Genomic DNA, 144,179 nt, shown 5'->3' with positions numbered 1-144,179 from the left:
TTTTGCCTACAACTCCCATCAGCCCCAGCCAGCATGGCCAATGGCTGGGGTCGATGGGAGTTGTAGGCAAAAAACATCTGGAGAGCTACCGATGGCCACCCTGCTCTATGACGTATGGTGAATAACAGTGGAAAAACTGAATGGAAAAAAGTGATATAGCCTAGCGTTTTCTAGCATTGCCATACTATGATGCAACAGAACCATATAGGCTATAAACAAACAAAAAAGAGTACAGATCATAGAAAGTCTATACTTATAAAATGGCTAAAACTGCTGGAATGTGTAGGAAGATTCAAGCAAAAGATGAAGTTACATTTAGGATAAATGCATGACCTAAGCAAAAACCACCAAAATAAAACTACATTCTATAATACCTTTGAGTCACAGATATGAAGAAGAATGAACTGAGTTTTAATGGGCTGTAGAAAGAATTACAGAACTTTAGAAATGACAGTGCTGGCAGTATTCTTGTCTATCCTTGAGCACTTCCACACATGCTAAATAATGCAGTTTCAATCCACTTCAGCAACTGCTTGCAAGCGGATTTTGCCATTTCATACAGTAAAATCCAATTGCAAAGTACAATTAAAGTGGATTGAAAGTGCATTACTTAGTGTGTGTGAAAGCACCTCTTGTGTTTGACTATGAAAGATAGGAAGATCCTTAGCCAAGTTAAAGAAAGACTCACAGATTTTTCTAAACTCAGAATATAAAATACTACAATATTTTTTTAAAAAAATCTGCATATAATTAGGAAAGATTAGTTTTATTTTTTTGCCATCAAGTCACAGGTGACGTAAGACAGTCCCATGAGATTTTCAAGGCCAGAGACATTCACAGGTAGTTTGCCATTCTATTGCAACCTTGAACTTCCTTGGTGGTCTTCCATTCAAATACAAATCAGGGCTGACCCTGCTTACCGCTTTCAAGATCTGGCAAGTCTGGACTATTCAGGTCAGGGCAGTATTAATTTGAATAAAACCAGATAGGCAGTATTAAGTTGAATAAAACCAAATAGGCAGTATTAAGTTGAATAAAACCAAATATAAGACTAAGAAATTAATGTGAAATATATTTAGGTTGACAACAACCTTTATTTTATATTACTGTGGGTGATCTACATTAAGATATCCAGTTAACTGAACTGTTTAAAGTTTTGTGACAACCAATACCGAAGGTTCTCTGCCCCAGAATCCCATCTAGGTGACCAACATATGCAACCAAAAATTTTGTAGGCCTTTGTAGACTTACTATTATTGTTCTGTTGTCCTTTACTACCTTCAAAAAGCTTAAACTCTGAAGAGTCAAAACTTCCTTCTTTAGATACTTATCTAAGGAAGGGAGCTTTGACTCTTGAAAGCATATACCCTGAAAATTGTGTTGGTCTCTAAGATGCTACAAGACTCAGATCTAGCTATTCTACTGCAAACCAACATAGTTACGTTCTGAAACTATCCAAAAAGTATGTGTGCTAAAGGAAAGTACTTTGCTAACTATTGTACCGATAGCACTGCCAGCTTTTCCCTGGCAGGCTTTCTATACTTTTAAAAATCTGTCTTTCCTTCCATCCATCCATTAAGGTTGCTAGCTGTATCTAGCACCTCATGGAAGAATTTGGGGAGCAATGTCAAGTGCTCTGGTGTTGTGCTGATTCCACCACTTCTGGTTTTGTGCTGGAAGTGATGTTGTGTGTCAAGATGATGCTGAAGAGCACCTCCCCCCCATTTCCCACAGTGACCTGTCAAGTGGTGGCAAGGAATGGGGGGTGCAGGCAAGGAGCTCTCCCACTATACTTACATTCTATGTCTCTCATTTTTATCCCACCCTTCCTCTGAAGAAGCATGCCTGGTCTGTGGCCACTCAGCAAGCTTTATGACAAAACAAGGGTTTGATTAAACTAAATTAAACTAAACAAGGGTTAAATTAAACTAAATCTTGGGGGAAAGCCGACAGGAGATGGAATGTCTCTGGTTCGGGAGGACTCGTCTCAAAGAGATGAAGGGTTGGCTTCTATTTTTCTACCGAGTAACGGATCAGAGTTGTCCACTGTGATGGTGACAAACAGTATGGACTGTCTGCTAGAGTCTCGAGGCGGCAGGAGAGAGGTGGCGGGCCTAGCTTGCTTGGGAAATTATAAATGTTTGTATGCAAATGCTAGAAGTGTCCGAAGTAAAATTGGTGAATTGGAATGTTTAGTGTTGGGAGAAAACATAGACATTGTGGGAATTTCAGAAACTTGGTGGAATGAGGAGAATCAGTGGGACACGGTGATTCCTGGATATAAGTTATATCGGAAGGATAGGGAGGGAAGGGGTGGAGGTGGGGTGGCTCTGTATGTCAGAGAGGATATACGGTCCAGTAAGACTGAGGTCAGAGAATTAGATTCCCTTTTAGAAATGCTTTGGGTTGAAATAGAGGGCCCAAAAGGAAATTTAACTATGGGAGTTTGTTATCGCCCACCAAATCAAAAGAGAGAGGACGATTATAATATGATGGAGGGATTAAAGATAGCGGCTAAACGTAAAAACTGTGTCGTAATAGGTGATTTTAACTACCCGCAGATTGATTGGGTCAATATGTGTTCTGGTCGAGAGAAAGAGATTGAGTTTCTTGATGCTCTCAATGACTGTGCTATGGAGCAGATGGTCTCAGAACCTACCAGGGGTGGGGCGATCCTGGATCTGGTCCTAAGTAATGCCCAAGACTTGGTGAGAGATGTAAAAGTGATTGCGCCGCTTGGGAACAGTGACCATAATGTTATTGATTTCACCATTTGTATAAATAGGGAGTTGCCCAAAAAGACCGCCACAACCACATTTAACTTTAAAAGGGGTAAATTCTCTGAGATGAGGAGGCATGTGAGGAGGAAACTGAAAGGAAAGGTAAATACGGTCAAAACCCTTGGGGAAGCTTGGAGACTATTTAAAACTATAATCCTAGAAGCTCAGATAAAATACATACCACAAGTTAGGAAAGGCACAAACAGGTATAAGAAGAGGCCAGCATGGTTAACAAACAAAGTAATGGAAGCTGTAAAAGGTAAGAAGGACTCCTTTAAGCGGTGGAAAACCAGTCCAAGTGAGATTAATAAAAGGGAACACAGGCAGTGGCAAATCAAATGCAAGACTGTGATCAGGCAGGCAAAAAGGGACTATGAGGAGCATATTGCAAAAAACATAAAAACCAACAATAAAAAATTCTTCAAATATATTAGAAGTAGGAAACCAGCCAGGGAAGCAGTGGGGCCCTTGGATGACCATGGGGTAAAAGGATTACTGAAGGAGGATGGGGAAATGGCTGAGAAGCTGAATGCATTTTTTGCCTCCGTCTTCACCGTGGAAAATGAGAAGTGTTTGCCCGCCCCAGAACCACTAATATTGGAAGGGGTGTTGAAAGACCTGAGTCAGATTGAGGTGACAAAAGAGGAGGTCCTACAACTAATAGACAAATTAAAAACTAATAAGTCACCGGGTCCGGATGGCATACATCCGAGAGTTCTGAAAGAACTCAAAGTTGAACTTGTGGATCTTCTAACAAAAATCTGTAATCTTTCATTGAAATCTGCCTCCGTTCCTGAGGACTGGAAGGTAGCAAATGTTACCCCCATCTTTAAAAAGGGTTCCAGAGGAGATCCGGGAAATTACAGGCCAGTCAGTCTGACTTCAATACCGGGAAAGTTGGTAGAAACCATTATCAAGGACAGAATGAGTAGGCACATTGATGAACACGGGTTATTGAGGAAGACTCAGCATGGGTTCTGCAAGGGAAGATCTTGCCTCACTAACCTGTTACATTTCTTTGAGGGGGTGAACAAACATGTGGACAAAGGAGACCCGATAGATGTTGTTTACCTTGACTTCCAGAAAGCTTTTGATAAAGTTCCTCATCAAAAGCTCCTTAGAAAGCTTGAGAGTCATGGAGTAAAAGGACAGGTCCTCTTGTGGATCAAAAACTGGCTGAGTAATAGGAAGCAGAGAGTGAGTATAAATGGGCAGTCTTCGCAGTGGAGGACGGTAAGCAGTGGGGTGCCGCAAGGCTCAGTACTGGGTCCCATGCTCTTTAACTTGTTCATAAATGATTTAGAGTTGGGAGTGAGCAGTGAAGTGGCACTAAATTGTTCAGGGTGGTGAGAACCAGAGAGGATTGTGAGGAACTCCAAAGGGATCTGTTGAGGCTGGGTGAGTGGGCGTCAACGTGGCAGATGCGGTTCAATGTGGCCAAGTGCAAAGTAATGCACATTGGGGCCAAGAATCCCAGCTACAAATACAAGTTGATGGGGTGTGAACTGGCAGAGACAGACCAAGAGAGAGATCTTGGGGTCATGGTAGATAATTCACTGAAAATGTCAAGACAGTGTGCGTTTGCAATAAAAAAGGCCAACGCCATGCTGGGAATTATTAGGAAGGGAATTGAAAACAAATCAGCCAGTATCATAATGCCTCTGTATAAATCGATGGTGCGGTCTCATTTGGAGTACTGTGTGCAGTTCTGGTCGCCGCACCTCAAAAAGGATATTATAGCATTGGAGAAAGTTCAGAAAAGGGCAACTAAAATGATTAAAGGGCTGGAACACCTTCCCTATGAAGAAAGGTTGAAACGCTTAGGGCTCTTTAGCTTGGAGAAACGTCGACTGAGGGGTGACATGATAGAAGTTTACAAGATAATGCATGGGATGGAGAAAGTAGAGAAAGAAGTACTTTTCTCCCTTTCTCACAATACAAGAACTCGTGGGCATTCGATGAAATTGCTGAGCAGACAGGTTAAAACGGATTAAAGGAAGTACTTCTTCACCCAAAGGGTGATTAACATGTGGAATTCACTGCCACAGGAGGTGGTGGCGTCCACAAGCATAGCCACCTTCAAGAAGGGGTTAGATAAAAATATGGAGCAGAGGTCCATCAGTGGCTATTAGCCACAGTGTGTGTGTGTGTGTGTGTATATATATATATATATATATATATTTGGCCGCTGTGTGACACAGAATGTTGGACTGGATGGGCCATTGGCCTGATCTAACATGGCTTCTCTTATGTTCTTATGATTCCAAGTCTCCTAGACCCCGGGCTCAGCATTCTGACCTCTACACCGTACTAGCTCCCTTTTAATATCTGCATGATGAACGGCATATTGGTAAGAGAGAAAGAGAGAGATGAACTTCTCCTTGTTACGTGGCTAATTACAGTACAGAAACCTAACCTGAGCTGTATTGACACAGTGCTTTAAAAAATCCACTCTATTATAATATTGTATTCTCTGCTGCTTTATTTGCTTAGAATATTTATATCCTATTCCCACATCTATTCATGTTTTCTTTCCCACATTACTTTACACAACACATTTGTTGCAAGCATGAGCTATTTGCAGGAGAAGCCTTCTTCCATGATACAAGCTTTTAAAATTGAAGCCCTATAATTTGATGCAGGAAGAAAGCTTTGAGCTGGAAATCATTAGTTTGAATTTTTAATATCAGTCTCTTTGTTGCTCTGACTAAAGTGAAGATGTCATCTTGTCAGCTAACATTTTGCTCATCCACATTAGAAAGTTTTGGGGAGTGGTCCAATGATACCTTTCCACACAGAGAAAGTACTGTCTTCTTCCAGAAGGGCTGATTACACCTTCTGCTATAGTTTTATGAAAAAAGTGTAAGTAAATCCTAAGACATTACTTTGCTTGCACAGGCGTTCATGAAAGTTCTTTTGTAAATACAAGCATGAGAACCACCTGCTACAGCAATTGTATGAATCCTATGCAAACATTTGCAGAACTCGCTAATGTCTCTTTTTGTCATGGAATAGCCAGGCCCTGGGGACAGCTCTGACTCCTCTGATGAAGAACAACTGGATTCCTTGCCTATCAGCCACCAGCCAGCTAAAGCTGAACAATCAGACAAGTTAGGAGATTACGAGATGTTTGTTTCATCCCTCTGCTTGGAACTGACAGTTCAAGATCAACAAGCTGCCCTACTCCTCCAGGATCCCCAGATTTGCAAGAGCAACATCAGCACTAGTGTAGAGGGGATTTACAATCCAAACACAGGTCAGCTTGACTCAGAGCTCAGCACCGGCAATCAGTTGCAGAGGAAGGATAAACATCAGCAGAGGAGATGTGATGCAACTGTTGCAAGCATGGCACCAAACTCAAAACATATATAAGAATGAGGGAGAAGCACTTCAGTATGGCTTGAACACATTCCCTTAGTCATTGACCTGCTGCTGCTATATTGATCTGGCTTTCCAAAATACTGACCTTGGTCTGCTTAGACAACTCTTGTACAAGTTATGGACTCTTTTAATTAACTCTGGCATCCTGCCTCTGATAACCATCTCCTGTTATCTGCCTCTGTTAACTTTGCATATTCTTAAAGTAGAACACTTCTATTTATGCTTCATTGGGTTCAGCCCAATCTTGTCTCATTTTCTTATCTCTGTGCAATTCATAGGGCATACTTTCTGATACACCCAACATTTCCCCCCAGTTGTGAATCAGAACATAAAAGCCATTTCTGATGTCTTCTTATCACAGAACCAGTTTTTTTACAAAGCCAAGGATCTGGTATCAGCTTTCAGAAAAGACAAAGTAAACAATCAAACTGATTTTAAAAGACTTTACTTTAGCTCACATTGTGTCATTCCAAACCACTTTTTTTAATAAATAGCATTTGCTTTATTGAGCCCTTGAGAATAGTGAAGTAGATTACACTGTCCATGTGATGCAACCACAGAGCTTTCCTATACGTGTAAGCAATGCCACTAGTGGAAAGACTACTTTTGCACACGGAGATGACTGCTCAAAGCTACAGCTTCTCTAGGGCTGAAGTGGGGAGCTCCTATACAGATAACAGCCACTCTGACCTCAACAAATGTCTGATATTAAGCAAAGGTCAAAATCCAGAATGGAGTCAAATACATAGCATCACTTAATTCTCTGAGATTTTGTTTACTTTTTCAGGACATTTTACCCCACATTTTGTCAGAAAACCAGGATAAGCTAGAGTTATTAGGGAAGAACTAAACAAGACTATCTTGAGTTTAAAACCATTGATCAAAGAAGCTAATAAATAAAAGGAAAGAACTAAATGGGAGGAACTAAAGAGACGCAATCAGGAAAAACAGCAGGTTGAAGCGTGCTTTTAGAATTTTGATAAAGCATAAAAAGTGGTTTGCTTTATGTAAAGAATGGAAGGTCCTTATCTCTGCTATCAATAGCAATGAGACATGGACCTTCTGGAATGTGGTTCTGTAGTGTCCAATATTCCATTGTATATTACTCCTGAGACTTGGGGACATCATTTTACTTATAAGTTTGCAAAGCCCTCTGGATTTGACTGAGGATGGGTTCTGGTTGAGCCCCCTGAGACTGACTTGTGGCACTCAGGTCTCCTGGATACAGTAAGCTTTTTAATCAAGCAAATGTGATCAGGTCCTGACTTAATACCAGTTGATCTTTCAAAAACCAACCTGCTATGGTGGAGTAATCTACTGGCCTCCCTTTTTACTCAAATTAATGTCTGTTCCTGTACCTTGGAAACTTGCAATAACGGCCCCTATATACAAAAAGGGAGCCAAGAATAATCCTATAAATTATCAGCCTATTGGCTTGTTGTCAACAACAAGTAAGGCATATTCAGCCTTTCTCTATTCCAAGCTTCTGAACTGGGTAGTCAGAATCTATTCTATATTGTATCCTGAACAATCAGAATTTAGGAAGGGTTTTTCAGCCCTTGATCTTTGTCTCATCTAGCTGACAACTATTAGTCTCTCCCAGGAGGCCATTTTTATGCAACGTTTATGGATCTTAGGGCCAGATTTGATTCAGTCCCAAGGAGACATCTATGGGACAAATTGGCCAAGACATCAATAAATAAAAGGCTTCTCCAGTTAATCTTTAAATTTATATGAAAATTCAATGGCACAAATATGATTTGAATCAGAAGAGCAGCTGACTGGTTGTATCCCCCTTTTACAAGGCATCAAACCAGGCTGTCTCCTAGCCCCTCAGCTTTTTAAATGCTTATGTAAACAACATGACTTCTCACCTTCAAAAATCACCAGTTCATGCACCTATATTGGCTGGGCATGAAATTCCTGTTTTGCTTCATGCTGTTAACATAGTCATCAGGGCTTTGAGCAAGAACACACAGGAACGCAGTTTCAGATGGCTTGGCATCAGGAGGTGTGGCCTAATATGCAAATGAGTTTCTGCTGGGCTTTTTTTTCTATTTAAAAGCCTTATGTGAAACAATGATGCCAGCAGGGGGTATGCAAATGAGTTCCTATTATCTACATCAGAAGCTGCACTTCATAAGGTATTAAATGTGTGTATTGCTTATTGTATTCAGGAGGAGTTGTCTGTAAACTATGATAAATGTAAAATGATATTTTCAAAAAAGCCTTCTCTTAGACAGAAGGCAGACTGTCAATGGGCGGGGGGTGGTGGGATAGAGCAGGTGGCTCATTTTAAATATCTGGGAGTTATGTTTAGCTATAATCTCACTTGGAAAGCCAATGTTTACTCAGCTACTGAAATTGCTAGGACCAATACAAATGCTCTTTTAAGGTTTTTCTATTTAAAAGGAGGTCAGTATGTATCTGCAGCCATTGAGGCTTTTAATGCTAAAATAATCTCTCAGGTCTGGGTCCCTAGATTATACACTTCTTCAGTTCCTTTGCTGGATGGCAGAAGCGCCTCTGTTGCAGTTAGAATTTGCACAGCGCTCATTGAAGTCCAGAGTTTGGACTGCTGCCTTTAATTGAATATTGAAAGTTCTTTTTTCAGTGCCCTGTACTCGGGGGTGGAGGGGGGCTTTTGCATTTTTGAAGATAATTTTAGAAGTGCCTGGAAGAGGGTTTAATCAATAGGCTTGAGTTTCTTGGACTTGCCTTCAGTATGCTGAGGAATATGGATTATCAGGAAGCACTGAGGATGATTAGGATGAGGATGGTTGACCTTGATTATGCCAGTAAAACAGCTCAGGAAAGGCATGTATTTCTGCACTCTCTGATCCTCCCCTCATTTTAAAAAAACTTATTACAATCCTTAGCCATAGGCATGCTTTTATGCTTGCCAGGCATTCATGACTGTCCTACCAGTTGCAGGACTGCTCCCAGGGCTCTTTGGATTATTTTGCCTTGATATCAGCTTCTTGTTGAGTCCTGGGTGGTATCTCTATTGCCCCCCAAGTCAGAATGAAGAGTCGGACACAAGGTATTGGTATAACTAAGGGCCACTTTATTACGTATAATAATAAATGGCAAGGGCAACCAGAACTGCGGCCTGGTCAGGGCCAGTGGTCTCAACAGACTGCTCCCCTGCCATTAGTGGGCGAGAGACCCAGCCCCCAGCCAGAGTTGTGTGTCACAGCTCCTGCCAGGCTGGCCCAGCAAGGAGGCAAGCCCCAGAGGGTCCGACCACCAGACACACATCTCAATGGAAGACACCCTCTAGTCGAGCCTCAAGGACGGTCTGCATTCTCCCATCCAGGGTCATCAAACCCAAAGGCTGATCCTGCCAGACCCCTAAATCCCCAAAAGGGGGATGCTCTCTGGTCCTCCCCTTGCCGCATAGTACCATAAACACAGTAAAACCTGCCACTACTAAGGCCAAGTCTCTACTTAGGCCTTAGCATCCACAGGCCTTGCTAGAGATCTCTCAAGGAAAGCATGCTACCTTTTTTTCAGAGAGATGCACCCCATCCCCTCTGTAGAGGTCAGGAAATTTTGTAGAGATACCCTGGTGGGGCAGATATTGGCCCACTCCCCTTCCAATGCCTTCCTAATTTCTTTGTTAGCTTTGTAATGGACCCTCTCTATACCTGCAGGATCCCAAGCACTGCGCCAAACAAGGCAAGGAATCATGGCTGACCAAATTATAATGGTCATGGACCATCTCTCCCTAATGTACCAAAAACCCTCTCAGGCCTGCAAGACTAAAGCCTTGCCTTTTACTTGCCTGAGATCATTCCCTCCCAGGTGAATGATTAAAACCTGAGGAGGAGGGTCCACATTCCCATGAAATAACGGCAGCAAGCCAGGCCACTGAAGACCCCGGCGCCCACGCCATTTGATAGTAACATATTGACTGAGTCCCAGCTGAGAGCCGACCAAAGTTCTCCGAGCCTGATGTGCGGCCCAAAACACATAGCTGTGTCCACAGATGAGAACTCAGCTCCTCTGGCCAGGAACAACAGCATCTAAAAAGAAAAAATAGTCAAACTAGAAACAAGAACCATAACATTTCAACTACAAACAAACAAAGCTAGGAACTGAGCAGAGGGCAAACATAAGATTTATAGGCCAATGATCGCCAACAGCCCAGGTGCTGAATGGAGGAGGAAGGATATCCCAGGGCAGCAGCCGTAGAGGCCGCCCCAATTCTAAGGGAGTGGGTACCAAACCACATCCCGGACAACCCCAGCTTAGCTAAAGCCAAGAAAGTCACAGCCCAAAACGGATGCTTTGTCAGCAGGCTGCCGTTAAGGTGACAAAACAAAAACCAATCATTGGGCCCCCGAACTGAAAAAAAAGCAGTTATACCTCACTAACCTGTTACATTTCTTTGAGGGGGTGAACAGACATGTGGACAAAGGAGACCCGATAGATGTTGTTTACCTTGACTTCCAGAAAGCTTTTGATAAAGTTCCTCATCAAAGGCTCCTTAGAAAGCTCGAGAGTCATGGAGTAAAAGGACAGGTCCTCTTGTGGATCAAAAACTGGCTGAGTAATAGGAAGCAGAGAGTGAGTATAAATGGGCACTTTTCGCAGTGGAGGACGGTAAGCAGTGGAGTGCCACAGGGCTCAGTACTGGGTCCCTTGCTCTTTAACTTGTTCATAAATGATTTAGAGTTGTGAGTGAGCAGTGAAGTGGCCAAGTTTGCGGATGACACTAAATTGGCCAGGGTGGTGAGAACCAGAGAGGATTGTGAGGAACTCCAAAGGGATCTGTTGAGGCTGGGTGAGTGGGCATCAACGTGGCAGATGCAGTTCAATGTGGCCAAGTGCAAAGTAATGCACATTGGGGCCAAGAATCCCAGCTACAAATACAAGTTGATGGGGTGTGAACGGGCAGAGACTGACCAAGAGAGAGATCTTGGGATCATGGTAGATAACTCACTGAAAATGTCAAGACAGTGTGTGTTTGCAATAAAAAAGGCCAACGCCATGCTGGGAATTATTAGGAAGGGAATTGAAAACAAATCAGCCAGTATCATAATGCCCCTGTATAAATCGATAGTGCGGTCTCAATTGGAATACGGTGTGCAGTTCTGGTCGCCGCACCTCAAAAAGGATATTATAGCATTGGAGAAAGTCCAGAAAAGAGCAACTAGAATTATTAAAGGGCTGGAACACTTTCCCTATGAAGAAAGGTTGAAATGCTTGGGGCTCTTTAGCTTGGAGAAACGTCGACTGCGGGGTGACATGATAGAGGTTTACAAGATAATGCATGGGATGGAGAAAGTAGAGAAAGAAGTACTTTTCTCCCTTTCTCACAATACAATAACTCGTGGGCATTCGATGAAATTGCTGAGCAGACAGGTTAAAACGGATAAAAGGAAGTACTTCTTCACCCAAAGGGTGATTAACATGTGGAATTCACTGCCACAAGTGGTGGTGGCGGCCACAAGCATAGCCAGCTTCAAGAAGGGTTTAGATAAAAATATGGAGCAGAGGTCCATCAGTGGCTATTAGCCACAGTGTGTGTGTGTGTGTGTGTATATATATATAATTTTTTTTTGGCCACTGTTTGACACAGAGTGTTGGACTGGATGAGCCATTGGTCTGATCTAACATGGCTTCTCTTATGTTGTTATGTTGTTATGTTCTTATAAGCAGCCAAAGTGGAAACTGGGCACAACTCACGCTTGGAGCACGTGTCTAGCTCCAACACGATCCCTTTGCAATGCTAGTCAGTCTTAGAGCATTGAACGGTAATGATCGCCTTACCCTCAACTAACCTCAGGTCCCGCAACAACAAAGCATTACCAGAAACATCATTTCTGGAGCCTGCCACTAACTCTAAGGGCCCCAAAAAAGGCAACCAAGGAAGCAGCATGGAACAGTGCGGACTCAAAATAAGATGCACACACTGTGCCCCAAACCCCCTGCAAGCCCTTAAGAATCAGAGGGGAAATTAGTCCCAACCTCTCTGGCCCATCCCTTTAGCATCTTTCAAAGCTGAAAGTCTGCTGTTTCCTCCTTGCATCCCATTTCTCGTTTCCCCTAGCATGCCTTGCTAGCAAAAGCCAGAGCAGACAGGCGTCGCCTAATGGATTGCATGGCCAATCCCTTACCTTCTAAAGAAACACAGTAGTGATGCAACTGCTCCACCGGGAGGGGCCAATCGATCTAATACCCTACCTCAGCCCTAAAGTCTTCAAACTGCCATACAGCACATTCATAAGACTTCCTGGTGCTAGGCGCAATGGCAAGGCCTATCACTCTGCAGGCCTTGGCTCTCCAATCAGCCATAGCTCCTGGGGTATTGGCGCCGGCTCGCAATCGGCATCTGGGGCCAGCTGACAAAATCTCTCCATCTGTTTACGAGAGAGAGCATCAGCCACCCTGTTGTTTACCCCAGGAACATACTTGGCTAAAAACAGTATGTTCAGCTGCAGACAACACAGAGTGAAGGCCCTCACCAATCTCATAACCTGTTGAGATTTGGATGAAAGGGAATTAATGACATGGACCACCACCATCATACCAAAAATGAATTGTGCGATTGGCCATAAAATTCCCCCACAGCCAAACTGCAACAAGAATGGGAAAGAACTCAAGAAATGTAAGATTTCAGTTCACACCTGCCTGAACCCATGAATCTGGCCATGTATCCGCACACCAATGTCCGCAGAAATAAATCCCAAAACCTAAAGACCCAGCAGCATCAGACAGGACCTGAAGCTCTGCCTCAAGCCTCATGTCGTCTCTCCAAAAAGAAATCCCATTAAAGGACTTCAAAAACTCTTGCCATACCCTTAAATCCTCTCTCATGTTGCTGGTAACCCGTGTTCTATGTTGGGGCAGGCAGAGGCCTGCCATAGCATCACATAGCCTATGAAGAAAAGCTTGACCAGAAGCAACCACTTTGCAAGCAAAGTTAAGATGCCCAACCAGCTGCTGGAGCTCAAGCAATGTGACCTTTTGCTTAAGAAGGAAGGAATTAATCCTATTCCTCAAATCTGCCACTTTTTGAAAAGGTATTCTGGACAATTGCCAGGGTATCCAACTCAGTCCCTAAAAAGATAAGGTTTTGAGTCAGACCTTACATTTTATCCTGCACCAATGGAACCCCCAGTTCTGCAGCCAGCTTGATGAAGCCAGACAACAGCTATGGGCAACGTCCAGTCCCTGCAGGACCCACAAAGAGGTAGTCATCCAAATTATGAACAACATCTCGCAAGCCAACTTTTCGTGAACTGCGCATTCCAAGAACGTGCTGAAACACTCACAAGTCGCACATGAGACAGAGTAGGCCATCGGCAAAACTCTGTCCATGTAAAATTGCCCTTCAAAGGAAAATCCTAAAAGTTCAAAATCAGCCCGATGGACAGGTAGAAGGCGAAATGCAGATTTAATATCACATTTAGCCAACTCTGCCCCCTTACCACAGTGTCATCCGGAATTCTTCATCATATTGAATCCAGGCAGACCCACTAAACATTGTGTATCCCTTATAAATGATATTCATATACTGGATAAGAGCAGCCGCCCGCCAAGGCTGGGTGCGTGCAATCACACCAGTATATATAAAAAACCCAGGCAGCCAATTGGCCCAAGTCCGGTCTACTTTGCACTTCTTCAATTTCTCTTTTTCTTTGTCATCTAAATCCTCATCTTTTTTTTCAACTCCCGGAATAGGAGGGAGAAGATATCGACATACTCCCCCTTTAGGATCTTATATTTTGTTGCAGGCAACAAATGATCACCCAAAGATAATGCTACATCCCCGAAAGGTAAGGCCAAAAAGGGGACTGCCCCATAGGGAGACGGAAAGCCCCAACCCACCCCCAAAAGAACCTGCAAAACCCTGTTGCCCAGCAGCTGGCCAATTTCCATTGGGGCCAAACTGTCCAGTTGGCCAAGACCAATTTGGCTGAGAGCCCATACCTAGGAAGGGAGCTATGCCTGAACTTTCAGCAGCAACACCAGGTGTTGCAGGAGTGGCAGGACCCCATGGACCCCAAGGCCAAGCCAGCCCAGTATATAACTGTGGAGTGTCACCAGCCTTACCCACAGTTCCAATAGGCACCAGCACCGACCCTGACCCAGCAGCCCCTAGAGATGGAACTGATCCCCTGTCTGAACTGCCAAGACCCATGGCGCCTCCTGTGATGTTTCCAGCAGACTTGTCCTCGAGAATAGACAACCAAGCTAACATACCTGCCTGAAGTGCCATTTTAGAAATGTTTCCCGATCCTACACCTTGTGAGGGAAGAATACCAGCTTGCTCCAGCACCAACAGCCTTTGCATAATAGCTGCATTAACTTCAACTTCACCCTCATCATCTGAAGAAGATAACAGCGGTGGAGGCCTTTTTGGCGGGGCTTTAGGGGCCTTTGGCGCAGGATGTTTACCCTTGGACCTTCCCGTCCCTTTCCTACCAGACATTTTTTTTTACAATGCCAAGGGTGAATAAAATTACACCAAATTAAACCAAAATGGCCCTTTGTTAAACAGCACTTAAGATGGCCGGTCACTAGCTACAAACAGCCCTGGGAAACTGCTATTGCCTGCTCCTGTGAAGCTACAACAACAACAACAACAAATTTTATTTGTATCCCGCCCTCCCCGCTGGAGCAGGCTCAGGGCGGCTAACAACATGGTTCAGAGTTAAATTACACAAGTAAATAAAACTACATTAAACATTATCAGCATTTAGTTAAAATCTGGTTAAGCTTTAAAATTAAATTAGTTAATTTTTAAAAGTGCTAGTGCTATGTTTACTTTTTCTGATGGCGGTTTCTTTCGCAATTTCCATTTTCATCAGGGAAGGCCAGTCTGAAGAGGAAGGTCTTGCAGGCCCTGTGGAGCTGTTCTAGGTCCCGCAGGGCCCGCATTTCCTCTGGAAGTTGGTTCCATAGGCTCGGGGCTATAGAGGAGAAGGCCCGGTTACGGGTGCTTTGCAGCTTCACCTCTCTCGGTCCGGGGATAGTCAGCAGGTTTTTCCCGGCTGACCTCAGTGCTCTCTGGGGTTCATATGAGGAGAGACGGTCCCTAAGGTAGACAGGTCCTCGACCATATAGGGCTTTAAAGGTAATGACCAGCACTTTGTAACGAACCCGGTATGTAACTGGCAGCCAGTGCAGTTCGCGCAGCCCAGGCTGTATGTGCTCCCATTTAGGGAGTCCCAGCAACAGTCTAGCCGCTGCGTTCTGCACCAGCTGCAGCTTCCGGGTTCGGCACAGAGGCAGCCCCATGTAGAGGGCATTACAGTAATCCAGTCTCGAGGTGACCGAGCTGCCTTATACTGAGTCCAACCACAAAATGGCTTCCCTTTCACAGCCCCCTAAAATGGCTGCCATCCCTCAGAAGAAGAAGGGGAAGCAAATATGGCCGCCATCCCACAGAAGAGGAAGGGGAAGCAAATATGGCTGCCTCTGCCCAGAACAGGCCCACCCAGCACAACCTGGGTAATCGAAAATCCAGCCCCCTCCCCCTAATAAAAAGAAAGGGGTTACCAGAAGTAAAAAATTGGGTAGGTGTGTGACCAAATACTCCCTTAATACCCTTGAGCTCTGATCTTAAGTGGGGTGGGGGGATTACCAGAAGGAAAAATTGGGCATGTGTGTGACCACACACACCCTCACCACCCTTGAACTCTAATCCTAAGTGGGGTGGGGTGGGATCAGCAATCCACCCCCTTGTGGGGGTTTCAGTTTCAGTTTATTTCAATTTATATCCTGCCCTTCCCGCAGAAGCGGCTGAAGGGGTGAGGTGGGGGGATGATTATAATGTCGCTGGAAAAACAGGGGGGGGGGGTAACACAAGCCGTTAGATGAAGCTTCTCTCCCTCCTGCCGAAGCACGCCGCACACGCTGGAGGCAATAAACCAACCCCGGTCTCCAGGCCAACACCGCCTAAACAGAACCGTGCCTTCCTGCCTTATTAGCGATCGGATTGCTGATAAGGGAAACTGACAGGGCCTGAGGAGGAGCAAACAAAAACGCTCTCCCCAGCCCTCCGATCGCGCAGACCAGCAAGAAAAGCACGGTGCGATAAAATAAGACTCCTGCCGCTCTCCTCAGTCCCCGTCACTGACACTGATGCAGCAAAAAACAGGAGCCAGCACACAGTGCTCCTGCTCTGCCGAACTTCTGCCGTGGACTGAGATAGGGGGTGGATGGTCCTGCCGTTAGTACGGCAAAGCCCCGCCCCCTCCAGAGCATGCCCAAACGGGCTGCAAAAGTCCTCCCTTCCCTTCCAGGGAGGCAAATACATCCCCGCAGCCTAGCAGCGTTGCTGCTGGCTGCTAGAAACAGCTTAACAGCAGATCTTGACTCAGAAATAACTTGATCTGTTGCAAAATTTGACAATAGTGATTTCCTTAATGTCTTCCTGACATTATAAGTAGTTGTACAGGTTCACTGTTACATCTTATCATCCTATGTCTTTTATATATTTTAAATACATTTTATAATTTTAATAAATTTTAGGCTTGTTATGAGATATATGTTAATGATAAATCAGACCAATAATCTAGTCTGTTTTCATATTAGCTGACTTTTCCCACTTTGGGTAGTAATTCTTGGGCACAGGGTCTGACAGAATATCAGGAACTTCTTTTGACAGATTTTTGTCTGAGAGTTTGCTTTGTTTAGCGATGCAGCAGGATGTTAGCTGCAGAGAGATTCCCCAAGATCACATGCAGGTAGGGTGCCCCAGTACTAAAGTAGAGTCTTTCCACTTTGGGTTGCAGCAGCTATACATATGTACACTCAACACCATCTTTCATTCTAGACCCAATAAATTCTAGGTGGCTTAGATCCCACTTAGAATTTCTATGAGCACAAGGTGAAAGAACAATTTTTTCCAACTCTTCCCTCTTGCAGCAGCCCCCAGTATTCACCCTATGGTTCCTGGGAGATGGGGGATTTACAATAATAGCTTGGGAGGAGGAAATCATAGGACATCCACAGGAGGGAGGAATTGATGAAAATTACCCACCCCTTACAGCCACAGAAATTCTAGTCAGGATTACTGCTGACTGTAAAGTAATGCTTTAAAATGTAGTTGTACTGTTTTAGGAAAGTAATTAATTCCAGCTATCTAAAGAAATGACAGATACAAAATAAAGTAAATATTTAATGGATAATGCAAAAAAGTAGTACATAAATGTTAGGAGCCAAGTACATTACTATATCTGCAAGGGCAATTAACTTTGAGTCTGTTTACATGTTGCTGGAGCTGTCTGCATTAATAGTGTGATTTACTGAGTATGCCTTCCAAGCCTTTATACTAATGCCTCTTTGATTGTACATTTATTGAACTATTCACACTTGCCAGAACAATATAATTTGAAAGTTTTGGCTTTAAAGGCCACAGAGATTCAAAGATTCAAAAGTAGAAAAAGTATATCAGAATTTACTTCTTGTTATCTTCCAACTGAATTCTCAATATTAACTGACTGACTTGGATTTGCATTAATTTGTTTTGCTCAGGTGTTTGCATTTCAGGCAACTGTGATGGAGATAAACTTAATTGCAAGCTACAACATGGTGACTCCTGAACTTTAAAAAAAAACTGTTTTGCAAACACTTAACATGTGACTCACTGTCATCATGAACAAAAGACACTGCCTTTGATGTTGAATCACAAAGGGATTAACAGTGTCATTAACTGTCATTAATGTACAACTTGCATTGTGGAGGAGATGGAAGAGATTCATTTACGAACTAGTGACTTCTCCACTAATAGGATATAACAGAGTAGGTGGTTAGGTCCATAGTCAACCTTCCTGTTCTTACTAGTTGGCTTCACCTCATCCTGCTTTGTGTTACATTTCCCACCAATTCTATTCTCATTTCCCTGCTCTTCTTCCCTGCCCCCACTTTTTTTGTGCCCAGTATCCCTTTGTTCCTACTCAGCTATTACTACTCTAAGATAAATCAAGCAAACCAGTATTGTTGGAAGAAATAAGGAATATACCTACTGGCCGCCACTTGTGAGAAAGGCATTGATATGACCAACTGAATATGCCTTATACCAATTCAGAATATTGGTCAATTAAACTTGGAGTTAGACACGATTATTATTATAAATACACAGGGCTTTTTTTGAGCGGGAACACACAGGAATGCAGTTCTGGCTGGCTTGGCATCAGGGTGTGTGGCTTAATATGCAAATGAGTTCTGCTGGGCTTTTTCTATTCAAAAATCCCATTGTGAAACAATGGTGATGTCAGGGGGTGTGGCCTAATATGCAAATGAGTTCTTGCTGGGCCTTTTCTACAAAAAGCCCTGTAAATATATTATTACTATTATTTATTTATTTACATCCCACCCTATCCTGCAAGATGAGATGGAGACACAGACTATTTTGTCTTCAAAAAGTTAAGTTACTGTCACACACATTTAGTTTAAGACACATGAGAGAAAATGGGGGTTTAGCCTTCCATTGCTACAAGGCTATGCTAATGAAACCACTCCCCCACTCCCCTTCAAAACAGAAAAAATACCTCATTGTTTGCCATATTTTTTTAAAAAAACAATACCTCATTTTAAAAAAAAAACCTCATTGTTTGCCATATTTTGTTTTTTTAAAAGTATTGGCAAGCCAGTTTTGATTAGCAAAAATGCGCATCAATTAATAGAAGGATTTCTGACTTACTCATATAGCCCCAAAAGGGGCCTCTCAATGACTGTGATTTTACTTTAAAAGATACTAGAAAATTCAGTCACAGATCTCCCAGTGTCCTGCCTGTTTTCAACTGACGATGTCTGCCAAGAATCTCTGCAACAGAAGGGTCTTTCCCAATACCTATCACCTGAAAGCACATGAAACACCACGTTAATTCTCCTTGAATTCTGACAGTATTACTCCCAACTTCACTAGAAGGAAATGACATACAGAAGTATAACCATATACAACATTAAGTAGAGATAGTTCACCTCAGTGAACAAACCTGTTAAAAATATGTCTTTGTATACCAGGGGTGGTCAGACTTGCTTAAGGTAAGAGCTACTTGCAATAAACATCCAATGTTTGATAGCTGCAAGATATGAACATTAGATGTTTGAGAGCTGCAAGACATGAACATGAACAAGGAAGGAAGGAAGGAAGGAAGGAAGGAAGGAAGGAAGGAAGGAAGGAAGGAAGGAAGGAAGGAAGGAAGGAAGGAAGGAAGGAAGGAAGGAAGGAAAATAAATGGGGGAGGAGGGAGAGATAAGTGGCTTAGATAAGTGATTTAAAGAGACAAATGCCTTCTCCAAGCTGGCCGATGGGCCAGTGGGGGCTTTGAGAGCCACACAATATGGGTGAAAGAACCACATGTGGCTCCTGAGCCAGAGTTTGGCCACCTCTGTTTTATACTAAGCTTATTTGGAATAACTAATGCATTCTGTATTAGAAACACAGCACTGGAAGGGAGTTCAAGACTCATCTATTCCAAGCCTCTGCATAATGTAGGAAATTCATAACTATCTCTTCCACCACACCATGGCCCCTGCTGTATGCCAGATGATAGGCAAAAAAATTCCAGGATCCCCAGTCCATCTAACCTGGAGGAAATTCTTTTCTGACCTCAAAGTGGCACTTGGCATGGCATTAAACCCGACATGTAAAAAAGGGCCTTTTCCCTTCCTGCCTCATATATTTGAAAATCTTGTAACCTGGTCTAGAAGTATCTCATCCAAGTGCTTTGGTTGGCTTGGTGGTCTGTAGCAGAACCACCACCATAATATCACTCTTAGTTCTTACCCCCTTTCTTCCCCAGAGACCTTCCATGCTCGGATTCATCTGTTTCATCACAAGTATACACACCAATGATATATAATGCTACTCCAACTCTTCCTTATTTGTCTGTTCCTTTTAAACAAGCTGTACCTCTCAATTCTAATACCCCAATTGAGAGTGTCATCCCACCAAGTTTTATTAATGCATATTAGGTTAGAGTCTCCTTCACATATTAGGGCTTCAAATTCATCCTGCTTGTTTCCCATACTGATAGATTATTGTTCAAGTGTCTCATTCTCAAATATACCAACTGTATTATATCATTCCAGATATGAGTACTTCTAGTTATTTTCCCCCTAGTTCAGACACCAGTACATTTATATTGTAAATATGGTATAAATTGGGAAATAAAATAAATATTATAAAATCTGCCTTCATCTTTTGTCAGTGTTAAGTCAATTTTAATCAAAATGATAATTAAATTAGAAAATAAAATAGAAAATAAAAATAACTAATATAGTATGTGAACTCTGGACTAGCACCACTGCCATCTGCAGAAGAAACTCTGACTCATTAATTTAATGCATATGTTTGAACCAGATCCAAAGTTTAATGGTTGTGTTTATATGATAAATTGGATGGTAACTTGACATACCTCATGAATCACACAATATAGAATCACAAATAGAAACATCCCCCTCCGCTCCCTATCTCTCTCCCCATTTTGTAATTGTGTGAACTTTATTGACTGATTGTTAAAGAACTCATATATAAAGTCCAGACCCATTGGTACTCAACTACGACTGGTCATAGCCTGAAGACAGTAACCTTCCAGTGCAATAACAACCATATTTATTAAAAATCTGGATGCAACCTTCTTCATAGGGCATGAGACAAGTCTTTTTATCTTTTCATTTATCAAAATATTTATTTTCCCCCTCTTTGCCCAGTCCTTCAACAAAGCCCCTTTCTGTTCTTTCAGACTTTTGATAATAAAGTTAATCCAAGATTCACAAAATTGGGGCAATGATAAAAGGGTTAGTCTAAGTAAGCAAGAAGTATGTTTTAACTATTTTCCCAGAAGATATCTGAATTGTGTACAGGTCACATCTAAATGTCACTAGTGAAATTGACAACAATATTTAAAACTAACGCAATCAATGCTCACTAAAACAATAGGCAGATATCGAATTAAGCAGAAACACTTGTCACATTCATGCATTCCACCCCAGTTTCTCTTTCCATTGCAACTTCCTAAACGCAGTCTAATTGAAAAACCGAGACAAGCAATGAATCAAAGGGGAGTGACATCAATTAATGAATGGCTTCAGGCACAGATCCATTCTGGCCAGTATCAGCTGAGAGATACTACATCTCAAATGAGATGGGTGCATACTTATCTAATTTTTTAAAAGTATGCTTGGTCAGTGCATTCTAGTCACAGTGCAATCCAATGCAAAGCTACATCAGCCTAACCCTATTGATTTCAGTGGGCTTAGACTGGAGTATTTCTGCAGAGGATTGTGCCTATATCTCATAGTAATGAAGGGCTACATTTTGAGAGCTATATTTTTTAACCAGAACGTACAATATTTTAGTGCATATGTAGACATGTAGAGTGTGAATCATTTTACAAACATCCATATCACACAGTTATACATGTCAGAGAGCCAAAATTCAGTGTAGCTCCCAGCTGAGCAAATTTAATTTGTTTCTGCAGAATATGCACAGCAGACTTGACTACATGCTCTACAATGTACCCCAAACAATATGAGCACTCCAGGATGCTCTCTCAGCTGGTGTTACACTCTGCCCATGCAGATGAACTTCCCTGACAAGTAAGCAATCTCCTACAACAATCTTCAGTCACTGTCACTGTGATGAAAATGTGAAGGGGAACTGAGCCGGAAGAACTGGCATAACTTGTATTACATCAATACTAGATGTGAAGGAGGAGGAGATTGGATGATACCCTGCCCTTCACTCTGAGTCTCAGAGTGGCTTGCCGTCTCCTTTCCCTTCCTCTCCCCACAACAGACACCTTTGAGGCAAGTAGGGCTGACTGAGAGATCTCTTTTGAGAACTGCTCTAAAGCAAAACAGCTCTTTTGAGAAATGTGACTGACCCAAGGTCACTCAGCAGGTGCATGTGGAGGAGTGTGGAATCAAACCCGGTTCTCCCAGATTAGAGTCCATGCACTTAACTACTACACCAAACTGGTTCTCTTTTGTTGCATCAATTAAGCAGCTGGGTTGTTTTTTTTAAAGAGTATTTTATATGTTACATTCTATAATGCAGCCCAGTCCTAAAGACATTTCTACGATATTCTGGAAATATAAAATAAATGGATAAACATGGAGATTGCTCCATGTTTAGAATGTTTAAAAGTAGCATCTCTTTGAATACCCATTCCTGGGGGCAACAAAGGGGCAGCTTTGACCTCTGTGCCTCTGCTTGTGAGCCTTCAGGGGCATCTTGCCAGCAATTGTAGGAAACAGGATGTTGAACAGAACTATTGGACTAGTCTTGCAGGGCAATTCTCACATAACCCCCTAATTTCAAGAGGACATTCCTAAACAAACATGCATAGCATTGTAGCCTTTTCCACCTGAAGGCATGTGATGATTTCTTCTGAACAATTAACTTGCCATACTTGCTGCACAGCCACCATAGGCAATGAGTGACACATATGTATACATAACTAGGTGCTAAGACACTTGTAAATTATTTGTTTTTTAAAATGAAAAGCATTGTGACAGGATGCTATTAAGGCACTACATGAAGACTCTTATTCATCACAACTATTAGGGCTTCTGTCTTCAGCTCTAAAGAATGAAAAGGCCTGTGTCACAGAAGGAAGCTTGTTAAAACATTAATCATACTGGAAACCCATTACATATGAATAACACCCAGATCAAAATATGTGTTAGAGTGATAAAATCAAACAATATTTTAATGGTCTCATGAAGTCCCATGGAAGTTTGAATCCAAAATAATGGTGTGCAGTCAAGGCAAAATACAGCGATTTAAATGTTCATTGATTTCAATAGGAAATGTGTAAGCATTTCTTTAGTTCTCTCATCAGAATCCATGAGATTAAAATGCACTTAGCTTTGGCTTGCTCACTCATAGCAGAACAATACTGTTCTCATTGAGTTCAATAGAGCCTGAAAGTTTACAATGTTTTTTTTTTTTTTTCATCCTGTAAGATTTACCAACAAAGCTAGCTTCAGGATACCATGTGCCACTAAATATGGATGCCCCCTTAATTCCCTTGGGGATGCACACTGCTATCCTACAGTGCTGCATACAGTGACCTCTTAACCAATGAATTCAATGGACTAAGAAGGGTATAACTCTGCTTAGGATGGCCTTGTTAGTAAACAGAGGGGATGGGGTCATGCAAGCTGAGATAATGCACTGCAGTCCTCAGGACATGATCTTAGTTTGTGCAAGAGAGCCTACCTAAACCATAAGAACATAAGAGAAGCCATGTTGGATCAGGCCAATGGCCCATCCAGTCCAACACTCTGTGTCACACAGAGGCCAAAAAACCAAGTGCCACCAGGAGGTCCACCAGTAGCGCAGGGACACTAGAAGCCCTCCCACTGTGCCCCCCCCCCTCAAGGACCAAGAATACAGAGCATCACTACCCCAGACAGAGAGTTTCAACGATAAGCTGTGGCTAATAGCCACTGATGGACCTCTGCTCCATGTGGTTATCCAATCCCCTCTTGAAGCTGTCTATGCTTGTAGCTGCTACCACCTCCTGTGGCAGTGAATTACATGTGTTAATCACCCTTTGGGTGAAGAAGTACTTCCTTTTATCAGTCCTCCTAACCCAACTGCTCAGTAATTTCATTGAATGTTCACAAGTTCTCATATTGTGAGAAAGGGAGAAAAGTACTTCTTTCTCTACCTTCTCTATGCCATACATAATCTTGTAAACCTCTATCATGTATCCCCTCAGTCAACATTTCTCCAAGCTGAAGAGCTCCAAGCATTTCAATCTTTCTTCATAGGAAAAGTGTTCCAACCCTTTCTAGTTCCATTTTCTGCACTTTTTCCTATGCTATATCTTCTCTGAGGTGCAGTGACCAGAATTGTACACAGTATTCCAAATGAGGCCGCATCATCGATTTATACAGAGGCATTATGATACTGGCTGATTTGTTTTCAGTTCTCTTCCTAATAATTCATAGCATGGCATTGGCCATTTTTTATTGCAGTCTCATACTGTCTCGACATTTTCATTGAGTTGTCTACCATGACCCCAAGATCTCTCTCTTGGTCAGTCTCTGCCAGTTCACACCCCATCAACTTGTATTTATAGTTAGGTTTTTTGACCCCAATGTGCATTACTTGGCACTTGGCCACATTGAACCTCATTTGCCACGTTGACACCCACTTGTCCAACCTTGACTGATCTCTTCGGAGTGCCTCACAATCCTCTCTGAAGAAGAATTGCAGATTTATACCCCTCCCTTCTCTCTGAATCAGAGACTCAGAGCAGTTTACAATCTCCTATATCTTCTCCCCTCACAACAGACACCCTGTGAGGTGGGTGGGGCTGAGAGGGCTCTCACAGCAGCTGCCCTTTCAAAGACAACCTCTGCCAGAGCTATGGCTAACCCAAAGCCATTCCAGCAGGTGCAATTGGAGGAGTGGGGAATCAAACCCGGTTATCCCAGATAAAAGTCCACGCACATAACCACTGCATCGAACTGGCTCTGGTTTTCACCATCCTGAACAATTTAGTGTCATATGCAAACTTAGCCACTTCACTGCTTACTCTTAACTCCAAATCATTAATGAACAAGTTAAAAAGCATCAGACACTGTACTCAGGGGCAGCCCGACACCCCATGGCACTCTAGGCAGACTCGCTGCCTGCCACCACCACCCCCACTCCACGGCCCCCTCTCCCTGTGCCTCCTCCTCCTCCCTCCCTTCCCCACAGCATGTTAATTTCAACCCCCCCCCCCCAAGCGATCGGAAAAACCGTACTGCAGGGCCGCACTTCCAGTCTGTCAGGAGCAGCGTCCTGAAAGGGCGGTCCCGCGGCTGCTGATTCCTTCCCTCCCCACTTCCTGGATCAAGAGGAGTCAGCTCAGCAGCCGCAATACCACCCTTTCAGGACTCTGCTCCTGACAGACTGGGAGCGCAGCCCCGCAGCGCTGTTTTTCCGATCGCTGAGGGGGGGGGCTTTGAAATTAACATGCAGTGGAAAAGGGAGGGAGGGAGAAGGAGGCAGGAGGTGGCTTTAGATAGCCAGAGTGCAGCACTAGAGCCCGTTCTGGCTTTGAAATTAACATGCTGTGGGGAAGGGAGGGAGTAGGCGCAGGGGGGGAAACTAGGCATTTGCAGGGGGAGGCCGATTTTGCCACCCCTGCTCTGCCATCGCCCTAGCCAACAGCATAGTTTGCCTAGCAGGGGAGCCTGCCCTGTCTGTACTGAGCCCTACGACACCCCACTGCTTACCATCGTCAACTGAGAAAATTGTCCATTTATACTCACTCTCTGTTTCCTATTAATTAGTCAGTTTTTGATTCACAAGAGGACTTGTCCTTTTACCCCACGACTCTCGAGCTTACTAAGGAGCCTTTGATGAGGAACTTTATCAAAAGCTTTCTGGAAGTCAAGGTAAACAACATCTTTAGGGTCCCCTTTGTCCATATGTTTGTTCATCCCCTCAAAGAACTCTAACAGGTTAGTGAGACAAGATCTTCCCTTACAGAACCCATGTTGAGTCTTCCTCAATAACTTTCATTCATCTATGTGGCTACTAATTCTCTCTTTGATAGATTTCCACCAGATTTCCTGGTATTGAAGTCAGACACTGGTCTGTAATTTCCCATATCTTCTATGGAACCCTTTTTAAAGATGGGGGTGACATTTGCTACTTTCCAGTCCTCAGGAATGGAGGCAGATTTCAATGAAAGATTACATATTTTTATCAGGAGATCCACAAGTTCACCTTTGAGTTCTTTCAGAACTCTTGGATGTATGCCATCTGGGCCTGGTGACTTATCAGTTTTTAATTTGTCTATCAGTTGTAGGACCTTCTCTCTTGCCGCCTCAATCTGACTCAGGTCTTTCAACGCCCCTCCCAAAATTAGCGGTTCTGGAGTGGGCAAATACTTCTCATCTTCCACAGTGAAGACGGAGGCAAAAATGCATTCCACTTCTCAGCCATTTCCTTATCCTCCTTCAGTAATTCTTTTACCCCTTGGTCCTCCAAGGGCCCCACTACCTCCCTGGCTGGTTTCCAGCTTCAAATGTATTTGAAGAATTTTTATTTGTTGGTCTTTTATGTTTTTTGCAATATGCTCCTCATAGTCCCTTTTTGCCTGCCTGATCACAGTCTTGCATTTGATTTGCCACAGCCTGTGTTCCCTTTTATTAACCTCACTTGTACTAGCTTTCCACTGTTTAAAGGAATCCTTCTTACCTTTTACAGCTTCCATTACTTTGTTTGTTAACCATGCAGGCTTTTTTTACAACCTGTTTATGTCTCTCCTAACTTGTGGTCTATAGTATATCTGAGCTTCTAGAATTTTAGTTTTAAATAGCCTCCAAGCTTCCCCAAGGGTTTTGACCCTATTTACCTTTCCTTTCAGTTTCCTCAGAACCCGAAGCAGTGGATAAATAACTGGGAGAGGGGAGGATTCCAGAACATTCACTACCACTACAGAAAACATAGCAATATAACAGCACATACCACTTCTAGGCAGGATGAGAACTACCTGAATGGTTAATTTATCTCCTCAGAACTGTCACTTTACTTACATTTGACATTAGATTAAGCTAGGTCAGAAGAAGCTAGTATGTACTACACTACCAAAAACTGAGATAGCATGCCAAAGATCATCCACCCTTTGAAAGTCAGTTTTCAGCCCAGCACAGGAACCAACAGGGATATTTCACACTCCTTAGAATGATGCTTCCCTGAGAACTAAACTAAATGTGATGGTGGCCATGGGTCCATCCATTGATGCCATTTTAGAAGTAGTTCTTTAAAAAGTACAGTGAGGTCTCAATTTGTATAGGGCATGTGGCACAGTAGCCCCAGGAGCTTTTGTTTGCTCCCTGAAGAAACAGTCTGTCATGACTACTTAAGCTCTTGAAAAGGCACGGGGGGGGGGGGAGGGGAGAAGAGCTCCTGGTGCCATGAGCACACCTGGGAAGGGGCACACCTGGGAAGGGGCCTAGCAGCAATTTTTAAAAAGCTACAACTGCTTCAAAAATGGCATTGGCAACCACAGGTGGACCTGTAGCTACCGTCAAGTTCAATTTGGCTATTTTATTATGTTGTAATCTGCCCTGAGCCCAACTTGGGAAAAGGCAGACTAGAAATCAGCATAGATAAAGAAATAATCATTAGGCACAACAAAATAAATCTACAGATTGGTTCAGACATTAAAAAAAACCAAATAATTTATCTATGCCTGCATCAACACCAGGATTTTTCTCTATATAAACAGCTGGATGCTCCACATAATGTCATGCTCTTTCCATGAATGACTTAGGAGACTCCCAGTGCTTTTTTGTTTGAAATGAATAAAAGAAAAAAAAAACTCTTTTTATCCAGTTGAAACAGTGGGATGGCTGCAGATATGTCTGCATAAATATTCCCTCTGCAGCTGATCTGGGGAGGGGGACAGAGCTAAATTCTGCCTTCAAAATGGAAGAGCTAAGTTCTGCCTTCCCTCCTTTCACCTCATTAATGGGTTTTCCCCTTCTATTCACATAAAATGATAATCTGAAATATTGCCTTTAAGTTGGTTCATTAACCACAGTTAGTCTTTGCTATGATCTTTCCCCCCAGCATATTTTTGCACTATTCAAGACAGAATACCAGCTAAGTCTCAGTGTGTTGGGGGGGGGGGGTGGCTCAAAGAATACATGAGATTCAGCTAGCATTTGTTGAGGCAAACCAGGATCTGAATGTCTGGGAGCTTGTTTCAGAAATTAAACGTAGGCTACTTTCATAGGAAAACAGGAAAAGCTGTCCCTGTGGAGAAGCAGCAGCAAGTTGGGTAAAGGCAGGCAGGAGCTCGTCAGCACACTTTGTCCCTTTGCCACTGACTGCTGTCCTCACCCCTCCATCATGTAGGTACAGAAGTGCTCAGGTACTGATGACTGTATAGGGCCTCTGTTATCCCTCCTCTTTTGATAGCTTGTAGTTCATGGGGCACCATGGCTCAGCTGTTAAACACGATCAGTTCATCTTTCCCTTTGTCTCATTAGCCAGCAGCCTTGGTTTAGACCTTTCCTGCTTATAGCCCACATCACAATAACGTATAGAATGATATTTGCAATTCTCATTACAAATTTCCTACCACATGCAGCAACTGGGAGTGCCAAGTGAAACTGCAAAAATCCAGTCCATGTTTTTGTCTCAGTCTTTTCTACTCACCTGTTGTGGTTTCTTGTCAGTCTTTTTAAAGTCAGCCATTCCAAAGTACATGCTCCATCATTAAATCTGACAAATCTTGAGGGAAGTCCTATATCAATTTATGACCATGACAAAGAGGGCATGCAACATTGATGTGAAACTCTAATGGTTCAAACAGAAAGGATTTATATAATGCTTAAATTTCTCCAGATCTCCAAGGATTGAAAAATTAGCAAAGGATCACCTGGCACATTCCAGGTTTGTCTCTGCTTGTGGAATGTGAATTTTTCATTGCTGGCCTTACTATTAATTGTCCGAACACAAGACAGACACCAGAACACCCATTAACATGTTTTCTTTAAATCAGTAGCAAAGCTAATTATTCAATTCTTAACTTATTTGTATTTAAATATTGTTTTAAAGTTTGATGGTTTAAACATTTATTTCAGTAAACAAAGTTCACAACCCTAATGTGTAAAAATAAAGCTGGTATTAACTTCCTTCTCACTTTAAAAGGGTATTAGAAAGGTCCAAGGCTCAATGACTGTTGGTTACTAAAGGCCTCCATGTTCAGAGGCAGAAAAATTCTGAATACTACTAGTATTACTGGTACAATCAGAGAAAACCCTTATTTGTGGACCCTCCAGGAGCTACTGTATGCGTAATGTACTGAGTGACGAGACGTGTTGAAGGCAACATGATTTATTAGCAAGTACATCACAAAAGCAAGGCAACGCGGGCCGGGTCCCGATTATATACATACCCCGGAACAACCCTCAGTCTGGCCAGGTCCAATCCTGGCCAGTTAAACTTCCCGCCACAGATCTTGATTGGTGGAGCATATTTGCAGAGCTACATCCGGGGACCAGTGGACTTCTACTGGTCACCTCCGTAGCGTCTGCTGGGTTGTAATTTCAGGACTGAAATGCAAGACCCAACACTCCTCCCTCCTTAGTTCAAGACACGAAGTCTTTCAAGTAGGCTGGCACCCTGCGTTCCCGAGTCGACCTCCTCGGAGTTATTTGGGGAGTTGGAGTGGCCACCGTGGCTGGCGGGGTGGCTGGTTCCCCGTGGTGGGGTAACACTGGAAAAGGGCTGTCTGTTGCCTGTTGCTGTTCTGGAATCTCCTCTCGGGGGGGGGGGATGCTCCCTCCGCTGTGGTGCTCTTCCGCCCGCATAGTTGGTGCAGCCGGCATAGGCTGGGCAGCTTCAGGGGCTGTTGCTGTTAATACTCCCCCGCTTCCCGCCCCCCCGATTGCTGTCGGTTCATCAGGCAATGTGCGACGGCACAGCTGGTCAATATGCCTCCTTAGGATATGGCACCTTTCCGACGAGACCTCGTAGGAGCGAAACCCGGTGACCCGCAGCACCCAGGCAGCTAACCACTCCAGCCCGCTTGCAAAGTTCTTTGCGTATACCGGATCCCCTGGAAAGAATCCCCTAACGGCTTCCCTGGTTTCAGGGGAACTGTGGAGGTCTGTAGCCCAGTCAGGATGCAACCTGTCTAGCCTCGTGATCAACTTCCTCCCCATTAGTAACTCGGCAGGGCACAACCCGGTGACGGGGTTGGGGGTGATTCTGTTATCAAACAGGAAGGCTGCCAGGCGGTGATCTCAATCTCCCTGTACAATGTGACCCAGGGCCTCTTTAGTGGTGTGCACTATGCACTCTGCTTGGCTGTTGGTGGCTGGATGGAAAGGGGCGGACTGAATGTGCTGGATGAGGTACCGATTCAAGAACTCCTGGAATTCCCGGGAGGTGAAAGCAGTCCCATTGTCTGTGACGAGGGTCTCGGGAATCCCATGAGTGCAAAAGACCCTTCGCAAGGCTCTGACCGCCGCTGCAGTGGAGGTTGAAGCTATGGGAATCACTTCCAACCGCTTGGTGTATGCATCGACTAAGATAAAGAATATTTGGCCCTGGTATGGCCCCGCAAAGTCTAGGTGTAACCGGGACCACGGCCTCCTGTTGGACTTCCAGCAGTGGACAGGGGCACTGAGCGGATCAGGTCGGGACTCTTGGCAGGGTTGGCACCTTCGAACCCACCCTTCTATCTCCTCGTCCATCCCCAGCCACCATACATAGCTACGTGCCAGGGCCTTCATGCGCACTATCCCCGGGTATGTTTCATGTAGGGTTTCCAGCACTTGCTTCCGCAATGGGGGGGGAACCACCACCCTGCTACCGCAGAGAAGGCACCCCTTGTGCATGGACAGTTCTTCTCTGCATGATGCGAATGCCCTGAATTCTGCTTCTAGTTTGCCCGTGGGCCACCCCCTTCCCACCCAGTCTAAAACGCGTGCGAGGATGCGGTCTCTACCTGTGGCCCCAGCTACCTCAGCGACGTGGAGGGGCCTCTCTGGTAGAGTCTCTATAAGCATCACATGGTGGGCGGGGGCGGGATCCGGGTCCATAGAGGGCAGCGGCAGGTGGCTGAGGGCGTCCACATGTCCCATAGCTTTGCTGGGGTGGTGGACCAGGGCAAATGTGTATGAGCTGAGGAACTGGTTCCACCACAAGATGTGCTGTAACAGAATTGCGGTGTCTGGTGGTCTGAAGCGAGGAGGCCCAGTAGCGGCTTATGGTCCATGGCGATCGTGAAACGCCTACCGTACAGATAGTTGTTGAATTTATGCACACCCGCCACTATTGCCAAGGCCTCCTTGTCTATCTGGGCATAGTTGCACTCCACAGGGGTCAGGGTCCTCGAATAATAGGCCACGGGAACCTCCCTCCCGTCCGGGAGTTGGTGCCGCAGAATGGTGCCCACCCCGTATGGGGAAGCATCACAAGCCAGAATCACTGGTAAGGATTCGTCAAAATGGTGGAGTACATCATTGGAAACTAGGAGGTCCTTGACTGCCTGAAAAGTGGCGGCCTGCTTCTTTTCCCAGACCCACGGGGTGTTTTTATCGAGAAGCCTATGAAGGGGTTCTGCGATGGCTGCTTTGTGGGGCAAAAATGAATGATAAAAATGTAATAATCCCAAGAAACTTTGTAACTTCACCTTGCACGTGGGGGCCGGGGCGTAGACAATAGTCCTGGTCTTGTCGGCCGTCGGGTGGATTCCCGCGGCTTCTACTGCAAACCCCAAGAACTCTACCCTCAACAACCTGAGGGAACACTTCTCCCGCTTTACTTTAAGTCCCGCCGCCTGGAAACAGCTGAGTACCTCACGCAGACGGCTGCTGAACTCCTCAGTGTCTGGGGTGGCGATCAAAAGGTCACCAAAAAATGGTTGCACTCCAGAGATCCCTTTGAGAAGAGCATCCATTATGCTCTGAAAAATCCCCGGAGCCACACTAACTCCAACCGCCGCACCCGAAACCGCCGCACCCGAAAAGTTCCCCTGAGAGTCACAATGGTCTGGGCTTCTGCTGTCTCGGTGTCCACCAGGAGTTGCTGGTCCGCCTGGGCCAAGTCCAGTTTCCCAAAAACCTTAGAGCCTGCTAGGGCTGCCAATACGTGGCTGACCACCGGAATGGGGTATGGGTTGTCCTAAAGTGCCTTATTTATTGTGCACTTGTAATCAGCGCATATGCGCACATCTCCACTTGGCTTCACTGGAGTGACTATGGATGTTTCCCATGCAGCATAGGATACTAGTTCTAGCACTCCCTGGGCTGTGAGGCGGTCCAGCTCTGCTTCTATTTTTGGTTTAAGAGCGAATGGAACTCGCCTGGCCTTCAGCCTTATCGGTCTCACGTGGGGATCGAGGAGTAAGGTGATGGGAGGCCCCTTGTAGCATCCCAGGGACCCATCAAACACTTCTGGGAATTCCCGGCACACGTGCTCGAAATTTTGCGTTCGCATCTGCTGCACCCCCAGTATTTGAATACCCAGCGGTCAAAACCAGGCCAGCCCCAGTAATGTGGTGAGCTGGCGTTTGACCACAAGAATGTCCAGCTTGCCCTTAAAGTTCTTAAACTCTACCCTTACAGTGGCCCAACCCAAAATCTGTACAGGGTTTTTTTGGCAGTCCCGCAGTATGAAGTCCGCCGGTTGCAGCTGGGGCCGGCCACATAAGAACATAAGAGAAGCCATGTTAGATCAGGCCAATGACCCATCCAGTCCAACACTATGTGTCACACAGTGGCAAATTTTATATATATATATACACACACACACACACACACACACACACACACACACGGGGGAAAAGTTTTCTTAGAGACTCCTCCGAAATTATGGAGATGGAGGAGCCCAAGTCCAGCTCCATCAGGCATGGAGAGCTCTCAATTAGGACCAACACCCTGACCTTATCGGGGGTGGTGAGGGGCACGTTCATTACCTGCATGCTAGTCCATGCGGTCAAGTAGGCATTGGTCGAGTCGTGGTTGGTGGACTGGCATCTGCGGGTGGCCTTGGCCCAGCAAGCCCGCGCTATGTGGCCCACTCTTCTGCAGTTCCAGCAGTCCACGTTGCGGTAGGGGCAGTCCTGGTGCGCGTGTGGATCCCCACAGCTGGCACACTTGGTGTTGGCTGGTCTCTCTGTTGCTCGTGGCCACATAGGTCCTCTTGGCCCCATTCCTGGTTGGCGATGTAGCTGGTTTGCCTCCTCTCCTCTGGGTTGCCTTGTGCCATCTTCTCCTGGTGGACGGCTTCCGCTCACAAGTTGTTGTAAGCTTTGGTTGCTCTCTCGAACGCAGTGTCTTCGTTGAAGGTGAGTTGGAGGGTAAGCTCTTCCTTTGCGAAGAGCTTTTGCTGCAGTCTTTCATCTCGGAGGCCCCAGACAAAGTGTTCCCTCAGGGCTTCCTCTAGCTTGTCGAAGCTGCAGTTCACTGCGATTTGGCAGAGGGCGGCCAGGTAGATGGTGGCTGTCTCTTCCGCCCCCTGATCCCTCTTGTGGAAGAGGAATTGGCGGGCGATGATGGAAGGCTGGGGCAAGAAGTGCCCGGTCAGGAGTCTGACTATCTCCTTGTACGTTTTCTCTGTGATCTTCGCAGGGGCCAAGAGACCCTTTGCGATCTCAAATGTGGCCTCCCCGCAGACACTCAGGAGCACATCTCTCTTACGGCTGTCGTCTGTAATCATGTTCGCTTGTAGATAGCAGTCGACCCGCTCCGTGTAGGTCTCCCACCTATCGGGGTTGGCGGGGTTGAACTCTGCAAGGTGGCACGTCGTCCATGTTAGCCATGGCAGTGGCAGCGGGCGCTTCCGTCTCCCTCGAATGTGTGCCTTCCTCGTCTCCGGCCAGGTCAGCGAAGATGGGCTAGAATCCCATCCTCGTCGCCACTGTAATGTACGGAGTGACGAGACATGTTGAAGACAACATGCTTTATTAGCGAGTACATCACAAAAGCAAGGCAACGCGGGCCGGGTCCCGATTATATACATACCCCGGAACAACCCTCAGTCTGGCCAGGTCCAATTCTGACCAGCTAAACTTCCCGCCACAGATCTTGATTGGCGGAGCATATTTGTGGAGCTACATCTGGGGACCAGTGGACTTCGTCTGTAGCATCCGCTGTGTTGTAATTTCAGGACTGAAATGCAATACACAACAGTATGAAAAAGATATCAGACTTGACAGACAAATGGATCTCATGTATCAGCTTCCAAATACAGAGAATAAGGCCTGCAACATCTTTTCTTTCTCCCTCCTTATTTATGTTTTGATAGCCTGATAAAGAGTTCCGGAGAACTCGCAAGCCTACTTGCTCTTTTGCGATGTTTCATAAAGCTGCTGCTTTGACCCAGCTTCTGGTTTTGGTTCTTTCCACGTTTTTGAATACTTTCCAACCACATGTTTCCGTGTTTTCCTTAGCGGCTAGGGTTGCCAAGTCCAATTTAAGAAATATCTGGGGACTTTGGGGGTGGAGCCAGGAGGCATTAGAGGTGGAGCCAAGATCAAGGCTGTAACAAGCATAATTGAGCTCCAAAGGGAGTTCTGGCCATCACATTTAAAGGGACGGCACACCTTTTCAATTCCTTCCTTCCATAGGAAATAATGAAGGATAGGGGCACCTTCTTTTGGGGCTCATAGAATTGGACCCCCTGGTCCAATCTTTTTGAAACTTGGGAGGTATTTTGGGGAGTGGCACTAGATGCTATACTGGAAATTTGGTGCCTCTACCTCAAAAAATAGCCTCCCCCCAGAGCCCCAGATACCCGCGGATCAATTCTCCATTATTTTCTATAGGAATAAATCTCCCTAGGGAATAAGAGTTTCCAGCAGACATTTCCCTCTCCTTCCCCCGCTTTCTGACGACCCTGAAGCGGGAGGGGGGGAGGCCCTCCAAACCAGGGGATCCCCTGCCCCCACCTGGGGACTGGCAATCCTATGCTATTAGCGGCGGATGTCACGGTGTTCCCCTCTGTCCATATGGCCTACTTCTCCCAGTTTTAAGGGCCCCTCGGAGCCACCGCGTCGTTTGCTGGACTACAGTCCTTTCCCACTTGCATCTTCAAACTCCTGCCCCTCCTTGCGTGGACGACTGGGGCCATGCCATTCGGGTATGTGTTCAGCAAGAGTCTTAGGGACGGGAGTCTAAGGGGATGGGAGAAGGGGCTGGACAGAGAAGAGAGCATCAACAGAGACAGTGGTTAGCGGCGGACTTTTATGTGCTGGGCAAGGCGAGAAAGATCAGGACTGCGGCGGCCGCGTAAGGCTGTGTTCAGCCCTGCAGAAAGGTGTGTGGTGGGACGGGGGAGATGCGCAGCAACCGTTTCAAGTCCTTCCACTTCCTAGACAGCGTATGGCTGGAGAAAGGAAAGCGACTCAGTAACAACAGCGACGTTTCACGGGCAACAACCCCCAGCAGGTTTCCCCAGCCGGGTTGCCACCGCCGTGGCTCCTCCTTCCCTGTTCTCCTTCCTCCCCTCCTCTCCCTTTCTCTGCCCGCCCCGCCCTCTCGAGGGCTCTGCCGCAGCTGCAGGAAGCCAAGCCCCGCCCTCCCGCCCCGCGTGCCACCGGCTGGCTGGCGAGTGAGTGAGTGAGAGACTCGGCGCTCCCCGGGCAAGCCCATTGTCTGCACTGAGGCGCCGGCGGGAAGCGCGCGAGCAGTGGAGGCGCACGGCAGAGCGAGAGAGAGGCGCGCGCGCGCAAGGGGGAAAGAAGCTGCGCCCAGGCGCGATGTGGGGCGCCAGCCGCCGGTTTGCAGCTGCTGAGAGACAGAGGCAGGAACTGGCCTGGACTCGGGGCAGCTGCAGTTGCTGAAAGGAGGGGGGAAAGGCCGAGCCGGCTCCGGCGTCCCAAACTTTGCCCATTTGCCTGACAGCACGCGCCGATTTTGTTTTCGTTTTTGTTGCTTCCCCTTCCGCACATGGAGACGTTGAACGCCGTGAGGGCGAAAGTAGGGGCAAGGAGCCCCGGCAGCTGCGAGGCGACAGGACCCGGCGAGCCCAAGCCTGCCTCGTCTTCGAGTCCCGCTGGCCGAGGCTCTCCTGCTACGGCGACCGCGGAGTCCCACGCTTATAGACTGGAGGATCTGGAGACCTTGGCCACTGTGGGTGAGTGAAGGCGGGCTGCAGCCAATGAAAAACAAAAGGACGCGGGCAGAGACCGCACTCGCGCGCCCCCTCCCCCCTGGCCACCCAGGCGGGGTTGTGAGGCGTCTCTTATTGGAGAGGAGGACCACCCTTTCTTGACGCGACCCCCCCCCCCTTCCCGCAGTACGAAATGACGAGTGTTTCCTAGTTCCGAATGCCATAGCTTCACTGTAGGTAGTAGATCAGGTAGTGTGAAGTATAGTCCTGCAGTGACCCTTCTTTTGAAAATGATTATCAGAGAGTCAAGGCAACAGGCGAGAGCGGTTGCTACCGTTTGGCTTTCCCTTGAGCACACAACCCCAGAGGATGTTGCCAGCTGCTAACGCTGGGCCATCGTGGTGACAGCGGCAGATCGCTGCCTTTGGCTTCTTGGGGCTTCACACAAGCCATTCGTGCCATCTGCCAAGGGCCAGTTTGTCGACTGACTTCTAGGCTCCCTCTCTGTCGAGGTACTTGGCATTTCCTTCCTGTTTGCTCATCTGGAAAGCTCCTCTAGTGTTTTATCGGTGACAGCACAAGGAGCATTTCCAAATGTCAGTTGAAAAGCTGGCAGGTGCCACCGGGGCTTGAGACCTGCCAAACCCAACCTGAAGAAGTCTGATAAAGTGTGAAGTTGTGTCTGTGCACACACACATGAATTGATTTTGCAGGCTTCGGTCTCCATATTGGCACAAAGCTAAACCAGTTTTGTCAACAGTGTGTGGTCCTGTTTATCCTGGGATACTAAAACTACTCTGGGTTTGCAACCCACAAGCCCTTTGAACAGAAATATTTGCATGCAAAGTGCTTTGAGGCCAGCAACTTCAGTGGGTGTTCAGCTCATTTATCTGCAGTTTAAGCAGTGCATGGATTGCAAGTATGCTGTAAAGAATTTTGATGCTTGTTTTCACAAGAACTCTGTGTGAAGTAATTTCATGCCTCCTCAGGTTAAAATGAGTATTTGACTAAATGCAAAACTCTTTTATGGCTCCTTGACAAATTCTGTCCAAGTTCCTGTTAATATCAAACATGGTTTGCATCTGTAGGCTTATTCCTCTGTTCAGATGGTAGGTTTTTATTATATCTTAAGTACACTAAGCATTGTTCATATGAAAAACATTAATGTGTTTCTATATTCCTTCATCTCTACAGATTTTCTGAGGAGTTTTAAATATTCAAAGACAAGGGAGCCCTCCCCTTGCGCAAAGGCCTCTGTAGCAGATTTATTCTCTCAGGGATGATTGTTTCTGGTTAACATGGATGATTAATATTAACTGGTCACTAGAAAAAATACAGCAGTGGAAGAGGAAGGAGGCAGTACAGAGAAAAGCAGAGGATGTGATCAGTGTCTTATTTTGTCATAAGATATTGTGATCATATCCTCTGCTTTTCTTGGTACTTATCTCCTTCCTCATCCACTCTTAGTGTTCAATATTCAAAAGTGTAGTAGTCGGTAAGAGACAAGAACATATGATGAAAATGATCAGTTTCTTTGCTTGGGTTTGTAGGCTTCAGGAAACAGCTTTTGGAAAGGGGTTTGGGCTGTGGGTATTGATTACTCATTGTTATCCTAACCACAAGAACTTCCTAACTAAAAGATCTTTGTATTTGCATGGTTCTCAAAAGTGTAAGATGGGCCTGTCTAAATAGGTTTGATAATAAATAGAGAGCTGTGAGCTCCTCTTTCCTGACTTTTCCAAGAAGAGAAAGGACTACTGGCTACCATAAACCAATTGTTTTGCTTATTGCCAGATCTTCATTAAGTCTTTGCTTTTATGGGTTCTTCTTCAATGTATAGTGCTGTGAATGCATAGCATCTTTTCTAGTCTGGTAACACACAAAATTTAAAAAGCTGTATTTAAGCTGGTATCTTTATGGTTTCTCAATCTTTGGAGAAGTCCAGTGTCATCTGTCTGTCACCTTTGTAAAGAAGATCTGTAAGGTGTTTAAGTATTATTTTCCTGTTGGGGAGAATGTTGATTTAAAAAATAGTGTTAAAAGGTTGTCGGTTTTTATTCCATTGTTAATATTGATTTCATGCATTTTTATATGCATGTTGGGTTTGTAAACAATTAAAGATGCTTCTGGCTCAGGCCTTAAAATCCATTATTTATATGTTATTTTGCATGTCTGTCTCCTTTAAAAAGTTCATCCAGTGCCTCTTGCAGAATTCATTGAATGAATATATTGAATAAATATGTAGTGGTATGAACATTTAAGTCTACATGTCAAATGGCTAGTCTAACCTCATATTGCTCATGCAAATTTTATAAATACTTGGGTGTTCTCTTGCTGATATCAGTTGGATTGTATATAGGTTTCTGTGCAGCAGAGACTGTAGCACTCCTGAATTTCTGGTCAGGAATCTGAATTCTGGTTGCATTCAGTTTGGTATGCTGAAAAATTGTACGTCTGCATAAATGTAAGTGCTAAATGGGTTTAATGCTTTGAGCCAGTTCAAGCAACTATTCATGTGCTAATTGAAGTTTGTGTGTTCATGAATGTACAAAAGAGTAAGAAAAATGCATGCCTCTTGAATTAAAGAAGTCCAGTTTTTGCAAGTAACTGCATCCATCTACAATGTGGGAGCCTTCAGCTTGCTTCTTTATGTTTATTTCTAGTGGATGTTATCTCTGTTTTAGTCCTGTAGTTCTTTCAAGGAACTCAGGATGGTGTGCTTTGTTCTCCCCTTTCCAGTTCTATCCTCACAACAACCCTGTGAGGCAGGACAGATTGAGAATGTCTTGTTCAAGGTCACTCAGCATTTTTCCTAGTAAAATAGTTATTTAAACCCAGGTTTGGTGGTTTACACTGTCAGCATTGCACTGTGTTTGAACCAGATACTCATCCAGCAGGCTCTGTCTCAAACAGGTAATATTTACTGGCACTCAGAATATGTGTGATAAGCATCACCAGTATTAATAGGGATCTAATAGGAATGTTTCAATCCTTTCTAATGTGGTTTTAAGGCCGGGTAACATGAGTGATACAACCTTAGTTGCCCAGGTACATGACCTGAGCTGGGAGAAAGAGAGGATGCTATTCTTCATTCACCTGGACTGCTCAGCCTGCTCTTGCTGCCACCAGTTATGGTATTCCTTTGGACATGGTCAGGAATGCCGTTCACTAGCTTTTACTGGTTAGCCAGCTGCGACACTTCGTAGATAGAAAAGATCTGGTCACTGTGATACATACCCTGAGTACATCTAGGTAAGATTACTTCAGTGGCCTCTACATGGGGCTGACCTTGAAAAGCATTCAAAAACTTCAAGTGGTGCAGAATGCCAGAGCCAGAATGTTGACTGAGGAGGGTCACAGGGACTGTATCAGTCCTGTATTGGCTTATCTATTCTGTCTCCTGGTCTGTTTCTGGCCATAATTCAATGTGCTGGTCTTGACCTTCAAAGACTTGCATGGGTTGGGACCATTATACCTGAAAGATCATCTGCTTCAGGTGTCTTCTGAGAATAAGCAAGCAGCAACCTGGGAGAGAGCATATGAAAGCTTACATTCTAAATAAAACTTAGTTGGTCTTAAAGGTGCACTTGCCTACTGGAATCTTTCCCCTTCCCCTTCTATCCCCTTCTTTTGCCATTTTCTGCCAATGTGTGAAGACTTTTAAAAAAAATCATTTGGCATTCTTTCAGTGATCCTGTCTTTCTGCCCAGTGTTTAAATTGCCATTTTAATGTCTTTTCATGTCTTTTAGCTTTGTTTACAATTATATTTGTTTTGGTTGTCTTTAATGGTTTTTAGATGTGATTTTATTATGTGTGTTCTGATTTGTTAGCTCAGTTGCCTTGGTGGCCCTTGTGAGGGCAGAAAGGTGAGGTATAACTTTATAAAATAAAATAAAAAAGTGTAATTCTTCTAGGGAATATATTAGCAGAATATATTATATTTTCCTTAGCTGTTATAGAGATTCAAGCAATTTGATTTTTTGCAGGTACCCAGTCAATAGGAGGAACTATTCTTAGAGACAGGCTTTTAAAACCCTATTGCCTTCACTGGAATTTAAACAGCTTGTGTTCACAAGGTTTGCAGCATTAATAAATACCTGATTACCATGTTGTCTTATGCATGCTTTCTTATGAATAACAAGGAAATTTTAAAAATTGGCTGATAACAGTTAATCTTAAGCAAGGCTTATTTTAAACATTTTTACTTGATGTTTCTTCTATTTTCAGAATAAAGAAAGTTTGTTTTAAAGCATGTTGTGGAAATGCAAGGGTTTCAGAATCTTGTTTCGGTATTTTACTGCAAAGTGTGGGATAAGGTAGAATAAGACAGAAAAGAATAAATAAAGGTTTGCAACCTTTCATTTTCCATCTGTTTTCTATGACATTATTTTCTAGCTAAAATTAGCTGGTGTGCAACTAAATTTTGTTGGTCTTCCCAAATTTTGTTGGTCCCCTCTGGAAACATGAGAATTAAAGTTGGAATAAAAAGATCATATACAAGCCTAAAGAAATTATTAGTACAAATAACTGGGCGTGCTTTGGAGCATCACAACTTTTGACTCAGGTTAGCCACCATTATTTGTGTTCACTGAGCGTACATCTCCTCCTTCCCCTGAGACTTCTGCCACATTCTAAGAGCTCAGGGAATGAGTGTGTTAAATCAGGCAGAAGCAGTGATAAATTCATGTCAGTTTTTACTTTCTGCAAACCTGATATGGTTGCGTAAAAGACAGTATCTGTCAACTTGAGTTTTCTAAGAGTTTTGGGTCCTCTGGCAGAGATGGTCTAGTCTCACCTTGCATTGGTATGGGTTTTGGAAAAGAAGCAACAGTATGATCTCTCTCTTTTGCCTGTGGCTTTCTAAAATTGAAATAAGATATTACCCATCCCTTGGGCGGCGGGTTCATTGTCCTGAATAATTTGTGGAAGGGAAAGTTTGTGCTGAGCATTTGGTGAAGGGAAGATTGCCACAAGTAGCTGTATTGGTGAACTTTTGGTATAAAGCGATTGTCTAAGTAGCTGAGTTTTAACATGATGTCGGAAAGTTAGGTGGGCAGGGTAATGAGGGTAATACTACCCTTTTATCCATTCAACTGAAGGCCAGATAACTTACATTGATGTTTGGTATTATTATCTTGAACAACTAGCATCTAATTCAGGGGAGACTGAAGTTTCTTCTTGATTGTGCCTTAACGCTGTAACTTGTTTGTTCAGAATGCAGAGCATTCCCCACCTATAGGTTGACTGGGATCTGCTGCATCACTGTCAAAAGAAATGTCACCTGACACATCTGAGACAAGTGCCTCTTTTTCTTGTGCTTTAGTAATATTATTTGCTAGTGCATGTGAGAAATGCTGAAGAAGGTGAAGCACCATTAATGAGTTTGTAGCCACAATTAAGAAAGAGTCATTATAAGAATTCAGAAAGCAAACATAGGTAAATATTTAATTTAATGTATCCTTTGATCATGCTAGTAATTAATGTAGCAGAAAGATGAGAAAGCAAAAGATTGTTTCTTTGTGGTCAGGGAACAAAAACTGAAGCTAGCTCACTTGTCACCTTGCATTGCAGGCACATCTTTTTAGAAACAGCAGTTTTATTGTTGAAAGGACTTCTTCTCTAACCCTAACATGATTCTCCCCCCCCCCCCGTCTTATGGTATCTGACGGTTGATCTTCTGAAGTCTTGTAAACTTTATTTAGAGAGGTTAAGATACTATTTGTGAACATTTCAAAGGAAATAAATTACCCTGTATAAAATTGTGTGTTCTTTGAAGTAATAGAAAATATTTTGTATTTCCCACTTCAAAAGTATTCACTTCTTGTTATTTTTAATTAGCATAAAGCCAACAAGACAATGACTAAAGAAAGCATAAAGATATTACAGAAACACACAGTGCAGTGGATGAACAAGAACACCAGAATGCCATAACAAGACTCTGGACAACCAGCTCATCCTTTATTCCCTTCTTATGCAGGCAAAAAGCCCATCAACATGCGTACACTTCATGACAGCATCTCAACACTGCTGGAGACCATGAACTCACTGCACAGAACTTGAACAAAATACAGCAGGGGGAGCAGACCTAGCAACAAAGCCGTAGGGATTGGATTAAACCTTCAGGTTACAAACTGTCATCTAACCAGCTAGAACAGTAACAGAAACTATATCTCATCATCACTCATCAAAAAACATCTTGAGTGAGAGGATGTGCTCTCTATTCATCTGTTGTGTTGTGTTCTTTTGAATCATCATTTGCAGAGCATTGTTGCACTTTCTTTGGTCCTCTTTTTGGCTTTGTACTGATGTATTGAGCACCTGCTTGTCTTTTTTCCCTTGATATCTTTATTACTGAAGGCCATATATATTGGATGTTGACATGATTTAGAAAGATAAACCATAGTTTATGGTTATATTAGAGGTCTGGAGGGCCCTAGGGCTTGTGTGTTTTCTCTCTTCTTTCTGATACTCTCACCTTCCATGATCTGAAGACTAATGCTTTCTCAGTAAAAAAAACCCAACGTTCTATCATTATTTCCAGTGCAAATTTTTGCTTAATCTTGGTTTGTAGAAAAGAAAGCAAATCTTTATTTGTGTTAGGATGCAACAGTAAACGATGGTTCCTGCAAAAGTCTTTTAGAGGGCTTTAACTGAAGGGTTGAGGAGGGAAGTCTGATCCTGTATATCTCTCTCCTCGGGTTCTTCCCATAATAACAAACTGATTTGTTGTTGCTTCCAAACCATTTTAATGTCTGGTAGAACTCTCCTGAAAATCTAAAGCCAATCTTTATGCATTTTTATATAATAATGACTATGTAAAAGTGGTCAAAGAATAGTTTTACCCAACCAATTAAAAATCCTAACATCAGCTGTAGAGAAGGTATATGGTGAGTGGAATGAGATCAGAATAGAAAAATGTTCACTTTAGCTGTATGCAATACGTTTTTGTGCAGTAATTTTCTATGCAGCTCAAGATCAAATATTTATGTATCCATTCTGACAAACTATAAATAGCACTTGTAACATTTCAGAAAGATGCTGAAAAACACATGAGGGTGAATTTGTCCAGGGATGTAACATTACATGATTTACAAAGAACCACATCCTTGTTCACCACCAAGCAAGAACCGTATGATGGCCCTGTGTTATTCCAAACACACAAAAAAGGTGCTATAACATATAACTATTACTATTAAACATGAACTTGATTCTGATTATGAGCTTTTGTGTGCATGCATACTTCTTCAGAAGAAGTGTGCATGCACATGATACCTAGAATTAAACTTTGTTGGTCTCAAAGGTGCCACTGGACTGAAACTTTTTTGATGCAAAACAGCACAGCTACTTTCCTGAATATTAAACATGCAACTCTACAACTTTTTGTACCTCTGCTGAAGTAGGATTATTTCTCCTCATCAGTATTGAACCTTAGCTAGCCTTTGTATATGTGAAGTGAGTGGAAGGACTTACCTTTGAGTCTTCCTGCTCTCCTCATTATTAGGTACAGCAGGCCAGGCAAGAGAGTATGCGTGCCAAGATATCTGGATGAGAGCCAGCTAGCCCAGGAGGAAGGGGAGTAAAACAACCACACTGTTGTAACCAGCTTGCTTTTCTCCTGGGTGTCTGCTGTATTGGTGGTAGTGGTTTTACTTCCTCTTCTCTGCAGCCACCTTCCTGTCATCGCAGCGTTTGCCCTGTTGCCAAGATAAGAATGCAGAAGCTGTGACGAAAGGCAGTTGGGGGGGGGGGTGCGGTTTGTCAAGGAGGATGGCCTGTTTAGTTCCTTTTGTGCCATGAGGCCTATAGCACATAGAGGCTTACAGTTTACCTGTCATCCAGTCCCTCTAGAGATGGGTGTTTTAAGGCATGAGCCACCTGATAACTACCAGTATTACTAGGCAGTGGCCTCTCCCAGTTTCCTGAAACATGGGACTTGTGCCATACTGTGGAACAGTGTTCAGAAGAGCAACAGATGGAATGTTGAAGACCCAAACAGGGCTCCTGAGTTTCTGAGTGAGCCTGACTACTTTGGAGCCCTTACTGGAAGAAAGCAAGTTGCTTTGTAACCCAGTTTTATTTCATTGGTCATTGTATATATTATATTGATCTTACTTGTCATTTTAAAAATTAATGAAATATAATATTTTTATCATAAAATTAGATGTTTGCCTAATATGAAGAACAGAAGGTTTATGTTTAGGATGGGTTTATGTTTTAGAAGAAGACTGCAGATTTATGCTCTCTGAATCAGAGACCCAGAGCAGTTTACAATCTCCTATATCTCCTCCCCCAACAACTGACACCCTTTGAGGTGGGTGGGGCTGAGAGGGCTCGCACAGCAGCTACCCTTTCCAGGACAACTCCTGCAATAGCTATGGCCATTCCAGCAGCTGTAAGTGGAGGAGTGGGGAATCAAACCCAGTTCTCCCAGATAAGAGTCCGCACACTTAACCACTACACCAAACTGGCTCTCTTCACTGTTTTAGTCAGGAAATGTTTGTGAGATTTAAGAATGACAGTATAAAGGTAAGGATTTGCTGGATTTGGGCAAGGAATAGCAGCCTGATAGATTCCTCTCAGCAGGTTTGGATATGCCGCCTCAGAATACACTGCTGCTCCAATTTTTTGTCACTTTCCTCTGATATTCAGAGGTACAGTGCCTTGAAACATACATGTTCTTTTTACCCATTGCAGCCAATAACCATTGATAGGTCTGCCTAACATCAATTGACTAACTTTTTTTTTAAGTCATCTAACATAGTTCCCATCACTAAACATTTACTGATGAATTTCACATATTGACTCTGTCACATCCCCAAACTAATTATCCTAAAATAGATAGTGAAATTAGTGATAGTAGTCTTGATGTAAATTAGGAATTGCAGTGTAATAGGTGTTCGGGGCTAGCGATTTGGAAAGGGTGCTAAATTGGCCTCCTCCCTTTTGCTGTCAGTCAAGATTTGATGGGTCATAGGGCATAAAGCCTGCACACCTGTCTGCAATTAGAAAGGATGAGCATTTGCCTCCTGGCCAAAGACAAGGGGGAAAAGAACAGTGATGAAAGGACTGGTGTAGCTTACATCTGGAAGGTACACTTGAGGAAGGTTCACCTCGTGTTTTGGAAATTGTAGCTCTGGAAGAATATAATAACTTCTGTGATGTTCTGGGTTCCTATTTTCATCACAGCATGCCTCCCTAATTAGCTATTGATGTATATTATTGTGTTAAATTGTGTGCTGGAAACCCCTGTTGTATTGAACTGCAAACTATCTGACTTAACCATGTGTATATTTTTTAACATGAATCCAGTCTTGTAAAGATAAATTAAACTGAATTTGAGGTCTGTTGGCTGCTACCGATAGTATTCATTTTCCCCTGTTCTCTCCTGGAACATCTTTAAAATATGAGTCATGTTTGATGTATTTCATTCCGACTACCAAAGGTTGAAGCATTATGATGGATTTTGGTTAGTAGCTTTTGTAAAGAAAGTTGCACATTGTTCATAGCCTTGTACATAATTTCTGCACAAGAGTACAGCTTTGAAGTATACTTATCTTTGTTATTTTCAGTAAACTTGTAATTCTACCAGCGTAGATTTTTAATAGATTGTGGGATATGGTGGTGATATTTGACATAAGAGAACCAAAAATAAACACTTTCTGTTGCATGCTCACAAACTTAATTTGCTACTTCATATACTGATGGACAGATTGTACCATAAAGATGGCTGCACTTGCCAGATTTGCATCCGTATGTATGTACAGATAAAAGTTGGTAGCTCGGCAGCTTACTGTCTGCATGTCCGTGGAATCAAATACTACCAAACCAGCTCAGCAACATTTTATCTAAGGTTACATCCCTACAAGAAACAAACTGCGGCTAGTGTTGAATGGTGATTATTTCAATAATTCTACTGCAAAATTCATTTAGTACTTGCTGCCTAGAGTGTCTTCATACCATTGTTTTGCAAATGCTGGGAGTTCCTTAAAATTCACACTCCCTAGGTCTTCAAGCTCTTGCAAAGGGGAGAAAATATATTTAGGGCAATCATGCAAATTAGTTGGTGAAAGTGAGTAGCCTACCTGTGCATATATACCAAAGTAAGTTGTTTATTTCATACCACTAGCCTAAATGATGTGTGTGGGAAGGGAGAAATAATAAAATTTGGTTGCTGGAAGGCAATTCTGGCCAATGTTGAGTAGGTGGTTGTCTATTTACAAATATGATTTGGCCCCATGATTTCCCCTTAAGTGCATATTAATGTTTTAGCAATACTTTTAGCCATATGTGATATATGTGACTCTAGAGCCTACCCAACACTTCTAAAAAATAGCATGTAATAATTACTCATAGGGACTGGCTTTTGATATTTAGAATTCCTGTGTTTTTGTGAAATTCAGATTGCAGAAAATTGTTTCTATTTTGGCTTTGAAGTATAGGAAAGCATTTTTGACTTCTGCTTTTCCACCTGCTTCCAGCACTTTCCAGATATTTAAAAATTGAAGCTCTACAAGTGTAACTGTTTGTCAGTCTGGCAGCCATTTACAGTAGAGTGTAAATCTTGTTACTAAACTTGCTTTCAAACCACAAAATATGTCAATCTGGGATATTTTTGCATATCTTAATCCTAGTAGGTTCATGTTACAAAACAAACAGTTGTAGGAAAATCCTAAGTCTCCCTTCTGAGTAGTTGTGCAATGTTAATTTTTGTTCATAGTTGTACAGCACAGTATAAAAGATGTGTTATTAGTAGCATATGTACTTTCCTGAATGAAATAGGAACACTGTTTGTTCCATGTGAGAACTGAAATGATTCTGCTGTGGTCTTGGGCTAGAATGAGTGAATTTAAGTGGTAGAACAGTAGAGAACGCACTGAGTCTTTTAATTTTTGCTGCTGTGTATTTGAGAGAACTTTATTAATTTGTAGTGATGCCTTGCTGAACCTCATTTTGCATTTCCTTTAGATGTGAACCAGAATGTGTGATGGGTTTTACTAGGAATTAGAATGGAGATGTTAGGGACATATTTATCTGTAAGAATGCTCTCTTGTATCTTTATGCTAAAGATATGATGCCTAGATTACAAATATGAAAGAGGTGTTCTTAATGAAGACTTAACCTCTTCTGATGATGTTGCAGCAAATGAGACTTGGAGACTTTTCATTCCATTGGGTAGAACAGGACAGTGTATTTTTTTTTCTTGAATGGCTAATCTGCTTTTGTAGTAGAGGAATTTTGATTGACTAAGTATAATAGTACTTCTTGTAATTTGGAAGACTCTTTAAAGTATGTGGAATTGCTGTTTTGGAGATGGTAAAACTTGTTTTTCCAGGTTTAAATTAAGGAAGGGTGGAGAGTAATGGCTTTATGATTTACCCACATGATCTAGTGAAGCATGCCCTAGCCACATTTTTTGTGTGTGTTGCACTCTAATGACTTTATATTGCATAACAATTGGATGTTAATAGAGGGGATATGGTACGCCTTAATTTAGAGGAGTCTGTCTTACTTTGGAGGGAGATATGGACACAGTACTGAACGAAGAAGACATTTTCGCTTCATTCCTGTCCTAGACAGTAGCGTGAATGAGCTTTGTCTATTTCATATCTGGTTTCAAAACCAGGAAGTGAGAATGACAGGTCTTCTTCACAGTGCAAAGTGAAACTTACAAGATGAAGCAAGTGCTGTGAAATGTGCCATCTCCAAATAAACCAGAATACTTAACTCAGTATGAAATGAATTTTTTCCTGTGTTTGGCTAGAGAAGGTAGCCTAGCTGTTTTGGACTTCTTTTGTTGTTGTTAGGCTTTTTTTTATGAATAGGATTCAGTAAACATTGCCTTTACGAAGCTACTATGTGGAGAAAGATAGCTCTGAGCCTTCAAACAACAAAAGCAACATCAAGAAGTTTATAAAATGGTGTGAACAAGAGAAGGGGAAGATTTGTCAGTTTTACCTGGCGAAGCTACTGCAACATTCATACAAATATATCCCATAAAATGAGGGGAATACAAAAAAATAGTGGCAGGGAGGAATAATATTTCTCTGTGAAAGAATACTCTTGTATTAGCACTCAAAGAATGTGATAGCCTTAAGCTGAAACAGTAGCCTGAGGAAAAGCATGAATACCGTGCAATAAATGAGTAACAACTGCAGAGCTACTTTATTAAAAATAGCAGTTTAGAAGGTACTAAATTAATGTGTGTGTGTTTTTTTTAAAAAAAGAAGTTTATTGAGTAAGTTAATCATAGAATCATAGAATTGGAAGATACCTCCAGGGTCATCTAGTCCAACCCACTGCACAATGCAGGAAATTCACAAATACCACCACCACCACCACCACCCCCATACACAGAGACACACCAGTTACACTTGCTTCATGCCCAGGAGATGGCAAATAACCTCCAGGATTCCTGGCAAAACTGGCCTGGAGAAAAAATGCTGCATTACCCCAAAGCGGCCAACATAGTTTTCATGGGTGTGTAAGTAAGGGCCATGAGAATTAAGCACTGATGCAACCCTTCCTGCCCTGTGTCTCATGATCTTCCTAAGTTCACAGAATTAGGATTGCTGTCAGAGGGCCATCTAGGGACATTAACTAGAACTTAGTCATATAATGATGCTGTATAAAGGTGATGCATGAGGCAAACAGAACACAGAGAAGAACCAATGCACTGTTGACATTAGTGTGTCACAGGCCTGAGTGTGCACAATGGCATGCTGTAGGTAATTTCCAGTGCATGGCAAGATAGTACTATCTGCATCACTTTACCCAGCTGGAATTTTATCCATAGATATATGTTAAACAGGCAAACAGGTATAAAAGCTTTTTGAATATTAATTTGCCAAGAAAACATTATTTTCCTATCAGAGTGTCTTATATGTGCGTTTTCAAAATTGTATTGCAGTGTATTTTCAAGACTTGTAGAGATTAAAGGTATAAAGGTAAAGGTATCCCCTGTGCAAGCGCAAGTCATTTCTGACTTTGGAGTGGTGTTGCTTTAGCAACGTTTCATGGCAGACTTCTTTACAGGGTGGTTTGCCATTGCCTTTCCCAGTCATTTTTCTTTTCCAGATTGAAAGTTATTCTGTTACTTTAGGAATATAAAATATGACTATGGACAATTTGACTTGGCATGAAATTATCACAACTAGCATATTAAAAATATAGTGTATCCAAGCAATTATTACAAACAGAATTTACTTTTTAAATAATATTTATTTGTAATTGTAACAAATGGAGCAACAATCTCCTGAACTGTTTACTAGTTTATCTGGAACAGACAAAAAAACCCTCCACAAAACGATTTTTAAAAATCCAGAAATAACAATTATTCATATTTCCTCTCCACAGTATTAGAATATTAATTTGCCAAGAAAACATTATTTTCCTATCAGAGTGTCTTATATGTGTGTTCTCAAAAGTGTATTGCATTGTATTTTCAAGACTTGTAGAGATTAAAGGTAAAGGTATCCCCTGTGCAAGCGCAAGTCATTTCTGACTTTGGAGTGATGTTGCTTTAACAACATTTTCATGGCAGACTTTTTTACTGTCTGTAAATTTGTATTAAAGCACAAAGGAAACACAGATTTGTCCCCCCACACAAGGCATGACATGAACTGGGAAAATTCATTTTGGTTTGTGGTGTGCCCAGTTCATGAGCCATGATCTATCATGGAATGTTGGCCCCCAAACAAACTGGGTCAGTTTGTGAGGTTTGTGACCTGGTAGATTCCCCCACAGCATGCTAGAGACATCAAACTCACAGGGAGTCTCTGGCTGACTCTCCTCTACCTTCCCTCCCAGTTTGATGATGATTGGATTCACAGGGTCCAAATTATGACCTCTCAAAGAAGATGCACCCATCCTCCATTGTTCTTAATTGAGGGGGGGGGGCAAAAAAGGGGGGGAAGCAAAGGCAATAGAACCACAGCAGAATAGAATTAGAGTCTTGGATAATCTCTGCAGTAGAAACTGGTGGCATTTTTGCAACCCCAGCAGAATCAGTGCAGCGTACAAAGTGCCCAGCAGTATCAGTCCAATCAAAGAGTGTGCAGTAGAACCCAGTGCCAGTGTAGCAATACCAGCTCACCAGCTGATATCAAGCACAAAATCACAATTTGAACAAGTGGGTTTGGAAGCCCAGCAGAACTAGTGCCAATGTAGCAATTCCAGCTCAGTCACAATCCAAACAAGGGAGGGGCGGTTTTGCAAACCCAGCAGAACCAGTACAGTGTACAGAGTGTTCAGCAGTACCCAGCCCCGGCGCTGGGGGTTCTGCTGCCCCGGCAGAACCCTGCACCCCGGCCCCACTCCATTCGTGCATGTGCCAGGTGCATGCGACATGATGACATCACTATAAGTGATGTCATTGCACTACCACTGAGCCAGTCATTTTGGGCCTGCCAGTGGGTAGCCAATCAGCGAGGGGCCTCATGCTTGACTTCCTTATATTTGTGAAAGTGTGGTGGTGGTGGTTCATGTGTTCTCAGTGGAGGGTAAACATTTAACAGTCCATGCTCTGTGAGGGAGGGACAGAGAAAGAACTGTCTGAGGGAAAGAGAAAGCCAGGAGCAGGAGGAGTCAGCAGCAGCAGTGAGGGAAGAGCGCAGAGCTGCTGTAACTCCTGCACCAGAGATGGCACAAGCAGAGAGGGGGTGCCTGCCCCTGCTTCCCCCATCCCTGTGCCTACCTCACCTACTCCCACGCACTGGCCTGGCAGTACCAATGCAATCACAGAGTGTCCAGCAGTGCCTCTGGCATTGCAATCTTAAAAGGACTGATCTCAAAGCACAGAATAACAAATCTGAGCACGGGGAAATTTTGCAAGCTCTGTGCAAGAAAATGGGAAGGGAACACAAAGGAATGTCAGTAAAGAGTAGGAAAAGACTCTTGAAACTAAAAAGTTTGGCAAATAGATTTATTGAGACAGTCTATCTGGAAATTTATCCATGCACAAACTGCTAACAAACTGAAAGATCATAGGAGGTTCGTAGTGGCACGAACCTGCCATGAGCTTCAGTTTGCAAACTATGGACTGGCCAAAATTCATCATGAACTTTCATTCATGAGCCAGTTCATGCCCATCCCTACCCCACATGCTGCTACTAGCCCCAGCATCCCTTTCATATCAAAAGAATAATGGGGTTATTTTAAACAAAATTTCATCATAGAAGGAGCACATATCTCTGTGTCATGTTATACCTTACATGGGTGCTTGAAGTATTTTATTTCTTTTGAACAGGCTTTCATTTCAGCAGAAAGTTAGGCTAGGGGAGAAATGTGGGGAGAAATACACACAGAAGTGTGATGTGACACTGGGCAGAGGTAAAGGAGATTCAGTTCCCCTCGACTGACCCACTCTGCATTTGTTTAAAAGTAGGTGCATTTGTGTGTATGTACATATTACAGCTTCTGGTAGAGAATCTTGGAAAAAAGGAAAAAACTCCACCTTGTATAAATGGATATTTTTCACTTTAAAATGCAGACACTGTCTTGTATCTGCCTGAATCTGACCTTAGGGTGACAGCTACAAACCCTGAGATTTTCATTCTCAATTGAATTTAAAACCAAGTTATACACTGAAACTTGTCCCTTTGAAAGAAATGGAAGTGAATAAAGAACAGGAAAAAAACCTGAATAGGTGTAATAGCTATAATAAATGGAATAAAAAAAATTAACTGTATGATCCAAAGAACATTACAATATACCGAATCTAGGATTAACATCTTTGGTAGTCTGAATGAGTTATGCAAAATCTCAGCTCCTTTCTTACTTTGCTTAATTAAATCTGAGTCTAAGATTCATTTTACATTTGGAAGAGTCTGAAAAAAAATCTTGATGTATGGGATGAGAAATAGGCATGGGAGTCGTGAACATTTGTGTGTTGGGGGGCCATATTATTATATGCTGGATACAGCGAATCACACTTAAAGTTGTTGCTTGTAGAGCAGATCTTTGCACTTTCTGCAGCTTTCCAAAAAGCATCTTGTGAGTCTCACTTGGAAATACTGTGAAATAGAGTGTGGGGGCAGCTTGAGTGGGAAGTCAGACCTCATGATTGGATGAGGAGAACTGCATTCTGTTCATTCAAGGACATATTTGGACCCAACTCTGTGAGATAGGACAGGAACTGTAAATTTCTTGTTTTTATATATCAAGCACATTGGTTTTATTTAGTTAGTTGGTTAAAAATTATTAGAAATAAATTTTATTTATTTATTTATTTATTACATTAAGCTTATATCCCGCCCTCTCCGCAAGCGGACTCAGGGCGGCTCACAACATCACATCATTTTAGGATATTTGTGGAGAATTCTCCTAGATGTAAGGTATGCTTCATACAGTTTCTGTGTTGTGCTAGGAGTAGAATCAGTGTTGGCACACCCATTTGCTTCTAGGCATTTGTGAACTATGTCTTTAATTAGTATCTACAGTGCCCATGGCATCCATGACAAGTCACCGCCTCCCCTCACAAGGCCTATACTTTTTAAAGTATTTTTAGCAGACTCTCTGTTTCAGTTGTCTGACCTGAATAGCCCAGGCCTGCTAGATCTCATTAAATCTTGTAAGCAGAGTTGGCCCTGGTTAGTTCTTGGATGGGAGACCACCAAGGAAGTCCAAGGTTGCTATGTTGTGGCAAGCAATGGCAAACCATGTCTGAAAATCTTTTACCTTGAAAACCCTATGAAGTGGCCATAAGTTGGCTGTGAGTTGATGCCACTCTCCACCCCCACCATCTGTCTCATTTCTGCATTCTTTTTCTCCCATGATGAATACTGCTCTGTTATACCATGTAGGAATTTATACAGTCTTTTTTTAAAGACACTATAATCCTGAATGTGAGCACATCAACATAATTTTCTCTGATCACAGACTTCATATTAGGTTTTCAAAAAGATGGATGAGCACTTCCTTTTTCACTGGAGCAAGGCTATACCCTCTTCCCTCTCTGACAGCTACCTGGCTTTCCTGGTGTTTTTAAAGGGTCATGGCTAACACAACCACAGTGAAGAAAAAAGGTTGTTCATAAACTATCTAAACTGGCAGAACCAGCGCCAAACAATTTTATTGCTGCCAGATATATTTAATGTAATTTGAATTATGTATTTTAACTTAATGAACTGGTTTTTATGTTTACTTTCTTTTTAATTGTTAAATTTAAAGTTTTATCTATTTATGTTAAGTGTGTGAAATGTTGTTAGCCGCCCTGAGCCACCTAGGCGGGGAGGGCGGGATATAAATAAAATCTATTATTATTATTATTATTATTAAAAATGAATTTTTATAAACAAGCAACAGTATCACAAAGTAAAGATATGGAATGGAATGTAGGACCAAACACATTTTGGCAATATTTTCGCAGTAGTCAATTTTTCTTAAAATAACAAATACAGTGTGGTCCTGTATAACAAAACATACTGAAATGTGTGTGTGTGCACACGCGCTCTCATACACAGAGGGATCTTTAGCCTCAATAAATCCTTTGTGCCATGTCCACGATATCAGATGTCAAAGATGCTGGTAAATATTTGCCATCTGGTTGAAAGCTGAACCAGAACCAACATGTTGAAAATAATTCAAAAGAGTTTTAGGCTAAACTTCAGGAAGAACTTCCTGCCAGTTAGATTGGTTCCTCAGAGGAACAGGCTTTCTTGGGAAGTGGTGGGCTCTCTTTCCTTGGAGGTTTTTAAACAGAGGTTAGATGGCCATCTGACAGCAATACTGATTTTGTGAATTTAGCAGATCTTGAGAAGGTCGGGAAGAGTGTGTGTGAGGGAGGAATTTGTGAAGTTCCTGAATTGTGCAGGGGGTTGGACTAGATGACTCTGGAAGTCCTTTCCAACTCTGTGCTTCTACATTTCAGTGGAAATACAAAGTTACCATGATGTGACATGGAAGGATAAAAATATCTCACTAACACTGGTTTGCTTTCACCTAGTTAATTATGTACATTCAAAATCATCAAGTGTTTAGAGTCCTTTCGTATATAAAGCACTCTGACCCAGTTCCGGTAATTAAGGTTGTGACAATCTGATTTGTTCATCATGATATGTGTGTGAAAACCACATTCCTACAAACACATGGGGTAATCCTGCAGTTCATTCCTGCTAATCTGCCTTGTACTGGTAAACAAGAAGTGATGTGATCACAGGGCTTATATACATTCTCTCTCCTTGCTCAGGAATAAGTTAAGATGCTTGTATTAAATCAAGAACTGAAAGGTGAGATGAAACACAGAACCCTGAACACTGCAAACTCATTACAGGAGGTTTTGTGATGTCACAGTCAGAGTTATGACCTCACTGGTGTCAAACCAAGGACTAGGTCAACAGAATAAGAATGCTGGGACCTGGAAATCCAAGTACAACATGACCTTAACCATAGTGAAGAACAAGCTAAAGGTCAGAACCATGGAAGAATCCTCTTCACAACTCAGTGACCACTCCTCATTGTTCCATGTCTCCTCTCAGCACCCATTCAAGAAAAAGCAGGACATGTGACACCTTTGTATTCTACATTCGTACATTCAAAAAGCACCTTAAAAAAATTACTATAAAGGTTCACATCCTGGCAGATGAGGATCCTGACTTGAGTGAATCCCTGGTTTAAGCGAAAAGCAGCCTTATATGTGTTCAGTCACATTTTCTCACATCTGTAAAGTTCTGAAACCCACTCTACTCGTATGTGTGTTGACTTCCTCTTTATTTTTTTAAAAAATAGAACATCTCCAGGTAAAACCAAAGATAAAATAGCATGCCCCAAATCCCCCCCTTAAAAATGGCTGTCATTTAACCCCTCTCTAAAGCCCTGTCAAATAGTATTGTGTAATGTCCATTACATTCCCAGGTGTTTCTTTTTTCCTCTTATTATTTTTATGTCATATAAAGAATATTTTTATGTCATTGTCTGTTGCAAGAACAGGTGGACTGCTAGTGCTTTATGGTTATGACAAATCTGATTGTAAGATCATAGCACCGAAATGTAGAAATGTAAATGTTTATGTCTTATGGTTGTTAAATTGTTTTATGGTTTTTATCATTTATTATATGTTATACCCATGCATATGCATGAATATGTAAGCCGCCCTGAGCCTGCTTCGGTGGGGAGGGCAGGATATAAATGGAACGAAATAGATAGCTAGATAGATAGACAGACAGACAGACAGACAGACTGAAGTGAGTCTAGTTAATCTGGCTAGGACTGTAGTTTTGGAATTAAAACTGGATTATCTGCACCAGGAAGAGGCATGCCACTTTCTTCCTTCCCCTGAATCTCTGTATTGTTTGATGTCATTGGTTGTAGTGTTGTTCTGGCCTGGCTGGTGGCTTGGTGTAGAGCCAGTTTGGTGTAGTGGAAGAACGCTTATCTGCATGGACCAAGGAAGTCCAGGGTAATTATACAGAAGCAGGCAATGACAAAACACTTCTGAATGTATCTTGCCTTGAAAGCCCCACAGGGCCATCATAAATCAGCTGTCACCTGATGGGAATAAACATATATATGTATAGCATTTTAAAAACAGATTTTGAAACAACTGCCCGCATTTTGTTTAAAATCTATTTCTTGGATCACTGTAGAGGACACAAAGTTTCTAGGGTAACATGGTAAATACCACAGTTCTTATATCTAAATGTACAAAGCAGCTTACAATTAGCTGCGAATGTCACATAACATTGTATCATAGAACAATTTGAGCAGCAAGTCCAGCAAACTACTAACCAGTGGAAAGACTGCTATAGTCCAGGTGCTTTCTTGCTTGAGGCTTTGAGGTATAAAACACCAGTTTTATGTATACACGCCTTTTCCCCTTCAATTAAAATTTCTCTGATCACCATTAGAACACAGATCAAGAGTGCTAATAAAGACATCAGCTTCTAAGAGTCTTAAACTACACACATTTGAGCCCCATAGGGCCTTACGATCTATCAGTCAGCATATTCTGGTGGTCTCCCATCCAGATACTGATCCTTCTTAGCTTCCAAGATGTCATTAGATCAGGCTAGCTGAACTATCCAGATCAAGAGAGTATTCAAGAGAGTATATTCAGGCAAGTGTACAAAAGTATAGAAAATTAAAGAAAACCAAGAAGCCATAACTTTGGTTGGTAGCCCACCATTGTTTCTAATAGCTACTGGGCCTTTGCTTTTTTAGATCCTGCTTCAGAGAGCCAAAGTAGCCTCTGTGTAGCTGAATGTATCTTTTGCCCAGCTAGTCAGTTTTCAGGGGAAGAGAAGCAGCTGCACATTTGTGGCAACATCCCTCCTCCTGCCCATGACTCTTTGATACTGTATCTTTGCACAAGATGCAGTCCTCCATTTTACAAGAAGACTTAAGGGAGAAGATGCAGCTCAATGGTAGTTCATCTGCTTTGTGTGCAGAAGATCTGAGGTTTAATTCATTGTATGGTTAGTTATAAGGATCAAGTAACAGGTGATTTGAAAGGCCTCCACCTGAAGAGCTGCTGCCAGTCACAGCAGGCAATACTGACCTTGCTAAGGTCTGACTCTCTGTAAGGCAACTTCCATATGTTCATGTACAACTGTTACCAGAGGCTTTCTTCTGTGTCAAAGTATACTACAGACTTTCCCCGTTGAACTAAATTTACTCTTTAGGGTTTGTAGAATCTTTCGGGATCAAGTGCCGTGTTCTACTGGAGAAAGTTTTCCTTCCAGATGTTTCGTTCTCGTCTGGAAGGAAAACTTTCTCCAGTAGAACACGGCACTTGGTCCCGAAAGATTCTACAAACCCTAATGATGTTACCAGCCGTGAAAACCTGAAATCTTTGATAAATTTACTCTCACCATGGGCAATCTCATGACTGTATTGGCAGGCCACTGGAGAATACCATATACTGCTAGTACTATATAGAAGTAAATACAGTTCAGTGCCATGGAGATTTTCTGATCTAGGCCTTGTCAGTTCTGCTTTGTTAAACATTGAGCTCCTAGGAGGGCTTTTTTGGGGCTTTTTTATTTAATACTTTGAAAATACAATTTTTAAAACTTATGCATTGATACAAATAATTTTAATTTAAAGAACTTGCATGCCGTTGCTAATTTAATTCAATGAGTGCCTTGCTTACAGTTAAAACAAATATTTCATGCTAAATTAGGAACTTGGTAGGATCCTTAAACAATTTTGATACATACATAGAATTAGTTTTAATTTCTTTTAAATTACAATGTCATGCAAATAGAGGAAGGATTTGTATTAGGCATATGGGATGAGATAATTGTAGAGGTTAAAGCAGGCCTTGATGAATATTCGTTGGATTTAAAAGCTAGCTCACAGTTTTAGGGAACAGACTCACAGTATTTTCAAGTCATGTAAGTGCCTCAATCAGGTCTCTGAAGAGGCAACTTAGATAGTTTCTGGATTCCCCCCCCCCCATTGTTTACATAAAAAATCTCACACCACCTTTTTGACTGCATATGTATAAAGAAATACAGTTACCATACCATGCCAAACCTTTAATGGCATAAAAGATTCAGATAAAAATACACAGAATATAAAAATTTAAACATTGGAGATAAAATCAAAATAAAACCAAGCTTACAGATGCATTCAAACATGGTCAGAATTAAATTTAAGGATGTCAGCCAGAAATTTTGCCACAGCCTCACTAACCACCCCCTCAGTATCACTCAATAAATAATAACAGGGTGGCAGAATAGACAAATCTGGAGAAAAAGAAAGCTTGCCAAATAAATCTTTACGGAGGTTATGGTATAAAGAACAATCAAGCAATATATGCTGGATTGAGTCAGGGGTATTTGCTCCACAGGAGCAAAGTCTGTCAGCTAAAGGACTCGCTGATATCTCCCTTGTAAAACTTTGGAGGGAAACTTTAACCAACAAGGCGGGTCTTAGATTAATTGAATTCTGCATAGCGCACAATGTTATAATATTTAATGGTCTCTCCAAATTTCCGGCTGCAACTGACTTTACTTTTTTTTCCACAAGGGGTTGCAGTGTGATAGATTTTTGTGTGGGTTCACCCAACCTTCTGTCATCTATTGATAACTTTTACATCGATCCGCGCACAGAAAGTGACCACCTGCCCCTAACTCTATCCCTAAGATTGGATCTGGAGGTTAATATGGTATCACCTTCCCAATCCGTGAAGGCCCCTGAGAATGTTCTAAAAAAAATTAAGTGGTCCCCGGCCCTAGAAAGGGAGTTTTCTTCCCTCTTTGGCTCTGAAGCGCTACGCAGATTAAGGGATTCAATCATAAGTTCCAATTCAGACGATTCAATCCTTTCTGGATTCTCATTATTAATTGATTATTGTAGTGCCAAAGCTAAACCTGTGATCTTGTCTAGGTCTAGTTTCTCCAGCTGGTTCGAAATACAGTTAAATACCCACACATTTTCTTTTGTAAATATTATTGTTATAAAGCGAAATCTTTCTAAATCCAATTATAGATAAATGTGGCGCTATCAAATTTTAATGAGAAGACTTCATTCTGTTGTGAAAAGACTTTAAAATGAATTCAGTTTTGCTTACATTTTTATTTGTAGTTCAGTGTTACTTTCTGAATGAATATCAAAAGTTAAAACCGTATAACAAAACCTTTAAAAATCTGAAAAAGCGAAACAACAACACTATTCTAAAAACAGCAAGAAAGCCAGCTCCCAGTTTATTAATTTGCAGCAAAATTAATCCAACAGGTTAAAACAAAGAAATATACAGAATTATTAATGATAAACTTTTGAAGCAGTCTTGATTCTGTGGTTTAGTGCCACCTTTGAAATGTGGTCAGCTCAGCTTTGGTTCCCTTCCCCGAACAGAGTCTTTTGAAAACAAAAACTCAGCAGAGACTAAGTGGTTGAAAGCTTGCTAGGGTGAATGGGGGTGGCTAATGAAATTGTCTTCTGGTAAGTGCTTCTGTGCCAACATGATGAGCATGGACATGGGGAGGGGTATTATCAGCACTGATGGTGTGTGTGAATGCCATTCCTATGCACCTCAGTCCCACTTGCTACTGCTTGCTTTCCCCGCCACTGTGTGAGACCAGACATATACCATATATTTCAAGGGTATGTTTATTGTTTAAATGTGAATCATTTGGGCAACTATTAGTATACTATCACTATGCCATAATATGCTTGAGAAAATATGATTGAAGTGTTCAGTGTTTTCAGTGAAGTCCTCAGGGACTTCAACATCCATGCTGAGGCTGTCTTGTCAAGAGCGGCTCAGGGTTTCATAGCTTCCATGACCACAATGGGACTGTCCTACACATTCTGCAGGTCACACTCTTGATCTGGAGTTTTGTTCTATATAGGAAGAATGTGATCTTAGGATGGACAATGGTCCACTTATTTATTTATTTCTGTTAATTTGTACACACACCCCGCCTCCCGTAAACAGCTCGGGCAGATCACTACCTGCTTGGGTTTAGACTGAAGGGAAACCAAGGTTGTGATCAGATAGACTTTTTGGCCTGCCATAGTCACCTCCATCCCCAGATTTTACGTGCACAATCACACACATGCATCTGTTTCCCACAGCCCACTCATCCTTACCTCATCGTAGGACAACTCCCATGTGCATTAAATAGCCACCAGCAACTTCCTGGGGGCAAAGTTCTTGCTGTTCCTCCATGGTGCATTCCAGCCATATGAACAGCCTGCACATACCATGCATGCGCAGGAGCAATGTGAACATTCCACTCTGAGTGTGTGTGGCCCATGCTTGTCTCAGCCACTGGGTGGGTTCTGTCTAATTGCTGTGGTGCACCTCAACCTGGATCAGCCTTTTTAAAGCCGTGAGGCTGCCAGGGTAACTGGATCATCTGATTCCACCCCAAGACTCTGCAGGGGTGGGGGATCTATTATGATGATCCTCCCCAGGAACCAGATGGATCCAAATGACTTTCTGATGGCTCTGGGATTTTCCTGTTGATGGGGTGGTGCTCCTGTTAATACCTGGGTTGACCTCTGAAATGAGAAAATGACCTTGGCAGTTGACACAAATGTGTTCAGGTGTCATATCCTAGGTAGCCTCTTGGTTTACTAAGTGAAAGTGGGCAATGGAAAGACAAGGGAAACTGCTAGCACAGCAATGAGAAACACTCTGGTTGAATACAATAGGACACAGGCAAAAGCTCATTTTAAAGCATGCAACATGGCAGTGATGGCAGTTAAGAAACAACACTTTTTCACCACCGTTATGTCTGCACAGTATAGGCCAGCAGAGCTGTTCCAGGTGGTCAGAGATCTACACCGTGTATTTTTATGTTAGCAGAGCAATAAAATAAGTTCTGGTTCTTGGCAGAAAAGTAAGAAATGGGTCTATCCATTTTCCCACAAGATATCATTTTTTTAAAAAATCTGGCTTTTCTTTAGATTCAACATTTCCTGAAGTTTTATTCTCAGACTTTTACCTTTATTGTCTGCTTACCTTCATAGCTTTATAAAGCAAAAGTAAAATTTCTACAGTAGGCTGAAGGAGCAAATATATTGGTGTAGATGGTGGGGCAGGAAACACATACTTTGTAGAATTTAAGTCCAGGATTGCTGAGGAGAACAGATAGCTTCATACAAGGGTTACTGGCATGTTATATCCTATAGACCATCAAAACTGACTTGCTTGCTTACAGATTTCAAAGACAGAACCCCCTTTTCCTAGTCCATCGGGATTTAAGTCCTTCAGCACTCTGACCATCTCAAATATTTAAAAAGCTAAAAGTAAATCAGAAGTTGGGAAACTGCATAGGTTGGTTCTGTATTGTGTGGCTGACTTACAGAAAATTAGAATTTCTGCATTTATAATAACAACAATGAAATTTTATACTGCCTTTAGCTGTACAAATGGCATGTGGGAAAGTTGATTATTTGGGAAATATTATAACATGGTATTGTGTGAAGTAGAACATTTGTTGTCATTCTATTAGCATTTGCTGCCATATCTGTTGTCACTGTATTGATAACTTGTTAGTATTGCTAGTTACAATCATGCAAAATCTCACTACTGATTGTACAAACTCCACTGAACACTAAGAGTTCATAGGTGTCCTTTTGAAGTGTGGAATATCTCTGACCTTTTTTTCATAAATTAGATTAATATAAAACATATTGCATGCTATCACAAAGAGGATTGTGATTGCCTTTCCCCATGCTCAATCAATCAGTTCTTTATTGCGGTCATAGACCAGCATAAACATGAGGCAAGATATCACACTTAAATTTAAAATATGATACAGATATATACTGAAAGTTAAAAGAAAATTTTGGATGAATAAATAACATAGTTATAACAATATTATCTTATAAAATTAATATACTATTTATGCCAGATCAGTTTATATCTCAAATTAAAAATCCATTGGTACGATTAGTTTTAGTTGCACATCTTTACATGGAAGTGAGTAGTGACCCTGAATGACTTCATAGTGAACATAGGTAGAACCTGTCAAACCATGTCTGTAGCATAATTTCCTTAGTTTGCACCCTCTTTCCTTAAAATGCTAATAGCACTATAGTTCTGCTTATTTCTGAAGTGGAAGTAAATTGCCCGCCTGTTTCTTTTGGTGGATACACCGTGGTACCCCAAATACTCTGTTTTTATCTAAAGTTGAAATTTCTATTCCTGCTCTGTGCATGAGTTTCTTGTCTTTGGACGCAAGCCTTTTTTTCTGAGGAGGAACGCAGCTCCCACTGGCTTGGTGCCAGGGGGTGTGGCCTAATATGCAAATGAGTTCTCACTGTGCTTTTTCTACCCAAAAAGCCCTGTTTGGATGCCTTCCTACTTTTAAAAGTTGAAAGCTCAAAGATAACTTAGCAGAGTGTTTTGTTCTGTAGCCTTGGGAAGCAACACCACATCTTAGATGCCCTAAACAAATTCCAAATTTTTCTTTAATGAGGCAGGGCAGGGGGCTTACTTTGTATCTTGCATTAAAAATCCCTAATTAGACAAATATGCTTTGAAAGTGTTCCCTTGATTTGACTGTTGAAAATCGAATTCTACACTATGGAATATTGTAAATCTGTTATAGACAAAATAGCAGTTATGTTGAGTAATGACGTTGTTCAATGAGGTGTCCTTTTCAAAGACATCAATCTGAAGTATCTTAATCATGTGATAATTTTTAAATTATTTCTGAAAAGTAAAAAATTATATTAGCTTCATGATGCTTTGTGTGTAGAATTGACAGGTCAGTGTTGGAAAATACCTGGGGACTTTGGGGGTGGATCCTAGAGAGAGCAGGGTTTGAGGAGGGGAGGGATGTCAGCATGGTACAATGCCATAGAGTCTACCCTTCGAAGCATCCATTTTCTCCAGGGGAACTGATCTCTGTCAGCTGGATATCAGTTTTAAAAGCAGGAGATGTGTGGACCCCACCTGGAGGCTGGCAAACCTATGTGATAAAATCTTGCTGCATGGGTGTCTTCCTTGAGTTGTAATGATCTTTAAGCCAGTTTAACAGGTGCATGCTTTAACTGTGTGCCTTTTGGAGAACTGTGAGCACAGCGAATTTTTTTTTGGCAGATGTTCACTCCTCTAACTGCAAATTTGAACACATTGTAGAGAAGCTGATTATCTGAACACTTTAGGGTAAATAGTGCTGGCTATTTATGTATTTGAAGTGTTTGAACAGTGATGGGGGTTGGTTTCAAGTACATAATTAAGTGACATTGTTAGATATCATTGTGAGAGCTGTCAATGTTCAACAGTTTAAAAAGAAACTTGAAATGCCAATAGCTCCTAATTAAGCTTTACATTGAAGTTATGTTTGTTACAGAATTTAGTTCATGTGTCTTCCTCCTATTCTCTCCCTTGTGTGATCATATCAAGATATACTTAATCTTCTGCATAGCTGAGCTTCTGAATAATACTAACAAAGCAGGAAATTGCTCCAGCATAATACAAAGTGACTTTTTATTGCTTTGCAAATGCAATGGAAAACCTTTGCACCTTGCAAAAGTTGTTTGCTTTTTCTCAAAAAAAGGACCTAGTTTAGATTATTAGGTCAGATATTCTTGTTGTGTAAAAATAGCTTTTACATTACTTTAAAAGTAATGGTTTGTCTTCTAATCCACATGGGTTTATTTCATTTGAAGTTAATCAGATGTTCAGTTAATACATTGGGGAAAACCTGTGGAATGGACAACTGTACCTAAGTGCCATAAATACAAAAAGAATTTCCATCGCTAAGTAGATGATGACATGGTGGCACAAACTCTTTTCAAAGTAACTGTGAAACACATGGGGAGTGCTGGATCTGAATTCAAGAAAAATCCCCCCCAAAAATAAATGACCTTTTGTAAAATGGGTGCAGCAAAGTCAGAACATCAGCTGGGGGATTCAACATCTTTCTCTCCTTCTCACCCACCAACCAATCTGTATTTATTATTTATTTGTTTTATTTATATCATCCCTTTCTCCCTAATGGAGACCCACAACAGCTGACATTATTCTCCCTTCCTCCATTTTATCCTCATACAAATCCTATGAGGTAGGATAGGCTGAAAGTGTGTAAGTGGCCAAAGGTCACTCAATGATCTTCCACAGCAGAGTGTGGATCTGAACCTCAGTTTCCCATATCCTAGTCTAATCTCTAGTCACTGAACTGCACTGGCTTTCATGGATTGGCTGCTGTTGAATAGCAGCAAACAGCCTGAGTGAATCCTTCAAGTCATGCCATGGCAGATTGCGTAGTTATTGTTGCCAAGCCTGGCCACAGTGACTCCTTCCTCAAAGGCCAAAAAAGCCCTGGAAAAGGACTATGATCCTTCCCCCAGTTTTTTTACAAAAACCAAGCGCTGAAGCCTGACAATATTGTTGTGGTTAACCAGCTATGGCCACTGAAGGCTTCCATTTAGTTATACAACAGGTGGTCCTTTTATCATTTTGACAGGGTTAACTTGCTTGTGTTTGTTTGTTTTGTAAGATTACAGATTTTCTGCAAACTTTGCTCAGGTTTATAGAAGGATCTGTCTTGTCTGTCCATAGACCTAATCTCTGGATGGGACCAAAATGAGAATAATACATTTTGATATGTTGTAACTCACCCTTATAATAGAGTGAGAATGAAAATCAAATTCTACTTTGAGAATAAAAATGAGGAAGAGGGAAGCCTTTAGTCTATGCTAGTATAGATTCTGTCACAGTTTAGGAACTATTACAACAGAGTTGAGAAGGAGAGTGGTCTGATCCTGGAAAGGGGCATACTTTATCAGTCAAGTGACCATGGCCTAATGGCGCCAAATGTATAATGAAGTTGTATATTTTTTGCCATGCAGTTGCAGCAAATTTATGGTGACCCCATATGATTTTCAAGGCAAGAGATGTTCAGAGGTGCTTTGCCATTGCTTGCTTCTGGTTCGTGATCCTAGACTTCCTTGGTGATCTTCTATCCTAATACTAACCTGAACTAACTTTGCTTAGCTTCCAAGGTCTTATGAGGTCAGACTAGCCTGTCCTGTTTAAGTCAAGGTGTGTAGGTACTAGTTTACGTTTATGTTTCAACATCACTTGTAGTAAAAACAGGACAGCTTGGTCCCTAGTGCTCATACCAGTCAGAGGCAAACATTGACAGTATTGCAAATTGTCTCGTGTTGGATAACACCTATAATTACAAACAAAATGAACAAGGACACAGTTATCAAGTAGGAAAATCCTAGATATACCAATGTTAATCCATTGAACTGCGAAATCATTATCCAAGTAAATTTTGTTTCAAAATAATTTGTTTTTGTAATTAGCATAGATAGGATTGAGTACAGTTCTGCTGTATCAGACCAACATGGCTACCCACTTGAATAGATAGGGTTGATTATTAAAACCCACTGATTAACTTTATAAAATATCTTCTTGTTAATAATGTGTTAAGATACTTAACCTATGTTAAGATACTTCAATGGGCCATATCTTTCCTGATCAGTCAAATAACCAGAATTTGTTTACTGGAGACTCAGAACAGTTTACAAAATAAAATATACAAATAAAAATGTAAACAAAAGTATGCATCCCAACAAGCTCCTAATCAAGTTGATTAGCTGTGGCTAGCAAGCTCTAAAGGACCCTTTACTACAAGTTGACACTTTTGGACTTGTATTGGAAGCCTTAGATCAGGGGTGTCAAACTCATTTGTTACAAGTGCCGGATGTGACATAAATGAGATCTTGAGGTGCCGGGCCATGTTGGTCTGGACCATGTGTGTACCTTTTTAAGATTACGTAGCAGAGATATAAATTCTATAAAGAACAGAAACACAAATACATATTTTAAAAAATTTAAAACATGCTTAAAATGTTAGCACTTATTGGTCTTAAAGGTGCTTTCTTTGTATTTCTCACATGGGATCAAGGGAACTGGGCAAAGGAAGCTGTGGCTCTTTCATTCCTTCACCAGGAACTGTGGAGGGGAGGAGCCTCAGTCAATAGAAGGAAGAGAGGTTTGGCTGAGTATCTCTTCTATGTGAGTGAGAGAGCTTGGCAAAGCATGCTATTCCTCCTCCTCCTTCCAAGGGAGGAGTCTCAACCAATGGAGAAAATAGAGGTTTTGCTCTGTAGCTCTTATGCAGTTGAGCAAGCCTGGCAAAGCAAGCTGTGATGCAGAAAGAAGCATGAGAGAGGGAGAAGGAAGCAGACGACAGCCTGATAGGAGCCCTCTGGGGGCCTGATTCAGCCCTCAAACTACATGTTTGACATCCCTGGCTATCATATTTTAACTATTGAAACAGGCCATTCAAAATCTCTTTAAACTTTGTGCGAGCTGCATTGGCTTTTTGGTGGATTATTTCTCCCACCGGAAAAAGGACAAAACAATCCCCTGCCGGAGGCAGGGCAACCCTAGGTACAGCAGAAAAGTAGTCCAAATATGAATGATTAATCTATTAAACTGGAGACAGTTCACCTTGCAGTGATTTCATAACTATCTATATAACTAAAACTAACCTTAAAATTATTATACTGACTAAATTAAACCCATCCTGCAGGATCCCTCCACTGGAAGCAAGGTTAAGACCTGGCAACTCTACCCCTCATGGGGTTCTTAAGGCTAGAGATGAGCAGAGGTGGTTTACCATTGCCTTTCTCAACATAACAATCCAGATCTTCCTTGGTGGTCTCCCATCTAAGTACTAACAATGGCCAATAATGTTTAGTCTTCCAAGCTCCAATGAGTTCAGGCTTGTCTGGCTATTCAAGAAACCTTTAATTTTAGTGTATCCATTATGCAATGACAATAGAACATTTTGATTGTTCTATTAAAATTTTCCATATTGTTGCTTAAGAAGAAGAGATTGGATTTATATCCCACCCTTCACCACCCAAAGGAGTCGCAGAGCAGTTTACAAATCTCCTATCCGTTCCCCTCCCCCCAACAGAGACACCCTGTGAGGTAGGTGGGCCTGAGACCTCTGACAGAAACTGCTCTTGAGCAGAACAGCTCTGAGAGAGTTGTGAGTGACTAACCCAAGGTCACACCAGCAGCTGCATGTGGAGGAGTGGGGAATCAAACCCAGTTCTCCCAGATAAGAAGAGTCTGCGCACTTAACCACTACACCAGATGGGCTCTTAATACTCTTAGAATATCACTTCAATTCATTTTATGCATTTTAAGATCAAATAATCAACTTCTAACTATGATGCCTGTGTTTCATAGTATGCATCATGATGTGGTATCCTGTTACACTAAAACATATTTAAGAGATATCTGTCCTGGGTTAGGTCAAATAGCTTTTAAATTAAATATAGTCAGAAATACAACCCTGTGTGCAAATAGCCTTTTCTGCCATATGATCATTTTCATGGCGGTGCCTTGAATAGTGAAGTAGGTTGATGTTTGTCTGGTTTCAGAAATGCTGAAGTCTGTACTTGAAGGCCTTTAGGATTGTTCATGTATTGGTTTGCCACCTTCAGGTTGAGAAAAACCTGGAAATTTTGGGAGTGGAACCTGGGAAAATTGGGGTTTGGGGAGGTGAGGGACTTAAATGGTGTATAATGTCATGGAATCCACCTTCCAAAGCATCTGTTTTCTCCAGGTGAACTGATCTCTGTCACCTGGAGATTAGTTGTTATCTCAGGAGATCTCCAGCTACCATGGTGGTTGGCAACCCTATTCATTTGTCTTTAATCTAAATTAAGAACATGCTTCTGTTCTGCCATTTTCTCAGATTTATAGTTGTGGCTGTAGTAAAACACATGATAGCGATCAAATTGTTAGCTCTTATTTAAAGCAAAAAAAGAGCCTTTTTAAAAATATATAGAGCATTTTAGTAGTGTGGCTGTATCCTTATTTTGTTAACTTTAAAGAGAGCAACAAAGCCATGAGAGTACATAAATCTTCAGCATGAGGGTGGAAAGCCTCTGAGGGAAACACATCATTGTAAGCAATTGAGTTCTGAATATATACAGGCTAAAAATCTGATTATCGCCTGGTTTTGAATACACAGCTGCTGTGTCATGTAGATTAGAGTTTGATACCAGTAACTAATAACAAAGTTTTAGAGTTTTTTTTAAAAATGTATTTTTTCTTCCACTATGGGATTTTTTGAAGGAGCATGATCTGTACTCATATGGCTTGTCTGCGTGTATGCACATCTTCCTACACTGTAGCTTTATGTCTGGCCATATACATTGGTAGATTTTGTGGGGGGTTTTAATCTTGTTTTTTGGTTGTGTATTTTGCCAATATGCATGATGGGTTGTTTGTCAGTGCAAATATGTATGTATGCATCATAGTGATTAGCCCACTCAGCAATCAGATCCTTACTATATAATAATGGCATCTACAGTCTTTCCATCCATTGTTGGCAGATGCTCTGTTTTCTAGATGCCACACTGTAATTTGCATAATGGGAGATGACAACTTGGTCACTATTCCAAATCACTCCTACATTATATGAAATGACTGACTTGGAAAAAGAGATCTGTGTTGAAGGAACCGGTCATCAGTTTAATAAACCAAAGAGACAACAATGCCAAGTAAATAGATGGTGTATGCAGTCTACATAATTTGCAGTACTGTTTTGAAATATGAGTCTCTCAGCTTCAGAAAGGACCTTAGGGTGCTGGAGGTGGAGAGCATAGGTAATTGGAGGGTATCCATGTTTTATGGGAAGAGCAATAAATAGTTAATGTATTTTTGGCATGTACCTTTAAGTACGGTACTAATATTCTATATTATGAAATTATCACTTTGTATTTAATTAAGTACAGCATTCTCTGTTAAATGCAAAAAAGTATCAATGCTTGAAATTGTCAACAAGCATATAATTATAACTGTAGTTTCAAAATATAAGTGACCACTGTTGTCTGCCTCTGGGCCATTATAATAGCAGCTTTGCTATAGGCAGTTTTAATAACTTGTATATCTCTTGGATGAAAGTAGGTTTCAATATAGTTAGGAAAATTGTTCAAGAGGACAAGGACTTGTTTGTGAACAGCAGTGGCTTCACGGGGAAGAGCACCCTCAGCAGGGTGCCTGGCACTCGGCAAAAGCAACAGGGAGCAACAACATGCCTTCGCCCCAGCGCATGCTGTGAGGCTGCTGTAGCTCAACCCCTGTGTCTGATGCATGGCAGAGCGACAGGCAGCCTCACGGCGTGCTGCTGCTCCCTGTTGCTTTTGCCAGTATTTCTCTTGCTACGGAGGCAACAGCAGGTGGGAGGGCAACACCGGTGCCCTTGCCAGGGACGTGCCCCAGACACCCACCTAGTCTGCCTAGTGAAAGGGCCAGCTCTGTTTTTGAGATCCTTTTTTTAAAATTAATCTTTGCTCAGACACTAAGCAGGGGTGCCAAACTCATTTGTTATGAGGGCCGACGTAAATGGGATTTTATGAGGCCAGGCCATGTGTATCATAAAATGTAATGCCAGGTAGTGAAGATATAAACTTTATAAAGGATACAGAGAAACACAAAGTTATTATTTTTTTATTTAAAATACAAACATGCTTAAAACTTTGCATTGTTTTGTTTAAAATGGAAAGGTGGAGGAATAGTGGGATTTGGCAATGCAATTTTAAAAATAAAACATCAAGCAGAAGATGAAGATTATGATTATGATATCGGATTTATATCCTGCCCTCCACTCAGAGTGGCTTACAAGCTCCCTTATCTTCCTCACCCACAATAAACACCCTGTGAGTAAGGTGGGGCTGAGAGAGCTCTCCCAAAAGTTATGCTTTCAAGGGCAGCTCTGCAAGAGCTATGGCTGACCCAAGGCCATTCAAGCAGAGGAGTGGGGAATGAAACCTGGTTCTCCCAGATAAGAGTTCATGCACTTAACCACTACACCAAACAGAATCACAGCAAAAATGAAAAATATAAACCAAAAATATAAAATGTTCTTGTCTTAGGAAAACATGCAATGGCTGGGCATTGCAAGCTTCTTCCCCTGCCCCCAGGTCTACTCAGATTGGCAATGGCTCTTCAGTGTAATATCCCCCTTTGGCTGTGGGTTCCCAGGTTAGAGTACTCACTAGGCACCAGTTCTAAAGTCTATTCAGCAGAGATATGCTGGCTCAAAGCATCAACCCTTTATTTGCAAGGTTGCACAACTCCAGCAAGGAACAGCTTCTAACTGGCTTTATAAATGCTGAAAAGTGAAACTGAGCTCCACTCTATTGAAATACATTCCAACACAGACAAAGCTGCAAGGAAAACATGAGATGGATTTTCAATTAAGGTCTCTGTGCTCAGGTAGCTCCCACAGCAGTCTATCTGGGCACAGAAACCTTAACGGAAAGTCCATTCTACATTTTCTTTACAGTTTTGCAAGCCCAGAATTGCTTCCTGCTTCAGCCTGCAAAGACAAGGAAGAAGGAGCTGGGAACTTCAGCAGCCTTGGAGCTTCAAAGGGTGAGGACAGGATCCGGAAGAGGGGAGAAAAGAGCCCTGCAAGCTTGATTAAAGTCCTGGGCTGGCTTGTTCTGGACCATGGGCTGGACATTTGACACACCTGCACTAACAGTTTTCAGTTGTCCAATACAGCAATAATAGGTTTATTTTCAAGAGTATGACCTTGCTTGAGCTCCCTTTGCGAAGGCAGAAAATTGCTTAGGAAAGTTATACATTCATCAGTGGCTCTAGGCTACTCTGTTTTTCCCTGGAACATTGAAAACAAGAGGTTTGTTACATGTCTGGAATAATCTGCCAGATTATTTCTGGAGGTTTATAAATAGCAAAGCCGTTTTGATTAAATAGTTGGTATTAGAGCTCTGTGCTTTCAGCCTGAATTGTAACTGATCCATTGGAAAATTATGTATAAATTAGCAGCAAATGTAAACATTCATTCCATGTGATTTTTGTCACAAATATTAAAAAATATTCAGACATTCTTTGTAGTTCTCATTATAGTTAGCTCCATAGATTCCGACATTCATCAGGGTCCTGGCCTTCATCAGAGTCTTCTTTCCACAAAACCTGAGGGTCCTCATTTTGCGTGATATGCAGGAAGAAAAAAGTCGATAGGCATGACAAGAGTTCTTCTCATAGTTGTCATAATTGTAATTTTTAGTTATTCATTTAGAGAATTTCTGTGCCACATCTCCAGAGACCTGCTTAAGGTAGCTCATGAAATGAAGCATGATAAAACAGGGTTGCCAACTCCCTGGTCTGGGCAGGGGTTCTCCTGCTTTTGCAAGCTCCTCTCCATCAGCAGCCTGATGGCCACTGGGAAGAAGCCCCACCTGCAGATGTCCCAGAAAGCAACACAATGACATCACCTGGAAGTGACATCATCATGTCACCAACATCACTGGCAGTGCTCTATTTTTGGGCAAAACTATGATAAATTAAGGCTCAAGTCATAGAGTTTTCCCCAAAGATCAGACCATCGCCACAAGCAGAATTTTCCAGCAAGGCCCAAACATCCCCCTTCTGGGAAGAAGGTAGGATCTGGCAGTCCTATAATGAAATCATAAAAATGGCATAAAACAATTAAAATTATACTTTAATTATACAATTAAAACATACTTTCTTCTGCAAACTGCTTTACGAGTATGTGAACTTTTTTAAAAAAGAGAAAGAAAGCCATTACTATTAAACTTGTAGGTCCCTTTCAAATGGTCTTTGTCATCCATTTTAGCAATTGGTTGCCAATGGATTTTTTGTGCCATTTCAACCAGAACTATTTTAGCAAACGGCTGCTAATGACTATTATTTACCTATTCCTACAAAGCTTCTTGCCTTCTGCTGGCAAAGTGGGGTTGAGTTGTTTTGTGATGTAAACTTTCTTCCATTTTCACCTCTCTGTACTTCTGAATTGGTGTAGTGGTCTGTTTAAAATGTCTGCAGCATTTACTATAGTGCCGTTTCCCCCTCACACACACCCTTTTCTGCTGTGTGACCATTGAGATGGCTGTGGCTGTTGTTACATGGTTACAACAAGTGCTATTTTGATTTAGCACTATAGCACTCAACTTAGAATGTTTAAAAAAAAACCTGCAAAAAAGACAGCTCAGCGAAAACAGGCAGGAAGGAAAGCACGCTTCAGAAATGGCTCATTAGCAGGATGAAATTCACTGTATGGAACTCCTATTCCTGTATTGCTTTTCTCAGAATTGGGCCAACGGCAGATAACATCCAGATTAGAATGGTAATATGAAAGGGATCCTAGTACCTCCATGTCTAGGAAACAGTGCTGAACACACAGAAACGCAGTTTCAGCTGGCTTGGCACCAGGAGGTGTGGCCTAATATGCAAATGAGTTCCTGATGGGCTTTTTCTACAAAAATGCCCTGTGTGAAACAAGGGTGACATCAGGGGTGTGACCTAATATCCAAATTAGTTCCTGCTGGGCTTTTTCTACATAAAAAGCCCTGGTAAGCTTATAATTGAGTGGATTTTTACAGATAATTGCTTGAGTTGTATTGTGCAGGAAATAGTTGGATCTTGTTGTAAGCACAATTGTTTAATTTGATTGTCTCTTACAACTCTGCCACAAGGCAGACCAAATGTTAGGGAATTGGACATTGGCTGTGAGACTTTTGTGACTTTTTTAATGGATAAGATCTCATCGTTCCATCACAACCTCCTTGCCGCATTTGAAACGGTATGTGAACTTGAGACTCCATGCCTGTCTTCCAGTTTTTGGGATCATTTTACAACACTCAACATGGAGGAAGTTGACGGAATACTCTCCACTGTTTGCCTGACAACATGTGATCTGGACCCTTGCCCATCTTGGCTGATTAAAGCTTGCCAGATGGAGCTATGACATCCTTTACGGGATATCATAAATAGATCCCTCTCTGAAAGGCTTTTTCCATCGTCTCTTAAAGAGGCAGTGGTCCACCCTCTCTTTAAAAAACCAACATTGGACCCAGACAAATTGGCAAACTACCAGCTGGTGTCAAACTTATCTTTCTGGGTAAGATTATTGAGAGCGCAGTGGCACTACAGTTGCAGAGCTTTCTAGAGGATGCTTCCATCCTAGATCCCCATCAGTCTGGCTTCTGCCCAGGCCATGGGATGGGGACAGTACTAGTTGCACTCATAGATGATCTCAAGCGACATCTGGATCAGGGTGGTTCAGCAGTGCTGATGTTGTTAGACCTGTCAGCTGCATTTGATACAGTCGACCATCAGCTACTGACCCACCACCTTGCCAACATAGGGATTCAGGAGTTAGCTTTACAATGGCTTTCCTCTTTCCTTCAAGGTTGGGGACAAAGGGTGGTGACTGGAGGACAGTCATCCCAGAGACACCTGCTTAGTTGTGGTGTGCCTCAGGGAGTGGTGCTTTCTCTGATGTTGTTTAACATCTACATGTGCCCCCTTGCCCAGATTGTCTGGAGTTATGAGTTGGGTTTGCATCAGTATGCAGATCACACTCACCTCTATCTACTGATGGACGGCCAGTCTGACTGCATTCCAGAAAATCTGGACCTGGCTGTTGCAAGCTGTGGCAGGATGGCTTAGGCTGAGTTGACTAAGGTTGAATCCAGTGAAGACAGAGGTCCTTTGCCTGAGTCGCAGCGGTCCTGGCAGGGAAATCCCCTTACCGACTTTTGACGGAGTGCCACTTACAATAGCACCAAGGGTTAGAAGCCTGGGAGTGCTATTGGAGCCTTCCCTAACAATGGAGGTCCAGATAGCAGCTACTGCCAAATCCATCTTTTACTACTTTAGGCGGGTAAGGCAGTTGGTTCCCTTCCTCAAGCGCAGCAACTTGGCAATTGTGGTCCATGCTAGGGTCACCTCAAGATTGGACTATGCAATGCCCTCTACATGGGGCTGCCCTTGTCCCAAATCTGGAAACTGCTACTGTTGCAGAATGTGGCAGCCAGGCTGCTCTTGAGGCTCTCCATGCAGGAGCACATACAGCCTGGGTTGCGGGTGCTGCCGGTAGTATACCAGATTTACTACAAGGTGCTGGTTATTACCTTTAAAGCCCTATATGCTTACCTTAGGGACTGTCTCTCCCCACATGTTCCCCAGAGGGTACTTAGATCAGGAACACAAAACTTGTTATAGATCTCTGGGCCAAGGGAGGCAAGACTGAAAACAATGAAAGAGCCTTCTCATTTGCTGCCCCTCATTTGTGGAACCAACCGCCTGAGGAGGTCAGAGCCTTGTGGGACCTTGCCCAGTTCCACAAGGCTTGTAAGATGACACTGTTTCAGTTAGTATTTAACTGAAATGCTGACCACCACTACCGAGATGCTAGATCCAATGGATGCTTAAGATCGTTGAACGCCATCTTAAATCTGTATCAACAGTAGCACCAAATTATTTTTAAACTGTTGAATGTTTTTATTGTAAGTTATGTATTGTGAGCTGTCCTGAGTCTGCTGCAGCAGGATGGCGGGATATAAATCCAATAAAATAAATAAATAAAAGAAATCAAAGTTGTTTACTGATACATTCATGCAATGACAGTAGTGTTAAGGAATTTAATCTCATATTAAGTTTTCCAGGATAGCAAATGACACACGAAAATATATTAAGAAGCTTCTTATGAACATTGTTTTATTTTTCTGCTTAAAGTACTGTAGTTGAAGCAATGTGCGATATGCAATTCCTGCTAATATCAGTTTTATGTAGAAGGTATTTGCTTTATTACTTGTTAAAAGTTTTTTGCTTGTTGTAATTTTTTTGGTTCATGAGAGAAATATCTCTTTAGCAGTGCTTAGACAAATATGGTGTTTTGAATAATCATACAGGAAAAGTAGTGACTTTTTATTTGGAGTTTTTTGTTGCTTGATGTTTATATAATGTATGGAATACCCTTTTACAAGTTCAAGAATTATCCTTCCTTGAGACCTTTAAAAATAATAGCTAAAGTTTGTGGGGTTTTTTAAATGCATGTAAATACCTAAGATTTACTGAGATGTTTGCTTAACTTCAAGATGATTTTGTTTTATCTTTACACTGACAAACCGTAATCAGTATACATTTGACTTGCATCTGATCAGTAGGACTTCGTTCACTTGACTGAAAACACAATGAAGTTCAGATCAATGTGGTTTGTACTGTTTCACATATATGCACATCTCTGTGGTGTATATCTGTGGTGAACTATTCTGTATTCTTACAAATAATGTATGGGTGGAGTAGAAGACAAGTGATTTTATTAAAAGCTTGACATAAACCTGCCGCAGGGAAGCTTCTCTCTTTATTAAATTGACCTATTTTATGTTGGAGAACAGGATTTAGATATGCTTTAGATTATAAGAATTAAATCTTGTACTTGGTAGTGTTCTTTTTAAAAAGCTATTGTATAACTTCCTTCCCATATCTCTAGGAAAAATGAAGCAATGCTTTACATTGGGACAGATGTAGAGCCAGGAAACGTCCTATGAATGCAGACAGTAGTAAAGCAATTTGTTGCTGTGTTCTCAGCTGTCAAAGTGATCATTGCATCATTGGCAGTGTATTTTAATACATGAGATGCCTTTGGTAGTTGACTATTGGGTAGGATTTATATATTTTTCTGTACAGTCCTTCATTAAGCTGTATCTTTTTAACAAAAGAAAAACTATTTAAGTAGCCATATAATTTTCTGTTGCACTGTGATATAAATTGAATACTGAAACTGGCAGTCACCAAGCAAAATGGGATCCTTGAAACATCTTATCAATGTGTACAACTGTGTGCATAATTAAAATTCAGTCTTGTATCTCCAGGTGCATGTATTTATTATAAGTCTACATAATAATATACTACACAATGAAGTGGGGGGTTTTCTGACAGTTACTAACCAGCTTAAAGTGTGAGAAATGTTAACATCTTGTGAAGTAGCTTTGCATGCTTCAGAATCCATGGGTATAATCCTTTCCTCCCGGAGCTGTGATTTCTTGTCAGGGTTGCCAGTCTTCCAGTCCAGGAAGGGCTTTCCCCAATTTCTGGGGCCCCAATCCAGATGGCCATTGGGGAAGCTGCACCCCTGAACAGCCTCTTCTCATAGCGATGGTGCAATGACATCATCGAGAAGTGATGTCATCATGCTGGGCACATTGCATGTGGATGCTCTATCTTTTAGCCAAAACTCTATTGTTACCAAAATGCTAGAATGTCCATGTGTGATGTGTTCTGCATGATGATGTCACTTTCTGGTGATGTCATTGTGCCGTGCGTGCTGATGAATGCACACAGGAACATCCCAGAATGGATCTGGGAGCCCCCCTCCCCAAAGACAGGTAAGACCTGGTAACCCTAGTTCTTGTGTGCCACTGAACTGAACTGAAATGTTTTAGGGTGGAAAAGAGCCTTCAAGTTACAGCTGATTTATGGTGACCTCATCAGATTTTCAAGGCAAGAAACATTCAGAGATAGTTTGCCATTCCCTGTCTCTGTGTAACAAGCTTAGTCTTCCTTTGTGGTCTCCCATCCAAATACCAGCTGGTGTAACAAAAGATCCCAAATGCTGAAATATATTAATAATAATAATAATATAATAATAATAATAATAATAATAATAATAATAATTTTTAATTTATATCCCACCCTCCCCGCCAAAGCAGGCTGAGTTCAAAAATTTGAAAAGAAATGTAACCTCTACCTGTCTTTCTTCAGTGTTATATTGAAACCTTAAATAAATGTTAACTCCTTGTTTGTTTAATCCTGTGGGCTGATTGTCTTAGGGAATGAAACCTACACACAGGCTACCGTCTTTGTCCACAGATATTTAAGGGTATGAACAAATGGTGGTAGCAAATGAATGAAACAGAGTTTGAATCCCCAGCCTCAATAATTCTATGAAGTGTTTGAGTTAGGGCAGGGCTGACCCTGCCACTAGGCAAACTAGGTGATTGCCTAAGGCGCCGGGAGGCAGGGGGAGGCAAATTGCCCCCCCCCCAGCGTCGCAGGCAAGCACTTAGTTTGCCTTCCTTCCCCCCCCCCAATGCTGCTGCCACCGCAGCCACTATCCCCCTCTGGCCCATCACCCCCCGCGCCCTCTGACCAGTCACCAAGCTCTACTCGCTCTCCCTCCCTCGCTGTTCAACAAACTAAGGCCTGTCGGCTACTCACAACCTGTGCCTGCACATTTTGTTGAGTCAAAACACGTAGGCGCGGGCTGTGAGTAGCCGACAGGTCTTAGCTTGGCGAGCGGCGAGGGAGGGAGAGCAAGTAGAGCTCGGTGACTGGTCGGAGGACGTGGGGGGTGGTGGCAGCGGGCCAAAGGGGGATAGTGGCTGCCTGCGGCAGTGGCCACAGCAGCGACGGCAACGTGGGGGGGAAAGGAAGGCAAACTAAATGCTTGCCTGGAGCACTGGAGGGGGGGCAAATGGGAAAGGAATGGGGGGAGGGAGGAGGTGGGGGTGCTGTGCCATGGGGGGATGGAGGGCACCTGCCTGGGGCGCCAGGGACACACGGGCCAGCCCTGAGTGAGGGGCACATTAAAAGGTGCTAGGCTACCCTGTCTGCTGATGTTTCCGTGAAATGGTCATGGCTCTTCATAGATTTTAAAAGACATGTGACAGCCTTGCATACTTGTAACCCTGAACCTGTGGAGGGTGATAGGAACTCTATGTAAGTAAGAAAGGTACATCACAAGTACATTCTAAATACTTCTCTGAATTTTCAAAAGATGGAGGCAAGATAACCTTTAGGTGGTCTATAAGACCTAGATAGATTTCCATGCCTTCTATTTTCCTACAGCATAGCTTGGGTACTATTTCCATAAGATGTTCTAATTTCATGGAATGTTGATGAGAAGAAGAGTTAGGTGTATTTTCCCAAAATGCCTCTTTTCTTCTATTTTATTATTTTTGTAACAAAATGTATGATTAAATATTACCCACATTGGTATAAAGCTTTTTTTTATTTTTTTTAAAAAGACAACATAAAATAGAAAAAGCTAACAAATTGCTTAAAAATCTGTTGAAGACTTCCCAGTGCAAAGAACATTTATTAATTTTTTTTGTGTGTGAATGCATATAAAAGCATTCTGGCCACATTTAGAGGTCATGATAAATGTCTGGTGAGCTGTGATGGGCACTAACCCCCCCCCCCTTATTTTTATGTGTACGCACTGTCTCCTCTCTGTATGCAAAAAGCTTCCTGGTTTGTGGAGCCTTCAATTAACCTCTGTTAGCTGTGATGTAATATCCTAATTTGTTTCCTCCAAAGTATTCTAGGCTGGATTAAACCATGTGATTTTTGTGATACCTAGAAGTGGATCAGAATGTAATGTATACAAATCACCATTGATAAATGTTTAATCTTTGCTCAGCAATAACACAGTATAGATGAGATAAGCAGGAATAGATAACTAGAACTCCCAAGAGGCCTGGTCCTGTCCCAATAGTTGCCTCTGTTATCCCTTATGTTCCTTATTCCAAGGACTATCACTCCTCTGTGAACACAGTGTTATGCATCCAATTTTTTTTCCAAGCTGTAACACTGTCAAAGAAATCTTTTGCCTGGTCTTCTCACCTCTATAGTATGAAAAAAGAGAACTATGGCAGAGCTGCTTCTTATTATGCACAACTGCTCAGCTTCTTGCACAAACAGTCAGTAGATAGAAGTAAAAGGGAGCAGCTGAGATGTTTGTTTGCAAATATGGTTGCTATTAAAAACAGCAAGGTGTACAGGTCCAAGCTGTCCAAGAATGCAGAAAGTCTTGTGTTGTCAGGTTAATGCATTGATTTTCTATATTCATGTTGTAACTCCAAATTTCCTTCTCATTTGACACACTTTTTTTTTCATTTTTAGGAACAGGTACTTTTGGGCGGGTTCATCTGGTGAAAGAAAAATCAGCCAAATGTTACTTCGCATTGAAAGTAATGAGCATCCCAGATGTCATTCGACTAAAACAAGAACAGCATGTGCACAATGAAAAATCAGTCTTAAAAGAACTGAATCATCCATTTCTGATCAGACTGTAAGCCTTCCACCCCTTTCTGTTTTTGTGGAATACTTTTAAAGTTTTATATGAATAAATATAGAATTTTTTGTGTGGCTAATGTTACACATTCACTTTTTATGTAGAGAATACTTCTGGGGCCACTGTTAGAACTTGTTTCTTGATCTGTTTGTTTTTAAAACTACTGCAGAAAAACCCTTCATTCTAGGATCCAAAAATATATTTAGTTTAAGAGAACAGTTATGTCTCTTAGTCCATGCCCTCCCCCCCCCAAAAAAAATGAAAAATGGAGTTTATCTAGGCTTGCCAATCCCCAGATCCCAGCGGGGGTTCTCCCACTTTCCCAGGCTCCTTCCCTCCCCCAGTCAGCTGGCCGGCCTGGGGAAGCCCCACCCCCACAGCCACCATGTTTCTTTCCATCTCTGGAGGCAAGGCTTTCTCTTGGAATTGTATGTCTGTGTCTTTAAGGCTGAATGGGGGTGGGAGGGGAAATAGGCAGAAGAACATGACTGATTCCATTGCCTGTGAAAGCAGCTCAGACCCTCCATTAGTTGCACAAGCTTTTCAGAGGTTGTTTGCATAGGAAAGGCAAACTTGAACCTTTGGTTGTTCTGTGTTACTTTGAAGAAGTTGGAAGTTCAGCAAATCATGAGTAGAGATGCCAATCCCCTGGTAGTAGCAGGCCCTCTCCCACTTCAGAGTTGTCAGAAACGGGGGGATGTCTGCTGGGCACTTCATTATTCTCTATGGAGATCAATTCTATTGGGTATAATGGAGAATTGATCTGGGGGTATATGGGACTCTGGAGGGACTGTTTTTTTGAGATAGAGGCACCAAATTTTCAGCATAGCATCTGTTTACTCTCCTCAAAATGCTCTCCAAGTTTAAAAAAAACAGCTCCTCCAGACCAGGACAATAGAATTGGACTCATAGAATTGAACCAGGCAGTCCAATTCTATGAGCCCCAAAAGAAGGTGCCCTATCCTTCATTATTTCTAAAGTAGGGAAGGCATTTAAAAGGTGTGCGGTTCCTTTAAATGTGATGGCCAGAGTTCAATTGTGCTTGTCACAACTTTGCTTATGGCTCCACCCCAATGTCTCCTGGCTCCACCCCCAAAGTCCCCAGATATTTCTTGAATTGGACTTGGCAACGCTAAGTTTATCCGTGGTGTTGCTTCTGTGCCATATGAGCTGTAAACATATTTACTTGCTTATATGCTACGGTCTGGGCAGTCATATATTGTCCTGGTATTTCACTTGACATTGGTCTCAAGGGAGGTATCCAGGCTGAAATTCAACAGAGATCTTTCATATATTTGAATGAGAATTGCTATTTGCAGTGCTGCATAATTTGATCTTTTTTCTGGAAACCAAACAAAACATGGTTCCTTTTACTCCCCCTAAAGGGCAGAGCCAGCACTAAAGCAGACAAATTTTTCACATAGTAGCAAAAACCCAAAAATAAGTATTAAAACATTACTAATGGCATAATGGAAGAAAATATCACCCCTAAAATTACAGTAATTGCTGTAAATGAAGGTTTTCTATACTCTAATATCTCAAACTTGTCCTCTTAACATTTTAAAAATTGTTTTAGCTTGAAGTGATATAATTTAGCAAGAATGTCCCAGAGAAGCATAACTGAAATCCTTGAAATTCTTTTTCAATGCTGTTTGCTTAATTCTCATTGAAATCTACCATTTTGTTCTAATGTTATCAATATCTATAATTCTCAACATACAGTATGTCACAGAAGTGAGTACGCTCCCTCACATTTTGTAAATATTTAAGTGACAATACTGAAGAAATGACACTTGGCTACAATGTAAAGTAGAGAGTCTACAGCTTGAGTCTACAGCTTGTATAACAGTTTAAATGTGATGTCCCTTCAAAATTATGCAACACACAGCCATTAATGTCTAAACTGCTGGCAACAAAAGTGAGTACACCCCTACGTGATAATGTCCAAATGAGGCCCAAGTAGCCATTTTCCCTCCCTGGTGTCATGTGACTTGTTAGTGGTACAAGGTATCAGGTGTGAAGGGGGAGCAGGTTATCACTCTCACTCCCTCATACTGGTCACTGGAAGTTCCACATGGCACCTCATGGCAATGAACTCTCTGAAGATCTGAAAAAACTAATTGTTGCTCTACATAAAGATGGCCTAAGCTATAAGAAGATTGCCAAGCCCCTGAAACTGAGCTGCAGCATGGTGGCCAAGACCATACAGCGGTTTAATAGGAGAGGTTCCACTCAGAACAGGCCTTGCCACGGTCAACCAAAAAAGTTGAGTGCTCGTGCTCAGCATCATATTCAGAGGTTGGCTTTGGGAAATAGACGTATGAGTGCTGCCAGCATTTCTACAGAGGTTGAAGGGGTGGGCAGTCAGTCTGTCAGTGCTCAGACCAGATGCCACACGCTGCATCAAATCAGTCTTCAGGGCTATCGTCCCAGAAGGAAGCCTCGTCTAAAGATGATGCAAAAGAAAGCCTGCAAACAGTTGGCTGAAGACAAGCAGACTAAGGACATGGATTTCTGGAACCATGTTCTGTGGTCCGATGAGACCAAGATAAACTTATTTGGTTCAGATAGTGTCAAGTGTGTGTGGCAGCAACCAGGTGAGGAGTACAAAGACAAGTGTGTCTTCCCTACAGTCAAGCATGGTGGTGGGAATGTCATGGTCTGGGGCTGCATGAGTGCTGCTGGCACTGGGGAGCTACAGTTCATTGAGGGAACCATGAATGCCAACATGTACTGTGACATACTGAAGCAGAGCATGATCCCCTCCCTTCGGAGACTGGGCCGCAGGGCAGTATTCCAACATGATAACGACCCCAAATACACCTCCAAAACGACCACTGCCTTGCTAAAGAAGCTGAGGGTAAAAGTGATGGACTGGCCAAGCATGTCTCTAGACCTCAACCCTATTGAGCATCTGTGGGGCATCCTGAAATGGAAGGTGGAGGTGTGCAAGGTCTCTAACATCCATCAGCTATGTGATGTCATCATGGAGGAGTGGAAGAGGACTCCAGTGGCAATCTGTGAAGCTCTGCTGAACTCTATGCCCAAGAGGGTTAAGGCAGTGCTGGAAAATAATGGGGGCCACACAAAATATTGACACTTTGGGCCCCATTTGAACATTATCACTTAGGGGTGTACTCACTTTTGTTGCCAGCTGTTTAGACATTAATGGCTGGGTGTTGCGTAATTTTGAGGAGACAACACATTTACACTGTTATACAAGCTGTAGACTCACTACTTCACATTGTAGCCAAGTGTCATTTCTTCAGTGTTTGTAAATATTTACAAAATGTGAGGGGGTATACTCACTTCTGTGACATACTGTAGCAAAATCTGTGGATACTTAAATCCAGAGACCGGAGTCATGGACAGACAAGAAAAATATCAAAGCTACACAAAAAGAGAGAGAGAAAGAAATAGAAAATGGGGGACTTAAACCCACCGAAATAATATAAGCAGCATCTTTAGCTTTAAGAAACTAATGCCCCGAGTTGCCATTGCTAGGCAACCACAATAATATTTCAGATTGTGGTTTCAGTTAGTGGAGCGCAGGTGGGGGCAAGGCCCTTTCTAGGGCTATTTTGGCCTTTGAGGAGAAAACTCCTTTGGGCAAGGCCCAGCAGCAATCACCAGGCAACTTGCTACTGTGTAATTTCCATAATTTATCTAGGCCAATTTACTGTTTTTTATCAGCTCATCAGCAGTTTAGTGTTGGCTCAAAAGCCAGTGTCGTGTTGTGGTTAGAGTGCTGGCCTAGGATCAGAAGACTCAGGTTCAAAGCCCCTACTCTGCTATGAAAGCTTACTGCGTGAGGGTGGGCCAGTCACAAGCTCTGAGTTGAACTTGCCTCACAGTTGAACTTGTGAAGATAAAATGGAAGATAATGATGTAAGCTGCTTTTGGCTTACATTGTGAAGAAAAATGGGATATAAATGAAGTAAACATATAATAACTGATAATAAGTATAACTGAAGATGGGAGGGGCATTTTAAGAGTGGGTGGGAAGGAAGGAAGGAAGGAAGGAAGGAAGGAAGGAAGGAAGCAGGGAAAGATAAAGTTTGCAGGTGACCCTTGCAAGTCCTTGAGGGTTCTACGCCATGCTTGCTGGGCGTAGTGTCCTTCCACACAGCTAGGCCCAAGTTTTCACAGGTAGGGGTTGCCAGGGGGAGGGAAGCAGGGAAGGCTGAAGAATGGGCAGATAAAGGTATGTTGCCTGGTGGGTAGAAAGAAGGAAGGAAGCAGGAAAGGGAGCTTTCAGAGAATGGGATGCAGAAATAGTGGGAGCAAGAAAATGAGTTGACCCCCCCTGTAAGAAGTCGTATTTATTCATCTCCACTATTGTTGTGAATGTATCATCACTTTGTATTTTGTGGAAAAATGAGAGGCACTCTTTGGTAAGAATGAAAAATCTTAATTTGAGATTGTGTATCTTTGTTTTGTGTGTTGAACAGAGCAGTCTTTTATGTGAGTGTTCATAAAGAGAAAGATTTATGATTTTTTTCACCCTAGAGAAAATACAGTAGCATCAGACATCTATAATATTTACTGTAATACTTGCTGGTGAGTACATTGAAGAGGATCCAGCCACTCCGCTGTGCTCAGCAGAGTTTGAAGCCTTTCTCTGTCATAAGAATCCTTCCTGCAACAGAAGTGTTCATTACTTTTTAATGGCCATTTAAATCTATTCCTGAGATTGAAACGATATGAAAATTTGTTCCTATATGTGCTTTACTGTTGCTATGAGTTTCTTTGTGGTGGAGTAATGCACACCACCAGAAATGTGAAATACTGGCAAGTTAAAATAGAATGGGTGTGTGCAGATTGTATCCAGATATGGTGAAATCACAAGGGTGATTTCAAAATAATATGATTGCATCTTGATATGGTGAATGGGGAAGTAGTGGGCAAGAAAAAAAAAAGGCATATTTTTAAAAATTCTATCTGATTTTAAAAACTGTCTTTTCCCTAATTAATGTGAGGGCAAAGTTAGTAAAACAAATTTATATGCTGTAAATAAGAAGTAGTCCATTAATCTTGTGGCTGGTTTTTTCATATCAACTTACTTTTAGAATTAAAGGGTTAAATTGTTCTTCAAAGGTATGGTTCTTCAAAACAGAAAGTAGATACAGGCTGCAAATCACACATGCTAAATAATGCAGTTTCAGTCCACTTTCAATGCAGTTCTAAACTGGCTTTTGCCAGTTTACACAAGTAAAATCCAGTTGGAAAATGCATTGAAAGTGGATTGAAACTGCATTATTTAGCATGTGTGATCACAACCACAGAGTGATTTCCCACTAGGACTTTAACCCAGGTATTCTTATGGTTTGACTCTCAGCCATTTACCTCACATTTATCCTTGGTTATTTCTTGTTTTCTATGCTACATTTGTCACAGTTCAAACTGCTTGCCTGTCCCATGTTCTCACTTCTATATGGCAGGCTCCTAACCTATGTTTGACGCTTGTTATCAAGAAATACCGGACTGCAAGATACTCACTAGTAGGTACAGACAAGCTTTTAAAAAAATAACAGCAGCCATTGCTGGCTTCAGTTCAGATTGTGACCATGTCACTGGGTTTGAAGTCACTTCTGTGCTGTTTTCTTAATGTATGTTGCCTCCAGTGTTTTATTAGCTTTGAGAAGTAAGCATGCAGGACATAGGTTTAAACCCCCTTCTCTCCCAGACCTATAAAACTGGAGTTAGATGGCATCCTAAATGCTAACATAGTTTATTTCAATATAAATGTTTATGAGTCCAACCTCACTTCTTCATATGCACAGGAGTGTTTAATCTTACAGAGACCTTTATAACCCAGATCAATGGGGGAGAGGGGGTTTTGCAGAGAGAAACATGTTGTAAATCCTGTTGTTTATCATTCAAGATAAGAGACTCTGTTTAAGGTGTTGTGGTTGTGACACAATAAGAGAGGTCAGAAGATCTAGCCTCTTGGGATAAAGAGCTAATCAGAATCCATTGTGGGTAATAACCATTCCTAACTATGAAAGAAGGGCAAGCATACGCAAGGTTAAAACAATTAACTAAGATCATTAAAGGATGGTGTGCTGTGAACCAACGCTAAATCCTCTAAAGCAGGGGTGGCCAACGGTAGCTCTCTGGATGTTTTTTGCCTACAACTCCCATCAGCCCCAGCCAGCATGGCCAATGGCTGGGGCTGATGGGAGTTGTAGGCAAAAAACATCTGGAGAGCTACCATTGGCCACCCCTGCTCTAAAGGATTAAAATGGGCTATGTTCCATATCTAAATTGGGGGATGCCTTCAATGTTTTTAACTTTAAAAAAACCACAGGCTTGTAAGGCTATGTCATGGATCTCCTTGCAACTTATTTAGCTTAACCCTTGTTTTATGAGTTGAAAGGCTATCTATTTGAGTGGTATCTAGAGCAGTGATAGTCAGTGGCTTGGGAGTCACATGTGACTCTTTGACATGCTACCTGTAGCTCTTCTGAGCACCATCTCCCAATGAGGCACCTCGCTGTGATTCAGGCAACACTCTCATCTAGTTAGGACTGTGATTGGCTGCTGGTTCAGACCTTGAAAAAAGCGCCTCTGGAGGAACAGAAGAGTTGTAAGTCTCCCTGATGTACAGGTCTCATGTCAGGAAAGGAAGTAAAAGTGGCTCTTTTGGCTGATTGTAGTTGTGTATGTCTATCTCAGCAACCCTGTGAAGTGAGTATCACTGATGCAGAGTCAAAAGTAGGTTTTAAAGAAAGATGTTTCCCATTCAGAAAACTGAGAGAATGTCTTTATACTTTATTGAAGATTCTGTTTAACACTGTGCTTCATTTTCCTGTTGTCAGTGCAGGTTTTAAACCACAAAACACTTCTTAGACAGTTAGATCCACGCTACATAATTATTGGGTAGGATAACTTCTTCAGGAAGTGCTGTTATAATATAGTGCAAATGAATATTTACTCACATTTTCTTTATAGAATTTCAGATTTATCAAAAGTAAATAACCTCAGATGATCTGCAATGATAGGGATAGACATTGCCCCCAGGATGTGAAGAGATTGTTCTCTTCCATGAAGAACGTGCTAACATTGTCACAGTAGAACAATCAAATCTGTAAAGACAACAAATAGCATTTGACTTGCTATAATGTACAGTCCAGATATTTAATGTTGTTTGGGCATTATAGGTCTTGCAGTACTGCAAAATTTTTACTAGAGCAATCGCATCCAACATCCTGAAATTTCATGAAACTGGAATTCTACAGGGACAGTATCCCATTTCCCAGACAGCAGTCCTTGACACATCAAAGAACACTCAGAAAACAGCATACTGGAAATATTTAGAGGTGGGAGTGTGTATTAAGCTTGACTTACTTTGCTGTTTATCAGTCAGGGAGCTACATCAGTCTTCCCACTGGACTATGCCCTACTCAGCGGCCATGTGTACTGGTTTGCTCATCTTTCTGCTTTTCTCTGGATTTTCATCTGAATTGCCAAGCTTTGCAGGCCCAGACGACTGGTCCATTTTTCTTCTACCTGATATCTGCCATGACTTGCCTAGTTCACCAAGTTGTGGTACATGGGTGTTTGCCATGATTCTCCTGCTCCATTTGCTTTGGTTGTCTAGAATTCCTCTTTGCTTTCCAGCTGTGATTTTTCTGTCTGACCTTCAACCAACTAATGAACAAACCTTGGTGTAGTTCTCTGTTCATCATAAGTTCATCAAGCTTTGCAGGCCCAGACGACTGGTCCATTTTTCTTCTACCTGATATCTGCCATGACTAGCCTAGTTCACCAAGTTGTGGTACATGGGTGTTTGCCATGATTCTCATGCTCCATTTGCTTTGGTTGTCTAGAATTCCTCTTTGCTTTCCAGCTGTGATATTTCTATCTGACCTTCAACCAACTAATGAACAAACCTTGGTGTAGTTCTCTGTTCATCATAAGTAAAAAATTATTCTGAGTGACAGGCGTATGAACAGAAAATATGCTACCTATTCAGTTTGAGTACTGCAAATTTTGCCATATGTTGATTTCAGATTTGTAAATAAATGCTACCATCTTTTATGATTTGCTAATCAACTGTTTTGTTTATCTTTTATTACAGATTTTGGACTCACCATGATGAACGCTTTCTATATATGTTGATGGAATATGTACCTGGGGGAGAACTGTTTAGTTATCTGCGCAACATGGGACGCTTCAATAACAGCACTGGACTGTTTTATTCTGCAGAGATTATTTGTGCAATAGAATATATCCACTCAAAAGAAATTGTTTACAGAGACTTAAAGCCTGAAAATATTTTATTAGACAAAGAGGGGCATATCAAGCTGACAGACTTTGGATTTGCTAAAAAACTGGTTGATAGGTAAGATACAGGCATTTACTTTTGGTGGGAAAGAAAGTGGGGTGAAGGACATAATGTGAAATTGTATTGAGCTGGTGGTGGTAATTCTGAAATTGGTTCTGACTCAGTTTGGGGTAGTGGAGAGCCAGTTTGGTGTAGTGGTTAAGAGAATGGATTCTAATCTAGAGAACTGGGTTTGATTCCCCACTCCTCCATATGCAGCTGCTGGGTGACCTTGGGCAAGCCACAGTTCTCACAGAGCTGTTCTCTCAAGAGCATTGTCAAAGAGCTCTCTCAGCTCCACCACCTCACAGGGCATCTGTTGTAGGGAGAGGAAGTACAGGAGATTGTAAACCGCTCTGAGTGAAGGGCAGGGTATAAATCCAATTTCTTCTCTTCCTCCTCTTCCTTCCTCCCTGCTTTTACTAGCTGGTTATAGTTATACTTCTTGTAAACTCTTGAAGATGTACTAAAAGGACTTTGAAAGATACTGAGCTAAAATATGAAAACTTTTTGAAAGAAGACCATTCTTTATAGAGTAGAACATATTGTCTATTACTTCTGCCACCTTCTGCAGTTATACTGAAGGATATTGCTATAAACTAGCATATTTTCTTTACCTTGAAAAAAGCTATAATTGCCTGAAATGCATATGTGTTACAGAATTAGCATATACTGTAGACTTCTTAGCATGACCCAGTGATGATGGCATGATAACTTCAAAGTTGTGTGCTTGTGAAAAGCACTCATTTTTACAAAATGATTATTTTTGTGTGTTTGCACATGTGCATTCATATGTGTACTGTGTAGATTGAATGTCTATAAATCTATCTTGTAAGAAAGGTTCTCTATAAATGTGCATTTGTCCACAGTGTGCTTGTCAGCTCACCACTGGTGAATGTGTATGTGTGTTTTAATTCTGGCCAAAGCCTTCTTTGAAGCTGTCCCTGACCCCACACTGCCTTCAGAGAGATTTGGAAACCAGCGAGATATACTGCCGATTTCTGAGCCTCCCAAACTCTAGTCCAACTATTTAGTTAGTTATTTAGAAAATCTGTATTCTCTTTTTCCAGAGACCTTTTTGGGGATGCTTACAAAGTATAAGCAATACATTAAAATCAGTACCTGTTTTACAGGGAAGATAGTTCAGACTTAGTAGTTATGATCATCCCACGGAGAGAGGCAGACTGCTGGCAATCACAATTTTGGACTATCAGGACTATCATGATATTCAGAGGTACCTTCTACAAAATTATGACAAAAGGATGAAATCAGCTTTGTGTTTACCTTCAGTGAATATAGCATAGACTTTGTATTTGTTGTGCAAATAGTCCATATCTTCAAAAATGTGAATTTCAAAAACTGATGATAATATCTTGTATGCCATACCAATAAGGCATAAAATCTTCATTATATGTGGGGAGTGTGTGTGTTTTGCTGTCAAGTCACAGAAGATTTATGATGAACCCATAGGATTTTCAAGGCAAGAGATGAAAAAAAAAGTTTTCATTACCTGCCTCTGCAACCCTAGATTTCCTTAGTGGTCTCCCATCCAAGTACTAGCCAGGGCTGACACTGCTTAGCTTCTGAGATCCGATGAGATTTGGGTAGTCAACTTCTCCTGTAAAGTGATTGTGCTGTTATTAAACAAGCTTTGTTTGCAAGTTCAAATGAATAACACTGGCCTAGCAGTTATATATGAAGGCTGTGGATGTGATACAACTGACGTTTGTCTAGAGGGAATTGCCAAAGAAATTTTTCAATGTGGCTGCCATCTACAGAGTTTAACACGTAATAAGATTTCTCTACAGGGTTTAACACTTGGTAAGAGTTAAATCAGAACAAGACATTTCACACATGCCTCCAACTCAGAATTCTTAAGAATGGTATGAGACTATGAGATTATGAGACTAATTACAGAAATACTGTTTATTAAACTGACTTTCTACAATGCAATTTTACAGCTTGATAAACTTGGAGATTTGTTTCAGTACAAGGGAGTGTAGAGAAATAGCAAGTCCACATTTCAGTACAGTGCCACAAAAAGAACCAATTGACATCTAATATATAAACATAAAAGTACATGTTTATAGGGTTAAGGCCTCTGGATTATTTGTCTGAATGTATTGAACATATGAAGCTGCCTTATACTGAATCAGACTCTCGGTCCATCAAAGTCAGTATTGTCTACTCAGACTGGCAGCGGCTCTCCAGGGTCTCAAGCTGAGGTTTTTCACACCTATTTGCCTGGACCCTTTTAGTTGGAGATGCCGGGGATCGAACCTGGGACCTTCTGCTTACCAAGCAGATGCTCTACCACTGAGCCACCGCCCCTCCCCTTTATGGAATATCTGTCCTTTATGGAATATCTGTTTGAGCAGGGCTATTGACATCATAGCGTTTGGCCATACTCCCTCTCTTTTGAGAGCCAGTTTGGTGTAGTGGTTAAGTGTGCGGACTCTTATCTGGGAGAACCAAATTTGATCCCCACTCCTCCACTTGCACCTGCTGGAATGGCCTTGGGTTAGCCATAGCCCTGGCAGAGGTTGTCCTTGAAAGGGCAGCTTATGTGAGAGCCCTCTCAGCCTCACCCACCTCACAGGGTGTCTATTGTGGGGGGAGAAGACTAGGAGATTGTAAGCCGCTCTGAGTCTCTGATTCAGGGAGAAGGGCGGAGTATAAAGCTGCAATTCTTCTTTTTTGTCACTACAGGTTTCTCTGTTTTCCATGAGAGTTGAAGGGAATGAAACAGGACAGTGGATGACTAGAGAGCAGTTGGTGCTTGACTCATGCTGAGAAGGACAGATTGTGGCAATGAGAGAATTTTTAAAGGCTATAAATGCCACAGTATTGACAGTAACTGAAATGTCTTTTGTGCCTGCTGCTGCTATGTCTGCAAAATGCCATGCAGCAGAGCTATTGCAATTTATGGTGGTCTGGCAAATTTGGGCTGTTTTACTTGTTCTGTCATCTATCAATATGATATTTAACCTTGAAAAAATATCAATGTGATATTTAACCTTGCTTTGCAGACGAAATTTATATTTGGTTGTTTTGGAGCTTCTTGTTGAAATTTCTGGATATAACATCAAAAGAGGGTTCACAAGTCAGCCTTCTCAGTGGAACTGTCACACACCTTCCTTGTCCTTCCTTGTTTGTTTGGCCAATAGTGTCATTACCTCTTTTGACTGGGAAAAGTTGGAAGTTCCTTGGCTGTGTGCATGAGATACAGCCTCCTGAGATGTAAATAGTGATGTGGAAGAGGCACTGGCAATACTAATTTGGGACAGTTTTCTTGTGAAGCAGGACTTGCCAATGTTAACCCTCCTCCATTTTGTATTGTCTGCCTTCATCCATAGGTTCAGATGGATTTGATTTGAATACATTTCTATTAGTGTCACCCTTTCAGTTAGTAGTTGTTTCTTTCCCAGGATAAAGAAATAGAGATTGGGGGGAGGGCGCGTGTTTTGTAAACTTTTTGGTTGAAAGCTGGGTGTAAAATAAATAAGCCCATACCCATTTAGGTTGCTTAATTTGAGGTAGGAGAATATTGTTTGTACTGGGTAGGGAAATCCAATGGATGCTTTTTTAAAAAAGAATGCCTGGTAGCCTCCATTATGCAACAGTCTGATCATGCTTTTTATTTAAAAAAAACCTATTCTGGTCAATAGTTTTCCAATCATCCTTTTCACCTTTCTCTTTTGGGATAAAAAATGTTCTATGAAGTGTTGCTGTATGACTTCAAGCATGCCTTCATATAATGAGGCGTGTGGATGCTGATTATGCACAAATATATATCTAATTTTCATGTGATTCATGCCTTTAAGACTTGATGCTTTCCAGTGTCTGGCCATGATAGTAGGCAGAGTATTAGTGAGCTGACTGAATCTGCACAAGCGTGAGACAATACTGATTGGCTAGAATGGGATTTATTATCACCTGATGAAGATAGGTAATGAAGAGGACTGTGCCAGCATTCATGTCGCTGTAGTATGTGTGGCTGAAGCATTGGTACTGAATATGTGCCCTGAGCCAGACCCTGGAAGGAGGAGAATTTGCTTATGTGACTCTCAAGGGAAAGGAAATCCTGTAGAATCCTGAATATGGGACATAATAAATCCCTTAATGAAAACCTAACAGAGCAGAGCTACAGCAACCTTGAATGCCCAGAGATGAGACCTTTTCCAAACAATGGGAACAAGCTGGTACCTACATGGTGCTGCTTATGCTACCGTTAGGGCTCCTGCTGCCTTAAAGCTGGGCTAGTCCAGGGATAGAACTTTAGCAGATGTTTAACTGCTTTCAGATCTTACTGTGAACACAGGAAAAATCCTGCGTTTGAGAGGGATGACTTCTGACAATTACAATGCAGTGAGGTTGCTGGGACAGAATAGTTTATTGCTGAGCTAAGAAAAAAAGACCAGCATTGCAAGTTTGGCCCATCTCTGTACTTTTTGCTAAAGGACAAGTTTGTTTTTAGCATAACTGATAGAAAGCTTAAGGTAAAAGTATTTAGAAAAACCTGCACTCACCCTTGAACAGGCTAGGGATATTTATGGAATGTAAGTTCTTACAGTGCTCAGGCTAGAACTACTTCTACAGAAGCAACACTGCATGCAATTTAACAAACAAAAAACTACTCCAGCATAGGGAAGACAAAACTCCCAATGTAATTTCCAATGCAAGCAGCTGTCCTGGCAAGCGCAAACAAAATTTGCAATAAATGTGAAACTGCATAAAAACCCCAGACAATGTCCAGCCTATGGAGCAATTTGTTTAAAATGTTCCAGGTAAAAATCATTGTGTAAAAGCATGCAGGCTGCAGAAAAACAATTTAAACTAGAAAAGGCATGAACGTATTTATGGGTTCTCTGTCCAATCAAGAGCTTTCCTAGACCATTTTCACAAACACACCACCACTACCAATGCCACCCAAGTTTAGACAGAGTAGATTTGTGGTCTCTCTGTCATGCTTCTGTCATTACTCTTTTTACAGAAGTAAACTGAACGTGGGTTTGATGACCATGAGCAGCATTTTGTTCTAGGCAAAATGGACTGACATGGCAACAAAACTAAGAGCAAAACAAGGTGACAAACTTGCTCTGCCATTACATAGCAACCATAATAGCTAAATGTGATCATCAGCACATATTTTTGAAAGAACATTTGTCCTTCTTCAAAGCCATACAGTTGTAGCCATGTGAACAACTCTCAGTAGTGCTTGCATGAAATTCCCCCATGTATTCAGTAGCACTGCTGCTGGGTAATCACCTTCTGATTAATTTGGCTTCAGTTCTGTATTTTCTCGGGGATTTACTCAAGCAGAGAAATTTTGAGTGGTAGAACACATCATTCTGTAGTGCCATAGTATTTTTCCTTTTACCTGCTTATCATTGGTTAGCACACACAAGGGTTCTGAATTCTTGGGTGTCTCTGCCTTGAAATTGTTAAGTTGGGTCCAGCAGGCTTTCTCATTTATTCTTACCTAATTACCCTCCTTACTACAGACAGCTTCCAAAAATGCCTTCAGTCCATGCTGCTCCCATGATCTCCAGCATAGACTTTTTGGTGGTTAAAAGGGAAATCCCCTGTTGTCTATAGGAGATGCTAGTTGGATCCAATCCAGCATTTTAAGCAAGGGAAACTGTTCTGTTCTGATTGCTTTTAAGTGCATGGAATGTTCTTTTTGCTTCATATTATGTTTTTAATACCCAAGAAGGTTTCATAAATCATTTTTTGTTTTAGGATAAATATTATCCCAGTTCTATGGCCAGATTTAGCATGTAATTTCTCCATGTCATTGCTGTAATCAGTAGACCAGGCCTTCATGGAATAGATTTAAACATAATAATGATAACACTAGTTTGTTTATTAAAAAAAAACAGATACAATGCACAGAAACATTAATGTACTAAAAGTCTTCTGTCTCACATGTTGATGGGAATGGGGTGATGTCAGGTTGACTAGTGCAGGAGTTTACAAAGCTGATATAATGGTTTTTAAAAAAGATTTAATATTATCCATAATTGCTGCTAGATGGTGCTAGAGTGCATTGTTTGGGTTGCAGGGGGGGGGGGGGGGGGAAACAGTTTTCCCAAGAGTTAAAAGTGATTAATCAGATTTCATAAGCTGAAAATTTACAATAGTATTCACATAAGAATTCTAGCTTTTCCTCCTTTAACATGTGTTCTGTTAAGAAAAATGTTTTTCCCACTTCAAAAATTATGGCATTTTCAGCTGAAATATAGCCACCATGCTGTTGTATTAGCTATTGCCTGGTAAGGATGACTGCATGAACAACTAAACATTCTTCCTGCCTTAGAAAAAGAAGGAAATTAGGTTCAGATTTCCTGTTTGTTTGTTTGTTTGTTTTCCAGGCAGTAATTGTAGATTCTGAACCCTAAGACTTTGCATCAGTGTATTTGTTATCTCTGTCATGTTGTTGTATGTTAATGTGTTCTTTTAGATGTTTTAGGAACTACATTAAATTTTGCATTTTTGTTAATGTAATAGTGTTAAATACTGGATATGTTGTATATTCCAAAAGTGGAGTTGTGGGTTACTTTGTTACTAACTGTAAAAAAAGATACTGTAATATGTACATAGGGCATGAGTTTCCATCACATGAACACACATGAAGCTAACTACACTGAATTAGACCCATCAAGGTCAGTATTTACTTGGACTGGCAATGGCTCTCTCAGGTTGAAGCCTTTCACATCACCTGCAAACTGATCCTTTTAACTGGAGATACTAGGGATTGAACCTAGCACCTTCTGCTTGCTGTGCAGATCCCACTGAACTCCATTTAACAATTTGATGGTATTATGCTCCAATTGAAGTTGGTTTTGTTGCATGGAATTGTGCTGGGTTTTTTGTTTTTGTTTTTTGGAGATGGAGAGGTTACAATGCAAGTTAATTATTTATTTAGCATGTGGTGCTTGAAAATGTGTTGTAGTTAAATATAGCTTGCATCCTAATTTAGCATATTTTTTTCCATTGCACTGAGTTAATGTCTCTATTTCTGGCAAGTGCAAAAAAATTGTGCACTTACATGACACTGATTTAAAGCAACCAAGGGAGCTTCATCTCTCAAAGGCTTGTACCCAGCAAATCTTGTTGGTTGAATCTAGCTAATCTACTACACACCAACATAGTTACCCTGTGAAATTGATTTAAAGGGTAATGTAAATATCCTGAAAAGCTAATTTATTTTGGGGTTTTTTTTAAAAAAAAATCCATTATAAAACTAGGATCTTGGACTATATAGGAAAATACTGAGAAATATTCTTTATTACTACTTATACCTCTGCCTTAGACTAACATTTCAACCAGCATGGCATAGCAGCCAGAATATGTGACTTGTACTGGGGGACTGGGTTTGGGATTATTCAAATTCCATCATAGGTACAATTGCTGGGTGACCTTAGATCAGTCTTAGACTAACTGATCTTACAAGGATACATGGGGATGAAGAGCATTAACCAATAAATAGTTATCACATACAGTGTAGAGCATATTTCAAAGTCCCATGAATGCAGATGGGTCTCTCATATCAAAGGAACATTAACTGAGAATTTCCATCTTCCTTAGTAAGATATCCAGCCAATTCCTGTGTAGTTTTGATTTTCATAAAAGTTGATGTCCCACATCATTTCTTGAGGTTTCCCTTTTCTTTGTGTCCCACAGTGTTAATTGCATGTTTCTTCTGTGTTTTTACCCCCTTAGGACGTGGACACTGTGTGGGACCCCAGAATATCTTGCCCCAGAAGTCATACAGAGTAAAGGTCATGGAAGAGCAGTAGATTGGTGGGCCCTGGGCATTCTAATATTTGAAATGCTATCTGGGTAAGTTCAAGAGAAAGTTAGAGGAACAAGTACAAATCCTGAATTTTTTTTCATTGTTTGGACAGAAATGGAAAAAAACATCACATTCTGTTGCTCATTGTCTCAAAGTTCCTTTGTACTGTGTATTAGAGGAAGAGAAAAGTTAACGTCAAAGCATGTAACCAAACTGAATGCCTGCATTTTAAAAATTAGAATTGATTTAAAAAACTAATTTCCTTTTATGAAAATGGTATACTTTAAATATTCAGCAGTACAGGAGCTGTTGATTTATGAGTGGTTCCCACATGACTGGAGGCTGCCCCTAAAAGGCCCAGCAATATGGGGATGGGCTTATGGCCTGACTCTTTTCTACAAAATGAGTGTCCTCTCTCCCAATGGAGTACTGATTCCATAGGAAAGACAGATGACATTGACCCTTCCTATGCCACTAAATTAATTTATAGGCTCATGGATAAATAGCTATCACGTCTATAGACAGTTTAAAGAGCACCAGCATTCATTAAATCCAGAGGTAATTCCATGTTCAACAAGACACCTGGATTTTTTTAGCTGATGTTATTTGGACTATGTTTGTATCTTAGTTAATTTACCAGTGCTGTGAAGAAAGCTTTAAATTATGCCTGGTTTACTTTTTAATTTTTTGGAAAAGTATTTTTTGAGGCAGTGGCTGTCTAAATTTGCATCAGCCTCCCTTGCTCTATCTGCCTGACCTTGCTTCAATTGTTTGTTCTGCCCCATCTGGTATGGTGTTGGCATTTGCCCATTACCCAGAACTGGTCCATCATGGGTGTGCTTATATGCAGTAATTTCTGGGAGCGATCCCAACTGTGCCAGATCACCATTTATTATTATTATTCATTTATTATTATAGTTTTTGCTTTGTTGAATGATGTTTTCTGTTTAGTTGTGGATCATTTTAATGTTGTAACATGCTCTGAGCCCTGCAATACAGGGAAAGGCAGGATAAAAGTTTAATAACTAAACAATCTTAGCTTTAACCCAGGCACTGGGGGTCAGGGGGTCATAAGAACACAAGAGATGCCATGTTGGATCAGGCCAATGGCCCATCCAGTTCAACACTCTGTCACACAGTGCCCAAAAAACTAGGTGCCATCAGGAAGTCCACCAGTGGGGCCAGGACACTAGAAGCCCTCTCACTGTCCCCTTCCCTCAAGTACCAAGAATACAGAGCATCACTTGCCACAGACAGAGAGTTCCATCTGTACCTTGTAGGTAGTAGCCATTGATGGCCCTCTGCTCCATATGTTTTTTTATATATTTAGGAAATTATTTTGGGGGGAGGAGAGGAAGATATAGTGGTGCCATCAGAGGAAGAGCTCCATGCATCTAGCTTAAAGGCTCAGCTGCGGGCCCCAAGCCAGGATACAATAACAAGTCGTGTTGGACAGGTACAGTTTGCAAACAAACAAGAAAAAAACTTTTAATTTTTGTTTAAACTCAGAGATTACTGGTGAAAAAAATTTACTGAACTGTGAAGTCATTAGAGTGACTTCCTGCTTTCCTTTCTTCTTAAAGGTACTCTGTCCTATTCTCTGTTCTCATGCCCCATCAGAGGAAAATGCCAGCAACATTAAACTAGCATCCTCTTGAGTTCTTCCCACCCTCATTAATATTTTTGTTGATGGCTTGTGGCATAAGGGAACCAGTGCAAGCACCATTTGAAGGGTATCAGTTGGGTTTCCAATCTCCAGGTGGCCTTTTTATTGCTCTACAAGCTAGCAGCTGTAGATCCCCCACTCTGGGATGGAGTGGAAATACAGAAAACATAATTCACAGAGAGTGATGCCTCAGGCACTAAGTACCAAAGCAGTTCAAACTATGCAGAATGAAGGCAAATAATCCAAATCAAAGGCATAACAACTCCAGTGCTAGGAAACTATGGAGTAAAATCAGAATGCAGAAAGGGCCTTTGACTATGGAAGTATGTTGATTAGACTCTGCAGAGTGTGCTCATCTTTTTCAGTTGGCATCTTCCTCAAAAAAAAAAAAGGCCAAATTATCTAATTACCCCAAAGTACTGAAGGGTTTTCATACTTGCACACTTAAATGCCTTAACCTCAGCAGTAATGCTAGGAAGATTCAGTGGAATCCCATATTCAGATAGCCCTTGCAACTGTGGCAACAACAAAATTGATTTTGTAGACCACATTTTTTTTGATTGCCCTAACTTCTTAGAACTAAGAGCTGAACTGACCTCCCCATTATTTAATCACTAGAGCATCCCTGGCAGGTGGGTGTCCAGCCCTGGCTTAAAATAAAAAAAAATACAGAATACCATGGAAACAATTATACAAAATTACAAATAATTATATTGAACAATAATTATTACAAAGCCTACACAGCGTTATTAAGTGCCTCGCTATAGTCACAAGAAACTATTCTAAAGTCCATTCCAAATGCAATCTTTAAAGAATCATAGAACAGGGTATGCTACATATGTCAAGTCTCTCAGTTATTTGAAATACAAAACTTTACTCTGACCAGACTTCTCTTCAGCAAAGGGTGTAGCAATATCAATAAGATCCAGACAGCCCCACAATCTATTAATATTGGTCATATCAATGTCTCTCTTTATCAAGAGCATGAGCTTACAATACAATTATTGAAGAAATCAAATACTTTAAATGGAACACAGTAGCCTCCAGAACAGAATACAATGCAAATATTTTTATTAGGCTGCGTGTTCTTCTTAAAATCCTCCTGTGAAGGAGAGCTGCTCTACGTGGTTGGTTCCATTGTTGCTGTGTGTTTTGATTGTTTTAGTACAAGTTTTGAAAGCTGTATTCATATTTGTATTCTACCTGCTATATTTTATTTCCTGTAGTGGATAGATAGAGATGTCCTAACCCCATTCCACTATTTTTCAGGAAGAATATTGGGAGAAGACTTCCCCACTGGAGTGTGTTTACATCAGTGTGTTTCTAATGAGACATACTGTTTTCCTGTCACATTAGGTTCATATACAACATGTGGTAGACCCTTGATGGTTTTATCAGCATTTGTAGTTGAATACTTTGAAATTAAAACCATGTTTTGCACACTAGCTATAAGATATTTTTGCCTTATTTTTCTGTGTGTGTTCAAGTGATTAGATTCTCTCTGTCTCATAAGTCTAGTTTTGGAAAAAATATTTTGACTCCAGTAGATGGCAGCATTCTCAGAATAATGTAGACTGTTTAACTTGCTTCCTTGCAAGAAGATTTGAATTAAATAAATCGTACAAATAATTATTAGAGTTAAAATATAAACCTGCCCTATTATTAGCTGAGATTTGCACTTGATAACTTCTCTAATATCTTCTTGATAGTTACTTGAACAAGAATGATTGCTTATTTGTTATCTTCTAAAACTCTAAAGTATATGTTCCTTTATTTCTTCTCATATAGTCTTCCTTTGCTTGTAAAATGCACTAATCTTACATTGAGATCAAATTGTTGCTAGTTATAAAGAAGCGATATAACTGATATTGTCTACAAAATATAATATAACCCCCCCTCCCCAACTATAATAAAAACAAAAAATTCTATTTGGCCTTTAATACATAATAATGACCACTGAGTAATACATGTTCAGCCATCATTACAAAGTTGAGTACTTGGATATATCAGACTGTAGTCTTAGTTTAAATATTTCTTTTACTGTCTTATGGCACCATCTTTAGATAAAACTGAACTTTTACATATGGTCTTATGCTTCACTTCCTCTAAAAACATTACTGTGAAATTGCTACAAAAATCATCTGGAGAAAGTCAGAAGCAGTTTCCAGAATGGAAGTTTTGAATTGATTTTTTAAAGAGTGGGCTTTCTGAAAAACATTGTACTATAAGTTTGTTTATGTTGGTTCAAGAACCAGAAAAACTTGTTGTACTGTAACAGACGCTCCCATTAAACAATGTCAGTTCAGCTATTTATCATCCATCTTAGACAGAGTGCAGGCCTTTAAAAATTAAGTCCCTATCAGCAGTTTTGCTTTCTTGATACCAAACATATATAATGAAGGAAAATATCAATTAAAGGAAGAGCAGACTTTATAGTTGTCTTTTGCTATCTAGCTTACAGCAGTGGGTTTCAGTGTGCAACAGAAAAGAAAAAAAAAAAACACTGCGTGTTATCAGCACTAAGCAAGATGCTTCTGAACTGGAACAATTCCCCACATTGCTTACACTGGTGAAGGATAAGAAAGTGTTAAGGGGTCATTTTGTAGAAAAATAGGTGGTGGAGCTCATCCAGGGATTGTTATGCAGCTGCACATACTGTTCAATGGACAATAAGGTGGAACTCACAGAAGGAGGAGGTGGAACTCTCAGAAAGGTTCAGGAGCTGTGCTCCTGTGAGCTCTAACTGAATCTGAGGCCTGGACATATCAAAGCAGAATGATGAAGACAAAGTATTATATAGACCACAGATGTTCAGTGGTGCCTGTTGACACCATGGCACTCACAAATGTGTTTCAAGGCACCCCTTTGCTTCCTGATGCCTTCCTCATCAGGACCTTTTGAAATTCTTTTCTTATCCCTTTTGTCCTCTTTTTTCATTTTTCCATCTCCTTCTTCAAGGGAGTGTTAAAGGCAACAAGAAACAGGAATTGGGTGTGGTGGTATCAGTGAGATGAAGAGGGACAGAAAGCAAACTCCAGGGCCCTCTCATGGAGTCCAGGCAGAAACTGTCTGAGTTGATAATCAGTTTTCCAATCAGTTTTCCACCTTCATCACTGTACCAGGAAGGTAGGAATAAAAGTTTTAGGAATTTTATCCCTACCAGTAAAGTAGGAATAAAAAGTAGGGATAAAGTTTCAGGAAGTAGGGATAAAAAGGTTCAGGAATTTGTATCTCTATATAAACCCACCCAACTGAGGCATGAGGTAACAAACAGGAACAAGATGGTTTAGTTTTCAAAGAAACAAAAACACAGTTTATTTTAAAATACACATACAAACACACATATTTAGCTAAATATTATCTGTCAACAAGGAGATGCGGGACTTCAAGTTTAAAACTGCATGCCAGGGTGGAGAAACTTTCCTAGGCAGATTTTATTACAAATAAATACAGCACACTGCGGCAACTTAGTTACATACTACACACTGCAACTTCTGCTGAAGTACCGTTAACACCTCTTTATACTCAGTCATCTAAGCATGAGAGCCCACAAGCTCAACTAGTTTGGGGACCTGTGCTGTACACTTATGTTCCTTAAACACTTTCCCTGCTTTATGAAAGACCCTTCAGTGAAGACCCATTCAACCAAATTTCAATCAAACCTTTTAAGCATTACAGTCGTGCCTATTCTAAGAAACAAATATCCTAAAGTTTTCCCAGTCAAAAGCCACATATACTGCCAGAAATCTAATAATGCTGCTAATTCTAAATAAATGTAATAGTAGTCAATAATGACCCATATCTGTAATTAGAGGTTACACGCAGACTTTTAATATCTGACTATGGCTGATTACAGACCGCCACTTTTGGTAGACTCAGAGACACCTTTGAAGTTGACCAAAAAACCCATCCAGATGGCAACATCTGCCGTCTGCCCCTGTCCCACACTTACCCCATCCTCGAGGACCACCTCAAAAAGGCATCACTTGGAAAGTGGTCCCTTTTCGCTGGGGCGGCTCCGAGGCGGCACCCGGCCATCTGGAAGGCCAGAGGGTGCCTTACAAGCTCCCGGGGAGCCACAGGTGGTACGCATGAGCTTTCCAGATGCTCCCCGGCTGCCCAAGGCCCACCCCTTCTTCCATCACTGTCCAGAAGCTCCGGGGTAAGAACATAAGAACATAAGAGAAGCCATGTTGGATCAGGCCAACAGCCCATCAAGTCCAACACTCTGTGTCACACAGTGGCAAAAAATTTTATATACACACATACACTGTGGCTAATAGCCACTGATGGACCTGTGCTCCATATTTTTATCTAAACCCTTCTTGAAGGTGGCTATACTTGTGGCCGCCACCACCTCCTGTGGCAGTGAATTCCACATATTAATCACCCTTTGGGTGAAGAAGTACTTCCTTTTATCCGTTTTAACCTTTCTGCTCAGCAATTTCATCGAATGCCCACGAGTTCTTGTATTGTGAGAAAGGGAGAAAAGTACTTCTTTCTCTACTTTCTCCATACCATGCATTATCTTGTAAACCTCTATCATGTCACCCCGCAGTTGACGTTTCTCCAAGCTAAAGAGTCCCAAGCGTTTCAACCTTTCTTCATAGGGAAAGTGCTCCAGCCCTTTAATCATTCCAGTTGCCCTTCTCTGGACTTTCTCCAATGCTATAATATCCTTTTTGAGGTGCGGCGACCAGAACTGCACACAGTACTCCAAATTAGACCGCACCATCGATTTATACAGGGGCATTATGATACTGGCTGATTTGTTTTCAATTCCCTTCCTAATAATTCCCAACATGGCGTTGGCCTTTTTTATTGCAAACGCACACTGTCTTGAAATTTTCAGTGAGTTATCTACCACGACCCCAAGATCTCTCTCTTGGTCAGTCTATGCCAGTTCACACCCCATCAACTTGTATTTGTAGCTGGGATTCTTGGCCACAATGTGCATTACTTTGCACTTGGCCACATTGAACCGCATCTGCCAAGTTGACGCCCACTCACCCAGCCTCAACAGATCCCTTTGGAGTTCCTCACAATCCTCTCTGGTTCTCACCACCCTGAACAATTTAGTGTCATCCGCAAACTTGGCCACTTCACTGCTCACTCCCAACTCTAAATCATTTATGAACAAGTTAAAGAGCATGGGACCCAGTACCGAGCCCTACGGCACCCCACTGCTTACCGTCCTCCACTGCGAAGACTGCCCATTTATACTCACTCTCTGCTCTCCTTCCGGCCGGCTTTCTTCGGGGCTGCTGCAAGTTGCCCCAAACCGGCCATCTGGTTTTAGCCAATGTGTCTGTGCGATCAAATTTATACTGGCAGCTAATTTATACTGGCAAATAATAGCGGTAGTTTCTTTGACATGCCACTGAAAATTCAGGAAAGTAGTGCATCCTTGTATCATCATCTTGCATAAATGCAACACACACATGTCTTTCATATTCAAAGCAAAGGAAGGTGTTAACTAGGACAAGCTGTAGTTTTTATTGCCTGTTCAATGTATGTATGGATATATAGCAGACTGTATTAATATGGCACCTTGCCTCTGGCCCATTCTTTGAGCTGGAGATGTTTTTCCTCTGTGTATTAACTCTGTCTTACTGGGCAAATGAACATGGCTGCTACTGTTAGCACTTCCAAGCATATCGACACTAGTTTTTTTGTTTGTTTTGAAGGGGTTTTTTTTATTATTTTGATCAAAAGGTAAGGGATTGTGAGATTAAAGGGGGGGAAGTATAAAAAAATTTCTCTTAATATCACATTTCTACAAAACTTCTCATCAAATCATCATATCTTAGCATATATTACCAAGCTGAAAAATAACCTAAGAGAACATACAAATATGTCCCATAGTAATATGTAAGTAACTATAAGGCCTACAAATATTCTGGACTTTCTAAATTCATCACCTTATTTTTCCACTTAGTTACTTTGGTTGCTTCAATAAATGTTCTTTTAAGAGTTAAGTGTTAAATTTGTATATCCAACCATTTATACAGTGGAGTCCATGCGTTAATTGCTTCTACTTCTGTACAGAGACACACATCTCTCTGTATGGAGATAATTTCTCCACTTGGCAATGGTTCCATCTTGATGTTTTGGACCTCTGTGACAAGATCACCCTGCTGCTGCTGTTAGGGTTCTGACTGGAGTGGATGGGCATACACATCTTCATCCTCCTTTTAGGGAACAGAGACAAGTACTGCAAGGTGGCCACATCAGGATTACTAGCCTGAGAAGTTCTCCTGAAGTACTTAGGACCAGGTTGGTAGTTGGGCTAGAGCATTGCAATTACCAGTGGTAGTCATCTTTACTGTGGTTATACCCCGCTTCTTACTGGACAAACAAGCATCTCAGTTACTCTGATGCTGAATGCCTTTATATACCCATTCATACACTTAAATGCACATTTAAAAAAAAATGGCAGTGCACTTGACTGTCAGCCATTGTGTCTATAACTATAGGACCCTGCGAGAGCATGTCATTGATGTCTAGTCTGAGAAATGGGGCAAATGGTGACAGTCAGCCGCTCTTCACGGTGGCATCCTCCATAGGGCCCTATCGCTGTATCTCAGAAAAGTGACTGGACATGTACAACAGATTTAAACTTATATGTTATCAAATGCTTTAAACTTGCCATGTAGCAGTTGTTTGATGACTGACATGTTCCCTGTTCATGTGTGTATAGAGGGCAAATAAATGATACTGAATGTATTTTTTTGTTTCTGGTCCCTTGGCAATATTCAGTCTGCTATTCTCTGCAGTCTGCTTTCTGAAATAGCCCTCTTAACCCTGCCTTCATGGAAGGGCTGGACCTGTTGTTCTTACAGGCTGCTAAGGCTGTGAAAGGCAATCAGGGAACAGTTTGCCTTAGTAAACACTCTGCATAAAGAGTGCCTCCCACAAGCTGTAGGCCATCTGTTAGAGAAATATGCCTGGTATTTGGATCACTATCTAATTATGAATGGCAACTGAATGTTAGACTATAAATAGGAGGCTGCTTATAAAATGTGCTGTTTTAACACACAAGATGGCACATTTCAACTGCTGCAACAATAGAATACCCTATGTAATGAGGCTGTTACTTTAACTTATAAAACTATTTTAAAAACAGCTAATCCCCTTTCCTTTTCCATAGTCAGTAAGGGTTAATAGAACTTGCTTTCTTATAGAACAGTAGTGATAACTAACACCTGTGAGCCTTTAGGTGTGTCTTATCTGTAACCAAGGCCAGCTGATTCTGAGGAGAGGAGCTGGATTCAGGTGGGAGATTTTGTCTTAGCAGAAATGTTGAGTGCTAATTAAAGGAATACTCTGGTTGTAGTGTGGGGTGATGATGCCTTTTGCTCCTATAACTTTAATCCAACTTTGCTCCTATAATTTTAATCTGTCTGTCTAACTGTGTTCATACAGCTATTGCATTAAGCAGGAATTAAAATGGGAAATATTTAATGTTATTTCCTGGGTATTTAGTTATTGCCCCTGTATATTTTGTTACAGGAAGGGTAATAGAATCATTTGTAACCAAAAGTAACCACATCACCTGAGCTCTCATATTGGGCAGTTCTGTATTTTTAAGTAGATGGGTATAACTTTAAGAAGCTGCTAGGCAGCAGGACCACCACCAGTTTGGTGTAGTGGTTAAGTGTTTTGACTCTTATCTGGGAGAACCGGGTTTGATTCCCCACTCCTCCACTCGCACCTGCTAGAATGGCCTTGGGTCAGCCATAGCTCTGGCAGAGGTTGTCCTTGAAAGGGCAGCTGCTGTGAGAGTCCTCTCAGCCCCACCCACCTCACAGGGTGTCTGTTGTGGGGGGAGAAGATAAAGGAGATTGTGAGCCACTCTGAGTCTCTGAGATTTGGGGTGGAGGTCGGGATATAAATCCAATATCTTTATCTTCTTCTTTATCACTTGGATCTCTGCCTGTCAGGATGCCAGGACAACAAATGTGTGAAGATGGTAATTAAGGAATGATATTTTCTCTACGTGTAAAAGTTATGCTTTAAAGAGGAGAAATTTAAAGTATTAGTTAGTTTATAAGAGTTTGGTTTTGTGCAGGGAGCCTGACAACTGAATCCTGACTGAATTTTGCTGTTTTTATTTTATTTTAATAAATAGTGTATTTTTACACCTAGTGTTGAATGTGTCTAACAGCTGCTCATTACCTGTGAGATGAATTGGCCTCAGATAGGCATATTTATGTAAATGTTAGGGATCTCTCATGCCTAGGGTTCAGGATTGAGAGGACTCCCTGTGAGATTGCGCTGTCCATTTATGTAAATTCATGTAAGTACAAGTATTTATAAAACAGGAACATAATTCTAACCAAGTTTTCAGGTGCATCTGAAATAGGGATGCCAGTCCCCAGTTAGCGGCAGGGATCCCCCAATTTTTAGGGCTTTCCCCAGATGCCAGCCAGCTGGCTGGCAGGAGAAGCCCCACCCCAACAGATGCTGTGTGTGCTGCACCCTCTTTTTCCAAATGGGGTCACTGGCGCCTGCCCTGCACATTTGCAGCTTGCAGATCAGGCACACAAGCTGCTTACTTTTTTCCTCACCATTTAAAGGGAGAGTCTCCCAGAATTCCCTTCAATGACCCCACTAGGGAGAAGATGGGACCTGGCAACCCTAATCTGAAAACCTGCTATAATAGGAACTTGGAAATGTCACAAACAGTTGATATTTAGGCTACTCATGATCTTTGGAAACTTTATCTATCGTTGAAGTTAGTTTGTACAAGCCTTACAGAGAAGAACTCTACTGGAGCCAGTGTGATGTAGAGGTTGAAATGTTGGACTAGAACCTGGGAAACCCAGGTCTGAATCCACTCTCTGTCAAGGAAGCTTGCTGGGTGACCTTGGGCCAGTCACATACTCTCCTAATCTACCTCATAGGGTTGTTCCGAGGATAAAATGGAGGGGGATAATGTAAGCAGAGAACTATGTAAACTCCTTTGGGTCCCCATTTATGAGAAAGGCTGGAAATAAATAAATAAATTGTAAGTGTTCAGTGCTGTGCACTGATTCATTCCTATGTTGTATCCATTGATAGCTGAAACACACATACTTATGTGGTGGTAGTTCAGAAATTTCTGTTATATTTGGAAAGTCCTATTTTTACAACTGAAAATATAGCCCCTACTTCAGGATGTCATACTGTGGATTCCACACCCATTGTATGATTTTAAATCTCCCAGTTTTCAAAAGCAGCTTCCTTCAGTTGAGGAAAGTTGACAGGACATTGAGCTGCAACTGAACAGCAACAAAACAAAACTCTATGCTGTCTTTGGTTTGCAGTTAGGGGGTGCAATCAGATATTTCCAACCCTATACAATACAAGGTGTTTCTGGAATTTGATTGGATCATCAATATATAATACTGTGAAAGGCTCTCCTGATTTGAATATTTCACTCCCAGTAACACATTAAATATCTGGACTGGGTTGGAAGACCTTTCTACTATTCTCCAGGTGGCACATTGGCTCTTTAAAGGTGGTAGACTGCATCCGTTGAAAATAGCAACCTGAGTCCAATGCACTGTGGATCAGCTGCCCTCTTCCTGGAGGTAGAAGGCGTGGTAAGTGAGGGGGAGAGGAAGCATGTGCTCCTTAGCACTTTAACCCTTAAAAGCTAAGCATACTGCAGTGGATTTAAGGAGGTCCTTAAACTTGAAAATCCATTGCAGTAGGCTTAGCTTTTAAGTCTAAATAGCAGATCTACTACCCATTGATTCCAAGGGGTATATGGCCCAGGTGCCACTCCATGAAAACCAGTGTGCCCATAATAGTTTCAAACCCAGATCTGAATGCCCCCTCTACCATGGAAGCTCACCAGGGTGACCTTAGGCTAGTCAGTCTCTCTCCACTTAACCTGCATCACTGGGTTGTTATAACGATAAAATGGACAGGAGGAAAATTATGTAACCCACTTTGGATCCCCACTGCAGAGAAAAATGGAATATAAATAAATGTAGCTGACAATGGAGGACAGATAAAATATAAGATGCCGGTGCAAGAAGAAAAGGAAGCAGGGGACGGAGAGGCTGTGGGGGCTTTCAGGGAAGAGAAAGGAAAATAATGGAAAGGGAGAAATGTAAGTCCTTGTAGATTGTTCTCAAGGCTCTGAACAGTTTATGCATGAAGTTGAAGTTACATATTTAAAAGAAAGGTTAGTGGTGTGAACACCTAGCAGTGGTTTTTCCACAATGTCTTTCCAGCTGCAGAATAAGTGAACTGCAGACCCCATATCTGAAACAGAGTACATTGAAGTCAGCAAGGGAGCTGGCTTGGCAAGCAGCTAAGTAGAACAAGCCAGAAAAGCAGAATAGGCAGATTTTTTAAAAAATAAATAAATAAATTATCTTTCTTTTTTTGTGAAGTTCTAAAGACCTAGATAATTGTTTTAAAAGGCATTTTTTATATCTGTTGAAAGATTACTTTACGAAAGTTCTTTTTCTGTGGAACTGGTGAAGTATCCAGTAACTTCACATGTCACTGACTTTTACTTCAAAGGCCAAAGGAGGCAAAATTACAGAGTACCCGGGCACGGGCCTTCTCTGTTATAGCCCCGTGCCTTTGGAATCAACTCCCGGAGGAGGTACGGGCCCTGCGGAATCTGGACCAATTCCGCAGGGCCTGTAAGACCACTCTTTTCAAGCAGGCCTTTGTAGACCATTGATAGGATGGCTGTTTAATCCACCAACGATTTTATCTAGTGACCCCTGCCATAATATAAATATACAGAATAACATCAAGAAGATCACCGCCGTCTAAATTATGGAACGACCCAGACAACTGGAACTGGTTTTAGATTGTTGTTTTTAAACTACTGTATAATTTAATTGTTGTTTTAATTTACCTTATATTGTATAATTTTATTGAACTGTTGTTAGCCGCCCTGAGCCTGCCTAGGCGGGGAGGGCGGGATATAAATAAAATTTATTATTATTATTATATTATTATTCAATAGGTGTTGTAGAGCTGCATAAAAAAGCCTAATATTTGAAGAGCAGATATTAAGTACTGTGTATTGTTGCTTGCATTGTGCTTCTCAGACTCTTTTTAAACTAACAGCTGTATTTTGTTGTGTGTCCCCTCTGAACAGATTTCCTCCATTCTTTGATGATAACCCATTTGGGATATATCAGAAGATACTTGCTGGCAAAATAGATTTCCCAAGACATTTGGATTTATATGTAAAGTAAGTGCATTGGCTTTACAGAAGAGACTGTATTAAGAAATTCTGTCTAAGCTTTAAGTCACTTTGATCAAGCAGTTTTTTTCAAATTTGATCAACAAGCTCAGAAATTGCTCAGATCCTTTACTCCTGTGTTTCAAGATGTTTCCTGAGCTCATGAGTTTGTTCAAAAACTGCAAAGACAGAATTTCAGTAGAAGTAGATTTATATCCCACCCTCCACTCCGAATCTCAGAGCGGCTCACAATCTCCTTTTTCTTCCTCCCCGACAACAGACACCCTGTGAGGTGGATAGGACTGAGAGGACTCACAGCAGTTGCCCTTTCAAGGACAACATCTGCCAGAGCTATGGCTGACCCAAGGCCATTCCAGCAGGTGCAAGTGGAGGAGTGGGGAATCAAACCCAGTTCTCCCAGATAAGAGTCCACACACTGAACCACTACACCAAGCTGGCTCTCTGAAAGCACATTAAAAAAAGTTTTTCATCAAGAACTTTCAGGAATATTGGAAGCAAAAATGAAATTAAAAGTCAGTTTCAACTGGGTTCTTATTCAGTTGCTTTTTCAAACTGGCAATGACAAAGATAACTTAGAACTGGGAGAATTAGAATCCCATGATTCTACATACCAACTCATTGCCCACTTATATTAAGAACTGCTGCTTGCCATTCCATTTTTGTCTGATGAAGTCTGCTTAGAGAAAGCTTACATTCTGAATAAAAGTTGGTCTTAAAGGTGCACTTGTCTACTGCTTTGTTTTAGAATTGCGTGTCACTGAAAAATGCTATAACTATATCTAATTTTATAAAATAAATAGTAATAACTGTTTTTAATTGTAACACTGCTTCCTGTGGCTGCTTTCAGACATTATAGTAGCCTGGTTTGTTTAAATCACATTTGCACAAATGCTGGGTAGTCTACCACATGGGAATCACAGGATCTGCTCGTTCTTCACTAAGAATGGTGAGGTCTATAAATTTTGCACATTAAAATAAATAACAAGTATCTGTTCCACTGACTTCCTGCATTTCTATGATTTTTTTTAAACCATAGCTAGTGGGAGATCAAATGAGGCATGGAAAAAAAAGTGATGGGAAGTAGAGTCCCAGGAAAGTTGTATGTAGCTACAGCTAAAAGCTTTTCTGTTGTTCTGTATGTCCTTACCTGTATAATGAATACTGAGGATTGAATTTAGCCACCTTTGTCACCCACTTGCCTTCCTTAACCCAACTCATGCCATGCATCCCTTTTGTCTGCACAGGCCCACTGATTTCTGCATGACCTTTTTTTGTAATCAAAGAGGACTTTCTCCTCCCTTTTCTTCCAGTGGAAAAGCTGGTTGGATTCATCTCTTAGAGAGATGGTGCTATTGAACAAACTTCTGCACTGAAATGTCATGATCAACTACAGTTACTGTAACCAGAGTTAACAAGCCCAATACAAACCGTGGTTTAGATTCTAGTTTTAGTTTCTGCCTACAATCCATATTTTGGGTAGTATGCATTCAGACATTTAACTGGAATTTAATCAAATCATATTTTATGAACTGTGCTGTGGTTAACTTCGAGATCTGATTGTAGTCAGTGGGCCAATTAACAATAATAATAATAATAATAATAATATTTTATTTTTATATCCCGCCCTCCCCGCCGGGGCGGGCTCAGGGCGGCTGACAGACATGGGAATCCCATGAATCATAAAACAACATAAACAATTTTAAATATCAGTTACAGTAAAAATATTTAAAAGTTAAATATATAATAAAATAGGTGCTAAATGCTGTAGTCGTGATCGTAATTAATTAAATTAGATTGTTGACAAACCGGCTTGCATAGATTTGTGAAGAACTCAGATGCTGTTAAGTCATGTGGTTGAAGTTCAATTAGCAATCACAGAGCTGAAAGGTGAACACTGTTCATGGTTCTCCACCCCTTGGTCACTGTTATCTTTTAAATTCCAGTAAACTTAGGCTTTAGAGGTAAAAACCTATACCCTGTGTTCTACTGTGTGTCAGTTTCTCTCTAGGAAACTACATTAATGTATTAGGTTTGAATACAACTAATATTTTTCCATTTTACAGGGACCTTATTAAAAAGCTGCTTGTGGTTGACAGAACAAGAAGGCTAGGGAACATGAAGGTACATTTTAAATATTAAAGATGAACATTAATCTGTTGATTGAAACCATTACAAACAAGTATGATTTTCTTTCAGTCTGGCAAATTATTTTAAGACCAAAATCTAATGCATTAAGGTTCATGAAAAACATATATATAATTCTAATTATGAGAAAGATGTGGTATTTTTAATCTGAACTCTTTGTAAATGACCTTTGCATCTGATAAACATTTAGCAATGCCATACTTTCAGTATGTAGAAGAAAATAAGTGTGGAGTATTCAGATTGTAGTGGCTTGGCCTCCTTGATTGATACTTTGGTATTCTTGAAATCCATCAATTTAGCTGCAAAAATAAAATTCTATTTTGAATTTGTTTTGTTTTTCCTGAGAAAATAGTTGCTACTTTATCTTGATTTTTGAGTTCACAACACCACCATTGGCACTAACTTTCAGAAGCTAGAGCTGCTAACCATTAACTCTTCTGTAATGACAGTATACCTTTGAATTTTTACCCAACTCAACATGGCTAGCAAAAATGTTTGCTGCCTCAGCCCTTATATTTTTGTTAAAAGAGAAGGGGTTGTAATCGACCATAGGGGGTTACTCTTTAAACAGAGGACAAGCTTATATTTCCACCTATTACTGTTTCTGGCTTCTCAGTCATGACTGTTACTGCAGGTAGTGTCAGCTTATCAGCCTTCCCGATCAGTATTTTCCCATCAAGTATTTTCAAACATTGATTGGTTTGGGATTGAGCACAGGGGTGCTTCAGCAAAAGTGTCTTCCAGTTTTTACATGGTTTTGTTACTTGCTCTTTGGTCAAAAATCAGCTTTTAAAAAATGTAATTTTAAATAAATGAAATCCATCTTTGGAACAAAGACACCTTTGGAAAATCAAGGTACTGCCCAAAATTGGGTAAATTTGAATATGAACTGAAAAGGCCATTGTTCATAGATAAAGAAATCATATTGAGTCACCAAGGCTTATAGGAGAATAGTTTGGGGTTTTGTTTGTTTGTATGGTTTTTGCTGTGGTAATGTAAATTGCAGCTTCCTGGTATATAAATAAATCCATATACGTATTTTTTTTTCCCCTGAAAGAATGGAGCAGATGATGTGAAGAGGCACCGATGGTTCAGATCTATAGACTGGGATGCTGTACCACAAAGAAAATTAAAGGTGAATTGCATTTTTTTTTTTTTTGCATTTGAGCCCTTTGCTATGATTTATATAAATTTAGACATCTAATTTAATGGCTACTTTTTACGCTGAATACAAAGTCTGTAAGTAGTCTTTAAGTTACAGGCAAATTCAGTCCAGTTGCTTATGTTAAAGCCAGGGACATCCTCAATGAATTGTTGCAAAATCCATTTTTTTAACTGAGTGACAAGACATTAGAACATCTAAAGGCAAACCAAAGCAGCTTGAGCTAATGTTATGTCCTGTCCTATAGAAGAATCTCTAGGGTCGCAATGGGGTTTTAAGTGTAATTTACTCAGCATATTTTTTTTTTTACTCAGCCTCCTATAGTGCCGAAGGTATCAAATGATGGTGATACATCTAATTTTGAAGCTTATCCTGAAGATGATTGGAACAAAACACCTCCTGTACCTGCTAGAGACTTAGAAATTTTCAAAAACTTTTAAGTGTGGGGACACAAAGCTTATTTAAGGTATTGTATTATTATTTTTAAGACATTATTCAGCATACATAGTAATCTTAACAATAATTTTTATTTGCTGTTCCTCAAATGATGAGCATGATGAGCTGATAATGAATTGGATTGAACTGTGGTGTTTCACACGTAGCCGATACCTTCCAGTCAGAAGAATTCTTGCTAGTGTTGCTTCACAAAAATGAAACTAAATCCTGCAGTATTCTTTTGTTTACACAAAATCTTGTGGAAGCTTGCAGAATTATGCAAATGGCAATAGAGGCTGTCTGTTATACCATTTCATAAATGTGTGTGCAAGCTATTGAAAAAGAACGTGTGAAAACAGTCCCAGCAGTTATTTACTTTCTTGACAGAGTTCTTTGTCTACAGTTAATCAGGCTGTTAAAGTTTGCACTCCTTGGGTATTTAATTTGAATTTCAGCAGCTTGTTGATACTCATCCACACTGTGAAATGAGTGCAGTGGCCTGAACAAGGATGCCTTTTTTCCCTCACTATTTCTGCCCTTCCCATCCCATTTACCTGCTGCTATCATGCCTGTGGGGAACAAAAGTTGCCTTGCACTGCTCCTCAGTGATCGAGGTACCCAGTACTTTTGGGGTGCTGTAGTTTCCAGGGCAGCTGAAATCCAGGATTCTAGGAACTACAGGGAGGGGTCAGAAGGGAGAAATACTCTTCTTCCTTAGCCAGCTGATTGTTGACTGGATGGCCTCATTGCTTGTTGCAGAAGCAGTGTGGACTAGCCAGTGTGTTGGGTTGTGATCACTTTTCAAGTCAAACTTCCAAGCAATCTTAGGGACATAAAATCAGAGTGAGGATAAGCCACGTACCAGTACTGCAGGCAAGCTTGAGAAGACTTAGCCCATCACAACACATAACTCAGTGTTTTTAAACAGCTACTGTGATATTTTGGACAATCACATTGTTGTTCTTTTTTCTTTTCCCCTTTGTGAGACCCTGGACTTCCTTGTTATTCTCCCATCCAAATACTAAGCAAGACTGACCAATCCAAGTTTGGGCAAACATAAATACTAAGCAGATTTAAATATCTGTCACATGTGAATTTGGTAATCCATAAATTAAACTAGTGTGTTTGTTTGTTTGTTTGCTAGAAACTGGAAGAAGATCATCATAGCTGGGAACTCACAAAGAAGACCTGAAAATATGAAGAATTTCTTTGAAATGAGTGAATGTTACTACATTATGCACACTTTAAAAATAATTTTGAGAATTGGAATAATTAATTATTCTCATATTTAGTTGTTCAGATTTGGCATTAGTTGAGTAAACTAAAATACTGAAGCACCTACATGAGGTAGCCTCATTGAAAATTGATATAGTTTTGTAAATTAAAGTTTATTTTTAGTTTGTTTCTTGCTATGCCCAAATCTTTTTGCATAGTTGTCTCATAGACTAACTTTATAAGTTTTACTAAAGTTGTCATTTGAAGCACAAATTATTATATATGTATATAAAGAAATCAAACAGCTAAAGCACAGAAGCTGTGCAGAAATGTAAATTTTTGTACTTTACAGAGTCTATGGTTTTTATTCTTAAATGTTTTTCAAGATGCTGTATAGAAGCAAAAAAAACACCTTTAAAGGTTAAATAGGTTTTTCAGCATCTTAGATATGTTTTATAATTCTTTGTAAAAATATACAAGTAAGTTTTGAAAAAATGTAAAATTTCCAGTGCTTCACAGTTACAGCCATAATACTTGAAAGCTGAAAGGTAAAAGGGCCTTGTTTTATTTTTTTCCCTTTAGATTGCATCTCTTCTTCTTCAAAAAAGTTACAATGATGTGTTTACACATCATTATTTCTGGTAACTACAGACTATGTAAAGTGTGTTGATTTTTCTTAAGTATATGAAATTATGGCAGGATATCTATTGCAGCATCTTTTGCTGATAATGTGGAAATATCTTTGCTGACTTCAAGCAGTGCAGTCTTAAGCAGAGTTAAACCCTTCTAAGTCCATTGCAGTAAAGGCATAACTTTACATAGGTTTGCACTGTAAATTAGATTTAGTTGTGGGAGACTAAAAATTAAAACAGAACACCACAGTTAAAGCTTTAATGTTACCTGACATCATCTCAGGCTTAATACAGTTTAGTCTTCTGAGCCATCAACTAATGTGCATACACATGCAACTCCAAAAGAGAACCTTCTGTGCATCAGCTGATCTCCAGTTCCATAAATTTACATCATGTTATTTTATAACACCAAGAAATATAAAATGTGAAGAGTGGTAATATGCATTTACCATATCTTGAGATTACCTTGACATTTTTTAAAAACTGGGCTGTTCAAACATAGAACTAATTTTAGGTAGTTTCAGTTCTTATATTTGCTAAGTTTAACTTTGAACTGATGTGTTGAAGAATAAAATTCCAGCAGATCTAAATTCAGAATATTTATTTTTATGTTTGACGCTCTCTCAAATAAAAGAATAAAACCCCAGTTGATGTCCATTCATTGTACACATTCTTTTTTTAAAGACTTATTTTACTTTTGTAAATTGTACTGTTAAGAGCATCACACATACATGATATAATTAAAGACTTGTCTAGGTTTCTAGTCTATTTGATCAAGTATCTTCATAGATGTAATCTGTTGAGCCCAAGTGGTGGTGATGGAAAATGCTGTCAAGTTACAGCTGGTTTTCAAGGCAAGAGAAATTCAGAGGTGGTTTGCCTTTGTGTACCTCTGCATAGCCACCCTGAGTGCTCTCCAGTATTTTAGCTTTCATTTTTGCTGGCAAGAACATCTTTTACCACATTGTGTAGAGGCCTTATAAGTCAGAGGTGGTCTCTGGATGAGTCTTCCAATTAACAGTAGGTAGAATTCTTAACTTGCAATGCCCCCATGTTGCCTAACAGCATCCACATGAGTTCTGTTCATCTTTCTTCTGTATTGTTATATGCGGTCAGCACATAGAGTACTTAGCTGGGAACAAGCAGCAGTGTTACTATTTCTGCTGATTCTGAACACCCAGCATAATTGTGACTTGCACAGTTCTTTTCAGTGTGAAACTGCCAACATTGGCATTCCTGGATGCAGAACCTTGACATTTGGCTTGCAGTAAATGAAGGCTTTTTATAATAGGATACATTGAGCTTCCTGTTCATATCTGTTCTCCAGCTGTTAAGCTATTGGAAATGCCATAAGCAAGTGAATGGATACGTAAACTCTTCCATAAATCTTATACTTCTGGACATGAAAAAATCATACTCCCAATAACTATTGTGGGTAACATTTTAGAGCATGTGATATTAAGAGTGAAAGTAATTTCATTCCAAAGTATATGGAGTCTCAAGAATCCCAGTGTTGCTATAGCTGACTCTAATAGAATCATAGGGTTGGAAGGAACCTCCAATTCATCTAGTCCAATCCCCTGCACAATGCAGGAAACTCACAGATTCACAAATCCCACACACATACATGCCCAGGGATCCCTGTTCCATGCCCAGAAGATGGCAAAAACTTCCAGGATCCCTTGCCTGGAGAAAAATGCCAAAGTGGCAAGCCACATTTCCCTCGGCATGTAAGAAAGGACCACGAAAACTAAGCACTGATGCAGCCCTTCCTGCCCACCTTCTCATAACCTGCTTAATTCACAGAATCAGCATTGCTGTCAAACGGCTGTCTAGCTTTTGTTTAAAAACCTCTAAGGAAGGAGAACCCACCACATCCTGAGGAAGCCTGTTCCATTGAGGAACCACTCTTAACTGTCATTAAGTTCTTCCTAATGTTTAGCTGGAAACTCTTTTGATTTAATTTCAACCCGTTAGTTCTGGTCTGACCTTTTGGGGCAAGAGAAAACAATTTTCATCTTCTATATGACAGCCCTACAAGTACTAGATGAGTTAATGTAGTGGTTATCCTTCTTTGCCTTCGTTGTTCAATTTAACCTTTGCGTTGCTAGTGGGAATTATTGATATCTCAGTAACAGCTGTTAGAAGTTGGGAACTGACCTTATGCATTTAATACATCATATACCTTATAATAAATCCAAGCATTCACTTGGTTGCCATGCCTCTGCTTCTCCAGTTATATTTCAACAGTAAGTATACAATTATAGAAAAGGCTAATATATAGCTATAAAAATAGATCAGAGTTGTAGGTTTCATTTGGTCCATATGTGCTGTGCTTTAAATTCTGTTTTAAAAAGTAACCTTCAGCTACATTAGTTTCTCTTAACAGTACAATGTAAAGGTGATGTTGACACATCAGTTAACAAGACATTGCTAATTCTAAACAATACTAAGTATACTGAAGTTTTAAGTTTCTCCTGCAGTAAATTTTGCATTGTGGCTCTGTGGTGGACAAAAAGTCTCTCAATAAAGTAGGATACCAGGTAATGCTACAGTCACTACACTGAACATAGTACTTGCTCAATTTGACAAGCACCAGTTAGGATAAGGACTGGCACAGTCTCAGGATGGCATGTGTCAGGGTATAATATTTAATAGCAGTCAGGCCCACTGTTTTTTATGAGCAATATATGCCCTGATATACTTGCATTTCAAACGAATAAAAATTGCATAGGAAAAAAGAGCCTTATTAAAACTTTATGCCATTTCTGGTACAGTTCAAAAAATCATTTTAAATGCTGGTCTTTCCTGTGATTAATTTTTATTGATTATTTTAGAATATTATGTGTTGCTGATATGAAATTCCTGACTCAAAAGCTTTGAGAAAATGCATGTTTAATGATTAATCTTTTGGACTTTGAATATTATTTTCCCTACTACCAGTATTTGGTAGTGGAGATAAATTTGTACTGTGTTTCCTTTTACAATTCTTTAGGTACTTTTAACACAGCCAGTATGGAGACTTTCAGAGATACTTGAGCCAAGCTCACAGATGCCTAGACTGGCATTATGTGGTGGATTGATGCAGGCATTCTTTCCCCTACCATATGAGTACTTGATTTGTGCTATTTAATCTTGGAATAATGGAGAGGGGAGTGTCACTGAAAGGTTACAAACAAAATTGATGGCCTAATTATATATGATACAGACCTGTTAATCAGTTGCCTCTAAACATTTAGCAAATACACATCTGTACATGGGCAACAATCTCATCACAAAATCAATTTGTATTTGCACTTCTGCTTTAATAATGAAATCAGTATACAATTCCACCAGATCAGACTATTTTGAACTCATAAAATGTGCTTGTAAACTCTCACAAATGCATCCATGCATAATGCTCATGAAAACAAGCATATAAAGAGTTAAGAGTGAACAACCTAGTCCTAATTCTTTGTATGCCTATTCATTGAGGGGGTTTTAACTGCAACTGATCCTTATTACTAGGTGGCTATTTCTATAACAGTTGGATTCTTTAGTGAACTTCTAACACAATTTTTTTTTGTAACTGCGTCAAACTTTTGTACTTGATCAATAGACAAAGCCAAGCTAAACCACTGCTGGCTCTTTCTGAAGGCCCTGTTATAACTTGGATCATTAGCATAATGGTAACTATGATGCACTGTAAATAGAGAACATGCCATAGATTGTCCTCTAAATGTCCTTGACTAAAAGAAAGCTTCAGAGTTTAACCAAAGTGGTCTGCTATAAAAGAGCCATTTTAGCCATGTTTAACTGAATGAGCAAGTCTTGGAAAGAAAATAAGTAGTGGTAAACAATCAAGCAATCTTCTTGCCATACAGGAGAGTTGAGCTTCCTACACTGAAGAATTTTTCAGCTTTCAAAAACTGTAGCATGATTTCTTTGTACTGTACTGTGTACAGATTTCCTATGTTTTGCACTTTTCTATGGCAAACATGACAGCTTTATAAATATCCTGCTGTACAGTAAGTAAGGGATAGTTGCATCTGTGTATAAAACCAAATTTGTCACATCAACATCTGTAAGTCAGCCTTGGAAGTCTGAGAAGTTGCTTGCTAGTTCTAACGTGTATAAGTACTGTACAGATATATGTCAGTCCTAATTGCACAATGAAAATCACTGTGATCTGTAAATAAAACTTAGTCCAAAAATGCATCTGTTGTTTCATTTGTTAAGTAACTGTGGGTTCTAGAATAATTTATCTGTATAATTATGAAGTGTGATCTCCTTCCATGAAGAAAAGATCCTTCCAGTGAAGAAAATAACGTTTAAAGCTTTGGCCCTCATTAGGCCAGTGCTCTTGTGTGTGCTCTGTATTCAGGTTAGGAACTATGATGATGTATGTTCTCTGGAAATTTGTCACCAGGGTGTTTCCATTACTATGGAGAAGTTCCTGCTTTGCTGCCCATTTGCTTTCCCTAGAAGACATGATAAGTGGGGCCTAGTAACTGATCTTAACAAATCAGTGATGAAGTTTATATACCAAACTGGTTCTGCAACATGCAGGCTGAAGTCATGAATGTTTTTTAAGCCTTACCGAAATGATTGGGAGCCAAAAAGAATTAGCACGTGCAACTCCTGCACTATTGATCGTGTTTCTCAAATTTTACATGATGCTGTCAATAGTGGTGATAATCCTGAATAGTCTTCAAGAGTAGACCAAATATAAAAGGCATTACAATAAAAGATAATACTGGGCAGCTAGTTGTTGTTTTTTTAAGTTAAAGTTGTATTAAGAAATAAACACAAAACTAAACTGAATTATTTGGACAATCATGCAATTAGTTCATTAAAAATCCATAATACTCTGTGAGAGTTAATATATACTAATTTTGGCTTTTTGTTTGGAAAGAAGAAGATGATGATATTGGATTTATATCCCACCCTATACTCTGAATCTCAGAGTCTCAGAGCAGTCACAATCTCATTTTTACCTCTTCCCACACCCACAACAGACACCCTGTGAGATAGGTGGGACTGAGAGGGTTCTTACAGCAGCTGCCCTTTCAAGGACAACCCCTACGAGAGCTATGGCTGAGCCAAGGCCATTCCAGCATGTGCAAGTGAAGGAGTGGGGAATCAAACCCGGTTCTCCCAGATAAGAGTTTGCACACTTAACCACTACACCAAACTGGCTAGTTTTCAAGATTTTTTAGCTGTTTAGCACCTGTACACCACTCCTGTTAAATTTAAAGACTTCAAGGAAAGGAGACTACAAGAGAGAGGAATCACCCAGTTGCCTGGGGGCCTGATTTGGCCCCTGGGCCACATGTTTGATGCCACTGCTCTAATCCAAGAAAAGAAACTAAGAGCTCTAATAGTACTCCTTAGCTGTGTTTAATGCTCTTAGTAGTTAGAGATGAGGACAGGCAAAACAGAATGCTGTGTGATGTATACCCCTGCCCCTTGAGACAACATTGAGCACAAACATGACATTGACATTGAGTTTGGGTCTAATAGTAATGTGTGTCATCAGAAGACATGAGTGCCCTAATCAGTGGTTTAAGGCTGTATCTGTACATTGTTGAATTATTATGCTATTGCAGTAATCATTTACAACTGTATTTGTCTTTGCCTTTGTGGACAAGACAGGAGGTGAATCATGTCATAGTGCAATAACAACACAATATCGAATGGTGTGTAGATAACGTCAGTGTATATGGCCTGCTTTTCAATTTGAGCTCAAATCTACATTGAGCAATGTAAAAGGAAGTTACCTTTATTTCACTCCTTACTTGCTGGCTTAGCTTCCATATCCAGTGATTTGCATGGTAATAATATAGAATCTTTGTAACTGAGGCAGTATCATCACATTTGGAAAAAATTACAAGTACAGTACTTTATCTCAGTTACAGGAAAGGATAACTGGCATAAAAATTGATGTTATGGACTCAGAAACACCAGTTGAAGCTCATGTATGTCTCTTGACTGAGCAAAGGGGAAAAGAATATGAAAACAATTACCAATTAGATAAGAGTTGTAGGAAGGGAGGGAGGCATTCTGGGGTAGTCTTATCCTAGTGAAGTGAGATTTTGACAGGCAATTTAAATAGTACAAATTGGATGTGCTGGACAAGTAGTCTAAGACAGGAAATTAAATGTAGACATACCTATATATGTGCATGGATTGTGTGCTTAGGAAAGTCCTAAGAATGACAGGATTTAGGAGATAAAGGCACACTGGTTAATTACTGAATGTCCTTGATTGATAGTCTGAATGGACTGGGAAAGGTGAAGCTTCTATGTTGCCGTCCTTCTCCAGTTAATATGATTTATTTAGTGGCAGTCCTGCTTTCCCTGCTGGCCGTCTACCATTTATTTCTGTGCCAAAGATAAAAGTCTGATTTACAAATGCATGAGAACGAGAGGGTGGAATGAACTGCACCACTGCAGTTAGTAGATTCTAGCTTAGAATGCTCCTTCATCTGAAGAGATTGTGCAAATAGAAAGCAAGCACAAAAGGGAGGAAACTTTGTACCCACTTCTTTGTTGGCTGTGCTGCTTTTCTGTTGTAGGGAATTTTTTTTTAAATGTAGGTGTTGATTCCATAATGGAATCCTTCACTTGCAGTGCACTATGTCATAGTCTTTTCTATTACCTCAGCGCTCTACATCCTCAGTTGGATAGTTCTAAGGCTGTATTTGTACATTATTGAATTATTATCAGTCCTTGGATGGGATTCTGCCAAGGAATTCCAGGGTCTATGCAGAAAGCCAGCTTGGTGTAGTGGTTAACGCACTGTGTAGTGGTTAAGTGCGGTTCTGGGAGAACTGGGTTTGATTCCCACTCCTTCACATGCTGCTGCTGAGTGACCTTGTGTCAGCCACAGTTCTCTTAGAGGAGCTGTTATCTCAAGAACATTCTCTTAGAGCTCTCTCAGCCCCACCTACCTCACAGGGTGTCTGTTGTAGGGAGGGGAAGGGGAAGGAGATTGTAAATTGATCTGAAGGAAGGGTGGGATATAAATCCAATCTCCTCTTCCTCCTCCTTCTCCATTGCAACCGAATACCATCTTGTTACCACTTTATTCTCCTGCATATGTAAATTGAACTTTATTTGCATAGATGCAAAACATAGAGGAAAATGTTGTACAGAACATGACAAAATAGGGACAGGTGCAAAGTAACCATATACACTCTTAAAATACAGGTATTTAAAATAGTAACACTCCAAAATGCAATACATGTCTGAGTTTTCATGCTTTAGCTGTTGCTAATATTGCACTCACCCTTCAAATCTGCATGAATACTTTCCAAATGTCTCTACATTTGAAAATTACTCCTTGTAGCTCTTGCTATATAAGAAAACAAAAAATGTCAACTGACTCTTAATTTTAAAAGCTGAGGCATCTAATGCTAAGACATGTGAGCATTGGGATGTGTTAGGGGAAGGACAATGCTGATGTTTAGAACCTGAGAATGTGGAATAAACTTGGTCTAAACTAGGAAGACCCTTCTGGATGGCCCAGGCTAACCCAATATCGTCAGATTCCAGAAGCGAAGTAGGGTTTGCCCTACTTAGATGGGATACTGCCACGGAATTCCAGGGTCTCTATATAGAGGAAGGTAAACCACCTCTGAACATCTCTTGCCTTGGAAATACTATGAGGAAATACAATCTGCTGTGACCTGATGGTACTTTACTTAACCTAACTTTGATCAATTTAGGCAAAAAATACATTTAATTTTTATTGAAATTCGGATTCTCGTCTGTTGCACAAGTAAATAGCTTTGCCATTGTCATATATTAGGCTATTTTTCCATTTAGCTATATATACCACTCTTGCCACTGTCACCATGTATTTTAAAAGTTCATTATGAATTTTTGATACATTTGACAGTAATATATTTAGTAGCATATTTTTTTTATTATTTGGGAAGTAAGCTTTTAATATCTTTTGTATTTCTTTATGGATCTTTAGCCAGTATTTTTTGACTTTGTCTCAAGACCACCACATTTGATAGAATGTTGAATTTGTACTCTTGCATTTCCAACATCTGGCATTGTAGCTTTTGTTAGCTTTTGCAATTTCTTTGGGTTTGATGTACCATCTAAAAAAAACATTTTATGCCAGTTCTCCCTTAGGGTTTGGGATTCAGTAAACCTGATTTAAAAAAAAAAAAATTCTTAAGTTTTCCCACTGGCTCATAGAAGTGAATTCCCATTCTAACATGAAAGCTCACTGGGTGACTTTAGGTTAGTCATACATACTCAGACCACCTCACAGGGTGCATATGAGAGATGGAGGAAAAGCAGCAGGGGATGGTGGCTCTTGAGGCTCCCAACCTGCCTCCCCTGCCCTCTTTCTGTACCTCTGCTCACCTGTATAATTACTTTAGTTGTGGGAGTGGCAGTTGCCAAGAGGGAATCCCATCATTCTCCTCTTTCTTTACTTCCCAGTCCACTTGCCAGCCAGGTTTATATGGCAATGGTGGTGACTGGAGCTCCTGCTCCCTCCCTCCATGGCAGAAATCAGGGCTTTCTTTGTAGCAGGAACTCCTTTGCATATTAGGCCACATACCCTGATGTAGCTAATTCTCCTGGAGCTTACCATAGGCCTGTAAGAAGAACCCTGTGAGCTCTTGGAGGATTGGCTACATCGGGGGGTGGGTGGGGCCTAATAGGCAAAAGAGTTTTTGCTACAAAAAAAAAGCCCTGGCAAAAATCTATTAGAAACTCATGGGCATAGAGAAGCTCACTCTCCCAGTCCTACCTCACATCCTCTTCCTGCTTGCCTGCCTGCCCACCAGTCATTGGGGACAACTGCTTCTCCTACTGTCCCCTTCAATCTCCCATCCACCTGCATCCCTCACTGTTACCTCTAGTTGATTCAGAAGGTTTCAGCTCCCTTCCCAATCTCTCACATATGTCCACCACAGATGATGGCAGGCTAATGAAAGCATGTGGTTTGCACAAGTGAGATTTAACCACCACCACCCTTTCAAAAGTTTTCATATTCTGAAATCCTAGGGGTCCCCTAAGGTTGTAGAAATACCTGTTTACTCTTTAGATCAGGGGTAACACTCAATTGCTATGAGGGCCGAATCTTGACCTTGTTGGGCTGAGCCATGTGTATCATAAAATGTAATGCCAGGTCAAGGAGATATAAACTTTATAAAGGACACAGACAAACACACACACTAGGCTAATCCACCTCACTGGCTTGTTGAGCCTCAACCAACAGAAGGAAGACAGGCTTGGCTCAGTAGTTCTGCTGTGCAATTGATAGAGCCTAGAAGTTATCTCTCCTTCCCCCACTTCCTCCCCAAGGGAGGAACTTTGTTCTGTAGCTCCTGTGTGATTGAGCAAGCCTGAAAAAGCAAGCGGTGATGCAGAAGGAAGCAAGAGAGGGAGAAGAAAGCAGATGATAGTGAGTTGCTCACGGGCCTGATAGGAGCTCTCCAGGGGTCTGATTCGGCCCCCAGGCAGCATGTTTGACATCCCTGCTCTAGATGGCCCCAATCCACAGATTTAAGTATGTACAGATGGAGCTATGTTGAGAATCATATATATTCATAATGATATATGAAATTCCAGTGAGTGAAATAGGCTAAGCCTTTCCAAAGATACTTGGCTGTTAGCTCTTGATGTTGATTCTGACTTTATGTATAGTGTGACCTTTGTTAAAAATAGCCATGGAACAGTGTATCTGAGAGAACAGAAAGAGATAATGGCTATTCTCTCAGGCTGTGGAATGACATCAAAAGAAGAGTTGGATGAGAGATGCCAGAGGAATGCACATGGCTTTGACACAGAAACTCTGGAAGTTATTTAAAACTTCACTTTGAATTTATTTTAATCTGTGAGCAATACATATTATTACTAGGTCCATGGCCAGGAATAGATATGACCCCAGAAGATTCCAGCCCACATTTGAAGCAACTAATGGCAAATGATGATGCTCACATCAAAATGTCACCTTTAAAAAAAAAAAATGCACCACAAGGGAAGCATCCAAGAACTGACTCTCCTTTCTGTTCCACGTAATTATAAAATGATGGATAAAAGAAGCCTTGTGAGAAGAATGTGCTGAATATTTGTAATAATATGTTCTTATCACTACCAGTTTGTTCAAGAGCACATTGATGAATTACTGTTTAAAAGAAAGTGGAGTAAAAGGAAAAAGTTTTAATGCTTTATGTAGCACTTATTAAAATATCGTAAAGGGTAATAGTATTCTGCTACATGATCTTAGGAAGAACCCCATGACACAGAGTGGTAAAGCTGCAGTACTGCAATCCAAGCTCTGCTCATGACCTGAGTTCGATCCCAGCAGAAGCTGGGTTCAGGTAGCCAGCTCATGGTTGACTCAGCCTTCCATCCTTCCAAGGTTGGTAAAATGAGTACCCAACTTGCTGGGAGTAAAGTGTAGGTGACTGGGGAAGGCAATGGCAAACCACCCTGTAAAAAAGTCTGCCATGAAAATGTGAAAGCAACGTCACCCCAGAGTTAGAAACAACTGGTGCTTGGAGAGGGGATTACCTTTACATGATCTTACTTTCAGTATTTGTGGTGAAAGAAACTTGTTCTTGAAATGCCATATTTTATACCATCAAATCAATTTATTCAAAATAGGGAAGGTTTATGAGGTGAGAACATCTGTAATTAGTGGGTAGATGGTCACAGGGATATGATTTCTTCACTATACTTTCATATTTTTCCAAGGAAAAAGAAATAAGTATAATGAGTTTGATCCAAGGGTCAGTCTCTGTTGGCAAAAGGTACTCCCATTTGGAACTTTTCTGCCTTTAACTCCTGCTGTTCTTCAAAATCCTACTCCTGGAGCACAGGCAATCCTCAGGAACACTGCAGCGGGAGGGTGGGAGGTGGAGAGGGTAGTGGTAGTGGTAGGAAAAACTGGTGAAAATTGCAACCTTCTGTTGGCAAAACCAAAACTTTTTGATTCTATCATAAATCTTTCCTCTTTAACCTCGCAATTTAACTACCAGCTGAGTAGTCCCTCTTCATGGTTGTTGTAGTACATAACTGCAAATAGGCAAAGCATAGTTCAAAATGCTGGTACTTACCTTTAAAAATCCTAGATGGACCTGAAACATTACTACCTCCCACATGTACCTTCTAGGCATGAAGACTGTCACCAGCAGCCATACTTAACATTACCTCAGCTTTCAAAATAAGATTGGTGTTCTTAGATCCTTTCTGTACTGGTGCCTTCCTTGTGGATCATCCTTCAGAAAGTTGCTAATTCATTATTTTCATATGTCTCTTGAAGATATTTCTTTTCTCTAAGGTATTTAGCAGTTACTACTTTAAAAAAAATGTGTTAACTGATATAATGGGCTTGTAATCTTTAAAAAAAATATTTTATTATTTTGTAGTTTAACCTTTTATAAACCACTGGCTTCTGTGTTAAATCCTGCTTTTACTTGCCTAGCATGTTAAATTTATTTAGTGTGTTTTTTGTAGCAGGAACTCATTTGCAGATTAGACCACACACCCCTGATGTAGCCAATCCTCCTGGAGTTTACAGTAGGCCATGTAAGAAAAGCCCTGTAAGCTCTTGGAAGATTGGTTACATCGGGGAAGGGGGGCGTGTAGCCTAATGTGCAAAATAGTTCCTACTACAAAAAAAGCCCTGATTGCTGCAAATTAGTTTTTTCTGCTATTTAATATTGAATTGGTTTTCTACCGTATATTAATTACTGTAGGAACCAAGTAAAGAATCATGATTAGCAGTCATTTTAGAAATATATGAAATAAAATTAATGTTTAAAATGTGAGATGGGATTATATTTACACCCCATATTTCCTTTCCTGTGTCATGTTTTGTCTCACAACCTTGAGAGATAGGTTGGCCTGGAAAATAATAACTTCTTTAAAGTTAGACCAGTAAATGTCATGGCTGAGAGCATTCAAAAGTGTCATGGTTATTTTAAAGACTTTTCCCCCCCAAAACATCCAATGGACCAACTGTTTCAAGGACTTTATTCCAGTGCTATTTTCCCACAGAAAAAGCAATCCCCAAGATGCTTTTTATACCCAAAGATTTTAATACAAACACCTGATAAATATAATTAGCTTAGAAAGTCACTTGTAGCTACTCAAGTAATTTTAGGAGGGAAATTGCAGAACTAAATGCAACATAAATCTTGGAGACAATGAACTAAATATGTCATATTGTTCACTGGGCCTTTTTTGTAGCAGGAACTCCTTTGCATATTAGGTCACAAACTGCTTATGTAGCCAATCCTCCAAGAGCTTACAGTAGGCCCTGTAATAAGATCCCTGTAAGCTCTTGGAAGATTGGCTTCCACCAGGGTTGTGTGGCCTAATATGCAAAGGAGTTCCTGCTACAAAACCCCCCTGATGTTAACATTAAACTTAAGAATTAAATTATCAAAACTTAGGTATTTAAGGAGAATTTAGCATCTACTTTCAGAAGGTAGCCAGTTGACTACCTCATCAACATTTAAAGTACTTCATTTCAGATCTGTGTGATGTAAAATGACAATATAGCCAGAAGCCTTTTTTATGGACCTAAGGTTCAAAAATGTCCCATAAATTCAGAGCATAATTTGTTCTCTTCCTGTATTGTATTGATTTTCTTTAATAGCAAATGAACACAATATAGCTAAATGTTTCTCAGTCATTCAGGCTCTCCCATCTTGTTCCTTCTTCCCAGAATTAGACAATGTGGAAAAGTGAAATGGAGGATCACTGACACAGTGAATCACATATAAAACACCATGTCACAGAATCATGTTTAATAATAGGTAAGAAAAGTGGGGGACCCCTGTAGGGACATACAAAGCATAACTTATTTCCCCCTTCCCCAATATTTCTTCTTACCCTTCCCTAAAAGCACCCATAGCTTCTTTCCTTTTCTTGCTTCCTTCTCTCCTTCCCTTCTCTTCTTTCTTCTCTCACCAGCCAACCTACCTTTATCTGCCGCCCGTATTCAGCTTTCCCTCCTTCCCTTTCCACAGCAGCCTCTACCAAGGAAAACTATGACTGAGTTGCATGGTGCCAGCTGAGCTGGATCAATCTGTGTATAGGGAGTACCTTACTTTTACCTGTATTGCCTTCCCACACTATTTCTCCTTTCCCTTCTTCTGGAACCCCCCATTTTTTCACCTTTCTCTGCTTCTTTCTCTCCTTATTACCCATCCACTTATCCTACCATTTATTTGCTTCCCAGTCTTCCTGTATATTTGCTATTTATTAACTTCATTTATATTCCACCTTTCTCCCCAATGGAGATCCAAAGCAGCTTATGTCACTGTCCTCACCTCCACTTTATCCCCCCAACATCCCTGTGAAGTAGGCTAAGCTGAGAGTGTGTGATGGGCCCAAAGCCACCTATTGAGCTCCCACAGCAGTGGTGTTTGAACCTGGGTCTTCCAGATACTAGTCTGAAGCTGTACACTGTACTATCTTTTGTGGGGTGGCTCTGTTCAAATGGCCAGTCCTGGGTGAATCATGCAAGTTGCCTGGAGCCTGGATCTGAATGGGCTGGACTTGGCCCTCAATGGCAAAAAAAAACCAAACTTGGAAAGGATGCTCCTCCCTGCCTTTCACTGACAGAAACCAAGGCTTGAAGGCATGTAATGCTTGTGGTTGCCTAGCAGTTGCTAATGAGGGCAGTTGTTTCTTAAAGTTACAATCATTCCTTTTATCATTTTTTAAATCTTCCCACATTTCAGATTTTTCTGCAAACCTGGAGGTTTTCTCAGGTTTGTAGGAAGTTCAGCCCATGACTCTAGTCTCTAGATTTACATATGCACAGATGAAGCCATGTTGAGAATTAGCTATGTTGATACTTGTGTAGTTTGTGAATCAGTGGAAGGATCTAAGAAGCTTTTCAGAGCTTTTTACCATGCATGTTCACTGCAGCCCAGGTAAATAATCTGGTAATAAAATATTCAGAGGTAGTGCAGTGTTCCTTAATTTTAATCCCAACTGCCACATAACCGTTTCCAGTCTTCACATCTGTTAAAGTCAGAATCAATGTGGGCAAACACCTTAATATTGTAAAAACTGGAGAGCCAGTTTGGTGTAGTGGTTAAGTGTGCAGATTTCTATCTGGGAGAACCGGGTTTGATTCCCCACTCCTCCACTTGCACCTGCTAGCATGGCCTTGGGTCAGCCATAGCTCTGGCAGAGGTTGTCCTTGAAAGGGCAGCTGCTGTGAGAGCCCTCTCCAGCCCCACCCACCTCACAGGGTGTCTGTTGTGGGGGAGGAAGGTAAAGGAGATTGTGAGCCGCTCTGAGACCCTTTGGAGTGGAGGGCGGGATATAAATCCAGTATCATCTTCTTCTTCTAAAATAGTCAACTAATTTCCTTCATTCAGTAAAAACCAAAGAGGAAAAATATTAGCTACCAACCTTTTTAATTTTTTTCCCTAGGAAAACCCAATCCATTAATAACATCTTTAAAACTTCTTGGCACACTTTGATTGAACAGACAAAAGCTTCAGAATTCAATGGAAAACAATCAGTGATTCTCAAAACATGTGTTATCCAAAAGTTTTCTTCTACATATTTTTACTAAAAATATCATAGTAAGAAACACTCTTGAAAAATTACATGGTACGGTTTGATGTCCAAATTGTCCTGTATTGCTCCTATCCCAGTTGTGTTTTGCTCATTGTGTGGCTTCCTTTAGGGAGATCAGAACTTCATTGTTCCTTGTTTGCTTTGGAAATGTTTGTTACATAGATGCCCCTTGGGCTACATTTACTGACATCCATTGGGGCTCAGTTCTCTTTATTTGATCAGGAAATCCTCCATCTGTGCCTTGCCTTTTCAAAACAGTTCTGACAAATTAGAGGCAGCAAACTTCAGAATAAAGTAATGCTTCAATAGCATACACCTTATTGAAATGCTGCAAAGAGGAAATGGACCATAGCATACCAAAAATGAAAACAAAGCTCTCATGTCAGCAGGGCTATTATAACAATAGATTACCCATAACCATGGGTTTAAATTAAATCTATTAATGCTATTCAGATTTATACAGGTTAGGATATATTCAGTTAACACATTGTTTTCCCACCTGCCTTTCCTCCAGGGAACTGAAGATAGTATGCCTGATATTTTATCCTCAAAAAATATCTGTGTGGGGCCCAAGCATTATTTCTTTGACCCAGGTACAAACCTTTAAAACCACACACATCCCTGTTGATCCCATTGATACAAGTCCATGACTCATAAACAAAATAATTCTACTTTTGACATGCCCAAAATAGGTAATATTGATTGTGCTTTTGCTGAGACCACCTCCACTCTCTGGTAAACCAGACAGTGAGTCTCCCAAATCTAGCTACTAATGTTCATATTCAGCAAACTCTTCTTAACTTTAGCTCAGCTGATAGCTCAATTTGGGCGACAGGAGCAGCTCAAAGCATTGAAGATTTCTAATAATTTTCCATTAAAGGAAATTTCACGGTCCCATTCCTTTGGCTTCAGCAGTCTAGAAAGATTCAAGCTGAGGTAAGCCTCACATGTTCCAATGGTGTGAGTCAGAAAATAAGTCGCTCTTCTATCCCAACATTTGCTGTTGCTGGGGAACGATGTAGTAGTGCCAGTAGGCAGCTGAGAGGAAGACAATTCTGTGTTCTCTCCCTCCCTCCTGTTCTCCCAGCCACCTTGATTTGGACTATAACATGTATGGCAATCATTACATTCTGGGAAATATAGAATATTGGATTAAGGGAATTACCATAATGCTCCAGGCACCTATGATTCGTAGCATTCATAGCACCTGGTGAATTCTAAGAACTAAGCATATTTTGGTATATTCTGGAAACCACAGTTCTCAAAATGCACTGGACATCATGGATGCTGTAAAAAAAAGGATGGAGAGAGAAAGTCAGAATTTTCCATCACCTACTTACCTATATTGCCACAACACTCCCCAGTAATGGGGCAGACAAGCTGGAGTAGACAGAGGAGTAGAGGAAGAAGGAGTTCTGGGGAGGATACCTAGAACTTTGGAGCTCCAGGGGCTGGCTGCCCAAGGTTAGTGTGTGGGCTGTGTGGGGTGGGTCACTTTCATGTTTTTATAGCATTATTTTTGGAGTCTGAGGGTGTTTTCGGTTTGGCTAGGGCCACTAAATAGGCTGCCCCACTAATAAGAGTGTTTTTAGGGATTGTGTTTTTTGAAATTTTAAAAAAAAATTAATCCAGTTTAGGGCTTTATCTTCTTTCAAAATTCAAGTAGGCCAGATAGGGGCGATTTAAAAAGATTTTAGGTTTCTCATAAAAGGCAGAGTGACTACTAGGCCACATCAGGCTCCCTTTTAAAGAGACTAGGGTTGCAGTGCATCTTGCTTTCAGCCACTGAAAGCTGGTGCATCCTTCGATTTCATAGAGTAACCACAGCTTCTCTCTAGTTATAGGGGACACTTGATTTCTAGTTTGAACAGAAATCCGGTTTGTCCCAGGATCTAGTTAGGAGAAGTTTAACTAGGAGGATATAACAAGGCTTGCCTTCATCTCAAGGTAGCCTTTTAAAAACTGTAGCCAGGTAGAGGCAGGATCACCCAGTCTCCTAAATTTACCAGACTACTACTACCCCAACCCAAAGAAGGACAGGTTAGGGACCAAAAAAACAAACAAACGAGTTTTGGTGGGAGGGTTTTTAAAAAGAAGTCAGGGCACCTGTTGGTTCAGGGTACAGTGTAGTGAGTTAGGTTTGTAAAAAAAACCCACTCTCAGTTCAGGTTGTGAGACTGGCCAAGGGTGACATGAGTGACAGGCAGCAGAAGAGAGGCCCTGGGGGCAAGGTCAAGGAGAAGACTAGAGGGGGGGAGGGGGAGGACCAAGTCCCCCCCACACACACACATGTGCATAGGGCCACTCCACAGCCACCTTCCAGCACGCCGACCTCTGGCCGGAGTGTGATGAAGAAGTCCCGCCTTGGGCCCATCATCAAGGCTGCTGCTGGGGTGCCCCCAGCAGAGGTGCCATTAGGTGCTGGCACTGAGCAGGGGTCTGCTGCTCGGGCAGTCTCTCCTCCAGCTGATGTCGCTCGACCTCAGCAGCCGGAGGAGGGGCAGCAAGAGCAGCCCTCCTTGAAGATGAGCTTTGCCTCCATCTCTGCCCACTTCCCCCTGGCGGCCAGTCCCTCCTGCCACCCTCAGACACAATGTGTCTGCCCCAAGCACCTCACAGGAGCCGGTCAACTTGGGCATCCGTACACCTCCGAAGTCTGGAAGCATTTCCAAATTGCAGAGGATCCACGCTATGCGCAGTGCCAGCTGTGCAGGGCCTGGATCAGTAGTGGGCAAGAGCCTGCCCACCTGACTCCAGGGGGGATGCGGAACCACCTGCAGAAGCACCACCAAGAGGTGCTTCTTAAGGGGGAGAAGCAGGCTGGTGCTGGGATGGCCAAGCAGCCAACACCATCCAGCCAGGAGGTCCGTCCCATCTCAACTACCTCCACAGCTCTCCAGGAGAGTTCCGTGACAGGGCAGGGATGCCAGGCATCTCTGCCTGAGATGTTTGATGGGGGTGGCAACTGTGTGCCAAGAGGGGGAATCAGGTACGGCAGGAGTGAGGCAAAAACTCACTCACAAATTGATTGGCAGTGCACACCCCCCCCCCCCAGCTCTCATCCATCCCCAAACCAAAAGCGAATGCTGATTTAAAATCTGCAGAGCAATCCAAATTTCAACAGTCCTAATCCACACATGCCTAATAATACTGAAAGGGCCATTGCAGTCCCCAACAGTAACCGACAGCACACACAGGCTCACCCAGGATAACCCAGGTTTTTTTTCAGGGGCAGGAGGAAGAAAGAGGGAGGTGCCAGTGATGATGACAGGCAGCCAGCAGCCATACCAATGCTGAGGTCCCTCTAATGGGACAGTGATAGCTGGTGTGTTGCTACTGAGCTGAGAGAGAAGGAATGGTTCCCTTCCACTCACACAATCTGAGGCCCTCCCAGTGATCTTTCTAATTTGGTGTGCAACTCTGGCTCGCCTCCTCATGCTGCACCCTGACTAATGCAAAAGGGCCTGGACCAGCCAACCATCTTCACTCAAGGTAAGTCTAAATGCTTCTTGCTTTGCGTCATATACAGAATGATGTGGAGCTAGGTGTGGTCCACCGCTTCTATTGTTGGAGTGTTGTGTTGTTTGGGGCAGAGCTGGAGAGCTGGCATCCGTATTTTGTGGCAGGGAACCTGGCATCTGGGAGAGACCCAGAACCAGCATACTTGTTGTGCTTGGCCAGCTCTCTCCGCGTTGTTTGGGGCAGGGCTGGAGAGCTGGCATCCAGGTTTGCTGCAGCCAGGTCTGCAGAGCAGACCTTGAGCAGATTGTGTTTTGTGTGGCAGTGACATTGGCAACTGGGTTTATATTGGTTCCAGGCCAGCAGGGTTCATAGAGTAGATAGATGGATGTAGTGCAGTTGGGTCCTATAGAGATTCTCTGGTGTGAAGTTAGGTTTGGCTTTGAGCGCCCCAGGAATTGGACCCCCTGGTCCAATTTTTTTTTGGCCTTTTGGGTTTTGTGTGGGACAGTGTCCTGAAGCTGCAGAGCAGTTTGGGAGGCTCTCCTCAAAATCTCCTTCTCCCTAGAGCCACTTTTCCCACAACAATTACAGTGGGGTAAGAGGCTCTAATTGGTTTTTTCTCACCATTGGGAACAGTGTTCCTTTTGGGGTGCCCGCAGATGGGTGCAGTCTTTTTGGGGCAGGGGTGTTGCATGTGGGGGAGTCCCCTGAAACTGTTCTGCAGTTTTGGGGCCTCTCCCTCAAACCTCCCTCTGGCCAGAACCACTTTCCCCACAGCAGTTATAGTGAAGGAAGTGGCTAATTGGGCTTTCCCCAGCATTGGTGGCAATGGGTCTTTCGGGAAGCCCAAAGGCAGGGACCCCCTGGCCCAATCTTTTTGGGACTTGGGGGTTTTGTAGGGAGAGTCCCCTGTGGGTTCCCTGCAGTTTTTGGGGCTCTCCCTCAAAACCCCCTGCCCCCCAGTAGCCTCTAATTATGCCCTATGTTGCCATTGATTTCAGTGGGTATAATGGTGGGAAAGGGGCACCCTCTTTAGGTGCCCCTGGATTGGGATCCACTTGCCCAATCCTTTTGGGACTTGGGGGGTTTGTAGGGGAGAGTTCCCTGCAGGTCCCCAGCAAATTTTGGGGCTCTCCCTCAAACCCCCTCCCCTCCAGGTGGCTTCCAATATACCCTATTTTGTCATTAATTTCAATGGCCCATAGGGTATAATGGGGCCGTATATTTGGAAATAGCTGTATATCTCCTGTATATACAGCTATTCTGAGTACCGGTATTCGGAAATATATGGTATTCTGAATATTTTGGCCCCGTATATTTCCGATTTTTTTTTTTTTTGCATACCTCTACTCTCTACCTCCTGCTGCCTCTCTACCTCCAGCTTCCTCCTTCCCTAACCCTGCTGCTTCTGACAGGAAGAATGGAGGAGGAATGAAAAAAATGGGTCTGAAATTCTGGAAGAGATAAAAAGAACATGAAATCCCAAACCAGTAAGGGCACTTGTGAGAATTCAGGAAAACTGATCCAGTGCCCTCTCCAAAATCCATATCTGAAATCACTACAAAGTTTTTTGAGGTGCACACCTCTATACTTCAATTTTATTTATATGTGCATTAAGTAAGCCTCATGTTACATTCAGTGTATGTACATCTGGGCATATGATTCAATCCCACATTTATCCTAGTACTGTTATTTGGAGAGTGAACACATGTATGTTGAACTCCTTCTTACAAAAATGAATACATATATGTATGTGTGTTCACTAAAACACGTGAAGAGGCCTTATGGCATTTCTGATGACATCATTAGGTATTTTCTCATTATGGTGTAATTGGGTTTACAGTGCTAGTCTATTTACACTGAATTTCCATTTATAGTTTGAATTACAATTATCTACAAATAGCGTAGTTTTTCTGAGTTCCGAGGAGAGCTGGGCAGATCTCACCCACCTCATTTCAGTTAGTTCTCATTGAATATTTTTTCTTTTTGCCTCACGATGAAAGCCAGTGTGGTATAGCAGTTAAGGCTTCAGAGTAGCATCTGGGAGACCCAGGTTAAGATCCTCATCTTGTTGTGGAAGCTGACTGGGTGATTTTGTAGTGGTCACATACTACAGCGTCTGGGAAAACCACAGAGTTTTCCTGGAAATGCCTAGAGTGGCCAGCGCTCGATGTCACCGGTGCAATGATGTCACTTGCGGGTGACATCATCATGCCAGGGACGTCGGGGGGAGGTTCCTCCCACTGGCCCAATGTGGGCTGGTGGGTTGAAAACATCCAGGGTGGGAGAACCCCCCCCCCCCCGGGGGGCTTGGCAGCCCTATCACATACATTCAGCCTAGTCTACCTCAGAGGGGTTTTGTGCAAATAAAGAGGAGAGAATAAAAATAGGTTGGATGTTGGTGAGAAGGAAATAGGGTTACCGATTCCAGGCTGGAAAATTCCTTGAGATTTCAGATGTGGAGCCCCAGGAGGGTGGGTTTGGGGGTATAATGCCATAGACTCTACCTACCAAAGTAGTCATTTCTTCAAAAAAAACCCTAGCATTGCTAGCCTTCAGGTGAGGCTCGAAGATCACCTGGAATTACAACTGATCTTCAGTTGGCAGAGATCAGTTCCCCTAGAAAACATGACTGCTTTGAAAATGTGGCATTATACCTTGCTGAGGTCACTTCCCTCCCCTAAACCCAGCCTTCCAAATCTCCAGGAATTTCCCAACTTTGAGCTGGCAATCCTATGAGGTTGAGAGACCCATTGTGATTCCTGGAGAGCCACAAGCACCACGGCTGCTGGGAGAATGGAAGCAGGTGGTCATCTGCAAGCACGGCTATCACAGGTACTGCTGGGGGAAGGCAGGAGGTGGGAGGCTCAGACAGTGATGGAGCAGAAAGAAAGAGAAAGTGACAAGGTAGGGAGACAGAAGAAGAAAGCGAGTGATGGGGTGGGGCAGAAGGAGGAAGTGACAGGCATGAATGTGATAGAGTGTAAGAAAAGGGGTGGCAGGAAGGAGAAAGTAAGAAACTAAGAGAAGTAGGGAGAGAAAAGAGGAAGCAAAGGTGGGGGGGATGGGGTAGCTTCTTCCACAAGTTTTTTTTTGTGGGCCCCCGCTTATTTAAAATGATTCTGACACACTGATAATGTTGATTTATTGATGCACAATTAATGCTCCTTTTATACGAGAAATTTAAGTTTGAGGGAACAAGATGATGTAAATATGTAGAATCATTTTGTAAAAGGGAGAAGGCAAATCAAAAATGGAATTTGGTGGTCAGAACAGCAGAGGTGAGAAATTCAAAATCACTGAAGGTCATCCTACTAAGGGACCATCTGGAAACTGGAACCAATTAAGTGCTGGTCAAATCAGATGAGATATATGTGTTTCTGTAACAGATCATTTTATTTCTTCAGCCACAAAATGTCAGGTCTGGTAGACCATTTGTTTCTGTTAGATGTGTCGCATATACATTTAATTAACATTTAATACATTTAATGTTATATTTTTGCAGACACCTACTTTTAAGTAGTCATCACTCATGAATCTGTTTACTGGTCATCTTTCTTTCACAACTATAACTTATCTCTTATGCTTCGCCCAGTTTGAAAACTAGAATTCTTCCTGTAAGATCTAAACCACATGGACACAAGACATGACCTAATGTGTGAAAACAGTGTGTTCCCCACCCCTGAGAAAATGATTCATGTATTGCTAGTTCTAACTCCAGGCAGTGGCTTTGATTTGTTTCCATCTCTAAAGCCTTTTCAGAGTGAAGCTAATTAGAACTGTACCAAATGTTTTCTTGTGAACATTTCAAGAGCAAACAGTGTGCTTTGAAAATAGCTATTAAAAAAGTTCTTACAATGAACCTTTTGTTTGCCTTTCTCAAATATTGTTTGCAGCCATTGTTCCCAGAGCCATGGATGCCTCAGCACCAGGCTGGTTCTGCTGAAGAGGAAAGTCTGAGCCTGTCTCTCTTTTTGTCTTCTTGTCAAATAGTGAGCAAATATGGTAGGATACACTCCTGGTGAGAGCAAGCTGTATTAGTTATACTGGTTGTTTAATTCTCTTGAGGCAGGCCAAAAGGCGTTGGAAATAACATTCTAGTTAAGAAGATAGAAATTATTTTGTTTGTTACATTCTGGATCTCGGAGACCAAGTCTTATGCTCACTGTGCCATCCTGAGCACAAACAAAGTCAATGGGCTTGGGAAAGATGGCACTGGTTGGTACTGGCCTAGACCCACTAACTTCCAGAGCCTAACACCACTATTATGGTGCTCAAGAGACCCCTATCACTCTCTTTGGTTTTCAGGTGTAAGAATAAGAAGGGACTGTCTGCCACTCTCATTCTCCTCCTCCTCTCCTGGGATTTTTTTATTTGTATCCCGCCCTCCCCGCCTAGGCGGCTCAGGGCGGCTAACAGCATTTTATACATTTACATTAATAGATAAAAACTTTAAATTTAACAATTAAAATTAAACATATAAAAACCAGTTAATAGATTTAAAATACATCATCCTGTTCCTCTCCTGGGAGCCTTGTCTCAGGGTACCTCTTCCCCAGCCCCAGGTTGAAGCAGTTTGCATAGGTCCAAAACATGCAGGGAATGAGGATCCCTGATCCTGAACACCTTTTCCTGATGTCAAAGAACACCCCCAGCCAACAGTGCCATCATTCTGTCTGTGCTCATCTTCTTCCTCACTGGCTGGAATGGTTGCAACAGTGCCTAATAAGTTTCTCTTGCTCCCTCAGATGCAGTCATATACTGCACATCCATCATTCTTTACTTCTCAGGCCTTTTCTGCTGCATCTGGTCACACTTTTGCACATACAAACATCCTTAAGCATTTTGTGCCACTGTCTGGCTCAGATTAGTATGGCCAATCAGCACAGTTAGTAGATGCATCCTTGAAGATGGATAGTGCTGAAGCCATAAAGGCAAGAAAAGTCATTATTTTCAGATGTTATTGATAGATTGACTGGTTGATTGATTTATGCCCCACTTTATCTCCTCCAATTCAAGGCAGCTAACAAAACAGCAAAAACTCCAAGGGTACAAGGTTATAAGTGTCTGGCAACAAATTAAAAGGAGTACACAAAACACACAGTTAAAAAACAATGTAGTGATGGAAAGTGCTATCAAGTTGCAGCTGACTTATGGCAAACTCATTACTTTTTGAGTGAATAGATAGAACATAGCTGAGTTGCTGTTGCATGCTATTGTGCAGCAACAGTGGATTTCCTCAGTGGTCTCCAATCTAACAAGAGCTGATTTTGCTTAGCTTCTAATGTCTGATGGGATTGGGCTAGCCTGGGCCATCCAGGTCAGAGTCAACCCAACATACACTATTAAAAAATAAATACCCACAGTGACAACACAGTCAAAACAGTTTAGCAAATGCCAGCTGAAACAAAACAGTTTTCAGGCTCTCCTGAATGCTTCCTGTTGCCTGCTGGTGCTAATAAGCCATAATTGGTAACCAATCAGAACAGGTTATTCACCAGGTTGTTTACTAGAAGGCTCCCATTGATCACTGGATGTCTAATGCTTATTTTTCCAGATCTAAGTATCCTTTTTCTGTGTCTTGCAATTTACTTATTAAGTAGAGATTTCATTTCCATTTCACTTGCAGGATCAATATGTACATTGATCTGTACTATAAACTGATGTCATAAACTGTTTTGAGTCCCCTTGAAAAAGAGAAGCAGGGTATAAATAAATAAAAAAATAATTAAAAATAAATAAATACCCAGTGTAGTCTTCAGTGACTACAGCTGAATGTTCTATTGTGAGTTCAGAAAGGATGGATATGCAAAGAGGTGTATTAAAAGAACCAAATGCCTACTTTAGTTCCTGCTCTGTCAGGGCTACCTGCTTTCTTGCCAACATCCACGTGGAGGCTTGAGATCTACTAGCATTATAACTGATCTTCAGATGACAGTAGGGGAAAGGGGGTACAGAGACATGTGGGGAGCCAACACTGCATGATCCATGATGTCATTTCTGGGAAAAACTGAAAGTGAAATCACATCACTCTAAGAATTCCTAGAAACTCTTTGATAAACCAAAAGAGATGCCAGTGATTCCATGAACAATGTGACATCAATACAAGACTTTCCCTGGAAGTGGTGAATACCATACTCATAGCTGACATGTTATTTTTTTCTGTAGTCTAGATTTAGTTTCCCTGTAGAAAATGACTGTGTTGGAGGGTGGACTCTATGATATATTCCTTGGATGTCCTTTCCCTCCCACCATCTCCAGGTTCCACTCCCAGATCTTCAAGAATTTCCCAACCTGTACTTCAGAAATCTACTTTCTAGGCTTGGATAGGCTCCAGATAAAGGAAATTGTTCTCCTCCTTTTTGCCATTTAACCTGTAGTCTCTTCCCTAGCCTGCTGTTCCTGTGGGTGGATCAGCCTTTATAGGTCTGAGATCTTGTGAGGAAATCCTATGAGACATCTGGGCTTCTTTCTTTACTCCTTTCAAAATTTCATCTCAGCTCTATTTTTAAAGGTTTATTCTGGTTTTGAATGTGTCTTATTTTGTTTTCTTCTTTTCCCTGAATAAATTCTTTGTTTCATTTAGGACTACCTATTTTGTCCAGAATTATACAGAGTCTCTGCACTGTATCCACATATGCCTCTATGCTGCTTAGGTAATGGTTAGGTTAAATGCAGGGTTATGAAGGATTATCTGTTTTAGATGTATTTAAATGGTTTTAATGGTTTTATGAATGTTTATCTGTTTTAGATGTATTTAAATGGTTTAAATGGTTTTAATGGTTTAAATGGTTTTAGATGTATTTAAATGGTATGAATATGAATATGTGTGTTTGATGTGTTGGTATGTTTGTGGAAGAGCACCTCATTTCGTTGGTCTCTTTTTGTGGAGAACAATGACAATAAATTTATCTATCTATCTATCTAATGTTTAGTAGGAGAATTGGAGTAAAATCTTGCACAATGGCTACAAAAAAAAAGAAAAAAGAATTCCCACATCCATACTGTTATTTTACTGTCAGTTATAGTAGCACACTTTGAACATGTGATTTGAGCTTACCTAACAGTGTCTCACAATTTCCATTTTTCCTCTTGTCTGCTTTTTCCAAAGGAGCTATCAGGAAGTGAAGGATTTGCTATGAGTCATAATATGGCTGTTGCTTTACATGACCTCAAAGAACAGAAAAGCTTTCCTAGTATACTGGGTATTTTTCATGCCCAGCTTCTGTATGTTAAGGAAAACACTGCTTGAATTTAAGAGACTAAAAACAATCCCATAGTGTCAATTTGACTTTTTGCTTAATGTTTCCAAAACATCATCTTCTGATAAAAGATTTTTTTCCACTAGCATTAAATGCATCAGAAGATGAAGGTTCTAAATGAGTTTTGAATAAAACTTTGTACCACATATTGTTGAAAAGTACTGATCATAACATTTATATCCAAGATGTAAAAGCTGGAGGCCAACTCAGAACATTTATCATCTTGTGCCCATCCCAGCTACTGTTGCTGGATGCAGTTCTGCAGTAATGCTTGTACTTGGAAACTTTTAAATGTTTCATTTTGGCTAACTTAAACATGACTACAAGTGAAGCGGTGCAGGCCTGTGCCAGATGAATGCACACAACTGAATCCAACTTTTCTGACGTTCCTCCTTCCACTTACTTTTTCAAAGCATTACTGTAATTGCGGAAACTAGGCTAGCTAAAAATAAGGAATTGCTGCGAAATTTCCCAGATCTCACTTTTGCAAGACTGTTTAATAGCCGCTTCAGACATAACGCAAAACTGTGGTTTATTTCAACTATCTTTTGTGTCACAAATCTTTTGGACATAAATCTGACATCAAGAATCACAAATCTGAGAAACCTGTAGGAGACCATTTCAGCTTCTCAGGATGCTGTATGGGGGATCTCAAAATAGCTGTTTAATTGCAAAGGAATTTCAGAAACTCTAGAATGGGAGACTGCTGAGTTACAAGTTACTGCAAAATTCAGGACAGTGGAACTCTCAGGGCTTTACAGATATCAAGTTCTTATCTCACTACACATGCTAAGTCACACAGTTCTTGCATCTTTGTTAACTCTTTTTATTATTTGAATGCTAATTTGCTGCTGATCACAGGTTTTACCAACTGCTTTAATCCAATCTTAGCTATACTTATTGCTCAGTTGCTTATGCATCTTGATTCCAATTATCCCCTTTTGGCAACTAACCCCCTCCTCTATATGTAATGGTTGACGAGGTCTGTTTCAGCACATCTGAAGAACTGTGCATGCACACAAAAGCTTATACTCAGAATTAAACTTTGTTGGTTTTGAAGGTACCACCAGACTTAAAGTTTGTTCTGTAACTTCAGACTGACAAGGTTACCCACCTGCATCTTTTGTTGTGAAATCAGGATTCAACTTACAGTCATTCCAATCTTTGTTTGCCTTGACAAATGTTGGCTTCATCGTCTTCACTCTTCCTCCAGCATTCATAGCACTGTGGCAAGGGCAGCAGTGGGGAACAAGCCAGGATGTCTGCAACTGTATGTCATTTGTTAAGACCTACTAGTAACTAGTTGATAAATCAGCTTGAAATGGTTGTTTCACATCTTTCATTGTTGCACCCAAATGAGCAAAGCTAGCAGAGTGCCCCACATTAACCCTAACCATAGTTACTTCAGTTATACCTTGTTTTCAACTTGATGTCCGAACTGGGCCAATATGGGCATCTTGTTTAAACATTTATATATGGGAATAATATATATAAAGTTTTCTCCATATACAGGGATGTTATAAAGACTGCAGAGTGAGTTGAACTGAAATGACTCCCTGTTTCTATTATCTTTTTTTTTTTTTACCAGAGCCAACAAGGTGTTTCGTTTTGGCAGATATTCAGTGCTTCTTATGAAAATGTCCACTTTTTAGTTATTATCCCAGTGGTGAAATAACACAAGCTGGAGTAAATACCATGGTCCCACTAGAATGGAAAAGGGTAAATATTCATACAAAGTGTTTTTCCAGAGAAATTTCTAGCTCACTTGAACTGCTACTTCAGTCTCAACACTGAAACAGAAAATCCTTGAAACAAAATCCCCAGAGAGGCATTTCTATACATCTCCCATGCTTTTCTACACAAATGTATGGCAGATGGAGATCCCCGTGTTCTATTCAGGAACACTGAAATATTTTCAGATAGTTTGCCTGAAGAATGTAATACAAATATACTGGCTGGTAATTAGGGATGGGCAGAAACTGGCTCACGAACTAAAGTTCATGATGAATTTTGGGCAGTCCATAGTTTGCAAAGTCAAGTTAATGGCAGGTCAACCAGCACAAATTTCCCACAAATTTGTAAGCTGTATGTGGAGTTTGAGAGCGTTTACATTTCCAGACAGACTGTCTCAACTCAATCTAAATGTTTACAGAACTTCAAAACAATGGGGGGGGGGGGAGATGAAACTTGGAGGGCATGTAGAAGAGCATTTGGGAGAGGTTCCTTGAAATTTTGATGTCTCTTGCTTGACCAGGATTTATTCTATACACTAATGAATCTCAGCCATTTTGACAGGCACAGGTTCAGGTGTGTATAGAATAGATCCCGTGCAAGCTAGAGATACCAAACTCACAGCAGACCTCCCCTGGATGCTCCTTTACATGCCATCTAAGTTTGGTGCCTCTGGTCTGCACAAGATATGTTCTATATGCTCCTGAACCTCCTGAATGTGCAGCTGTCAAAATGACCACTGCAGTTCTCCAATTCTTGCTTGGCCATGCTGCCACTGAGGGCATGAGTTGAAACGTGCCTCCTTGGAAAAAGAATACCTTCCACTGGCCAGTCTGGCAGAGAAGTTCTTGGTCTCAGCTGCAGGGAGTTTCCCACCTTACCCCAGCCTTTCCATTCACCTGCTCCAGCAAAAAAAAAGAGGATTCAGTTCCATTCCCTATCCCAAAGAAAGAGGGGTGCCTTCACTGGATGTCCCGTCCCAGTTGTTCCAACAATCTGTGAAGCAGAGAAAGCCAGTCCCAGGGACCAAGGAAAGACCCAGCCCAAATTGCCTGGGCATTGTGGAGCAGGATATACTCAAGAGCAGGAACCCCTAGACTCAGTAAGCCAAATCTGCACCATGGCAGATCCATGCCTTTTCCACCAGCAGCTAAGGCTGATCTTTGCCAAGCATCCTTCCTGCCTTTCTGGCCAGTCAAAGTACTGCTGCAGCCCACAAGTGGGCTCCGATGCATTCCCAAAGGCACCTGCCAGGCAAAAAGTGGAGAGGTGGGAGATGTGATTTTGACAGGCACAGGCTCAGGAAATTCAGAAATGTATAGAAGGATCCTGTACAAGCTAGAGACACCAAACTCACAGTGGATCTCCCCTGAATTGCTTGACCAGGATTTATTCTATACACTCATGAATCTCAGCCATTTTGACAGTCACAGGTTCAGGAGTGTATTAAAATAGATCCCGTGCAAGCTAGAGATACCAAACTCAAGCTAGAGATACCAAACTCAAACTCTTCTAAATGTCTTGTAAGTTTGGTGTCTGTAGCTTGGGGTAACAGGTGGTCATTTCTCCAGAAAGCACTTTCCTGGTGGCACTCTCTTTGGGAGGGGGCATAACTTGGACTCTGTAACTCCAATCCTCACCAAACGTAGTTGGCAGACAGAAGAGAGTCAGCCAGAAATCCTTTATGAGTTCAGTGTCTGTAACATGCTGGGTTTTACCCAGGGCCAGTGCCAAGCTTCCTGAAGTCCTAGGCTGGGAACATGGGGGCTGCCCCTCCCTCTCAGATGATTTAAATCTCCCAGAGGGGGGCTCCTGTCCTCCTGTCCTCCCATGCCTGTGAAAGGTCCCTTTTAAATTGCGTGGGAGGGAGCGGGGGGGTGGGGGGGTGGGCTTCCTCTGGGTATCCTACCCTCCCCAGGGAAAGTGTATGCGCAATACATAACCTCTCCTCTCCCGGTGTAGTGAATGCCGCGTGGTCACTGTCTGGCTATGCCTGGCAGATGGTCACTGCAATGGCCTCTCCTGCATTACTGCATCCGTAGCAACACCTTCTCGCTGGACCCCCCCCCCCCGTTTTTCACAGAGTTTGCTACGTCATGGTGCGACCAAATTGTCCGGCGGTATAACCGGATGGGCAGGCTGGGCCCACCAACCTTGCCAGCCTAAGAGAAGGAAAACTCTAACATCAAACCCGGGCAGATAGAGCTCGTTAATGTAACACCTACCACCTGGAGGACTCGCTGCCGGCGTCCCGGCTTACTGGGCCATGGCAGATGACCCCCAGGTGAAAGGGTGGAGCCAGTACCGCGCACACTGGGCTTCACCTAAAAAATTCCTCTGCGCAGGCCTGAAGGGCATATCCACATACACAACCCACAACGCATCAAGTCCTGCAGCGATGGGCAAGGGGCGAAACGGCAGGTGGAAGGTGCCACTGGAAGCCGCAGTCCCGATCCTGCATGTAGGCGGTTCAGGGTATTGGTCGCCTGATGCTAACCCGGCGACGAAAGCATTTTTCGGCAGCACCCTGAACGACCAAGCAGCCTTATCTAGGGACGGCACTGCTTGCTCCACACGGAGAGGGGCCTAGAAAAGGTGGCCTAAACAAAGCTCGTCTCCTCCACCCCAGTTGGCTAGCCGCGGTCAACGGGCATCCTTACTTGCGGTCAAAAAATAACAACAAAGAAAAGGCATGCACCTGCCTCACAAAGTGTGCAAAGACTAAAGCTTGCGTGTTGGAACATCAGAACCATGCTTGACACAGTAGACAGTGATCACCCTGAACAACGCTCTGCTCTAGTTGCCCACGAACTTCTCAGGTTGAATATCGACATAGCAGCTCTCAGTGAGGTCCGTTTCCCTGAGGAAGGTAGTCTTCAAGAACACGGTGCTGGCTATACCCTCTACTGGTCAGGTAAGTCAAAGGCTGAGAGCCGCCTTTCTGGTGTTGGCTTCATGGTCAGGAACTCCATTGCCTCCAAACTCAAAAACCTGCCAACAGGTCACTCAGATCGCATCATGTCCATGCGCCTCCCACTTCAAAACAAGCAGCATGCAACACTCTTCAGTGTGTATGTCCCAACCCTTCAAGCAGATCCTGCAGAAAAGAACAAGTTCTATGCTGATCTACACAACCTCATACGGAAGACCCCTACAGAGGACAAGGTGATCATCCTTGGCGACTTCAATGCCAGAGTAGGTAAAGACTCGGAAGCCTGGAAAGGAGTACTTGGCAAACACGGCATTGGCAACTGCAATGACAACGGGCGCCTCCTGCTAGAATTCTGCATGGAGCACCAGCTCACCATCACCAACACTATCTTCCAGCAGAAGAACAGTCTGAAGACAACCTGGATGCACCCACGGTCCAAGCACTGGCACCTTATCGACTACATTCTGGTGCGCCAGAGAGACCTTCGAGATGTCTTACACACCCGAGTAATGCCCAGTGCAGAATGTCATACAGATCATCGTCTTGTACGCTGCAATCTCCGTCTTCACTTTAAACCCACACCCAGGAGAGGAGGTATCCCTCGGAGGAAGTTTCAGGTTGGCAGTCTCCAATCAGCTGAAGTTAAAGCTGCCTTCCAGGCAAAACTCCAGTCAAGAATTGAGGACCCCAGTTGCCCCACAGACCCTTCTCCAGAAGCACTCTGGGAACACCTAAAAACTACCGTCCTGCAGATCTCTGAAGAAGTCCTCGGGTTCTCCACAAGGAAGAACAAGGACTGGTTTGATGAGAACAATCAAGAGATCCAAGATTTACTGGCGAAGAAGAGATCTGCCTACCAAGCACATCTTGCTCAGCCCTCCTGTCCTGGGAAAAAAGCAACCTTTCGCGCTGTATGTAGCAACCTCCAGTGCAAGCTTCGAGACATTCAGAACAAGTGGTGGACCAAGCTTGCAGAGAGAACCCAGCTGTGTGCAGACACTGGTGATTTAAGAGGGTTCTACGAAGCCCTGAAGGCAGTATATGGTCCTTCATATCAGACTCAGAGTCCCTTGTGTAGTGCAGACGGCCAAGTGCTCCTCACAGACAAGGCATCCATATTGAACCGGTGGTCGGAGTATTTTCAGGTTCTCTTCAGTGCCAACCGCGTAGTTCAAGATTCAGCAATTCACCTCACCCCACTTCAACCAGTGAAAACAGAGTTGGATGAGATCCCCACTCTAGAAGAGACTGTTAAAGCCATCAAGCAACTGAAAAGTGGCAAGGCAGCAGGAGTTGATGGAATTCCACCAGAGATCTGGAAGCATGGGGGCACAGTACTACATAGCTCACTTCACAAAGTACTTGTCACCTGCTGGGAACAAGGCAAATTACCACAGGACTTTCGCGATGCAATCATCATCACCCTATACAAGAACAAAGGGGAAAAGTCAGACTGCTCCAACTACCGGGGGATAACCCTGCTCTCCATCGCAGGCAAAATCCTTGCCAGAATACTCCTGAACAGACTGGTGCCCACCATTGCAGAAGAACTCCTCCCAGAGAGCCAGTGCGGCTTCAGAGCTAACAGGAGCACCACCGACATGGTATTTGTTCTCAGGCAGCTCCAAGAG

The 144,179-nt window shown here is 41.6% G+C and overlaps 1 protein-coding gene across 1 annotated transcript; it reads left to right on the top strand.

Moving 5' to 3' along the window:
* Positions 1 to 35,200: 35,200 nt before the first annotated feature.
* On the top strand, positions 35,201 to 113,249 carry PRKX (protein kinase cAMP-dependent X-linked catalytic subunit). Its single transcript, XM_060233921.1, has 9 exons — positions 35,201 to 35,736; positions 77,829 to 77,997; positions 86,084 to 86,347; positions 94,055 to 94,174; positions 106,907 to 107,002; positions 109,078 to 109,135; positions 110,217 to 110,294; positions 110,636 to 110,787; positions 111,901 to 113,249. The coding sequence occupies exons 1-8, from the start codon at positions 35,550 to 35,552 to the stop codon at positions 110,759 to 110,761; spliced, it is 1,098 nt and encodes a 365-aa protein (XP_060089904.1). The 5' UTR covers positions 35,201 to 35,549; the 3' UTR covers positions 110,762 to 110,787; positions 111,901 to 113,249.
* The last annotated feature ends 30,930 nt before the right edge of the window (positions 113,250 to 144,179 follow it).

The sequence above is a fragment of the Heteronotia binoei genome, chromosome 3, assembly GCF_032191835.1.
Source record: "Heteronotia binoei isolate CCM8104 ecotype False Entrance Well chromosome 3, APGP_CSIRO_Hbin_v1, whole genome shotgun sequence".
NCBI lineage: Eukaryota > Metazoa > Chordata > Lepidosauria > Squamata > Gekkonidae > Heteronotia > Heteronotia binoei.
The sequence above is the reverse complement of the archived record's forward strand: the minus strand, read 5'-3'. Positions and strand labels throughout refer to the sequence as shown.

Bases quoted from the DNA above. Each gene is read 5' to 3' on its own strand.
- PRKX (XM_060233921.1), top strand. From the start codon at position 35,550: ATGGAGACGTTGAACGCCGTGAGGGCGAAAGTAGGGGCAAGGAGCCCC. The intron at 35,737-77,828 runs GTGAGTGAAGGC...TTTCATTTTTAG, and splicing joins GGAGACCTTGGCCACTGTGG to GAACAGGTACTTTTGGGCGG. The intron at 110,295-110,635 runs GTGAATTGCATT...TTTTTTACTCAG, and splicing joins TACCACAAAGAAAATTAAAG to CCTCCTATAGTGCCGAAGGT.